Source organism: Argopecten irradians, chromosome 11, assembly GCF_041381155.1.
Source record: "Argopecten irradians isolate NY chromosome 11, Ai_NY, whole genome shotgun sequence".
NCBI lineage: Eukaryota > Metazoa > Mollusca > Bivalvia > Pectinida > Pectinidae > Argopecten > Argopecten irradians.
Genome location: NC_091144.1, coordinates 15,477,143 through 15,621,321, shown reverse-complemented (window position 1 = coordinate 15,621,321; position 144,179 = coordinate 15,477,143). Strand labels below are relative to the sequence as shown.

At 34.7% G+C, this 144,179-nt stretch overlaps 5 protein-coding genes across 7 annotated transcripts; 2 read left to right on the top strand and 3 right to left on the bottom strand.

The window, feature by feature from the left end:
• Positions 1-10,562: 10,562 nt before the first annotated feature.
• Positions 10,563-12,667, bottom strand: LOC138334426 (uncharacterized). Its single transcript, XM_069283091.1, has 3 exons — positions 12,641-12,667; positions 11,786-11,899; positions 10,563-11,400 (listed from the first exon to the last, which is right to left on the bottom strand). The coding sequence occupies exons 2-3, from the start codon at positions 11,896-11,898 to the stop codon at positions 10,563-10,565; spliced, it is 951 nt and encodes a 316-aa protein (XP_069139192.1). The 5' UTR covers position 11,899; positions 12,641-12,667.
• Positions 12,668-51,451: 38,784 nt separating this feature from the next.
• LOC138334847 (uncharacterized) lies at positions 51,452-64,808 on the bottom strand. Of its 2 annotated transcripts, XM_069283617.1 has the most exons (9): positions 64,499-64,808; positions 63,854-63,919; positions 61,949-62,119; positions 60,170-60,320; positions 58,174-58,267; positions 56,850-57,027; positions 56,281-56,361; positions 55,663-55,785; positions 51,453-55,383 (listed from the first exon to the last, which is right to left on the bottom strand). In XM_069283617.1, exons 3-9 carry the CDS (start codon positions 62,060-62,062, stop codon positions 54,814-54,816), a joined length of 1,311 nt encoding a protein of 436 aa, XP_069139718.1. In that variant the 5' UTR covers positions 62,063-62,119; positions 63,854-63,919; positions 64,499-64,808; the 3' UTR covers positions 51,453-54,813. The 2 variants fall into 2 exon arrangements, with proteins under 2 accessions (XP_069139720.1, XP_069139718.1); XM_069283619.1 differs by lacking the exons at positions 61,949-62,119; positions 63,854-63,919; positions 64,499-64,808 and adding an exon at positions 61,319-61,458 and having other exon boundaries at positions 51,452-55,383.
• Positions 64,809-74,024: 9,216 nt separating this feature from the next.
• On the top strand, positions 74,025-80,475 carry LOC138334846 (polyadenylate-binding protein-interacting protein 2-like). Its single transcript, XM_069283616.1, has 4 exons — positions 74,025-74,178; positions 75,572-75,716; positions 76,196-76,345; positions 78,105-80,475. The coding sequence occupies exons 2-4, from the start codon at positions 75,582-75,584 to the stop codon at positions 78,177-78,179; spliced, it is 360 nt and encodes a 119-aa protein (XP_069139717.1). The 5' UTR covers positions 74,025-74,178; positions 75,572-75,581; the 3' UTR covers positions 78,180-80,475.
• A 2,247-nt stretch (positions 80,476-82,722) lies between these two features.
• On the bottom strand, positions 82,723-115,042 carry LOC138334845 (phosphatidylserine synthase 2-like). 2 transcript variants are annotated; one of them, XR_011210194.1, is made up of 14 exons: positions 114,917-115,042; positions 111,198-111,263; positions 110,705-110,777; positions 100,429-100,651; positions 97,850-97,951; positions 91,380-91,447; positions 89,327-89,458; positions 88,342-88,392; positions 88,038-88,151; positions 87,173-87,291; positions 86,816-86,930; positions 86,167-86,312; positions 83,465-85,972; positions 82,723-83,381 (listed from the first exon to the last, which is right to left on the bottom strand). XR_011210194.1 is itself a non-coding variant. In XM_069283615.1 (13 exons), exons 4-13 carry the CDS (start codon positions 100,451-100,453, stop codon positions 85,621-85,623), a joined length of 1,224 nt encoding a protein of 407 aa, XP_069139716.1. In that variant the 5' UTR covers positions 100,454-100,651; positions 110,705-110,777; positions 111,198-111,263; positions 114,917-115,042; the 3' UTR covers positions 82,723-85,620. The 2 variants fall into 2 exon arrangements, 1 of the variants encoding a protein (XP_069139716.1); XM_069283615.1 differs by having other exon boundaries at positions 82,723-85,972.
• A 1,274-nt stretch (positions 115,043-116,316) lies between these two features.
• Positions 116,317-122,924, top strand: LOC138334844 (uncharacterized). The gene is made up of 4 exons (XM_069283614.1): positions 116,317-116,451; positions 118,125-118,266; positions 119,392-119,543; positions 119,805-122,924. Exons 1-4 carry the CDS (start codon positions 116,400-116,402, stop codon positions 120,080-120,082), a joined length of 624 nt encoding a protein of 207 aa, XP_069139715.1. The 5' UTR covers positions 116,317-116,399; the 3' UTR covers positions 120,083-122,924.
• The last annotated feature ends 21,255 nt before the right edge of the window (positions 122,925-144,179 follow it).

The following is a 144,179-nucleotide window of genomic DNA, read 5'->3' as shown; positions in this document are numbered from 1 at the left end:
GCCTGCAAATATACTGTTTGCACTCTGCTGATCATTATGGCGAGTGACTGACAACAGAATCATGCATGCGTTCTATTTCAATCGTGGCTTAACAGCACGTAAACTGACAATTGTACTGCCTTTGAGGTAGATGCCGTTTGAATATATGTATCTCCTCATATAGTGTTTGATTATACATGTATGATTAAATTGCTACTTGCTGCTAGTAGTTAAACCATAAAGTAATGCAGGTCGTTTAGTGCGTAGGCTTACCTGTACCATAGTTTCGTTACAATGTCATTTCGGTACATGCGGAAGTCGTTTTGGTATCATAAAGTGAACATGGCGAAATGACTTTCTGAAGTTACCGAAACGACTTCTAGTAATCTGCATATTAGACAACTAAAGAAAACAAACAAGAAAACAATGGTAAAAATGTATGATCAACAGTATTAGATACATTTGTATGCACTGCAGTTTTACATGACACATAGTTATTGCTTAGGCTTAAGTTACTGTACAGACTGGGTGGATGAGGTCAATATAAATGTTATTAAACAATGAAGATTCATTTCACAATTTTGCTGTGTTGTCAACTACTACATGTATGTGTTAATTAGGATGCCGACAGGAATCATCAGATCGACCCGCGTTATGAAAAAGAGCATATCTACATGTATAATATAACACTGACCCATTTAGCCATGTCATATACAGTCATGTCATAAATTTTGTAAGACGAACACTATTGTGGCGTCGCAGATATTAATGACTTCAGTGATGTTGTATGATTATCTTGGTTGACTCGTCAAATCCAAGCCTGATTTTGCCACTCTTACATAAAACAAAATTGAAAGTAATCCAAATTTTGACCAAGTGCTTAGGCCCTGGCTATTCTCTGAGAATTTCTCTCAAGGATTAAATAAATATTGAATTAAATAAACAATAAGAAAATTTTAAAGATTTTTCCTTGTTAAGGAAGTTGTCGATATTTTATTTATGATCAATAAACACAATTAACTACTGAAGGAAATTTTATTTTCTTTGAGAGCATTTCTTACACAATATGTTTTTTTCACCTTTTTCATTTAGGCTTTCTTCCATCATTATGTCTGACACATCCCTTAATGACACTGCATGGTACAAATATAAGTCAAAACCAAATCAAAACCTTATTTTCAAATATTGATCATGATTTGCCATTTAAAATGTCGAAAACTGACTTTGAAAGGCATGCACAAATTAACTGCTTTGTTATTCTTTATTATTTTTGATAAAATGGGATTAGGGAATGAGCAAATCCATGTGTACACATGCATCATGTACATAACTGGCACACATGTACATAGGGTGCACATATACATAAATGTGCACACTATCATGTATAGTGTGTGTTAGGTGGGGGGGGGGGGGCTGTATTTTTCAGAATTGAAATCAACATGTCTCTTCTCTTGTTATACTATGTTTGTAACGCCTCGTTAAATGGTATGAATATAAAATATCCGAGGGTGGTGGTGGTGGAGGGGGGCCTGCTTGCTTCCAATGGTCTGGACATATCCATTACCCGATGCTACATCCATCCTTTTCTGTTCATTGTGGTTTTTTTATCTTGTTTAAGGAAACAGTATGAATTTAATGCACAACAACTTACATACAAAAACACATAGCACCAGGTTTGTAAGTTTATCGGATGGCTGGTGCTCAAAATTTCCTGCAATATGGAGTTATCTCTCCCTGCTGACAAATTCCATAGAAAATACAAACAGATACATATTCCTTCACAGACTGAACATTTTTGAAGGATTCTTTGAAATGTATTGTGTTCTGCAATTTTTGGTCAAAGGTCATGATATTTGGCAGATTTTCATGATATTAAATTGCATGAATAAGCACAGGAAATGGAGAAATACTATCTGAATATCATAATGCAATTGCATATGTTATGCAAATTAATTATACATGTATATACTTTTGTACAGGTATGTTTAACAGTTGAATGAATAAATTTAGATTTCTAAGTCAGACATGTGCCATTAATATTCTATAAAATGACCAAATCTTGTCCGAACCCAAACGGAGCAACCGATGGGAGATAAATCACATGTATTATGTGTAATGCCCGATTGGTCGTTCAGGTTGTATGTGTAATGCCCGATGTTGTTCAGGTTGGTCCAAACCAAGATTTTAACCTGGGATCGGTAAGGGGAGGTAATTGGCTTATTTTCTCATTTTCATGGTATGTAATCAAGGTTAATGTTAAATGATTCCGCTGAAATTTTTGTTTTTGTTTGAAAAACTAACTCAATATATAATAACCTATTGAGTGTCATACAATCCATATCCATGGAATCTATAGTGTTATTTTGTTATTCTTGGAAAAACACTATTTAACTTTTCTTATTCCCTAAATGTATGTATTTGTAAGAGATCAAGTGTTCGACCAGGATGATAAATGTATGTCGACTGTTACCAATTTCTTTTTTAATTTTTTATGAGGAAAAACGGTCTCTATTCGATAAAATGGGGTTAGCGGAAACTTTTACATAATTATTTATAAAAATACATGTTTTCAGTAAGAATACAAAATTTGTGATGTCATATACATGAAGTATTTATGGTTTTGGTTTTATTAGTTTAACGTCATATTAACAGCCCGGGTCATGTAAGGACATGCCAGGTTTGTTGGTGGAGGAAAGCCGGAGTACTCGGAGAAAAGCTACCAAGCAGTGATCAGTACCTGGCAACTGCCCCACATGGAATTCGAACTCGCATCCCAGAGGTGGAGGGCTTGTGGTAATATGTCGGCCACCGTTGCCCTATACTTACAGTGCTTTGACATTGCGAAAACAAACATTCTTCATGGATCAGTACTGTAAAAGCAATCTAAAGTTGGCGCTAATAGGAAAAGATTGTATAAGTAGATTGATTCAATTATGAAATCATAAAAACAACGAATTTCTCCATTACTACTGAAAACTGACTTTGAAAGGGTGTGCTTTCAATTACCAAATTTTGAAATGGACAATTCAGTGAGGCTAATTCTGTTACACAACCACTTTGACATAAATGTATTGTTCTACATGTCTTATTAAACACATACTTGTTAATTATTTTGATTGAAATTCCAAATTGTTGATCAATATAATTAAGCAGGTACAACATGTACTACAGTGAGCTTTTCTGGAATATCACAGTAAAACCAAATTATCTAATATCTATTAGAACTGGTTTGTTTCCGATATACATTGTAAGTGCAAATTTTAATGTACTCTTAGGCTGAATTGTCCCTTTAATTATTATTTATAATTGAAGTATTACCTGGTAAGCTGTTCCATATTTATTGTTACAGAAACCAGTGGGACCGAATAAAGGGAGGTAATTTTCTATTTTAGTCATTTTTGAGCTATAGAGTGTCTCCAAGTATAATGCAAAATATATAAGTGTCTGTGATTAGTTGAAATATATCACATGGCTGAGAAATAAGACATTGTGTTTCCCTCGAGGGAAATAAAGCATCATATTTCCCTGAGGTGCATGTCCCTGTAGTGACTGTTCATCTTTCACACAGAGTTATCTCCCCTTCCAATTGCACAACGATGACGGATGAAGCGTATATACTTAACACGGAAATATTTACTCGATCACCACAGATTTAAGTAATATTATTAATTAAATAGATTAGCGGATTTTCGGTATAATAAGCAATGCATGTCCCCAGGAGCCATAAATGCATAGAATTAATGAAAAAATAACTTCGCAGACCAAGGCAGATTTTCACAAAGGATACATAAAATCATTAGATAGCCATTTTGATGCTACTTTTATTAGGGGAAGTTACTTTTAAGACAAAATAATGCATCTTAAAAGGTAAATACACTATTGTAAGAGTGATTTGAGTAGTTCTGAACAAAATGGTGTGTTAAATGTCTACATTCTTTACATACATTCATTTTTGTTAAGGAATTAAAACATACTTCTGAAGATCAGGATAAGTCATAAAAGAATCGACTACTAGTTTTGAATTGGGAGTGCAAGTTTTATTCCAACTGCAATGAGTTATTGTCAACAGACCTGTATCCTCGATATTCCAGGGGTTCCGATCACTTACAATAGAGATCGTAAGTGATCGGAACCCCTTGAATATCGAGGATGACAGACCTGATGTTGGGCCTGTAACATGCTGAAATGGAAGGCTACCAAATTTGTTCAAATAAATGCCCTAATTACCTTCATTCAAGGTCAGTGTCAAATCGGCTAAAATCTTTAAATGACTCCTCTATCAATATCTGACAGGCCTGTAGCCATGGTATTACGTTTGTAGTATGCTGAGATGATGGGCTACCAAGTTTGATCAAATGAATGACATTGACTTTCATTCAAGGTCACAGTCACAAGGGTCAAATAGACTGAAATCGAAAAATGACTTTAAACTGTGGGACATTATTTCATGGGCTAGTGAAATCGCTCTCTTAGCTAGAGTTAAATCCCGTTTGCAATTCTCTTCATTTCATCTGCGACATTCCTTCAGGTGTCGCCCACTAGTAACACATAATGAAAGGTGGATGTTCATAATCATATTTCATAGTGTTTTTTATTCAACTTACCAAGTCGCATTGGTGTGGAACTCGTCAACAACTATCACTGAATCATTCAGCTTCTGAATGTTAGCTCTCCACAATGAATCGCCTATAAACCCCTCTGGATATCCATATATAAAATCTATTTCAGCATTTCTAATTTTGGTGTCTTCTTCGGGACAAGAGTCTAAAAAATGAACAAGAGGCCCATGGGCCTTAACGGTCATCTGACTCATGGCACAAAACAACAAAGTCACAGTATAAAGCAAATTGGTTAACGATTATTATAAACAATACAAGGAACTCCTTAGTTGAATATGTAAGTTTCTGAAATAGGTAAATATCATTTGTTGAACAAACTTGGTAGCCCTTCATCCATGTATGGTTGTAACCAATTCAAGGATTAATATGAGGAGTCGTCAGATTTTAAAGCCAAATTTCAGCAAAGCTCCCATTTTGGACCTCCGCCGTACTATCCCCATGGGTCTTAGCTCGGTCCTTTATAAAATATGATTGTCCTCACCTAAAGTTCCCCCTTCTGAATCAATTAAAACCCCTATAGACCAATTTTCATTGAGATCGGAGACTGAAACCTGAAAACAGGAAGTTGGCCAGTGGCCATCTTGGAATACCAAAATCTTTATGAAAATGTTTTCATGTTGTTCGGCATCAATTAAAACCCCTATAGACCAATTTTCATTGAGATCGGAGGTTGAAACCTTAAAACAGGAAGTGGGCCAGCGGCCATCTTGGAATACCAAAAATCTTTACGAAAATGTTGTATGTTGTTCGGCATCAATTAAACCCCTCAATTTTTTTTTATTTTGTTAAGAAACCAACTACAATACTCTGTATTACTCAATCATAGTTTCTTATCCATAACTTAGTCCTGTATTATTTAAAAAAAAAATGGCAACAAAAATGTTTATGTTTTTTCGCGTATCATGTAAATGTAATATATCATTATGCACGTGATTACTGTGTGTGGGTGTATGCGCTTGAGGCAGAGAATATGTGTGAGAGTACAATGATACATGTACATTTGAGTATTAGAAATGTGTTTTTTCATTAGATATTTACCAAGCCATTTGAGTAAAATATATAAGATATTTCAAGATAAATCATTATAATCTTTTTATTACTGGATAACTGATTTTGTAAGTTGTGATTGAAAATACATCGCCTGTTCAAATACGTATTTTAAACTAGTATAACAATACACTTGATATTAATATTGTGCTATTTATAACAATTATAAAATTCAATTCTAAAATTTTCCCTTAAAATGAAATAGTTGTGTGTACATTCTTGCACGAATGTAGGTGTGTGTAAGGGTGAGTGTGTGGGTGGGAGTGTGTGGGTGTGAGGATGTGTGGGTGTGTGTATGTGTGTTTTTGTGTGTGCTCGCGAGTGATATGTGATTGTGAATACATATATATGTGTACCTGTATATTGTTTTATGTGACTGTGTACATTGTGTTGTAATGTAATTATGCAAAAAGAAAAAAAATAAAAAAAATTAAAAAAAAAAAATTAAACCCCTATAAAATCATTGAGATCGGAGACCGAAACCTGAAAACAGGAATTGGGCCAGCTAAAATTAAGAAAATTTGCCCTTTTGGGGCCCCACCCCTCAGCCCCTAGGGGTCAAACCAGACTCATTTATATAAAATATGATTTCATTGAGATCGGGAGACCGAAACCTGAAAACAGGAATTGGGCCAGCTAAAATTAAGAAAATTTGCCCTTTTGGGGCCCCACCCCTCAGCCCCTAGGGGTCAAACCAGACTCATTTATATAAAATATGATTGTCCTTCCCCAATGATGTTTCACACCAAATATGGATGAAATCCATCCAAGGATGAAGGAGGAGTAGGATTTTAAAGCTAAAATTAAGAAAATTTGCCCTTTTGGGGCCCCACCCCTCAGCCCCTAGGAGTCGGACCAAGCTCATTTATATAAGATATGATTGTTCTTCCCCAATATTGTTTCACACCAAATATAGATGAAATCCATCCAAGGATGAAGGAGGAGTAGGATTTTAAAGCTAAAATTAAGAAAATTTGCCCTTTTGGGGCCCAGCCCCTCTGCCCCTAGGGGTCGGACTTATCTCATTTATATAAAATATGATTGTCCTTCCCCAAGGATGTTTCACACCAAATATGGATGTAATTCACTCAAGGGTTTAGGAGGAGTAGGCTTTTGTATAAATAGTTTTACGCACGACGCACGGCGGACGGCGGATGGTGGACGGCGCACGGCGCACGACGACGGACGAAACACGATGACAATAGGTCAACCTGACCTTCGGTCAGATGACCTTAAAATATAGCTTATCTTCGTGAAGTTTAATTACGTTTCAAGCTTATCAGTCCAAATCTTGAAAAAAAATAATATGGATGTTGCTCACGTTTTGACATCCGATCGAACGGGTGCTTCCCTGAGTTCATGTAACCTAAACTGTCTCCGTAAATCACCAAAGGCATGTAGATTAAGATTATTTTCTCCGATGGAACGAGATTCCGATAGCGTTGGTGTATTTATCATATAGTGACATTTTTATTTACACATTTTCTACTGGCATGCCTACGTAAACTGCTGTAATACCATTGATAATATTGAGTTTCCAAGCTTGGTCTTGCATCAGAGATATTAACGGACACACCACAATCACTTTTGAAGTTTCGTTAAACAACATACGCTCAACGGGTATATGCATTTGAAATTGAAGCAACTTTCCAAAACCAGTTGGCAAAACTGCCATACAATTCTTTTTATCGACGAGGCATCGTAATACTTGTATCTGTTCGTCTTTAACCTTAATATTTTCTCCGAATAATGGAACAACTTTTGCAATCGCATCAGATACTGTTTTCGTCGCCATTTTGATATAGAGGCCTAAGCGTGAAAGAAAGGCTGATCTGATTGGGCGAACGAGACAGAATTTCTGAAAGCTGATCTTTTTTCTTAATTTACGAAGGAAATTTGAACAATGACGTGATGAAATTGCAATAAAATATGTTTGAAATTCGAAAGGCAAAGAAATGCTTCACTTCGTTAGAGATTCAAACGACATGCATAGTCAACACGCCAAAGACTCAAGCAAATTTCATGTTCAAGAAATAAATCACGTAAAATGTACCCAAAGAATAATTTTGTTAGTCATAATATGTAATGAGTTCAAAAGACATGGCAACGTTTGTATACATTGCTTAACATGCAAATTTATCATCATGCAAACATTTGTCAATAGGAGTGACGACTCTCTGGTTAAGGGGATCGCGTGACACTACTGTCAGTTATTGCTATTAAAATTTCATTAAAATGGCATTAAAACCCTATTACTTTCCATAAAACAATCAATTCCTACCATTAATTCATGTTTCCTTTTTTCTGAAGGAAATAATTAATGCACATTAATATATTTAATCAGCCATTATTTTTCAAAATATCCATTAATAAGAAGTTATTTTCATCAATGTTATGGGCATTATTTTTTAATGTGCATTATTTTTTGTTATAGCTGTTATTAATTCCCATTAAACAAAGAAAATAATGGCAATTATTTACGATTTCAAGTATTCATTGCCATTATTCTCATAAGTTCAGTTTTAATAGCCATTACTTATATCATTTTGTTATCAGAGGATCGTTAATGGCCATTAATTCCAAATGTTGACTTTTTGATTTGTGTTAATTTATTAATGGGCATTATATTGAGAGTAAATCCATCAGCTGAGTTACTTGATAAAGATTGATTGCCATTATTTATTAGTAATAACTTAATGACAAAGATCTTTATACAATGTAAATTTGAAATGTAAACACAGAATAAATCATATTTTTTCAATCTCCATGTCTTTATCTTATTTGTTTCATATCTGTATACATGTATTATAAAACTTAATTGCAGTTCTAAGGTAGCTGGTACATAGATATATGTTTGTACACTTACAGTGCATAGGAATGGGATTTATTATTAACTTAATTTGTTCATAATTACATGGAATTGAACCTGATGTGATAATTATAATCCTACTACATCCAGCTTCTTATATAAAACATGCAGCTACAATTCATTCTATCGAATACATGTACCAATACAAAAAGACAAAAACAAAAAAAAACATGCAATCATTTGTTTGAGAGCATTTAGCCTCAAAATCACTTTAAACATGTTAAATGTCCATCAAATTATAATTAATTGACTTTGCATAAATGTTCATATGAATGGTTTCTTGTTAGAATTCAAAAACCACAGTGCTCCATTTTCCTCTGCAGTAACCAGTGGGAGTGACAAATCCTTGAGATCAAAGATGACCTTTTTATCTTTATTACCAACTGTATTACAGAACCACAATCCACTTTCCATGTCATATTCTGGTGTGTAATTCTGAATAACTGCAAAGACAATCTCCTTTCTTGTTGACAGATTTTCTTTGTGTGAAATAAAGTACAAAATTTTACCAAAACACAGAAACTTTCCAGACTCTATCTTCTGTTCTCTCTTTCCTCTCTCAACTTCAAAACAGATATAAGCAGAATTTGTCTTTGCTCCAGTACGCTGATTTGTTGTGCTAGTATACGTAACTTTACGTCCAGTAGGGATGTGAGTGACAGTCATTTGACCTTTTTTCCTAATGTCACAGTTTTTCTCATTGTTTGAACACTTGTCACAAACTCTGCTGATAACCTTTAATTCCTTCTTATTGGGTCGATATCCATTAAGAGTGGAAGAATCATTCTCATTCACACAAATATCTTCTTCTTCATTGTCATAGTACATGTATGTCATATCACGAACTATGTTTTCAGAAAATCCTTCCGGCATTTTCCCCGAGCTGATCATAAACTGACACCAGTCGAAAATAATATAAGTTTCAACTGCTGTCGATTCAGGGTGACGCATATTTAGAGTTCTTTTGCAGAGCCACGAGTTAAATCTTTCGTAACAAAACATCCATGTGCTGTACACTGGACCAAACTTCCTGATACTTTGAACAACATGATGTAATATGTGTGTTGTTATGTTTTGAATAGAAAGGGGGAAGTCTCTCTCCAATAATGCAAGAGCGTGGTTCACTTTTTCCTCCAATGAAGACAAATGATCAATACACTGATGCTCCATGCACAACAATGATATGACATCAAGCAAGTAAAAAAGTGACTGACGACAATCAGCTGACAAAAATCCACGTAGGCAAAACTTCAATATGCCCTGGCAAGCTAACTGCTTCCAATCGTGTGACTTTAAAGAGCTATTCTTGGTAATAAATGGAGAAGGTTTTACTCCAAATCCTAATGGAGTTCTTATGCTACAAGCCCTTGCATCAGCCTCTTTCATTTCTGTTTCTGTAAGTACACATTTGAAGACCTTTTGCACATGTTTACTTTTTCCCTTTACATCGTTAAGTCTCTTTGTGGGCTGCTGATCCACTATTGGTCCTTCCAGCACTAACTTCTGCCTTTTCAATCTTCTCAATATCTAATCCTTTATTTGTTAATAATTTAACAATGTTCTGAATAATATCCTTCACTGTGTGGCAAGCATCTGGTTGTGTTTCTTCAATTCGATTATGACCGGGAAGTCTTGCCAGAGCGTATTGTTGTTTACATCCAGTAGCGCAAGCAATAAATGTTTTGTTCACTTTACTCTTGCTGTTTTCGTATGCAGTTCGTGACGATTCTTCCAAAATAACATCTTTATCTACTGGTTTGCTTCTCTTTATTTGATATCCATAATTCTCATCATCTGTCTTGATCAAAGGATCGTCTGATGAAAGGTAGAGAAAATTAGATGGATAAATTGTTTTGTTCAAATTGCCATTGTACTCACCACGAACATGGCACCAGTGACATGCAGATAACCCACCACTTCCTTGTAAGTTAAACACTTTGGATAGCCCAGGGTAGTCCATAACATAGAATAGCAGTTTAATCTTAATCTGTACAGGTGCATCTAAATATGAGTCGACCAAAGTACACTCTGTGAGTTCAAGCATTTCATCAACCATGATATTTTATGTAAGGATCCAACTTTCCTGCCTCACTGCGCCCACTTCCTGGTATGATCCCTACCAGCATTATATTTTCAAAAGAATTTCGAATTTCCCTCGGTAGGTTGAGCAGTGTTAACATCATTGGCGTCATGGAATATTGAACACCAACATTGTGAAAAGGGTTGACGCCATCTACTTCGAAGGCAAGTGATATGCCATTCATGGAGCCATTGAAATACCCATCAGCTGAATAATGTTGTTTCCATGAAGGAGAATCATGAAGATCCCACATATCTGACTCTATACTTTCTTGTCTTCTAGAGTGGTCATGAAGCAACTTTGCCAAGTTTCTTTCTCCAAAATACCTTGCAAGACGTGGACCAATAGGTAGATAAATGAATCTCTTCTTTTCTCGAGAACCACAAAATTGACACTGATCACTTTTGTTCTCATTTTTGAAAATCTTGCAATCATTGACACAAGAAAAATACACCTGCTTTTGGAGTACATAGGGCTGAATCATTTTCCTTGCTTCCTTGTATGTTGTAGGAATAGGATGAAGTTGCCTTTGATTCAAATGTGAATTTAGAAAACAATTTAATTTTAAATTATTTGTAAACATCTCTTTGCTCATCGATGGATGTGAAGAAAACAGGTGAAATTGCATTGCCAACCATTGTAGAACAGTAATAGAACTAAAGTCTCCATACATTTTTTCAACTGCAATTCCATTTGAATATAGCTCTTTGTTGTACAGCCTTGCTTGACACTGTGCATTTAATTCTTCATCTGAGGAATCTTGGCCTTCAATATCAGACGATTCTTCTTCTGACTCTATTTGCAAGCTAGAAATAAATAAATAAATAAAATATAGATGACATTTCTAAAATACTTGTTTCTCAAACACCTGTTTAATCTTTAATATTTTGTTTGTCCTGACTAATCTTTCTCAACTTTATATTCAAGTAATTCCTATAGCTCAAAGCATTATACCAAGGTTCAATTAAGTTCCTTATGTTAAATCTCTCATATTTCTATGTAGGAATGAATTCACAGGTTTAGAAGTTGTCAGGACAAGTTTCGAGGCACAAAAATGCACAGATTCCTGTAAACCTCTTACCGTATCCCATCTTATTCAGTTGTGAATCTGGCTACAATATCAATGACAGTAAATCTTCATACTAGGATAAGATATAACATAATACTGTACAATACTTAAAACTCTTTTACCTTTCATCATCTTGAACATGTACAGTACTTGTTGACTCAAAATCCACACATTCATCATGATCATTGTCTCCACTTTCATGGACAGGCAACTCCAGATTTGGCCTGGCATGCATACTGAAAAAAAAGTTTATGAATACAAAATTGTTACAATTTGATTTTGATCATGTCTTGCTAAAATTATCAATGAATTTTAAGTCTTTGCAATAGCAGGGCTCTCTCATACTTTTGTGTGAATAGGGCCCGGGCCTTCTGAATTGTGGAAATTAGCACAGTATCCACCAAATTTATGAAAAAACTACCAAAACACTTTCTTTCTGTGCCAAATAATTTATATTTGTTTTGTAAACATTGTTTTTTTTTTTTTTTAATTTCTCATGACATAGTTCAGTTTTTTATGTCTTGTTTTTGCCAATTGTGATGCATTTATTTTGATTTTTTCCACACCAGGGAATTGTGAAAATCAGCTCGAGTGATTGTGAAAAAACACACTATTTTTCATTGTGAATGGCCCCAAATACAGCCCAGCGAGAGCCCTGAATAGTGATGTAACAGCATTACTAGGTTGTCTACTTTGATAGAAAACAAAACCAGTCTGAAGTATTCCAATACATTCATCTAAAAGATGATAATCTTATGATTATGAATACATATCGCTTGTGTGAGCAATATGAATCATATCACAGGTTTGTTGACAATACACAATTCAAGTCTACTTCAAAATATTTATTATGCATTGCAGCATTGGCCATGCATTATATATCGTTAAAGTGATGAATCTATCTCAAAGCATGTAAAGATGCAGCATCAAGATTAAATCAGAAACTTATATTTTTACAAATTCTTCCTCAATTATACCTCTGTACATGTATGCTTTCTTCCACTCTCTGCTGTTATATGAGGTATACGTGTCAAGTCTGAATCTTTTTCCATAAGACTGAAAATTGATAAATAATCATTTGGTTATTAATATTGTATTAATTGATCTTATATTAAGTATGCCTATTTTTTACCTGAATAAATATTATTATTATTATTAATTTGATCGTTTCAAATTTAATAGTAAACATTCTTGAACTTTGTTATTCCTCGAATCATTTTAGTCTTGATTTGAATTGCTGAGTGTTAATCAATACTTTAATGTATTTTACCCTACATATACACTACCCGAAGTGAAATATAATATATATATATGACACCTTTTTTGTATGTCATAGATAGAAAACAATTATTCTAAAGTAGAAATTATGATTGTTTCTATAAATAAATAAATATAAACATTCAATCTGATTTCAAGCTATTATTTAATCATTGCACAGGGGTTTGTATTGAATAACAAATGAAGATAACAATCGAATCGAGACATATATCAAAATATAAACTATTTTTACTATTAGTGTTATCTTCATTTGTTATTCAATACGAACTCCTCTTCTTCTTCTTCTTCCAGTACAAGGATCAAGACTCAAAGGTTTGAGCGCGTATAATCCTGTACGTCATTGCCTATAATCTCCTTCTAATATACCGTAATATCTACTGACACGATGAAGTTGAAATGCAGTCAAAACTATTTTTGAACTTTAGCTCCGATACGACACCAAGCAAGTCGAACACAACAAAAATCGCATTATACAGAGACCTTAGGCTAGCTAGCTGAAGTATCTGGAATCCATGCATAAAATTATGCTATTTTTTAATGACGTATATTTTACCATTTAAGATCAATCTAAAATTCTTTAAATCTTACGTTTTTTTACGCTTCCTACTCTCGAGCTCATGAGAAGATTCGCGTATAGCACTGTGTTTTGTAATTCCTTCTCTACCAGTGTCAGCGGCCATAGACCTATCCACGTGCGCATAACTTTCTTCTCCATGTCTTCTGTCGTAACGTCCATACTTTTGGACATGTCCTCTTAATTTACGATTATCAGATACGATAACGTTATACTTGCAGATGTTACACGGACACAGGAGGTTTTTACGGGGCATGCTTGTTGTATTTTCTGATCTCCCAGCACAGCCAACCCTCATGCATGGAGGTCGCCATTTTTGTTTACTATACTTACGCCGCTTGGTGGCGCATTACGATTTCCGGTTTTTCAATAAAAAGCGCGGGAATCTCGTGAGCGTTTCGTCTGAGAAAAGAAGTGGAAAGTTTGAAATACAACGAATATTCGAATCTAGACATACCTGTACTCCAACAGGCATACCTGGTGAACAGAATAATGGAATTGTCAACTGAAGGGACGCAGGCCATGAAAGGTTCGTGTAAATTTGACATGATGTGATTTTACTTTCATTATTTTAGCCTAGAAATCAAAATAAGACCAGCTTGTTATACGACGTTATTATAATTTGGTAGGCCAATTTGTTTGAAAAGTAATTTGGGTAAAACTTGTCGCAATTTCAGCGAGTTTTGTGATAGATATATGTTTTTGAGTCTAAGCATTTGTACTATGATTGATAACTGCACAAATGTACCTAATCTAATATCTATTAATTTTACTAAGACAAATACGTAGCACTTTTTAATTGTAGTGTGACCTCTGCCTATGACATTTTCTCTAGAAAAGTCAAATGGTAATACACATACATATATGTATAAAGAATAAATTATTATGCTGTGATTTCTTTACAATAAAGAACATAATTCTATATCATAATTAAAATCGGGAAAAGGTCGGTTGTTGAGGGATAATATCATATTGGTTACAAATTGGGGAATTTGGAAGTAGAAATGGTTAATTTGTGATTGGGAATGGGGTAGATAGTCGACCCCAGTTATATATAGGCAGGAAAAAAACTGGCGTAGGCCTACTTAAATTATTAATAAGTGGTTTCGTTAATGATTTTATTCAGGGATATTGAAATGAAGAAAAGCACTAAATTCAGGTTTCTGTTCATTTATATATTATATTGTAGAGCTGAGTTAACTGTCATTGTCTGGTTGACTTATAGCACAAATCCTTTTGACCTTGAATGTATCCAGTAGTTTCTCCAAGATCAACATTAAGATTCCGGATTTCCCATTAGGAATTCATGACCAGCCAATTGCGAATTTTATCCCAATTTTTTGAGGGGAATGGGGCCGAATATCGGCCCCAAATTGTACTGAAAGAAAATCCCTGTTATTAGTATAATTAATACACTATAATTTTGTTTTAAACTGATCAGTCTACAGATCTAGATTCGACACAACTGAAATTGCTTCTTTTATTCTCGATTGATCAAGTATTGTAAGATTCAGTAGGCATAATTTATTACACTATATATGAAACTCGCTGTCCAGACACTGGCTGCAATTGGAAGGCAAATGGACAATATTTTAAGAGAAAATTGTAGTTCCTGTCATCCCGTTACGTGCACGTGTTTTCTAGACCTAATTTACTTAAATTCCAGTCTCTATTATATCATATGTCCTTGATATCGCTATGTACACTCGTTTTATTTTGTTAGTAAAATAAAAAACAAACAGTATATCTGTCACTGGTAAAATTTGCTTGTTTTTATCCAACAGAACATGGCATCAAAACAGAGGACCTTAAAACGTTTACAGAGGAGGACATCATGGATATCTTTAAGAATTTTAATGATCGTCGTTATGCAAGAGCATTGAAGCAATCGCAACAACCATCAAAATCTACTGATTGCACCTCATTAAGCAGTAATAATAGTACTGCTAGTTCTGATGATCTGGAGTCAGAGGACTCGATTAACGACACCTCAAGACCGACAAGTGACCATGGCAGTACAAATTTTAAATTAGAGGATATGCTTGAAAAGAAAGAATTGAGAGGAAAGTCTACGCATGCTCAACGGTATTTCAATGGATTAGTAAAGGATGCTGCAAATGCAGCTAAATTGTGGAAGTTTCCCCCGGCCAGTATGTCCGATATTCCAGAGAAAAAGAAGAGAAAATTTTTTGAGGTAATGGAAGAGTACATGGGCCATAAGCTAACATGTAATCTAAGAAAGAAACTATACAAACGTTTAGGGGAACATCTTATGAACAGGAGGAAGTATTTGAAGGATTTAAATCTGGGTAAAAGGACAAAAGTTCAGAAAAAAACGTAAACATGACGAAGTTGATCATGATGAGACAGCATTTGACGGTGAATTCGAAGCAGGAGAAGAAATTAATGTAATGTCTAAAAATGCTGCAAGTGGTCAAATTGTTGGTAAAGGAATCTATATATCAAAAAAGAACAACCTCTTCTCAAACGTAGTGTTAAAGAAAATAATGATCAACAATGCTGTAGATCTACAGCCTGCACTAGAGGATGTTGGAGTAAAACAAATGTTTACCATAAAAACATCTTACCTGAGATCAAAAGAGAAGGAAAAAAAATGTAAACAAAATAAACATGCAAAAGTTAAAGCCAAAGATGTATTATCCAGTGATAGTGATGATGATCTTGAGAGAAGTACTAGCGAAAGTAATACAGCAAATTTGGAGACAGATTCAGAACAAGCTAGTGATAATTTTGGAGATGATCAACATACTACTGATAGTACTACTAGTAATGGAGGTGGTTCAAAGAATTCGAAGTTGAAAAGGAGATCTAGGGTTCAGTCACATATTGGAGACTTTGATACCCATAACTACAGATCTTTGTGCCTGATCGAATGGGAGAACAAAAATGTATACTGGGGTGTTAAGTGCTCTTCTATCACGGATATTACAGTGCAAAGTTCTCAGAAGCCATGTGGTAGAGTTGGAGTTGATCATGATACATGTGCTGAACAAATAACGGAGAAACTAGCAACAAGTGAAATGAAATTAAATAAAAAAGATGTCGAGGTTAATCCTAACATGGGTTACTGTGTGTGGGAACTTGCCAAATCTAACAAGTACTTATATGTGTCAGTGGATGGAGTCATTAAGTTGAAAAGTGATTTCAAAAAGGAGTTTGTTGCTGCTTTGTCAAAAAAATTAAAAGAATATGCAGATAAATGAATTAACTTTCCAGTAGCATACATTCCTCTGCTGATGTCATAATATAAATTAGGGATTTCTAAATTTAGATAAAAAATATAAAAAAAGAACAACTTTTTTTAATCTTTTGAAAATTTACAGACAGAGGTGAATTAGTTCCCCTCCATGCATTTGAACTTTATCAAAAGTCAGTAGCTCCTTACATGGATTTTTTTTTTCGTGATTATCTTTTTAAGAATAAAGCTTAGGTCAAAAGCTTGTTATCTACATATAGGTTATGTAGCTTAGTGTTGATTTTGTTTAATCTACCAGTAATTAAAGTATAATCATAATCCTTTAATATTTTAATTATGAGGTCAATTTGACATGTGATGTGTTTATAATTATAATTAAGGAATAATTTCTAGCAGTGTTTAATTCCAAATCGTATATTATATTTAACGATTCAAAGAAAAACAACACACTTTTTTTTTCAAAATGTTTTTTAATTTCAATCAGTGATCCAATGAATAAAACATGCTTTTTGTTACATGTAACCTTGAATGAAAATTGTGTGTAAAAACAATAAATTGCAACTGCAATGTACATTTAAATCTTTGAAACCTGTTATTTTGGTGGTCTGTCCATGCATGTTTACATATTAGTACAAGTCAACTACACAATGTGTACAGTACTATACACACACATATGTGTATGTAAACCAAGGTCTGTCAACGATTACCGGCTGAAATGTTGATAGGGACATGTAATCATGACTAATAAATATGGCATAATAATGGCAATTAATTTCCACAATTATAATGGTAGTTAATTTCCATAACATAATAAGGTAATGGCCATTATTTTTCTAAATTAATGAGTAACTATTAATAGCCATTATTGTTGTATATGTTTAATGTCCATTAACAATTATTTTCATGTTGAAATAATGTTAATGGCCATTACAGTAATAGCCATTATTATTGTTGTTCATAAATAATGTTTTATTAATGGCTGTTAATATAATATGTCCGAATTTAATTGCCATCAAAGTTTTTTTTTAATTGTCATTAAAATGCTATATTTAATGGCATATTTTATGGCTCTTATTTCTTTTTATAAAAATTAATGTATTTAAACCATTAATTTGAACCCATTAAACGTATACAATTTTAATGGTTAAAAAATTAATATCTTTATAATGGCTAGTTAATGGGTATTGTGACAGTAGTGCCGGGATCGCGTGACAAGAACGGTACATGTCAAATTTTCCTGGGGACGCAAACGACTTGTAAAGCAATTCTGATTTACATAAATCACACAAAATGACAAAACGAAAACAAGAAACACGATTGTTTGATTAAAAAGAATAAAAACGCGCGCGGGATGCCTTAATTTTTATTATCAGAACTTGTCACATAGGATAGTCTGCCAGATAAATTAACAAGATGTTGCACACCATATGAAATTTATAAAGCTAGAAATCGCTTCGAATTTGTATCGAGTTAATTACGGGCGGATTTTTGTTCAGGATTTCCGAAACGGCAAGAGGATCTGTCCATTACAGGAAATTCCGATGCAGCATTTGACGAATGAGACTGACAATCCGGCGGGAGCGTATTGCGGATACCCCGTGTGTGTCAGGTCAATCCCAAAGCATCCTTACAAATGGAATCTTCGCCGTCGAATCTATCAAAAAATGGATTATGTGTCTATTCTGATACATCGACAAGCGAGAGTCTATCGGTATAGAATTGTGATTAGTGTTGTGAGGTGGGAGGGACAGAATTCATTTATGGCAGATATGAAAGAAAATGCTCACTTTTGTTATTTGAATCAAGTAGGATTGTTGATGATCGATTATATTCAAATGCTCAGCGTCCATCCATCAAACTTCGTATTACTACTTCAATTACAGTAATCAGCATTTTAATTAATTATCACGGTAATTATCAATATCTCAACGCCCACTGTATTTAACATTGACATTAGTTTGTTGTGTAACCGTAACGTTGCAGTTTTCATTAATCATTCTTTATTGAACGAGCGTTGCTGGTTTATTTCCACAAAATTAGGATTACTCTACAACGATATTTGTCTAAAGTAATGAATCGTTTGCTAGTGCATAGAAACAGTTCCATTCCTTACAAATACGGCGAAAGTTAAGCAGTATATTACAACATGATATTCTTTTTCGGCATAAGTTTACGTAAGGTAGACGAATGAGGAATGTCTAATTGCATGGCCATTCAATAGCGACGGTGTTCGCTGACCTGCCTGTGGGATTTTTGTCAAGGAAATGTCTACTCCAAACCGTGACAGAGAGCATTGAAAGCACAAGGGAAATCTCCATGTTATAGCTTTGTTTTTTACCTGTATATAAAAATTATCTTGGAATTAATCAACTGAATGCATTTGTTAAAAATACTATAACTAAGCTTATTTTTTCCATGGAAATACCAACATAATGTCAAGCACGTCATCATCTGATTGTAAGCGGTTAACATAAGTTCTAGCATCTCCTGTTTGTCATTTATGCACGTGACATTTCCTGTCAAACATACATGACACCTTAATTAGTTTTCTACAATACCAATCACCAAGATCGCCTTCCCATTATCTTACATTGCTATATGACTGAGTTTTGCCGTTTTCTGATTGGTCTAGACCGCTCGGTCAGGTCTTGACAAAATGCAATTTTAACCTGAGACCGATGAACACCTGTTCAGAGGTTGACATTGCAAATCCGGTAACCTGGCTTTAAATAGATACAGGGAATTCCCTGTCTCTTCCACATTTTGACCAAACAAAAAATAGAGCATTGCCGTTCATCGGGCAATAGCCAAATTCAACATGGCAGACAACCGTGAGATAGGAAAATGTTTTAACACATTTTAAATGTAGCTATATGTTCGAAAGCAGAAGAACTAAATGTACCTACTTAGGATCCGAAGATGAAGATTTTTAAAAAAAATTGTTTAATTGGTCATTGCGCTTACCTTGCTTCAAAATTGTTCCAAATGACAAATTTCATATCATTGTATCGTTTCATATAACAAAACAATTATTGACTCTTTGTAGGGTTAATACGAGGAATTGTTAAACCTTTGAAATGTGATATTTCCCTCGGCCTTCGGCCTCCGGGAATATCACCTTTCTCAGGTTTAACAATTCCTCGTATTAACCTACAAAAAGTCAATATTTGTATAGTATCGCTTATATATCTACAATGATACCGTTTTCATGTAACAATGGCCTCGGGGAATATCACCTTTCTCAGGTTTAACAATTCCTCGTATTAACCTACAAAAAGTCAATATTTGTATAGTATCGCTTATATATCTACAATAACACCGTTTTCATATAACAATGGTATTTAGCGGAGTTATACTGTTGTATTAGAAGAAGGGCTACATATGTTTTTAGTATTTAAATTGGTATTTAGCACATTCCTAATTTAATTGTACAGTTACTTCTACAATTTTGCAGTTTCAGTTGCCATGGTTACCACTCGTTATATGCATAAATTATATAAAGTTGAAATTTTGCCATTTTTTGCCATTTTTTTTTTATTTACTAAATTTGTGTTTTTATATTTCTCCTTAAGATGTGTTGGAAGTGCATATATATTCTCAGTAAATATTAAGTTTGTTCAAGGAGGCGCTCTATAGTTCGATAGACGAAACCTTAGCAAAAAAAAATGGCCAAAATTCTACATTTTAACTTTGTATGCGTATTTTGGATGGTTGTCATGGCAACTACAACTTCAAAATCAGAAAACAGTCATTAAAGTTGAATCCGAAATCAAACAATTATGTAAAATTGAACAAATTAGTCACTAAATAACAGTTTAAAAATTCATGGATTTCGGGGCCGAGAAGGGCCCAAACTATACATAGTACTTCAGGATGTTCTCTTTTCTCTTCCTCCAGACCAACTTTCTTCTTCCTAACGGAGGTGGAACATTTTTAATTAATTATCTGGTGAAAAATATAGATTATTTCGTAACCTCAATATTGTTCCTCGATGTCGTGAAAATATCTGCCGCCTACATGTATACAGTATTATAGAACAAATAATTGATGCATTACCATCAATACAAAACAAACCGATCCGATCCATAACGAATTGTATTTACCAGTCTTTAGTAAACGCGACCATTGTAACAGTGCGTACTACAAATCCAAGCTTAACATTTTCACAGGACCAGACGTTAATTGGAATTAAGGTGTGATTTTCGGATAATGGCCTGTTTAACTGTTATTCAAGAAAGAAATTGCTGCTTAATGGTCGCGGATTTCAATAGTAAAAGTTTATCAGTCAACCATCTGTCGTTTATATTGATTCATGTGTATATAGTAAGTGTAGACGTTATAAACCCAATGGTTCTTTAACGTAAACACACTTAACGCGTTTACTGTGAACATTCTCTTTTACTGGAGCATATTTATTCAAACTTGAGTAAGGTTTTGTAGTCAATTGAGGAATTTATATTAATCAATTAGTTTACACTTCCTAGGAAAGGATTACTTTAACTGTCAATTTGGAAATCAATGATAGAAGTTAACAAAGCTCAAATAAAATCAACTGGGGATATTCGATCTAGGAACGCTTTTGTGTTGACAAACTATCAACTTTTCTACAAGGGAACATTTAAAGTTGAGCTTATCCTAACGTGTCCTAATTAGCATTCGGAAGAACTGTGGTTTTGATATTTTGTTTTAACCACAAAACAAACAAACAAAATTCATGGTTAGCATGATTTAGTTACACTTCCATTTTCAACGAAATGATGTTACTTTTTGAACTTTAAAAAGATAGACAACTGTCAACTATTACCAGGAGACATTACATCAATATACCGCAGCCTCACAAATCTAAAACCTATATGGCCCTGCAGGTAGGGCGTTAGAATTGTACCTGCTGCCCCTATTGCATGATCGTAAAAGGCGACTAAATTTAGGATCTTATCTTTTCTCTTCTTCCTAACTGACTTTATCTTTCCTAATGCCTCCCTTGGCACCGCCTCACTTTTGGCCTTGAGTTGAGCGTTCGCCCCTGTGAGGAAGGCTCTGGGTTCTGTCCCCTGGCCGAGACACACCAAAGTCTATAAAAGTGGTAGTTTCTGCTCCAGCTTAGCGTTCAGCATACAGGGAGTGGGACGACTGGTTCGCCCGTTGTCAGTATAATGTGACCGGGTGGGGTGTGTTGCTTGGTGTCTTCGGCGGCATGCTTCAGTGATATAGCACTATAAAAAGGGCAACAGTTCCACTATACAAGACACAACATGAACATACCGCAGTCTCCCAGTACACTCACCTCGCACAACATACACGCAACACACCGCATACATGGGAGGCCGTCCTTACATGACCATAGCTGTTAACAGGACGTTAATAAATCAAACAAACAAACCTATAGACATTTACAACAATGTATTTAAATTAGCCTATCTGGTAAAAATGACGTTTTAATCCTGATCAACCAAGCTATCATTTTGTGACGGGTTTAACACACTTCCTTATTGATTTTGGGTCCAACGTCAAACGTTGCCACACTCTTCATAAAAGCTTTTTTGTACTTTTACGAAAACAAAACATATTTTAGTAACATTATTACATCCTCTTAATACCTAGCTAGTGATAGACAGTATATGGCTTTTGTAAAAAGTGCCAAAATAATAGAGAAAATAGGCGATGTGTTCCGCTTGGGATTGTATTTGTATATAATTATGAATTGTGTATGGACAACATAAGTGGGTTCGGTACTTACCAAACTTTTATCAGAAGGATCGTGGACGCATATAAGTGCTATTTAGACATGCTTGAAGGATAAAGTAGTTTTTATGTATTATTAAATTCTTTTCCTTTAATAATAACATTTTTACTAAAACGGATTGATTTATAAAGCGAATTATGTCTATATATGTATGCCATCTGTTGCTTTGTTCTATGTGTTTACTTGTTGATATAGGACAATTAATAGAATCAAAACAAGTTTGCGTGTGGCAGTCCGATATTCATGAAATATTCTTTTCTTGGCGGATGGAAAACTAGATTTATCAGTTCGTATACAATAAAAAAAGAGTCTGTATTTGATCTCTCTCTTATCTTTGTTTTTACAATATATGTTCCCGTCCTTGACATGCGTTTTGTAGTTGCTTTTAGTTGTCCATAAAACATTCGAGACTAGTTTTTGACCGTATCATGTACGTTTAAATCAAATAAGGTTTTCATAATCTATTATCGTTTTTTGTAAATATATCCTCGTCTATAAAGACAGTGATGGCAAACATTGAAGTATCGAGGATGTACCAAGCCAATCGTCATTAACAAAAGGCAATAATTGACAATTTCAATATCATATTTTGAAAATATCATAATACAGTACATAATTTCCACCTGAATTGGTGTATGTTCAAAATATCCCATTTAAGGACACGTAACATTTCTTTCTTTTATCAAAGATAGTCGAGGACTGTAATTGGTAGGACCTGTATGATCTGTTATTTTTATATTAGCTTATGGCACCCCAATTCGCTTATAACAAGAAGATATATCACTTATAGATTTGTTTATCCTGTATCATTTCGTCTAATCGATCACAAACCAAATCAACCTCGAGGCGACAATTACTGAGGTGTGTAATTGTTATCTTCATCGTTAACTAGGCATGATCACAAATCGATAGCAGCCAATGTCGTATCACGTGCCAATTACCAAAAACTCCCCATTTACGTTGCGAGTGAACTATGTACGCGGTCTTTGGCAAACTAGTCACAACTTCACGAATACGAATGACGAGAAGTCACAAAATAATATTCCAATTTTTGCAGCTGTTTAGTGTTGGAAGATAAAGGCGCATTAACGGTTAAGTGGTGCCAGTTCTGACTCGGACAAGGTAAACATGTTTACCTGGCCAGAATATATGACAATGTTTTATATCGTCATATGTGATAGAGTAAACTTCAGACCCATATGATTATGTTGCATCATGCGAATAACAATTGAAGGAAGAATATGAGAGTTCAAAGACTAAGTTCTGTAAGGATATGTATAAGATATTATTGCTGATATTAAACACAAAAGCGAAAACGTTGTCGTTATTCAGATGTACAATAACAGTTAGGCAATGGAAACAGTCTGAAAAACAACAGCTATGATCCTTTATTGAATACATTCTATATCTGCGAACTGCTTGTATGTTTAGGAGGAGCAGCTGGTGTATGTGAGTTTTCCATTTTGCGTGGAACTACGGCCGCCTTAAGAGTAGTTTATTACCTTACTGAAGTCTCACAAATGGATATAAATCCAGACCCAAGGATCATTAAACAGACTTAAGTCTATATTAAAGTCAGTCTTACGTTTTGAATTAGCAAATCACATGTGACACAACGGAAAGTTACGTCATTTGATGATTGGTAATGAAAAAAAATCTTGGGTCACCTAAACTTCGACTTAGCCTGGATCATGTAGATAGCGTTTCTGCGTTTGTATCGATTTGTCTTTCTGAAACTGACTCTTAATTTCTAAAGACGAATATAATAAGATTACAAGTTGACATCTTTATCCTGCAGGGAAATAAATAGCTTTTCCTTATTATTAGGTATGAGTTTTTATGTGGCGGTAGATAAAAGACTGTATTTTTAAGAAACGATAACAGAAAATCTCCGCAAAGGCATGTACATTATAATAAAGTATAACATCAAGATGTTTGCTTTTTGTCTGATATGTTTACTTATATATATATATATTAAGCAGTTAAATGACATCTTAAGTATAATGTTAATAATTATTTCATACCTTTCCTAAATAAAACAACAAATAACAAATAACGACCAAATGTATGTTATTTGAACATTAGTAAAGGTCTGTAGGCATGCAGGTTAAATACAAGAATTTGTTTTGAGAGTTTACCTTTCAACACGGTATGGATATTTCAGGAGAACACTAAAAGTAAGACGGCTTAATAAATCCTCTCCACTTCCTGGGGTCTCGTATAAATATGAATTTTCTGGTATCTGTATATCATATATAAAATATTGAAAAACAATTGTGAAATTACTGGAAAATAAAACTATAAAATAGGAAAAAATATTCCGAGCTAATATCGTATTTAAATGTTGATTGCTTAGATTATTGTCCTATTAGTCATTTAAAGGCCCAATATCCGTATCTTTCTTATTTTTTCATGATTTAGAAGAATGCTGAAAAAAATCCTGTTGTAAATCATGCAGAGACAGGACTAAATCGAAATCAAGATAATGATTACGATTATGATCCGGAATATTTTGATAGAAATCAAATAAATATTAAACTAGGTGGGTTCCACTCAAACAAGCCGAAGTTAGCCGACATTGTAACGTCGTTGCCGAGAACGTCATGTGACCATCGTAACTACGTAACGTCTGGTCGAACTCTTCCGATTTCCGACTTCCGTTCGGCAATAATCGTAACTTCTATGGCGACCAGTTTGAAATGGAGGCATGTTTACATGTATCAACTTTCAACAACTGCTGTACCAAAGTTATTAAAAAAACACACTATAAATATTCTTTAATGTATCTTAATTTCAACTACACCTACAAATGCTAACAATATCGGAGTCTAATTAAACTTAAATGTTTGTTGATAGTTACGTATAGTGTGGCTTTCAGGTCGGCACCCCGCGTACATGCAGTGTGTTGCTTGTGTGAATTGCTGTCTGCGTATGGTGAGACTGTATATGTCCTGCTGTGCTTCTTTGTAAAAGTGAGACTTTTGCCCAGTTTATAGTGCTATCCAACTGAAGGATCCTGCCAGAGAAAGTTGTATTTAATAATTAAGAATCATCCAATGAAACTGTATCCATAGGTACCAAGCTACGCTGCAAAACAATCATCACATGAAATTGTATTCATAGGTACCAAACTACGCTGCAAATCAATCATCAAATGAAATTGTATCCATAGGTACCAAACTACGCTGCAAATCAATCATCAAATGAAATTGTATCCATAGGTACCAAACTACGCTGCAAATCAATCATCAAATGAAATTGTATCCATAGGTACAAACTGCGCTGCAAATCAATCATCAAATGAAATTGTATCCATAGGTACCAAACTACGCTGCAAATCAATCATCAAATGAAATTGTATCCATAGGTACCAAACTACGCTGCAAATCAATCATCAAATGAAATTGTATCCATAGGTACAAAACTACGCTGCAAATCAATCATCAAATGAAATTGTATCCATAAGTTCCAAACTTCGCTGTAAATCAATTTTAAATGATGGAATTGTATCCACATGTACCAAAATACGCTGCAAATTAATTCAAATTTGTTTTTGAGGGCAATCGATATTTGATATGTTGATAGCTAACTGTTAACAGCTAAAGTAATGTTAGGAAGACCTTCCCTGTGCTATATTTGTAAAATGTAATAAAAGCGTGTGTGGACACTGTTTCATTAGTGTTGTCTCGTCTTGCAACAGGTAAACTAGTTTTGAAAACATAATGAAGTCCTTGTTAACTTGAGATGTTGGGCACTACGTATGTTTCTCCATCAGCTCCGTACCAGCAGAGGTATTTTGTTACTTTTATGTCAACTGATTTTCCAGCCAGTTGCGTTTTCCTGCCAGAAGGATATTGATGTTCAACAGGCTAAGCTTTTGACGTCATAATCTTGTTTACAATTCATTCAATTTTTGCAATCATGACAGGACATTGAACTCGATATAAAAACGTTTAACAAAGTGGCTATTATTTTGTATTTTATTTTTGAACGTGCTTTCTCTTATCCATTTAAGGATTGAAGTCTCTTTCTGGTGGTTCTATCGAAGGATAAAGTTGAGTAGGCTATCGATATTTGGAATGGACCGCGAAGCAGCGGTCCATGAAACAAATATCGATACCCTACTCAACTTAATCCTTCGATAGAACCACCAGAAAGAGACTTTAATCCTTATATTTACAGTCTTAACTATTATTTTCATAGCTCAAAATTTACCCTTAATAGTGTTTATGGTATTTATAAGACTAAAATTGAATTATATCGTTTGGTTCCGACAGGCATTTGGGACAGCCACTTGAACACAGGGACTTGGCACGGAAATTTTTAACCAATAGTATACATATATATATTATAGTATCAAGGGTATGAACTCGGCGGTCGAGAAAAACGGACCTATTTTTTTAAAACCGTGATTATTTTAATAAATGGGTTCTATACAACATTGACGGATATCTTCACTTAAAGAGAAATAATTTATCTTTCCATTGAGTGCTTGATGAACAAAATTGGCCAAGTATTGACGAAGCTATGGAGTGAAGAATCGGGAAATTTACGAAAAATATGCTAGGTAGACATTTCCCTGTCCCAGGTCCCTGTGCACTTGAAGTGGCGGAATTTCCCGCCAATTTATAAATGAACATACAAATAAAATGAGTTCCGTCTGATGAAGCATATATATATTTTTCCCGGTATGAAACTATAAATCGTTTTATTTATCTGTTGTTAAAAACACCATGGTGCAAAGCCGTTTGGTTTTAATCTTTTACTTCGTATGATTACACACGCTTACACAATTCATAACGTCGCAGGATATTTAACGTAGTTGTGACGCGGCGTCCAATTCAAACCGCCTGTGTCAAGGAGGTGTGAAAAACAGAGAGTTTCTTCAAATTTGTGATCACTTGAGTTTTACTTAATCAGTTCACGTTTAAAATTACTTGAATACACGGATGTTTAGATAGTTCCATGTCATTATTTCTGGATTTTGGAGATTTTCAAATGTATCGGACGTCGTTTCGAGGAACATGTACAAACACAGGTAGGCCCACTGCTGTAAACGTTTACCGCTCTCAAAATGTTAGCTTATATTTATATTGTTGTTTCAAACACTTCAATAAATATTAGAGATATCTATTACAAGTATTGTAAAGCTACAATAGTAGGATTCCGTTTCATTGATATTTCGAAACACCCAAACGTACATTGTGTATGTAAGGCCTACTCTCGCCGATTCACAGTAGGCATAGATAACGTACAGGACTTGTCTGTCCCCCGAGGCGAACAAAAATGCATTATCGCGCTAGGTCGTTTTGGTTAAACTTATGCAACTCAAAGACTGATGTTGTCCTGACATATCTTATCCATTTGCGTACAACCAAAGATGTTAAAAATACAAATAGGATGTAGATCTACATGTTGTAGCGAACAACACAGACTCACCGACACACAACATGTAAACATTGCGACGTCATCGGAATGTGCAAAACTGTACATTGTACAACATTGTTTATTTATCATACGCACGGAAGCATTGCTCAAAGAGGTACGGTAGTAACATAAACAATGTAGCTTTTCTACATTTGTATTTACACACGTACATGTATATGTGTTCAAACCTATTTTGATACATGTACATGTTCATCGAACGTACGTTCAGTACTGAAAACACCAAAAGTTTCTTATTTGGACCATCATAAATTCATCCGCGCGGCTCCAAATTGCGCGTGACATACTCAATCTATCGAGAAATAAAGTTGAGTAGTCTTTGGTTGAAATCAACGGGGTTTATACTATCAATTCACCACTGACTGTAAATATTTTAATATAATTTTATTTTAAGGTATTGCGTTTTGTCACTGTCGTTCAAGTAATCGGTATATCAATTATCAACTATATGTCTTTACTTTATGAGATTATTATGTAAGTGAGAGTCATACATTACACAGCATTTCATTTGTTAACCTTCGGAACCTTTCTATATGGTATGCTTTCTTGTGTAGAAATTAAAGCTAAGGAATTCCTTTAAGTTCAGAGATTATCATTAACCCAGGTACATATATAAGGACAGACGGAGTCTTTAGAGACTATGTTAAATAAAGAGAAGCGACGGAGAAAAAGGTGGCCTAGATATGACCAAGTGATATCGTGCAGACCGATATGATATTGGGCAGCCAGTGGCATCTATATTTAAGATTGCAGAGCCGAATGTATAGTAATCGGGATCGTAAAATGTTAAACACGACAGAATTGGTAAACATTACCAATTTCATTATATCGATCCGAGGTCAACTCATAATGTAAAACACGGTCAAATATTCTAAAGGGAATACGAAGACTGTGTATGCACTTGATGATCGCCTTACGAACAATGCTTTGATTCATGATTAGCGATTTTATCTGGAGGACGTCTATCAAACGTCGTGTTAATAAATACGCGTACAGTTATACTCTTCAAACAGTATTGGATCAAGACCCATGGTTTGGAGCATCCACTTTTATTAGACCATGTGTCCATTTCGTTGACCTAAGGAACCGAACGAACTTTTGACCTTCGCTATGACAGGATGTTGTGAAAGGCTTAACCCTTCCTCATCAGAGCTGTGTCAATATTTATTTCACACGAGAACGGATTTGTCGATAATTAAAATGAGATACATAGTTTGTGGCGGGGGTTCATCCTTCATATTTTATCAAAAACACAATTACACAACCATTAAGATACATTACCCGTGCTCATTCTAGACCGGATCTGGGTTTGTCCGGGATAAACAAGATTATATGTAACTAGACAGGATTTATCGTATACAAATGGAGAACTTCAGTGGGGAGATACTCGTGAAAGTACAAATCTAGCAAAACTCGCGGGTCTAAACCTAAACGAAAATTTTCTAACGTTATCGTAAGTGTTGAAAGGAAACTAAAAGAAGGAAGACGAAACATATTGGCGATCTGTTGTCGCTATTTATTTATATTGGAATATTTGGTCACAAATTGTATTTTTTAGTGGTTTATAAAGAAATAAATCTATAAGTTATGGTTTCTTCAGTCTATTGCGTAACTTTCAAATGGCATCCACTGTATATTATGGTCAACCAGGTTCACTAACCAAAGGATGTTTAGTTAATGTGACTCATGTCATCTGAAACTGTGTTCTAATGATAATGTAAGAAACCATTTGGTTGTTTTGAGGACTTTTACTTATATCCGCTTAGTTCACGACAGTTTTCAGTTGGTGACACTTGATGTTTCAATAAATTGTATAATTGTACAAGTGCTTCTTGTCAACATTATAATTCTATGAGAATATCAGAAATGCAATATGTTAACAATGGAAACAATCGGTATATCATAACCGTACATCTGGCTTCCGCAACTGCTGATAAAACCATTGTTTAGACCCAGGGGTAAAATTCATTCAGTGCGAATCATAACAAAGCTCTATATCTCTCGCAAGAGTTTTCAAATCCAAGATTTTATTGATTACATGCCATGGTCAAAACATTTGTCCCAATCATGCCTCTGAAGAGTATAACGGGTCTATTGGGAGATTCAAATCGCTATCAACCATGTACAATAAAACTAGACATGCAGAGAGTGATCTCGGTAAGTTATTTCTGCTTCGCCTCTAGGATTAGAATTGGAATCTGAACTATAAACTATAGATTTATCACTAATCTCCGGAGGAAGAACCCATACAATAACCTTAACAGTAGAAATATGGATCTGCTACAAACGGCATCTACGCATGTGATATGTTGTCGGTATTTCATGAGAGATGCATTTTTGAAAAAAAAACATGCACTTAAAATTGAACCTGTTTACAACACTTTAAAAAGGACAACAGTTCCACTATACAAGAAGACACAAAATGAACATACCGCAGTCCCCCAACACACGCACCTCGCACAACCTACACGCAACGCAACGCATACATAGTAGGCCGTACTTACATGACCATAGCTGTTAAAAGGACGCTAATGAATCAAACAAACAATTCTGCACAGCTTCGATAATTACTGACTTTATCTTTCCTAATGCCTCCCTTGGCACCGCCTCACTTTTGGCCTTGAGTTGAGCGTTTGCCCCTGTGAGGAAGGCTCTGGTTCTGTCCCCTGGCCGGGACACACCAAAGCCTATAAAAATGGTAGTTTCTGCTCCTGCTTAGCGCTCAGCAAACAGAGAGAGTGGGACGACTGGTTCGCCCGTTGTCAGTATAATGCGACCGGGTAGGTGTGTTGCTTGGTGTCTGGCCCTGCTGGTAGGGTGTTAAGAATTGTGACTGCTGCCCCTATTGCTTGATCGTAAAAGGCGACTAAATTTAGGATATTATCTTTTCTCTTCTTCCTAACTGACTTTATCCTTCCTAATGCCTCCCTTGGCACTGCCTCACTTTTGGCCTTGAGTTGAGCGTTCGCCCCTTTGAGGAAGACTCTGGGTACTGTCCCCTGGCCGAGACACACCAAAGTCAATAAAAGTGGTACTTTCTGTTCCTGCGTAGTGCTCAGCATACAGGGAGTGGGACGACTGGTTCGCCCGTTGTCAGTGTAATGTGACCGGGTGAGGGGTGTTGCTCGGTGTCTTCGGCGGCATGCTTCAGTGATATAGCACTATAAAAGGGCAACAGTTTCACTTTACAAGAAGACACAACATGAATATACCACAGTCTCCCAAAACACACACCTCGCACAACATACACGCAACACACTTACATGACCATAGCTGTTAATAGGACGTTAAGTATTCAAACAAACTGTGAGGAATGTTCTTGGTTCTGTCCCCTGGCCGTGACACACCAAAGCCTATAAAAATGGTATTTCTGCTCCTTCTTAGCGCTCAGCATACTGGCAGTGGAACGACTTGTTCGCCCGTTGTCAGTATAATGTGAACGTGGGGCGTGTTGCTTGGTGTCTTCTGCGGCATGTTTCAGTGATATAGCACTATAAAAAGGGCAACAGTTCCACTATATAAGAAGACACAAAATGAATATACCGTAGTCTCCCAAAAACACCCACATCGCACAATATACACGCAACACACAGCATACATTGGAGGCCGTTCTTACATGACCATAGCTGTTAATAGGTCGCTAATTAATCAAACAAGCAAACAAATGCTTGGTGTCTTCGGCGGCATGCTTTAATGATGAAGCACTTTAAAAAGGGCAACAGTTCCACCATACATAGGACGTTAATTAATCAAACAAACTAACAAAAAAACAAATCGTTAAATATTCCGTATGCACTTTTTTGTAGATATGTTTTTAGGCGTCAACACAAACAGGTGTTATCCGAAGTTGCCACAGATCTATGTCCAATATATAGAGTAACTGTTAATGAAATTTCTTAACGTAAGATTAACCATTACATAATATTTTTTGCATTTATTAGACTATACCTCCGTGGTATACAATGTTTTGTAAAGATGTCTGTATGGTTTGGGAGGCTACGGTATATTTACGTTGTGTCTCATGGTGGAATCCTTGTCATTTTTATAGTACTATATTACTGAAGCATGCCGGCGAAGACACCAAGCAACGCACCCAACCCAGTCATGTTATAATGACAGTGGACGAACCAGTCACCACACTCCCTTTATGCTGAGCGTTGAGCAGAGTCCGATAACATACACAACCCAAATATATGCATTGGAAAATACATAAATATAACCACTTGTTACATAACAACAATACTAATGTTTATCAACTACTGTCCCCAATGTTGTACCCGAATAAAGTGAAGTTTTTGGTTGTTTTCCCGAAAAGAAAGAAATAACATCCACATGGAGTCTCTTGATATCGTGGTTTAAAGAATACAAGGAATAAGGAATAGAAAAGGATAACATCCCATCCATTAGCAGTAACAAGAATGTCTTTGATTAATCGACATACTGTCAAATGACAATTTAAGGACTAAATAAATATTAGGATATTTAATGCGTCCGAATGTTATATAAACATCTAGAATTTAGTTCAAGATGATTGTAATTCAGCCGTTATCATAGTACATTCCATGTGTGGTCTAGGAAATCATTATCATCAGTATTATCTCTATAAATAACCTGTCAACAACTCGTATCAATAGTTTAACTGAGGCAATACAATACTAACTATCTTGTCACTACAAGTAATACAAACGTAAGAGAGAACTCAGCTTTGCAAGCCATGTGAAACCGATACTTAAAACTGTAATGTGATTTAAGGTTTGTTATAGAAGTTGCCGTTCCCCAGGATACTCTATAATGATACCACTTTCATAGCTATGAGCCAAAAACTTCATTTTGCGGTAAAAATCAGAAAACACCGACTGACAACGATAATAATATATTAAGTTATTTTCGTGGGAGTTGGTATAGATTATATGGGATGATTTCCCGACGGTGTGATGATGCACTCGAGTTGTGCAATTTGAAACAAGTTAATCAACACAGGACATCGATCTCATGTTTAGTACATGGACGTTGTGTGGTTTGTTTCCGGTCAAAGTGAATTCATGTCGTTAAGATGTTGGCTGAAGTTCAAACATATTTTTAAAAGGTCTTCCCATTGCTAAATACTGGGGTTTTGATTGAAGAAAACATTTTTGAAGATACCATTTGTGGTTGTTGCTGACAAATTAGATAAAGCCAATACACGCACAACTTGTTTCAGTATACGCATTTGTTAAGTGGGTAGGATGTCCGGGCATATTACAAAAGGCCTCCAACCGCTGGGTTTAAAAGGGCAGAAATTCCACTATTATAGGCAGACACAACCTGAATATACCACAGCCTCCCACAACAACCAGACACCGCAACACATTGCACATATGAGGACATCCTTAAATGATTAAATAAACCAAACCACCCTCCGGGTTTGGTATCCTGATGCAGAAACGAGTTACTGGTTTCTGATCAGTGACTTGGTCACTCCTGTCGAGTACCTAAATGATACTGGATTTGAAATTGACTATACCATTTCTGTGAATATTTGAAACAGATATAAAGCTAAAATGCGATATCATTGTGACAGTTTAGAGGACTTATTTCACATTACATTATAACGCTCCTATAGCACTCAGACTTGGTTTTATTAGTGTAACAGCCAAGGTCATGCAAGAACGTGCCAGGTTTGTTGGTATAGGAAAGCCGTTCACCTGATATATATGCTCCACATTTTCGCCTCCTACCTAAATCAAAGAAAACAGATTTTCGAACCCTGTACATCTAATGTATTTGTACATTTGAAATATCCGTTGAAACACTTGAATTACTGTATAAACTATACTTTACAGTTATACTTATTCTTTTGAATAATTTGAATGCAAATGTTTGTCAATGCATATTATGTAATAAGGCGAGACCATTATAACGAGAGCGCTAGTTCTAATATGTTACTGTATAGATCTGTGGCACAACTCTCCACACCTTGATTTGTTATTTAGATTGATCACCGTTGACGTAGATATCACTCCAATAGAAATGGTCCAACCCAATCCCGGTTAATATGCACTCGAACAGAACCAAGTGACCATTCCGCCTCATAACACCAAACTCTCGCAGGCCTTATCGATTATCACCTCGATTTACTCTGAAATGGCGGTTTGACCTATTATATCATTCTCCGTTGGATGAATAATTACATCATGGTATTGTATGTGGGAAAGTAATTAAAGCTGGTCTTTCCTCGGAATAGACTTTCAATGTTAAATATAATTACACATAGAAAGTTTGTATATATCGTAAAAACATCTGCCATCTCTGATGTTGTTACTGCATTGAATACATGCGATGACATTATTCGATGGGCGCCGAGCTTACTGTTAAGTCCTTTAACATGTCCATCTCTTGTGATGTCATTTATAACAAAACTCTTCTTTGTTTGTGTTTTCGTCATTCCTCATTTATTCAATGGTTTTTTTTTAAATCGTATATGACTTTATCCAGTTAAGTTCAGCTCCGTGTTCCTTGTTCAGTAAACCAATGTATACCCTTCTTGGACCCTACATCAAACATTAATAAATAACAAATCTGCTTTATGCAGTTACATTTCAATGTGTCACTGTCAAATAAACACATCATACAAGTGTCAAATAATTACACACATCATACAAGTGTCACATAATTACACACATTGCACAACTTATGATGAAGGTGACAGTACACACAGTTGTCATCCAAACGTCTCAAATGAAACTTCCACTATAGGCCATGGGCAAATATCATTTCATAAACCATTTTTTCCAATCCGACAAAATAATCTTATTGTCGTCTGATTGCTTTAGTCTGACGGGTACTGATGTTCAACGCCATTGTAACGGTCACAGGAGCTAAACACAAAAACAAAATTGTGTACTTTCAATATCATTTAAGTCTGCGTATATCAACAAAAATCAAATAGTTTTTGTTTTTTTATCGCAATCTGATTAAAATACCTATCCTTATAACCACTCAGTTATATAAAGGATCTGACAATATCCCATAGGGGTCACGTCCAGATGACCTTTATACCACGTGGTCTTCATATAAGATACATTTTCTACACCTTGTCACATCCATTGAAAACGATATTTCGTCCCAGTAGACATATACAATTAGCTTTATTGTGCTCTTTGGGCGAGATGACTATGTAAACCAAAATAATTCTGACAGTTTTTCCAACTATTTCGTCCCTGAAATTCACTGTCAAAATTTTGCAAGTAGCAATTTGATTGGCCATTTCCAAAGGTCACCTGGACATAACCCCTAATGGGATTTTCTCAGATCCTCTTATCAAACGCAGTGATAATAAGGATCTGTATTTTAATCAGATTGTTTTCTATCGTTATATAACCGTGACAATGGATACGTATCATTTAACCACATGGGAAACAGTAATATTTCTATCCATAAAAAAGCATTCAATTACACACAAAAATGACGGAGCTGAATATTTGTTGCGAAAGGCAAACAGAATGATTGTTTTTCATCCCAGATCTCCTTATACAGACACAAATACCGTCCTACTGATGCAATTTTGATAGCCGCTGATCACATGGTGACCCTTGAGCCTTATCGCTCCGTACAACCCTTGGGATCCAGAACGACCGCATTCCACCAAGTAAATTGTCATCGATCCCAGTAATGCATTGAAGCCGTTGTTATCATCTGATTTGGTGATAATAATCGGCTTTGCTTTCCCGATACACCACCGCTGATCACCAGCTAGTAATTCCCTGTACTCACATGGACCAGTATTCCAACGCCATCCAAGTGCTCTCGTATGACCATGTGAGTAGTCTGAAACTACACCTTACGGGAACAGTTTGTGTTTGTTTTTAAATGTTTCACTGTGTATGGATATTTAAGTTCCACCTGTTGTATGCAGTATGCAATTGTCAGGTGTATATATACATGTATGTTAGAAAACAAAAGACGCTATATTTCCGATACCAAACTGTTAGTTTTTAATAAATTCCTCATATAACAATGACAAACCCCCGAGTACCCTGAAATTTTAGCAATCAAAAATATCTTCGTATATCATTTATTGACTCATGAAAATATTGTGTCGATGAATTACTGGGTATGCCGACTTTTTTGTACGTTTACCCCCTTTATTTCTTACCCAATATCAAAGTACTGATAGTACTGATAGTTAAAAATGTTAAATGAAAGCTGTCCTTCTCTCGGCTCTATCATGTATCAAAAGCCGCTTTAGCGACGTTATACTTGAGTAAAACGTATCCCATGTAAGCTGGTGTACCAAAGTTCGATCAAACTGACATGTATACAGTATTGACATTTGACCTACATCTAAATAAAAACTTGTTTTGCATATATATCACAAAATGTTAATTTTAGGGTCATATATTGAACTAGACAATATGTTAAATAAGGTCAACATGATCTATATTTCCTACACCAATCGTCAGAAGTATTTCTGTCTTCATGGGTTTATTTTACTTATTAATAGGCAAATGTTCCGTTTAGCGAAACGTATTATGGTATATCGGTGGAACTTATATGTTGACATGTCATGGATAATTAGGATTTCATTATTCAGCCAAACAGCCCATGTCGGACTATTATTCAAACAATAAAACATGGTCAGTAATGAAAAAAAGAATCCAGTAGACTGAAGTTGCTTTGGGGGCACCAAATAAGATATTGCACTCTAGGAACTTTTCAATTGACGTTCTTGGTGTCTGGTATATTTAAGAAATGTAACCATGAAAGTAGGTAAAGTAAACAAATCATGCGGAATATTACAGGCCCACTATCTGAGTTCTTTAGGCCTTTCACATATTGAAAAGATTTTCATATATTTGACCTGTCTGAAGCCCTTTATTCCAGCATACTGCAAGGCGTCTTAGTTATTGTCAAGAAGTTGTTTATGTTTGCCAACTAGAACCCTGAGACCTTCAATTAACGTCAATATCATTAATTTGACAAACAACTTTGTAGCCCTTTATTTAAGAATATGTTAGGTCTAACATCATGTTTCGATGCCTTTCAATTATTGAGAAGAAGTCGTTTGAATGAAAAGTTTATGAACGAAGGCGCACGAAGTACGATCACTAAAGGTCACCCTGACCTATCGGGCAAGATGATTTAGGAAATTTGCCCTTCATCCAAACATGCTACATGTACAATACCAGGTCTCTTGTCCTCTTAGTTATTCACAAGAAGTCGTTTAAAGATTTTAGTCTATTTGACTCATGTGACCATGAAGGTAGGTCAAGGTCATTCATTTAAACAAACTTGGTAGTCGTTTAAGCTATCATTCTATTGTCCCAATATCAGATTCCAATGCCTCTTAGTTATTCACAATAAGTCGTTTAAAGTTTTTAGCCTATTTCACCCTTGTAATTTAAATGAACTTGGTAGTCTTTCATGCCAGCATACCACAGGCCTTATATCAGGTTTCTAGGCATCTTAGTTATTCACAAGAAATCTTTTAAAGATTTAGCCTTTTTGAATTCTGTGACCTTGAATGAAGGTCAAGGTAATTCATTTCCACAAACATGGTGGCTCATCATTCCAGCATTCTACATGCCTAATATCAGTTTCTTGTGCCTTTCGGATATTGAGAAGAAGTCGTTTAAATGAAAAGTTTATACGAACGACGAAATGCGAACAGCGCACGACAATGGACAAAGCATGGTGACTATATGTCATCCTGACCCTTCAGGTTAGATGACCTTATGACATTAAAATGAAACGCGGTCCTGCAGGTAGGGCGTTAGAATTGTACCTACTGTCCTTATTGCATGACTAAATTTAGGATCGTATCATAGCATCTCTTCTTCCTAACTTAATTTATACTTCCTAACGTCTTCCTTGACACCGCCTTACATTTGGCTTTCAGTTGAGAGCTCGCCCCTGTGAGTTAAGCTCTGGGTTCTGTCACCTGGCCGAGACACACCCTGCTTAGCGCTCAGCATTAAGAGAGTAGGACGACTGGTTCGCCTGTTGTCAATATGACTGGGTGGGAATGTGTTGCTTGGTATCTTCGGCGGCATGTTTCAGTGATATAGCACTATGAAAAGGGCAAGAGTTCCACTATAGAAGAAGACACAACATTAATATACCGTAGTCTCCCATATCCCACAATACGCACTTCATACACTCAGGACACTGCATACATATGATGCCGTCCTGACATGATCTTGGCTGTTAATAGGACGTTGATTTAATCAAACAAACAATGAAAACAATTTTATAGAGTCAAGAATGCAGGAATCGGTCTACCGCGAAATTAAACTTGTTGATTCGCTGATTTTCACTGACGTACTACTACAGCTCTAGTCATTTAAGGACGGCATCCCGTGTATGTCCTTTCATATATTCTATGGTGTTGCCCCATCAAAGGACCGAACCAAGATATTTCATCAAAGATTTTTTCCTAAAATTAATTTAGTAACAATAGTATTTTTTTTTTAAATAGTGAATCTGATATAAACATTGACCGACCAATTCTAATATAAGCTAATTGATATAGGTACCTCGGTTTCCTTTTGTTCTAAGAAGTTAGACGAAAATATCTAACAAATTGAAGCTGCTAGAAAGCATGCACTTTCATGAAGAGCGTTTGATGAGAAAAAAAAACTTGTAACTTGTAATCATTCGTGATACCTACAGGTTACTAAAGGTAAAATGAGACATCTGATTGACGCCAGCGAAAAAGGTACCAAATTTAGTCGCCTTTAACGATCATGCAATGGGTATAGCAGGTGCAATTCTAACGCCCTACCTGAGACGATGGCAACATTGATGGTTCCCTTTAAATAACAATGGGCAAAGGACACATATTGTCGTATTATAACCTTAATGCTTATACAGTTTCTGGAATGCAACATGGCATTGTGTATATGTTAAATCATAACTCAGTTTTATGTGTCCCACGGTTTCAAAACGGATAAGTAGAATTTCTGAAAAATATTATCTAAACATGAGTTTATGATGATAATTTCAGGGTTTGGTCGAAATACGCACCTCATCATCACATTCTAATCTAACATTAAAGTTGGTAATATTAGACAGTGTACTCTCAGTACTTTGATATCATGGGAAGGAAGGCTCTGGGTTCTGTCCCCTGGCCGAGACACACCAAAGTCTATAAAAGTGGTAGTTTCTGCTCCTGCTTAGCGCTCAGCAAAAAGGGAGTGGGACGACTGGTTCGCCCGTTGTCAGTATAATGTGACCGGGTGGGGTGTGTTGCTTGGTGTCTTCGGCGGCATGCTCCAGTGATATAGCACTATAAAAAGGGCAAAAGTTCCACTATACAAGAAGACACAACATGAATATACCGCAGTCTCCCAAAACACGCACCTCGCACAACATACACACAGCACACCGCATGCATGGGAGGCCGTCCTTACATGACCATAGCTGTTAATAGGACGTTAATTAATCAAACAAAACAAACAAATAGTAAAAGATTGAAACATAATCCGGTTATTTTCCAATACGCGTTTAAAGGCAAAATACATGAATTTATTCATTTGAAATATAAAAAGAAGAAAATTATCAACAAAAGTCCCGTGGGCCTTAACGGTCACCTGAGTTTGGATAAAAGATGAAATGCCCATCAGTCTCTTGAAATGATTGTATAAATTTGAACTTTTAATCGTTAAAGAGTGTTTGATTCCATTACATCTGTTACATTTCCTATGAAAACGGAGCAATTAATACTCATAAACGTGTTTTTTTATAAACTAAGCAAAGACCCCCTCCTCAGGGAAAAATCTGAGACCCCAGGGCCACAAATACTGTAGAGGGCCTTGAGATATTTTAAGATACGAAGAGTATAATACTATTTGGTTCCATCACATCTTTGAATTCAGAAGATTTTAAATTTTTTACCAATTTTAACCCCTTTTGACCCCGCCCCTCTGGCTCCTTGGAGTCGGCCAGGGAGCTGTATGGATGTGATATCAAAATTCCCATATCATATGAAAAATATGTTTTTCCTATATAAACTATCATAAATTTTACCCCTTCCAACGGGAAAAAACTGAGACCCCCGGGTCATGAAATTCAGAGCAGCCCCCTGGGGATAGGGGCCATGTAAATCACTATGTTGATTGGCTTTATGCTTTAGAAGGTTTTTGCAAAAATTCACTTGCTTTTGTTTTGAAGAAGTCGAAAATGTAAATTTTCGCATGACGACGGACAAATGGCGATAAGAAGAGGTAGCTTGAGACTTCGTCTCAGCTGACCTAAAAGAAATCTTCATAAGGAAAACAAGAGGCCTATGGGCCTTAACGGTCAACGATTTATATAAACAATACAAGGAACTCCTTAGTTGACTTCATCCAAATATGGTCGAAACCCATTCAAGGACTAATATAAGGAGGAGTCAGATTTTAAAGCCAAATTTCAGCAAAGCTCCCATTTTGGACCTCGGTCATACTATCCCCATGGGTCTTCCCTCGGTCCTTTATAAAATATGATTGTCCTTACCTAAAGTTCTCCCTTCTGAATCAATTAAAACCACTATAGACCAATTTTCATTGAGATCGGAGACTGCAACCTTAAAACAGGAAGTTGGCCAGCGGCCATCTAGGAATACCAAAATCTTTGCGAAAATGTTTGCATGTTGTTTGGCATCAATTAAAACCCCTACAGACCAATTTTCATTGAGGTCGGAGACTGAAACCTTAAAACAGGAAGTGGGCCAACGGCCATCTTGAAATACCAAAATCTTTACGAAAATGTTTGCATGTTGTTCGGCATCAATTAAAACCCCTATAGACCAATTTTCATTGAGATCGGAGACTGAAACCTTAAAACAGGAAGTGGGCCAGCGGCCATCTTGGAATACCAAAATCTTTACGAAAATGTTTGCATGTTGTTCGGCATCAATTAAAACCCCTATAGACCAATTTTCATTGAGATCGGAGACTGAAACCTTAAAACAGGAAGTGGGCCAGCGGCCATCTTGGAATACCAAAATCTTTCCGAAAATGTTTGCATGTTGTTCGGCATCAATTAAAACCCCTATAGACCAATCTTCATTGAGATCGGAAACTGAAACCTTAAAACAGGAAGTGGGCCAGCGGCCATCTTGGAATACCAAAATCTTTACGAAAATGTTTGCATGTTATTCGCCATCAATTAAAACCCCTATAGACCAATTTTCATTGAGATCAGATCGGAAACTGAAACCTTAAAACAGGAAGTGGGCCAGCGGCCATCTTGGAATACCAAAATCTTAACGAAAATATTTGCATGTTGTTCGGCATCAATTAAAACCCCTATAGACCAATTTTCATTGAGATCGGAGACTGCAACCTTCAAACGGGAAGTGGGCCAGCTAAAATTAAGAAAATTTGCCCTTTTTGGGCCCCCACCCCTCAGTTCCTAGGGTTAAAATCAGACTCATTTATATAAAATATAATTGTTTCCCCAATGATGTTTCACACCAAATATGGATAAAATCCATCCAAGGATGGAGGAGGAGTAGGATTTTAAAGCTAAAATTAAGAAAATTTCCCCATTTTGGGCCCCACCCCTCAGCCCCTAGGGGTTGGACCACGCTCATTTATAATATGATTATCCTTCCCCAATAATGTTTAACACTAAATATAGATGAAATCCATCCAAGGATGAAGGTAGAGTAGGATTTTAAAGCTAAAATTAAGAAAATTTGCCCTTTTGGGGCCCCACCCCTCAGCCCCTAGGGGTTGGACCACGCTCATTTATATAAAATATGATTGTCCGTCCCCAATGATGTTTCACACCAAATATGGATGAAATCCATCCAAGGATGAAGGAGGAGTAGGATTTTTAAGCTAAAATTAAAAAAAAATTGCCCTTTGGGGCCCCACCCCTCAGCCCCTAGGGGTTGGACCACGCTCATTTATATAAAATATGATTGTCCGTCCCCAATGATGTTTCACACCAAATATGGATGAAATCCATCCAAGGATGAAGGAGGAGTAGGATTTTAAAGCTAAAATTAAGAAAATTTGCCTTTTTGGGGCCCCACCCCTCAGCCCCTAGGGGTCGGACCAGGCTCATTTATATAAAATATGATTGTCCGTCCCAAATGATGTTTCACACCAAATATGGATGAAATCCGTCCAAGGATGAAGGAGGAGTAGCTGTTTAAAGCTAAAATTAAGAAAATTTGACCTTTTGGGGCCCCAATCCTCAGCCCCTAGGGGTCGGACCAAGCTCATTTATACAAAATATGATTGTCCTTCCCCAATAATGTTTCACACCAAATATGGATGAAATCCATCCAAGGATGAAGGAGGAGTAGGATTTTAAAGCTAAAATTAAAAAAAATTGCCCTTTGGGGCCCCACCCCTCAGCCCCTAGGGGTTGGACCACGCTCATTTATATAAAATATGATTGTCCGTCCCCAATGATGTTTCACACCAAATATGGATGAAATCCATCCAAGGATGAAGGAGGAGTAGGATTTCTAAGCTAAAATTAAGAAAATTTGCCTTTTTGGGGCCCCACCCCTCAGCCCCTAGGGGTCGGATCAGGCTCATTTATATAAAATATGATTGTCCGTCCCAAATGATGTTTCACACCAAATATGGATGAAATCCGTCCAAGGATGAAGGAGGAGTAGCTGTTTAAAGCTAAAATTAGAAAATTTGACCTTTTGGGGCCCCAATCCCTCAGCCCCTAGGGGTCGGACCAAGCTCATTTATACAAAATATGATTGTCCTTCCCAATAATGTTTCACACCAAATATGGATGAAATCCATCCAAGGATGAAGGAGGAGTAGGATTTTAAAGCTAAAATTAAAAAAAATTGCCCTTTGGGGCCCCACCCCTCAGCCCCTAGGGGTTGGACCACGCTCATTTATATAAAAATATGATTGTCCGTCCCCAATGATGTTTCACACCAAATATGGATGAAATCCATCCAAGGATGAAGGAGGAGTAGGATTTCTAAGCTAAAATTAAGAAAATTTGCCTTTTTGGGGCCCCACCCCTCAGCCCCTAGGGGTCGGATCAGGCTCATTTATATAAAATATGATTGTCCGTCCCAAATGATGTTTCACACCAAATATGGATGAAAGCCGTCCAAGGATGAAGGAGGAGTAGGTTTTTAAAGCTAAAATTAAGAAAATTTGACCTTTTGGGGCCCCAACCCTCAGCCCCTAGGGGTCGGACCAAGCTCATTTATACAAAATATGATTGTCCTTCCCCAATAATGTTTCACACCAAATATGGATGAAATCCATCCAAGGATGAAGGAGGAGTAGGATTTTAAAGCTTAAAATAAGAAAATTTGCCCTTTTGGGGCCCCACCTCTCAGCCCCTAGGGGTCGGACCAAGCTCATTGATATAAAATATGATTGTCCTTCCCCCATAATGTTTCACACCAAATATGGATGACATCCGCTTAGCGGTTAAGGAGGAGAAGGATTTTAAAGGAAAAAGTTCCTTTAAGTTCGGACGGCGGACGACGACGGACAAATCACGATGACTATAGGTCATCCTGACCCTTCCGGTCAGATGACCTAAAAGGGTGATAATCACCTGCGCGACACGTTCCTCCGTCTAAATAATTGTGTCTAATGCTTCGATAACTATTCCATATACACTGCTATCTTTTCCGTATACACTACCATATTCATTATACAAAAATACTGTATGTTTACCAGGTGAAGGTGTCATTTAGCATGTACATACCTCACTAGTCATCGCCAAATCACGCATCAACGTAAATTGATAGTTAGACACCAAAAGTAGTGTTGACCGTGTTTACTAATTGACACGTGTAATATATTAATCACGACAACTCTTTCAAAAGAGAAACTCTCAAACTGCTATTTTACATGTAGGATTCCCATCCCCACTTCGGAAACTGGTAATCACGTTCATGAGGTGTATTATTTGAATTGTATCTGCTGCCCCTACTGCATGATCGTAAAACGCGACTAAATTTAGGACCTTATCTTTTCTCATCTTCCTAGCTGATTTGATCTCCTAGACCTTACAGAACTTCAGAAAAGTTTACAATGCCGTCATTGCCAGGTAAGTAAGAACTAGGTATTGCATGGGTTTTGAAGTTGGAACCAATAAATGACCTTGACTTTCAGCCCTGAATAAAAGTGTTTTAGTGAAGATCTGCATGAAGTTTGATCAGCCGAAGAGAACTCTCATCTTAATCCATTTCATATTTCCAAATTCGTTCGGGCAAATGATAACGAGATCGAATGCGCCTTACCGTCATCTGACTTGCAGTGTTGTTAAAAATATATACCCCGGTATGTATATTTAAACTCTGGACCCCTGTGACCTTGAACGTATGAAGACTCTTGTCATTTTGGTTATTGTTGAGTCATTTAAAGTTTTGAACATATTTGACTCATGTGACCTTGAATATGGGTCAAGGTCATTCCTAGTATCTGACTTTATAGCCCATCCCCTGGACATCTTATATATGAAATATGAAGATCCTAGACCTTACAGAACTTCAGGAGAAAAGTTTTCAAGTTTATTGTTAAAAACAGGACCTTTAACATTTGACCCATACCGAAAACCGGAAGTTGCCATTTTTTGTAATATTAAACGTTAGAGGACATTAGAGGGGTCTTTTCTAATAGCAATTGCAGACTATAGTTGTCATTCAGTTCGACAATATATAATGTTAAAAATTTTGGCGCGAAATTTAGCAATGATCAAAGGATTGTTTTTCAAAATGGCATACAGCATTAACCGGAAGTGCTACCGAAAAATAAAAGACACCAAATTCATCAGAATGACATTCTGCATCGATATGTAAAAAGAAATTTCGCAAAATTCAAAAAATAAAAATTCGTGAACTTTGACCCCATCTTGGATTTTTGACTTAAAAATGTTGCGGTCACCCCATCATTTCATGCTATACAATATAACAATAAGGCCATTGACATACTCTTACCATTTTGAAGATCTTTTGGACACAAAAAAGTGTAGAATAATAATAATAAAAAACAGAACAAAAATAATAGGTCTTTTCACCACATTGGCCCTGCAGGTAGGGCGTTAGAATTGTACCTGCTGCCCCTATTGCATGATCGTAAAAGGCGACTAAATTTAGGATCTTATCTTTTCTCTTCTTCCTAACTGACTTTATCTTTCCTAATGCCTCACTTTTGGCCTTGAGTTGAGCGTTCGCCCCTGTGAGGAAGGCTCTGGGTTCTGTCCCCTGGCCGAGACACACCAAAGTCTATAAAAGTGGTAGTTTCTGCTCCTGCTTAGCGCTCAGCATACAGGGAGTGGGACGACTGGTTCGCCCGTTGTCAGTATAATGTGACCGGGTGGGGTGTGTTGCTTGGTGTCTTCGGCGGCATGCTTCAGTGATATAGCACTATAAAAAGGGCAACCAGTTCCACTATACAAGAAGACACAACATGAATATACCGCAGTCTCCCAAAACACGCACCTCGCACAACATACACGCAACACACCGCATACATGGGAGGCCGTCCTTACATGACCATAGCTGTTAATAGGACGTTAATTAATCAAACAAACAAACAATTTTCACCACATGGTGAAAAGCCCTAATAAATTAATCTTGTACATTGTTTAGTTCCTAGAATATACAATTGTGGAGACTACATCACAACGTGCATCGTCTGTTCGCGTTAAACTTTCAATAATATACCATGACTAACTGTATAAATATACATATCAATAAAATTCCATGTTATTTTTTTTACTGTGATGACTTCATGAGCTTAGCCACGTTTACAAGTGAAGTGAAGTATAAAAATATCAATCTGGGTAATATGGAATACGTCACGAACATATAATGCACATAAACTTAGGATTGGTATTTCTAATGTCATTTTCTCTTCTATGTGCTCCATATATAGGTATTTTATTGCAGAAGACTACATCACGCAATTAGCAGAGGTCGATATGTATACGACGAAACCGATAACCTGCAAATTAATCTTACGCTTTAAGAAGAAAAAACGGAATGTCACACCGAATCGAAAGTGGCTTAGCCTTTACACATTTGTTAACGTATATATAGAGCTACATCATGATCTGAAGATGTATGTAAAAGTCTCTGAGGACGGGTTTCTTATGTCACGAAGTTGTGTGAAACAGACAGAAAAGATATAAAATAACATTCCATGTTCTTCATACTCAGAAGTTTGAATTATTTGTTACCATGGTAGATTTATAATTAGCAGCTGTACCAAATATGATTATCACATACTTTTGTCCTTACATGACCTTGGCTGTTAATAGAACGTTAAAATGATTAAACAAACATTTCAGAACGGCCTCCCATATGTGTAATGCGTTGCAGTGCATGGATTGCACACTGATCTCAAATTACTAAATAGAATAGAAATTACCAAATGGAGTTACCCAAACACGAACCTCGTACTTCATACACAGTGCATATCGCATAAATGGGAGGCCGTCCTTACATGACCCTGGCTATTAATAGGACGTTAATAAAACAAACAAACTTATTACCAGAAACATATAAAATATCTAATATATGTTTTTGCCATTACCATCCAAAATAGTACGGCCAAAGCGAACTGACACGTTTATTTTTAGACGAATATGAATAATAGGAGCTTAAACCTACGAATTGCTTATTAAGGAATATAAATAGAAATGTATGTTACCATGGTATTCTTAAATTTAAAGATGCTTCATTGCTGACAAATGGTGTTTTTTCACTATCTAAAACAGGAGCAGACGATTTAGTATTTTTCCTCGGTTACAAAAATACTTACTTTACATCAGTACCACCATTGAAAAGGTCGAGCTTCTTATTTTACTTCAAGTTAAACATATGAAAAATAATTATTTGCATCCCGAAAAAAATCCGTGGCACTATATCCTATATGGAATGAAGTACTGATTGCGCATGCACCAAAGGCAAAATAAATTATTTTATATTATTATTTTCTGCGTGAATTAGAAGTATATATATGAACATCATTCATGCTCTGTCGGCGGTGGAGCATCTTTAACAAATCTTGTTTTTGTCCCTGTTCATCAATTTAGTATTTAAATGCTGATGACTTCGGTTGATGTTTATTAGATAACAAGGATACAGCGCAGACTTTATAAACAAACACTGATAACCAAATACATTATTCTCACCTATGATATCTCAATGTAAGTGATGTAAGTCATTATCAGCAAGGCTTCAGGACACACATTATTCTCACCTATGATATCTCAATGTAAGTGATGTAAGTCATTATCAACAAGGCTTCAGGACACACATTTCAGGACACACATTCTCACCTATGATATCTCAATGTAAGTGATGTAAGTCATTATCAACAAGGCTTCAGGACACACATTATTCTCACCTATGATATCTCAATGTAAGTGATGTAAGTCATTATCAACAAGGCTTCAGGACACACATTATTCTCACCTATGATATCTCAATGTAAGTGATGTAAGTCATTATCAACAAGGCTTCAGGACACACATTATTCTCACCTATGATATCTCAATGTAAGTGATGTAAGTCATTATCACAAAGGCTTCAGGACACACATTATTCTCACCTATGATATCTCAATGTAAGTGATGTAAGTCATTATCAACAAGGCTTCAGGACACACATTATTCTCACCTATGATATCTCAATGTAAGTGATGTAAGTCATTATCAGCAAGGCTTCAGGACACACATTATTCTCACCTATGATATCTCAATGTAAGTGATGTAAGTCATTATCAACAAGGCTTCAGGACACACATTATTCTCACCTATGATATCTCAATGTAAGTGATGTAAGTCATTATCAGCAAGGCTTCAGGACACACATTCTCACCTATAATATCTCAATGTAAGTGATGTAAGTCATTATCAACAAGGCTTCAGGACACACATTATTCTCACCTATGATATCTCAATGTAAGTGATGTAAGTCATTATCAACAAGGCTTCAGGACACACATTATTCTCACCTATGATATCTCAATGTAAGTGATGTAAGTCATTATCAACAAGGCTTCAGGACACACATTATTCTCACCTATGATATCTCAATGTAAGTGATGTAAGTCATTATCAGCAAGGCTTCAGGACACACATTATTCTCACCTATGATATCTCAATGTAAGTGATGTAAGTCATTATCAGCAAGGCTTCAGGACACACATTATTCTCACCTATGATATCTCAATGTAAGTGATGTAAGTCATTATCAAGTCAGGCGTCAACAAGGCTTCAGGACACACATTATTCTCACCTATGATATCTCAATGTAAGTGATGTAAGTCATTATCAGCAAGGCGTCAGGACACACATTATTCTCACCTATGATATCTCAATGTAAGTGATGCAAGTCATTATCAGCAAGGCTTCAGGACACAAATCCCGCTAAGTGCTTGTTGACATTTTCAAACTAAACTTGTAAATATACCGGCAACCGTATGCCTTTGAAATAGTAAGATTCATCAATCAGCCCCAACACTCTTAATCAGGAAACGGATGGGATGGAAGTATTACTAAAACAGATGGTGTCTTGTTTATGTTGTAATGCAAAGGAAATATTATTGTTAATTCCGATAAGAGCATGACGTGTGTTTAGGGCACTTACAGAGTTGAGAGAAGTATGATGTAATGCGAGAAATAATTGTGATAACAATAGCATTCTTCTTTTTGTCTAACAATCTATTTCATTTGGTAATGGTTTGTTTGGATTATTAGGTTAAATGTACAGTTAACAGTAAGGGTGATTGAAGGACGGTTACCTACGTGTGCTGTGTATTGCTGTGTGTATGTGTAAATGTCGGTATGCTTTGGAAAGCAGAGGTATATTCGTGTTGTGTCTTCTTGAAGTAGTTGAACTCACCCCGGCCGGTCACCATATACTGACAGCGGGCAAAACATTCACCCCACTTCCTTTAAGGACGTGTTCTTCTGAGGTTTCAATCCCGTTGAAGTCTCGTTTCGACAAAGATCAAAGAAGTTATAAGATTTTCAAATACTATTTATCAATATCTGTAGCAAGTTGCCATTTGCAAATTTTGTCAAAAAAATAATTGTAATTAAAAGGTAATTATAAACAGATTACCAATTTTATTGACATTATACAATGTCAGAAATATTCCAAACAGGACAGTTCAGTAATCAGCAGTGGTTATCAGACGTTAACGGAAGTAATTATAAATCTAAAGTGAAGTGCATTCAGGTCAAATATAAAGTCAAATATAAGTCGATAATGTCCATATTTCCATAAAATGTACATCGTACGTTTGAGAAGTTATCTTACCAATTTCAATTGCATTTACACATACATATGTATATTTTGTGTTCGTAGACAAACGGTTAGAACTTGCCGATAGATAATTCTACTTCAATTTAAAATATGTCGGTCCCTTTGCAGTCTGCATGTCATTGCAAACAGCCGACTTGAAGATGAAAGTGTTTTGCCTTGAGGCGGGAAAACTAATCACAAACAAATTCTTTGGTGTTAAAACGAATGTCTGGCTTATGCTCAAACATGTTCTGAAGACTACCTCGAACAGAAAGGGACTGTTAATGTAGATTCACAAATTGGTCTTGCTATTTCTATTGATCATGGGGTTCGAACATTTGTAAAGATTTGGAGATATTTTTATGTAAGTGCAAAGTAAATCATAGAAAATCATTACAGGACGGACACTACAAGCGGAATGGAATCTACTCAAAGTTGTTTTTGTCTAATGTTTTATTTATGTGCTTTTAAGGAGTAAGCCATCCATTAAAACCCCTTAACCCACTTTCCTGATATTATATAACCGATATGTAGAGTAATTGCGGGTGCTTACCGAACTCTTTTGCATTTTTCATTATGATGATTTTTACATTTAATATTGATTGAAGATTGTGGATTAAATATGCGAAATCCAGGTAATATTTCAATCTCTTAGGAAATTCTTTTTTGAGTTTAGTTCATGCAGTGAAAGTATTCGTTTCTTTGGAATCGAATTTGATAGTGATGCATAAGGCAAACCGCAGTGATGGTAAAAGAAATCCCAATCACATAGGTAGCTCGAATGGAACCATGTAGACAGCGTGCGACCGGGCCGATAAAATACAACATGACAATATTTCCAACATAAGAAAGCTCAAGACAAAACAAAGACGTCGAGAACACTCGGCTCTCAACACGCCTTTCCTTCATCCCAAACAGGGAAGGTTATACTTTAAATCACATTTGCAAAAGAGGACGTACAGTTTAAGTACCCAATCAACCAGGGGAAAATATTATGTTAGCATTATTTTGCCGATAAAAACATTCTAGAAAAGGCACGACGTTTGATGATTTTTAATCCACCTCGCCTGTTCTAATTAACTCTATGTGCTAGCATTATTTCAATGAACTATATCATGATAGTTAGGTAATAAAAATCTTTCAGGACGTCTTATGCTATAAGCTGATACAGACTTCATTTAATCCGCTAATTTATATTTTATAAAGACCTCCAGGTAGGGCGTTTGTATCTGCTGCCCTTATTGCATGACCGTAATGGCGACTAAATTTAGGATTTTCTCTTTTCTCTTCTTCCTAGCTGACTTTATCTTTCCAAATGCCTCCCTTGGCAACGCCTCACTTTTGACCTTGTGTTGAGCGTTCGCCCCTGTTAGGAAGGCTCTGGATTCTGTCCCCTAGATGAGACACACCAAAGTCTATACAAAGTGGTAGTTTCTGCTCCTGCTTAGCGCTCAGCACACAGGGAGTGGGACGACTGGCTCGCCCGTTGTCAGTATAATGTGACCGGGTGGGGTGTGTTGCTTGGTTGCTTCAGTGATATAGCACTATAAAAAGGCAACAGTTTCTCTATAAAAGTGGCATTTTGTGCTCCTTCTTGGCACTCGGCATACAAGGAGAAGGACGACTGGTTCCCCCGTTGTCAATATTTAAGTTGACCGGTTGGGGTGTGTTGCTTGGTATTTTCGGCGGCATACTTCAATGATATGGAACTATAAAAAGGGCAACAGATCCACTATACAAGAAAACATAACATGAATATACCACAGTCTCCCAAAACACGCACCTCGCACAACATACAGGCAACACGCTGCATACATGGGAGGCCGTCCTTACATGACCATAGCTGTTAATAAGACGTAAAAATAATCCAATAAACATACAAACACTAGCAATATTTGTAAATTGTTTTCCCAAACAGAAGCAAAACTATTGCTTTACTGAAATCATCTTTGAACATCATCTTTTGTTTTGTTTTGTGCAGCAATCACTTTACAGTCCTGCTTTTGAATTCTAATACTCTCCTATTTTCCCATCATTTTTATGTACATGTGTGTGTATATATATTGTTACTTTATTCCGTTTGAGCTTTATTGCAGGTACAAGGTTTTAAAACTTCTCATATGACCAAAATCAATAGTGCTTTAAATAACTATTAATTAAACGTTGGAACACGAATTCGTCATGAATTAGATATACAGGTCATCCACAATTCGCTTCATTTAACATGCATTATCTTGAAAGAAGTTCAGAATATTTTCGTTTACTAAACATAATGTTGAGAGCACAATTACGAATCGTTTATCTGAGAGGGTTGAAAACACGTGTAGGTAACTTCCTAGAGTTGGTATTGACCATGGACATCAGCACGTGTGTGTTTGTTATAAGGTCAGCCTGCGGTCCCAAATAAAGACCACATTACATAGTGGCAACAAACACCTGCGACCTTAGCCTATGATTATACGTATATCATGTGTTGGCTTTGGAGGTGACCGTTGATTTGATTCGTGGTAAGTTCTAATCAGTCTTCGGTGTGTTTTACAAGAAGTTACATTTATCTTCTACAATTTTGTCTGTTAGCCAAATCAATATATATTGAATCACATTGTATTGTCAATATTTTGCTTTCATTCCATAATTCTTTACTTTATAAATCTTCGGAGAAAACACGTATTAAAAGAGATCTTGACATTTAAATTTTCAAGTTTGCATCTCATGATCCTGTTGGGTCAAACACCATACATAGCAACAACATGGTCCCGTCTTGGCGATTGTTAGCATGTCAAATAACGAAATTCAGTCTAATACTAAAATTAGTTCAAGGGTTGTTGCATAACAAGACAAGTATTTCTTTGATTATTAAGGATAATATATTAACAATGGATGGCACTGTTACTCTGAGGTCAAGGACAATACTATAAAATGGTGCCGTATACATTGTATATACGGTGATTTTGTCTCAATAACAATTTTCAATATGTTTCAAGCTTTGTGATTGCTTAGGTGATATTCAGTACATAACTGGTAAATGACACTATCTTTGAAATCGATTGCACCTCAAGGGACTTCCAATCATTGGCGGACTGACAGTATCGTACAGACAGATCGGGTGCCTCATCAGATCGCTGTGACTGATCGCTTTGTTTACATCAAAGATGTCAATTTCAGTCTTCAAATTGGTGCGTGGGGATTGCGTCTCTTACTTACCTTCCAGTGTAGGTTACATACCTAACAATGCAGATTGACAGCTGAGTGGAAACTGTTATTTGTCAAAATGATGCAGTAGTGTTAGGATAGACAGCGATACACCAGCTGCAGCTGAATGCTATTAGAGTGGTCTAGAAAATCAACAAGTTGTCACTTACCTACACACCATGTACAAACAACATTCAAATGAGTGATACAAGTAGGCTGTTTACAAACAATAGTTGGCTACCGTTATCGCTTGAAAGCAAAATAATTGTTATCATCGTTAATTTAACAAACACAACATTTCGGAATACCTTGTTTCGCGTATACAATATTTTTCGTCTTCATTATTTTTAATATACATGTATTTGAATACATAAATGCGATTAATGGCTCTCACTGACAGTTGTTAATCCAATCATATTTTACAGTGATTTTCGAAACATTTTTATTCGCGCCCCAGCTCTCTTTCAATTGTTGTGAAAAGTTTGTCGCACAAGACCTCTCTTCTTACTTTCGATCAGGAGCCAAAGTAAAAGAATCACATCTGCTGGTTAATAAGCGTAAGGCTTCAAAAAGCTCCACCGGCGATACAGCAAAAACAATACTCATCATTTTAACAATAATTGGTGTTTAACTGTGTATAAATATGTCTATTTAACACAAAAATAGTTTGGAGAGGGCATATATAGGATTTACCTGCTGCCCGATCCAGAATTAAATCTTTAGATTTAATACAATATTTTGAAATAATTTATTTTGCCTTTGGTGCATGCGCAATCAGTACTCCATTCCACATTGGACATAGTGCCAGGGAATTTTTTCGGGATGCAATGGATTATTTTTGATATTCTTATCTTGAAGTAAAATTAGATGCTCAAACTTTTCAATGCTGGTAAAGGTGTAAAGAAGTAACGTTTGTACCTGAAAAATACTAAATCGTCTGCTCCTGTTTTCAATAAAGAAAAAAATACCATTCATCACAGGGGGGGGGGCATCTTTAACTTTGTTATATGCCACGTGTTTCCTGTATGAGTATCTGTGTTATCGAATGCTGTTGGATACGTAGGAGAGACTGACCATATCGATATGTCATATAATTTTGATTTCATTTTGAAGAAAAGAAGGTGCTATTTCATACACTCCTGTCGTCCTACATGTTGGTTGGTTGATTTTAACAATCGTGCTCATTTAAAGACGGGTTCCCGTGTATCCGTCGTGTTGTGTGTATTAGTGCTTAGTGTGTGTTTTGGGGGACTGTGGTATATTCGTGTTGCACAGGCTCTTGACGTCTTAATAATTATCTTATGTGTGCGTGAATTATTCAATAAACAATTGCAGAACATAATCGCTTTCTATTAAGAATCAAGCTAAAGTGTATTATAATGAATCTGTTTGTACAAAAGCAATATGTATCGTGAAATATTTAATAATTTAAGTTACATTTCCTGCTAATTTCACTGTTAACGATATATCGCTTAAACATTTGATATTTGAACATGGGGAACTTGACGACTCCCCATCAGCCTATAAGAGAGCCGAAATCTAGGGATCATATATTCCTGGTTGTGAATAAAGCGCCTTAAATCACCACCATGTTCAGTACCTTCGTGTTTTGTCGGAATTCCAAATCGTATCACGTGACTGACGTCAAAACGACCTGCACGTGGTGAGCCAGGTAACTAGTGTAAGGGCACATGTGTTTGTTTACGTTTTCCTTCTGGCTAATATGAGCAAATCATGCTGGTATATGTCCACAGTGAGTATTTGAAGCATTTAATTCACACATTGCCGTAAAATATCGTGTGCATCAAATATTGTAATGTGCAAGCATTTTTTTTTCTTTGTAGATCCAGTTCGTTTAGGTCGACCACATGGTTTGTTTAGAAAAACTGTTGTCATTTTCTCTTGATTTCACAACTTTCGTGTTCCTTCGATATTGTCGCGACGATTTTAGGAAGAGTTCGGGATGATTCGGCGTCTTTCGAACCTATTTATCATGTGTACACATTAAAATGATTTTTTACTTTTATAAAAAGAGGTAAAATTAGAAAGTTTAAATCTCAGACAGACCAAGAAAAATGTGTAGAACACGTGAACACTTTTCACTATGACAAAGAGAGCGAAAGTTATAGACCATACAACTTTAGATATTTCAGTTCTAAGCTTCATCGCAACTGGCGTTGCTCTGTCAGTAATGACAGTATCAGATAATGTGTTGTTCTGGGTTATTTATCAAAAAATATCAATGCTTATTTTATATTTACTTTTATAAAATATCCCGAAAATCAGAAAAAATAAAACCATATTCCATCGCTATGAGTGTCTGCAATATATTCATTATGATATTTAACTTTATAACCCAGTACTACATCTTTCTCACATCTACGTTATTTGTATTAATAATATTATTTACTATTGTACACATCAATCTGTTAAACGTCAACGATTATAATAATAATATACATGACACTGTAGCATTTAGGGCTTAGCTTTCGGCTTCTTCTTTCCCTTCCAAGTTGCCGTGAGAGTTTGGTCCTCGTCACGGGATACCCGTCCCGGACTGACCCGTGTAGGGCTCACGTTATCCAGGGGAAGTGGGGGAAGGTCCACGGACGGAGTACCCGAAAAATAGTTCGAACCCCACGGCGTTCCTCCAGCAAGACCGTGGTTAAGTTCTGAATCGTCCATATTTTCCTTTCCTTTGGGAGGAACACGATTTGTCTCCATCTCTATCACTCGGACATTCGGAATGCTTCGGTTTGGATCCAACGCATATGCAAATCCTTTTATAATAATTGGTCCATTGCTGTACATCAAAAGGGCAGGCCAAACAACAAAGTCAAACTGATCTCCATGAGCCGAGTAATACCGGAAGAGATTTGTGTCAAATTCTGACTTCCGGTTGACCTTGCAGACGAGCACCATCGGCGTTTCCTGTATGACCATGTACCACGTGATTTCTACGCATCGTTTTACATAGGCCAACACCTGTCTGTTATTGTGTAATGCCGGATCCATGAATTCAGGTAAAATCTGAGCAATGAAAGCCTGTAAACATCAGAAAAGTTTATATCACTTTCTTCATTTTCACGACTTTTCATATCGAATTTAGTTCTGCATTTACGTGTATTTGATAAATTAGAGATTCTTTATATCTTACTGTTTAGAATTGTGCAGAAGTATCACTCTTCATCTGTATTATTTATTGATACAGATTTTAGATTGTATCCACACAAAAAAAATCATTTGCTGATGCCACTTACATTATGTTTGCGTTAAAACATATTCATTGGTTTTTGTTTTGAAGTATTTAGACAAATGACCTACGTTTTGGATGGCTGGTATGCATTCCGTTGACGTTGACGTCCGATAATTGTGAACAATTCTAGTTGACTTCTGAGGCAATGTTGTTTTTCTTCCGATGAACTCTACTCGCGCTTCTTCAGTCCACTGTTTCAGAAAAAAAGAAAAAGAAAAAAGATTAATTAGCGATAAAGACTATGGACAAACTGCCCCGTTGTAAGTATTGGACTAGGAAGGGTTTACTCTTATGTTTTTTTTTGCAGCGTACTTTAGTACACCGTAGAGCATTTTTACGTTGTTTGTCCATAACATAAGACGATAACATACTATGGACAAGAATCTCCACCACCTCATAGAAACACTACGAATATACATTAGTCTCCCAATACGACGTTTTATACAGGCAACATAGCGCATGTATGACCGTCAACAATAGTTTATATAACGTTAGGCATGGTCAACCAAATCAACAAGAATAGTAGAAACCTTACTTGATCAAAGACATGCTCAATAACGAAAGCATTTGTTCATTTAAATGAGTTTCGTACTAGCGCACTATGACTAAACTGATACATATATGTACTTCTAGATAAATAACAATCGTAAAATAAGGGTCGGAATATTTCGTATTAAATGGCTTACCGTTGATAGTGGACAGTACATTTCTCCTTCCATATTCATCATCTGAGCTCTGGCGATATCGTCACAAAATGAGTAAGCAGCCTATATAACATACCATGGTCTAACAAAGTCAACCTAATATACAGTTACATAATGTGTCAAAACACCTGCATCAAAATGAGCACATCATTTAGTCAACAACAGAAAAGAGTATTGCTGATGATTATCTGAATTTACTGAATGCCTATCGTATTAATTGTTTCGGTTGCAAAATTATTTTCACAAAATCAAATAATTGGATAATCTGTTATTTGTTCTTGTGGCGCTTGTGCTCTCAAATGAACAGTAAACATGGACATGAAATCCATGGACCCTCGATAATCCGGTCACCGATAGACTGGAAACATCACACTCCGGGCGGAAAGCTTTGGAAACAAATTTGATTATTAAGTAAGTTTCCACACAAAATCCAGCAGACCGGGAAAATTTCTATCAGGGCGGTTTGGAATATGGACGCAAATGTCCGGATTATCGAGGGTCCACGGTATATTAGTTCTATAACTGAGTATTTTAAAAGCATTCACACTTACCCTCAATATCCGGAGCAGTGTGTCCAGCACCTTGTCCTCCCGGAGATTCATGGTATTGTCCAAGAACTTGAAGGCTCCTGTCCACTCGTTATCGTAAAGGTCCTCGTACCGTTCTCCGATCTGCTGAGCTCTGTTTGATTCCCTAGGGTCTAATACCCGTGTAGGCGTCGGATTAGCACTAGATAGAACAAAGACGTCTTCATGTAATGCGATGAATATCATTATTTGTTATTTTATTACATCAGTTGAGAAACGGGTACAAAGAATAGGCTGAAGATGTATTGTGCCTTTGGCAATGTACAAATGTATATGCATGTGTATATGTATAGTTACTTATCAAAGGCCTTTTTTATTGTTTGTTTTTGCAGTTTAGATTTGTTGATTCCAGCTGAAGTTCCTTTCTGGAAATATCTCCACAATAATTTATCACAAACGCTTTTTAAATTATTTCGATACTTTTCCAAAGTACTTTACCATAATCAAAGACAGTATTCAAACAGATAGGATTTTTTGATAATGTGAAGAAATTGTCATTTGCAAATCTATTTCGTACCCTACACAAAGAAATTTTCAGCAATTTAAAACATTTATGCAGACATAAAATAATAGGATACAAACATACCGTATCCTATAAAAGACGTCTTAACTAATTAACTGCAAAACATACAAATAAAAATCAATATAGATTTGTATAGATACTTACGGACGTACACAGAGAACTGGAAGGAAATACATAATATATACATTTATTGTAAGTACCTCTTTCATGAACAATAGAAATCTACACATGAACCAATTTTATTAACGCTCAGTTTTATATGTTACCAAATTTGTAAACTGACATGGCCGAGAACAGCATTCAAAATTTCGATATTTTATATATCGAAAATGTAGCCGAAATTTAGACGCTTTGCCAACAACTTTGTGATCATGATATGTAGTTATTTTTTCTCATGAGAAAAATAAAATTTTATCCCATACAATCTTTTTTATAAAATCAAAATTTACAATCTGTGTTTTAGTTCTTACTTGCTTTAATCTTTCCCCGATCTTTTAGATGCAGTCGTTGTTTATATTCTGTGAGGATCATTTATTCTAATGCATAACTTGTAGTTTGGCCCTAAATGACCTTAGTTGTCGATGGGCCGTAAAACTCAAACAAATTTGACCATAAGGTCCATATGACATTTTGAATTTATAAAACGTATTTCAAGGGTTGGCATTACTGTTGCTACATATACATGTAACATTTAGGTTTAATAAAATCGCTTTGTGAGCATTTCCATTGGCCGTAAAAGAGGTCCTTTGGCATGCTATGTTATACCTTCTGTGACTATTGGCGACCCTCAGCTGAGCCAGCTGATGGTCCTGTTTCGCGATATGTTCCTCCATATGTTGACATTGTCGAGCCCTGGCGTCTGAAGATAGATGCATAAAAAGCTATTATCGTTTCGTACTGAAACTCTTGATTTGGCCATACAACACGACAGTAAGTCTTGCATTTGCAGACGTCTGAATATGATACTTCGGTTCTTCATTACACCATATTTAACAACAAAACGCCCTTCATTTTTTGCGTCAAAAGAGGTGAACTTATGCTATACCCCGGCGTCCGTTCGTCCGTCCGTCAACAATCGACTTCTTCTCCATAACCTTTGGTCGGAATTCAACAAAAATTTTTAGCAGGTAGCATTCGTATTGGTTACTGACTGAAAATTGTACAAATGATGGGGCCTGAGGGGCGGCGCGAAAAGGGAATTCAAAATTTAACAAATCATGGGGTCAATTTGATTTTGATTTTTTAATTATTATAATAACTTAATTACATAATTACACAAAACGAAAAACCAGGTGAGCGATACTGGGCCTCTTGTTACAATAGATATGGATCATGATCTTTAAATTCGATTGCAAATTGATCGATGGTCCGAGAATTTTATTTAATGCGGTACTCGCGTTTTTCAAATTGTAAAAGGACAATTTAATATGTTAAAAATCAATTACCTAAACGTGATGGCATGCATTAAGCATCGAAAGTAGCAGAATAATGAAGCACAGATTTAGATATTATTCGTTAAACAAAAAATACAATCTTCCTTGGATAGGAATTGCAGTAATTAGACAAGAATACATGTATATAAACATTATTTAACGTTTTCAGGATCTGCTCTGGTGAGGTTTCAGTCTCGTTGAAGTCTCGTTTCAACATTAATCAAAGAGTTTTTGTTATTTTCAAAAACTAATTGTCTCAATTTGTAGCAAGTTACAATATATAAAAGACGTCAAAATTAGACTTCTATTGCATGTAGAATTTGTTGTACACCATTTTAAAGAAATGACTAATTCGGCGACCAATTTGAATAGGTGCATTTCTTATATTTTCTATTACACTTTGTAGAGAGGTGAAATTTCACTAGTTTTTAACTTCAATATATTTACTTTACTCGCCGGTGCGACAACATTTTAAGCTATAGCAAGTTATTTTTTGCTGTGATTCTTGTTTAAGGTTCACCGAGATGAAAATAATTTAGAGTGTGATGGGATCTTAACCTAATGATTTTACATTATAGCAAAGATAAAGATAAAGTGATTTTAATTTTAAGCAGGAAATGCTGAAAAATAACATATTTAATATCCGGACTAAAGTTCAAGCACACTGATCCCCTATTTTTATGATCGTTTTACAAGCAGCAACTTTTTTTCTTTCAAGCTGCAAATTCTTTAGAAAAAGATAGTGGACAGAACTATTTTCTATAAAGAATTGAATCTGCAAAAAATCGTAAAAACTTATTTTCATCTTCAAAATTTCAGGGTAGGGGTAACATATACAGCTATTCTGAACAAAAACAATGGGTTGATTGTCTGACATTATTAATAAATACACAGGTTTTGTCAATTTTGCGAATACTCAAACTTATCAGTCAATTTATTTGTAAATTATTGCTTTAGTTTGTCGTGTGTGTATGGCTGTATGCTCAAAACATTGAAATTCCGGATTAATAAAATTAATAAAATGATTAATAAAAGCTCAAAGCAAGCACATCACCATATTATTTTATTGGTATGAATTCCTTATTCCAAAAATCTATATCAGACAAAAAAAGTTAGTCATCACAAAAGTTTTTTTCGCTAGTTCGCGGGCCATTGGTATCGCGAAAACTTGATCCTCGAAATATTTAAGAAATGGTTAAATTATCAATGTACCCTTGTAAATTTTTAAATCACAAAAATTAAATTTTCTCGTTTTCAGTTACAATCTAAATACATTGTGAAAGACTAAGCGACATATTGAAGCAAAAGAGTCTAAGAGATCTGAATACCTAATTCCTGTGTAAGACGATCGATTGTCTCCTTGTCGTCGGTGAATGGAACGGTGGGGTAGGGGATATCCTTCTTACATTTGGGACACTTGTACAGATCCCCTGGTTTATGGCTCCTATGTTTATCATCTTGTGCCTGTTTCAATGCTACCTGAAAGTGTTAGATATAAGGACATTGCTATTTAGATATTAGTGAATACGTTTGTCTAGAGAGGAAGGGTTTCTCATAGAATACGTGACAATATTAGCTAAAGTGTTTACATTCTCTTAACTGTACTGGAATCTGCATTAGTTTCATGTTTCGCACTGGAAATTTTAATAAGATAAACATCATTGGTGTATGAAACAGATCACAAGGTATACATTTCAGAATATAATGTAGACAACACATATACATAAGTGGGGTCTTCCCCGAACACCAACTCTGGGTAGGGTAGGGTGTTTACATGGGGATTAAGGTGTGATGATAGGAAATTATAGTCTATCGCAGAATTGTTCTGATCACAGGTAAATCTCTGGTTAATCAACTCATCTGATAGGTGATCAGTAAATCATTAGCTGTGAATTATTGCCAAGCTGTTTTAGAATGGTGTATAAAACAGTGGCATATTGCAGAAAAAAATCACATTTGCTCTGATATTTGAATGGTCAACAATGTACTCGAATTATCAACTTATCTTTGTATTTGTAGGCTTTGTCTGAGTCTATACATTTTTGTGCTATTTTTCAGCTTTATAAATGTAATTATTTATTAGAAACAGGACTTTTTGGAGATGCTCTATTTCCGGCTGTTCAGCCTACCTCTCAACACAGTCACCCTCATTACGAGAAGATAACCCAGTCATCCTCATTAACAGTAGATAATTAAGTCACTGCTCTACTTCCGGCTGTTCAACCTCCCTCTCAACACACCTGCCCCACAGGGGGCCAACTCAATGAAAATGGATGTTGTCATACATTTTTTTGTATTTGGTGGATGGACTGATGAGTATATATGACAGTCATGTGATTTTTTTTCGAAAAATACGAGATTTGTAAAATTATTAAAAAATCGGGATATTTACTATGAAACAGAGAAAGGGACGACAGTCGCCATATTGGAATTTTTACCCCCACCTCGATAAAGTTAATTTTTTTACAATAGTATACCTTTTTTCCTAGAGTCATAGTCACGCATCAGTCCTCCGATAATCCATAATCACACACATACCATGCAAATGCATATAAACGATATCTATATAGTCGAACGCAATATTCTAATCCAAAATTACCGGCGCTTTCTGACTTGTGACATCAAGCAAAGTCCTAATAAAGAACGATTAGAGTGACTTCCCCTGCAGTGTAATTCAATGGGTTTAGTCAGAGATATTCCGATACGCTTGTTTTCTCGGAAAATTTGAATATAAAAACGTATCGGAATATCTCTGACTATCTCTGGTCCACGCACCATCATACAGATGTTCACAAAGACATGCAGAACATGAACGACATCAGCCGGATACAGAAAGATGCTGGAGCTCCAACCTAACCCCGCAAGAAGAAGTATGTAAACATCGACAGAGACTGGAACCATAGACTTGATCACATACGCCGACTCAGCATCACAGCTGCTGCATGTTGGTTAAATTTGCTAGAAATATTTTGCATATCATAACACCCTTTGTATTTACCAGAGTTGGTGTTCGGGGAATGAACCACATAAATAATTGGTATTACCATCGTTATTCCTATTTTTCTCATTTTGTCACTTGCGATAGTTAGTGTGATTGGGAAACTTACCTTTATGTTTTCATAATCAGCGGAAGACTTCTTGATTAGGTCTGTGGTAATTGGTTTGTTCTCCTTCAAATACTGGAATACCTCGTCCAGGTTTGAAGTATTTATAGAAGCCATGACGCTACAGGTGGGGTGCTTACATAGCTTGATTCTCTTACCACATTGCCCTCCTTTCTAAAATATGGCAATCAAACATTCGTTTATAAGAAGTCATTACCATATAACATATACGTTATCCCAAAAAGCGATATATTTTTGGCAAAATCGTACATAAGTTACCGCAAGTAATACTTATGTTGGGATAGTTTATGGGTATCCTTCTAATTTAAAGGATGGTTTAGATAATATCTTATAAAGTACGTAAGATACGTCAGCTTCAACGTATAATTAGCATCATGCATGAATTACCCTAATTACTGCCCTGCAGTTAGGGGCGTTTGACATGTACCTGCTTCCCCTATATGCATGACTATAAAAGGCGACTAAAAGAGGGTATCACTTTGAGCCATTTTACGGCCACTCAGTGATAAGCACAATATTTTGCATATTTAATGCTATTCAGAATATTCGATTTTTTTCTGCGCTCATGGTAATTTCAGAGGTCAAATGGTGAATTCACAATTTCATAGTTTAAGTCCTAATTAAAGAAATATTGGAATAGAAATAACATTTTTTGCAGTTTTTGCCTGTAAATATTGGGTTTGTGAAACGGCCCAAAGTGATACCCTTCCTTAAGAATATTATTTTGCTCTATTTCTGTCTCTCTCTACACCGTATCACTTTTGGTCTTCTGTTGTGGGTTCTTGTCTAATGGCCGAGACACACCATAGTATAAAGTTTGGTAGTTTCTGGTCTTGCTGCGCCTGGCTGTTAATAGGACGTAAACATAATAAACCATACCAAAGATTAGCGTTCAGAATAAATGTAGTGTGGCTACTGGTTTGTCCGTCATCAGTATGATGTGATCAGGTAAGGTGTGTTGTTTGTTCAGTGGCATGATTCAGTGAGATATCACTATAAATCCAGGGTCATTTAGTGACGTCCTCCCGTGTATGTGGTGTGTGAAGTGCGAAGTTTGTGTTTTGGAAGGCTGCGGTATATTCGTGTTGTGTCTTCTTGAATAGTGGAACTGTTGCTATTTTTATTGGGCTATATGACTCGGTCTTGTATAGTGGAACTTGCTATTTTTATAGTGCTATATCACTGAAGTAGGCCGCCGATGACACCAAGCAACACATCTCACCCGGTCACATTATACTGACAACGGGCAAACCAGTCGTCCCACTCCCGGTATGCTGAACGCTAAGCAGGAGTAAAAACTGCCACATTTGTACACTATGTTGTGTTTCGGCCAGGGGACAGAACCCATGCAGAGCCTTCCTCACAGGGGCGAGCGTTCCACTGAATGCCAAAAGCGAGGTGGTGCGACACATCGCAAACATGCGTGGGAGACCGTCCTTACATGACACTGGCTGTTAATAGAACGTTTATTAATCAAACAAACAATATATTACCTAAATGTTAAAGTTACTATATGTTGAGGTTAGCAAAGACACACATCAAAATGGACAATGGGAGAAAACTCTTACTACAATCCAGTAAACGCAACATTGGTTTCTATATATAGTTTACACAAAATTTTGTAATTGACAGTATATTAACCTTGAACGGTACAAGTAAGTGATAACATATGAACAATAAGGACATACAAAATTAACAGGTAACGTTATTGTAAAGTGTAAGATCACTAATTATTTTAGGCGATAAACGTACTTGAGTTTCTATCAACTATGTACGTAGCATACATGTAATTGTTCAGCTTTACATCCTTATATTATTGTTTTTAAGATTTTCTTTTTAAAGTACGTACAGTTTTGTTTTATTTTTCGGACTAGTGCGAATACTTACTTGAAGCCTCGGAAAAGACGTTCTCTAAACTGCCATTAGTAATTCCCTCCCCTTCAAGAATGTCGCCTGAACAGACATAAAAGATATAACGCCATCTTACTAGATGTATATAATATAAATCCTTGTGTCTGTTAACCTTGGTGACATGACGTCACACATTCATGTGTAAAATGTTGGGCATTTTACCCTCTACCTCACTCTGTGAATATGTTTTGGCATTCAGCGTACCAAAAGTATATGTAATACGTCAAACACTGGTGAATAGAGAAACCTCTAAAAGGACAAGTCAATGGTGAAGTATATATAAAAATCCATCGATAGAGATCCTATAGAAAGAGTTGAATACACACGAGCATTTTCATGGTGAATGGAAAACTCCATTTAATATCTAACGTTCACCATCGTGCTGTTGATTTTGTATCGTTTAGAATGACATATTAAATAGTTTCCTATAGAGTAAAATGTCATATGCATATTTGTATATATGTGTGACAGATCCAACAATTGCAACTACTTATTAAAAACAAAAGATTATAAATCAAAATGTTAGATCTGTGCAATTGCTTAATATTTTTTCACCCACATGTTATTCTGTAATGTGTGGCTGGTGATAAAATTATAGAAATATTTCGGATGTCCACTCACCTGTGCAATGGGTTACAGATTCTTTGATTTTCCTATGATCTCCATTGACTCTCCAAAACTACAGGTTTGATAGTATCACTGTGTGGGGATGTTATTTACTGTACTTACGTCTAACCCCGACACACGATCTCTATCCAGTGACACTTAACGTTGTCACAAAGCTTTTCCGGTATTACCCACCTGTCAAAGAACCGAGTCAAATTTTTATTATGCACATCGATTCCTTTGGTGTCCTAAAATAAACTGTGTTTTGCTAAGTTAGATGAATACGTGTATTTCAAATATAAGCACAGCCGAAATCTTGTCAGCTTTCATTCTTTTGTGACATTTAATAAAATGAATTTTATTCCCAATTTTTTTTTCAAGCTCAAGTAAAATAGAAAGTGATGTTATAAACGTACTAGTATTCTACCTAATTAACGGCGAAATGTCAAATAAAATTGAAAATAAATAATAACTTACCTGTCTGTCGAAAGGACAGAGAGTTGACCATGCTTACCTGTGTAGGACAATTGTCATCAAGTCGTTAAATGTCACTGAAAGCCTCTCTATTGGTAATACATGGCGTTATTGATATAAACCGTATGAAATTTAATTTCTTTGTGAATAACGACAACTACATTATCAACTACTCTCAAAAACCATGAACAGTCCTGATTGCTTTGTGATATTTTAGTTTAAATGGCTCTGATCATATTGAAGTAATCAATTACTGACAAGTACTTTGATAATCATGCTATTTTTACTCGGTTGGTTGTAATAGTAAAAAAAATTAAGAATTTCAAAACGGGTAAATTTTGGTACATTTTCAGGTGAAGTTTAGTGAACTTTTCAAAGCATTCACCGAATTAGTACTGATCACAGTGTACACGTTCATATCTAAAGACAAGCTTCAGTGACATATCGCTATAAATAGGACAATCATTTCACTACTACACAACACGAATAGACCACGGTCTCTCATACAGTAAAAACAGACATTTACACATGGGAGACCGTTATTATAAAAGTGATCTTATCTGGTACGGACCTGTTCTGGTGAGGTTTCAGTCTCGTTGAAGTCTTGTTTCAATATTAATCCAAGAGCTTTTGTGATTTTCAAAAACTAATTGTCTCAATTTGTAGCAAGTAGCAATATAGAAAATACCGTAACGTCAAAAAAATAAGACTCCTATTGTTTATAGAATTTTTATTCACAGATTTTAAGAAATGACCAATTTGTCACCTGTTTTGAAACAATACATTTCTTATACTTTGCAGAGAGGTGAAATTTCACCTTATTTTACTTCAAAATTTTCACTTAAATCGCCTGCGTGACGACATGTATTTTAGCTTGCATATCCCAGTAAACTATTAATATATGTATCAAAAATAGAACACTGAGTCGAAATATTAAATGCATGATTTTTCAACTTACTACATTTGGAAAAATAAGCTTTTCTTCCTTGATTTGCAACATGAATTTGAGTTTTCTTAAATTTACCTTTTAATTAAATAACATACCAAGAAAATTGAATTCGTCGACTACATCAACGTTAATATTATTGTAAGTCCAATATTCATTCCCTCTGTCTACCCCCGTTTCTGAAAATCATTATTTTTGTCTTATCAACATTAAGAGTCAACTTACAATCGTTATTATATTTATATAACGTATAAATCATTTCTTGCAGAGATTTGGGAGACTCATCGAGTAGAACTGTACCATCTGCATACATAATAAAAAAAACAGGTTAATCAAACCAATTTCTACTGATGGACAGTTCTCTCTAATAAAACACATTTCACAATAATTGACATATAAACTGTACAAAATCGGTGACAATATTTCGCCTTGGAATAGATCGATCATGTTTCTGTAATATTCAGACAAAAATCCATTATATTCGATACAAGATTTCACATTTTGGTAAAGTGATTGAATGGCTTTTAGCATGTTTCCATCTATTCCATGATTTATAAGTTTAGTCCATAAAATACTTCTATCAATTAGATCAAATGCTTTCTTATAAACTATAAAGCAGCAATATAGTTGTTGTTTTTTTTACTTTTTAAAGTTTTGTTTATCAATGTTTGTAAAACAAAAATTGCATCAATTGTGGAACATCCAGGCTTAAAACCAAATTGGGCATCTGTTATTACATTAAACTTCTGATCCCAATTCATCAGTCTTTTGTTAAAGATGCTCCACCGCTGACAAAAGGTATTTTTTCTCTATCAAAAACAGGAACAGACTATTAAGTATTTTTCTTCAGTTACAAAAGTTACTTACTTTACACCATTACCATCAATGAAAAGTTTGAGCTTCTAATTTTACTTTTAAGTTAAAAATATAAAAAATAATTATTTGCATCCCGAAAAAAATCCATGGCACTATATCCTATATAGAATGAATGACTGATTGCGCATGCACCAAAGGTAAAATCAATTACTTTATATTATTTTTTGTGTTAATTAGACATATATATACACGATTAAACACCCTAATTGTTCAAATGATGAATATCATTTAAGCGATGTCGGCGGTGGAGCATCTTTAAGTATCGATGTGAATAATTTACCCATACGACTAACTATTGTCAGCCCCTATATTTATTTAGCTCATTGATATCACCATTTTTGTAAATTGGTACTACACAACCTTTTGACCATGACTCTGGAAAAAAACCCAGACTTGAATATATTATTAAAAACATTAGTAATACACAGTAGTTCATTCGAACAGTCTATAAAAACCTCATTCAAAATGTTATCTTTGCTACAGCTTTTGCCCCTTTTCAGATTTTGTATGGCAGCTAACACTTCATCGGTGCTTATCTGCATGTCTAACTCTTCAAAAATAGGCTCTCCATTACTCGAAATGTAGGCATTGTCAAACTCCTTATTATTCAAGTTTTTGAAGTGTGTATAAAAATCATCACTCTTTAATTCTGACTGATACTTTAGCTTTTTGTTTCAAGAAATATTTAAAGAATTGTTTCGGATTATTTTTTTCGAATCAGACCTAACATATCCCCTTCATGTCTCTTGTATTGTCTTTTCAATTTATTTTCATATCTTTTGTATTTTTTTTTTTTTTTGATATATTTATATTTTATATTCAAGTATTTGATGATTAACTTCTGACTTAACTTAATTAAAATTTGTCAATGCCTTTCTTACATTCATTTGTAAACCATGGTTTATCATGACACCTTTGAGCTCTAATTTGCTCAGACATATTACACTTCGAATACTTTGTTTGTTTGATTAATTAACGTCCTATTAACAGCTATGGTCATGTAAGGACGGCCTCCCATGTATGCGTTGTGTTGCGTGTATGTTGTGCGAGGTGCGTGTTTTGGGAGACTGCGGTATATTCATGTTGTGTCTTCTTGTATAGTGGAACTGTTGCCCTTTTTATAGTGCTATATCACTGAAGCATGCCGCCGAAGACACCAAGCAACACACCCCACCCGGTCACATTATACTGACAACGGGCGAACCAGTCGTCCCACTCCCTGTATACTGAGCGCTAAGCAGCAGCAGAAACTACCACTTTTATAGACTTTGGTGTGTCTCGGCCAGGGGACAGAACCCTTTACGAACTTCACAATAAGGTATAACACAAGCATCAATAATTTGACAAAAATCACCATTTACATCTATTTGGGAACTAACTATTCTGTTACTTATATTCATCAAATTACTTGAATTATCACTCAGGCTTTTTCGAATGCTGTTAATATTATCATTTTTCCATTTAACAGACTCACACTCAGCTCTTTCCTTACTTCTAGATCGTGTATTTGTAGACAAAGGTTCATGTTTATAATTCATTCGTATTCTAAAAGTGTTAGGTGCATGATCTAAATCGTTAAAAAATTTCCAGACTTAAACATGCTAATATCATTAAAGTTTTCAATAGATGTCAATAAATAATCAATAGTACTTTTTCCATTTTTACTGTAGAAAGCGAAACTTCCATCTCTGTCACCTTCGTGACGGCCATTGACAATACGTAAACCACTAGCTTTACACAACGATAAGAGTCTTCTACCAAATGAGTTCACACATTCATCCATATTACTTCTAATCTCTAAGTTTACATCGCTGTTGTAGTTAAAACTTTCTAATTTATCTAGTAGATCATTATTTGGTATTTTATTCTCAATAAAATCCTGTCTAACACCTGTTCTCGAATTAAGATCTCCAAGCACGTATACCGAACCTTCATTATTATATTTGACAAGTGTTTCCTCTAAACTCTGAAACAAGTCAGTATTATTAGATGTATAGAATACACTATTTTCCAGGGGAAAGTAACAAATAAATGAAATGAATTGTACAATTTTGTTTGGTGTATTTCAGAACTATTATTATCCACCGCCCAACGAAGTTGGCGGGGGATATACAAATGGGTTCCCTCCGTCCGTCTGTCCGTACGAATGGTTTCCGGAGCATAACTCTAAAACTAGTAGAGATATTTCCACGAAACTTCATACACACATTGGTCTTATGGTCTAGTAGTGCCTTTTGCTATTTTTAGGTTTTCATTCTTTGCATTTTTTCCGTAACCATGGAAACATTGCTGAAAATATCATATTTTTGTACCAGGTTCGTTCCGGAGCATAACTCTAAAACCAGAAGAGATATTTCCACGAAACTTCATAGACACATTGGTCTTATGGTCTAGTAGTGCCTTTTGCTATTTTTAGGTTTTCATTTTTTGCACTTTTTCCGTAACCATGGAAACATTGCTGAAAATATCATATTTTTGTACCAGGTTCGTTTCCGCAGCATAACTGGAAAACCGGTTGAGATATATGCACGGAACTCCATAGGCACATTAGTCTTATGGTCTAGTAGTGCCTTTTGCTATTTTAAGGTTTTCACTTTTTGTACTTTTTTCTGTAACCATGAAAACATTGCTGAAAATGGCAGATTTTGGTGTAAGAATCGTTTCCGGAGCACAACTCTAAAACCAGCAGAGATATTTCCATGAAACGTCATAGACACATTTTATATAGGACTTTTAATTTTGTATTATGCTTTACTTTTTATTTAATATGCATGCAGTAAAACTCAGATGTATCAAACTCAATTACTAAGAACATTCACTTAATTCCTATGTAACTCGTCGCTGTCTATAACAAATCAAAAATCGCACTGTTAGCTGCTGAACTTTGTTAAAGCTAAGATCAATTCTGGTATTTTTCAAAGAAGCAAATGTTTTCAAAGTTGGTTTCAATTTGTTAAAAAAAAACATAAATATGTTTTGTATATATTCTTCAATTGCAGTTGGGTTTTAAAATGCTTTCCCTATACTCTTACTAGCATATAAAATTAATGCATTAATTGATTTAGCTCTCCATTGGCGGGGGATGTGAATGACTATGTCCTTGTTGAATCGTTAATGTTATGTACAACTCTAATGTTATTATATAAATTATGTTTGAAAAAAATAACTTTGCCCCCTCCCCTTCCGATTTTCCTAGGAAATGAAAAACTAGAGTAACCAGGACTTTCTATTACATCTTCTTCTGAAATCCAACATTTACTAATGCACACAATATCGTTATTTTTAATGGTTTCTAAAAAGTCACTGTCATTCAACTTTCTGCAAAGACCTTTCCCGATATTCCATGAAACCACGGATAAAGAATCCGTACAGTCACTCTCCGCGCCTCCCTATCTCAGGTTAAATGGCGTTCCATGACTCGTTGTCTCCTTTAGGTTAAAGTTGTATTTCTGGTTATTTTCACTGTAACGATACATTGCTTAAACATTTGATATTTGAACATGCACATGTAACTTATTGATTAAGCTCCCCAAAAGAATATGTCGGCCTATAAGAGCGCCGAAATCTAGGGATCATATATTCCTGGTTTTGAATACAGCGCCTTCAATCACCGCCATGTTCAGTACCTTCGGCTTTTGTCGGCATTCCGAATCGTACCACGTGACTTATGTCTACACGTCCTGCACGTGGTGATCCAGGTACCTAGCGTAAGCGCACATGTGTTTGTTTACGTTTTCCTTCTGGCTAATATGAGCAAATCGTGCTGGTATATGTCCACAGAGCGAGTATTTGAAACATCTAATTCACACATTGCCGTAATTCAATATTGTGTGTATCAAATATTGTAATGTGCAAGCATTATTTTCTTTGTAGATCCAGTCTGCTGAGGTCGACCGCATGTTTTGTTTATGAAAAAAATTGTTGACATTTGGTTTAACAACTCTCGTGTTACTTCGAGATTGTCGCGAAAAATTATAGTTATAACAGTAAAATTCAACAAATAAAGTTACCTAATCATTGAAATCTGTGATGATGATATCTACTGAATCAAGTTTTATCTTTGATTCTCGTTTTGATATATATCTGTTTCAATATATAACAAAAATCACATTTTTCAAACATGATATGACATACCTGTATATATACTGTGCGCGAAATACAGGACAAAGTCCAATACAATTAGGTGAAACACTCTACTATTCCGTGGGCAACTTGTAATTGTTGGATTCTATTCCGTGAGTTGAACATCGAGCAAATATTTATCACGTACGCTCCCCTAGACGTCATTTTTCTATGTAAAAGAAGCGTTTCCACTGTACGATTGGCCCCGGTGTGTATGTCGACTGCTTATTTGGGGAATAACCGGATGTGACGTCACGAAGACAACGGCAGTGAGGTGTTTGGTAGTGAGGTTACAGCACAAAGGTGGACATATATTCCTGAAATGGGGTTAGGAAAATTTTTACAAATATATATACAGTATACTACGGTGGCTAGGAGCGGACATGAAATAAATAAAATTATTGCGTTCGAACGAAATATTATTGCGTGGGAACGAAATACTATTGCGTTCGAACGAAATATTATTGCGTGGGGCCCTTTAGGGGTTTTTTGAGTCTGTTAATTTGTCATATTTCCATGTTTAAATGGTAAATACTTGAACATCAACTTCTTCTGAATAGGCGAGCTTTGCTGTTCTCCAACAGCTCTTGTTAAAATAGTTGACTAATTATTGATACATAACAACGTTCGTTGTAACACAATTACACACATTCAAATGGAAATGTATTAAAGTCATATACACAGTAATATAAAAGCACATATAATGCTTTTATTTACGGCAGCGTGTTAGGACCAATATATAGTTTTATTTATCATGTCCATACAAATTATTATCTTGTACGTTTAACTTAGTATCTTTTTAGTATCTATTGTTACAGTATCGTGTACATTTGTACGTACGTATGCACAAACACTTATCTTGTACGTCTGTACGTACATCGTTGTATCATGTACGTACAACCTAGTATCTTGTACCTACAAATTATTATCTTGTACGTACAACTTCATATCTTACAAATTATTACAGTATCTTGTACGTACAAATTATGATATTGTACATTTGCACGCACAACGTAGTATCCTGTACGTACAAGTTTATAAACTAAGTTGTTCATATGTACAAGATACTATGCTGTGCGTACAAGATAGATACAATTATAGACATGTATAGTGTCCCCTGTACGCCATCATAGGTACGTGTATTTCATTAAATATATAAAGTATAATACAATAAACAAAACTTCAAATTGTTAAAAATAAGGAAAACATCTTTTTTAGATAAGGTGCCGTTTCATAAGTTGTAGGCCATATCTTAATCATATTACTATACGGAGGCATGATTACTGTCATATCATCCATGTATGATAATGAGTTCAATAGTTATTTCGTTCGCACGCAATAATTATTTCGTTCGCACGCAATAATTATTTCGTTCGCACGCAATAATATTTCGTTCCCACGCAATAATATTTCGTTCGAACGCAATAATATTTCGTTCCCACGCAATAATATTTCGTTCGCACGCAATAGTATTTCGTTCCCAAGCAATAATATTTCGTTTGAACGCAATAATATTTCGTTTGAACGCAATAATATTTCGTTCGCACGCAATAGTATTTCGTTCACACGCAATAATATTTCGTTCCCACGCAATAATATTTCGTTCCCACGCAATAGTATTTCGTTCCCACGCAATAATATTTCGTTCCCACGCAATAATTTTATTTATTTCATGTCCGCTCCCAGCCACCGTAGTATACAGTTATGATGACGATTTAATTATATATAAAATAGGAAATATTATAACTGAAATCAGGCTAAATACATAGGTAGTTTAGCGGTAACATATATATATGTTGTATATGTTTCTGGTATTAAGCCAGGTGTAACTTGTGTAAAAACTTTTAACTAGAGATCTTATCTCCGTTTTAACAGCTTACTAATTTATCAAACCTCGGGAATATTAAATTTTCATAATGTGATCTAAAAAGAGACGAATTCGAAAAATGATGGTCATATAATTATCCATTTGAATATGTTTCTGTATAAATAAAAATTCACTAAGCCTGTGGATTTCAAGATCCAGCATAACAGATTGAAAAAGTATTATTTATTCTTTATAAATATGGATCGGTACTGAACTTTAGGCAGTACAAAAGTGCTGCCGCCAGAGATCTATTATGATCTCTGGTTTGCTGATCCATCAGGAACAACATTTTCTCTTAAAATGTTCTTTGCAATTTATTTCTTGTGTGTTTGTTTGTTTTCGTTTGTGTTGGATTATATATTCATGGAGTGTGGATTTGAGAGTAGGTAAGCTGTATGTAAATGTATTTTATTTGATAACGAAATACACTATATAACGTGTAGCATATAATGTAGCCTTCTGTATCATATATTACATACATTTATCATGTATTTCCCCCCTTCTTTCACACAAAACGATCTACACATCTTTATAAAATGACAAAATGCCATAATAAAAACCGATATATTTTTCTTTACATCTCTCTCTTGGTTAAAGATGCTCCACCGCTGACAAATGGTATTTTTTCACTATCAAAAACAGGAGCAAACAATTTAGTATTTTTCTTCAGTTACAAAAGATACTTACTTTACACCATTACCACCATTGAAAAGTTTCAGCTTCTAATTTTACTTCAAGTGAAACATGTGAAAAAATATTAATTGCATCCCGAAACAAATCTGTCAATCTAAAGTAAAAAAAAGTGTGGACCATGATCGTTAGAGTTGTCTCCCGTGTTGCAACTTAATTTATCTGGCGGCCGCTACTAATGCTTCCGTACATTTTCGTTATCCTGAAAAATGTTTTTTTTTATGTGAGCCTAATACGCTTACGTAATCTATGACAGGTTCGATAAAAAAGAAATTATCTTTTGTATTTGCAGTGTATAGTATAAGGCTGACAATACTTTCTAAGACTCTGATCTAGAACATATATCAGAGTTATTTCCCTTACACCTATGACTCCGTGAGGAGTGCTCGGTGACCGGAATCACCCGATTTTCGAGCACTGTTAATGCTGAGCATATCACTACGCCAAGGACATGAACCTTTGTTTTGGATTAGTTATTTATAAATTATTTCATGCAGATTCATTACAGAATATATCTTATATAAATCTAGCTAAACTGGCATCCTCATCATTGATATCCATTCACTACGTATTTCACAACAGCTGTAACTGTTGAAGGACTATATTTTATATCGGACGTCGATAAAGGAGTAAAAAGTTTATTTACAAACAAGTACCTGCCAAGCTGAAGACCAAAACAAAGGAGAAACGGTGACAGAGTTAAAAACGAAAGCACCTCAGGTGAGCACACTCTGTGGATCTACTGCATAAGCATTTATTTTTGCTATTTGCAAACGTCTTTCAATGTACCTGTCACTGACAAAATATGGGCTATCAAAATTATCGATCGAGGCCACAGTTTGTTTACGTGTGCGTATGCTGAATTTAGGTCAAATTTTAGACTCGATTTAAAAACTTGTGTTTAGCCTAGTATATTGTCAGATGATGAATTGACAGCAGTACACACGGCTCTCATATTTCTCAACTTCAAAAGAAATATATTGATGTATTCTAGATATGTATAAAGTAGGCCTAAACATATTTGAAATTGTCCTAAAATTAACAATTATGAAAAATCGTATGTCTAAATATAGATGTCGGGGAAAATGTCACAGCTAAAATCGATCAGGAATCACAATTTCAGATTGTTTAAAAAGAAATTGTCGAATCACCTTTAAATGTTGTGGCTTTTAAAATTTGGGCTTTTTTAATAGTTCAACTAGGCTATTTAAAGGGTTAACGCAATTTGGAATTTTTAATTCTTAATGTTTTATAACAGGATTGCAACAGCTTTTGGCCTATTATTGAAATCACAACGCAGTGACATCAGCACAGCATTTATCCTACAACATATTGAATTATCAAATGAGACTATTTGAAATAGGCCCAATTAATATCAAATCATGTTATTATAGAGTGAGATCTCGAAATTATATTCAGATGATTCAAAAAGAAATTAGGGAATCCGAATCGCTATTTAAAAAAAATGACCCAATGTAATGCTTGCCAGTTCAAGGCCTACTAACGTTTCATAATGTTCAGAATTCATCCTCAATATTCCAGGGGTTACTATCACTGTCATTATGTGACCCTTGGACTATATCATAGCAAAACTGAAAGCATTAAATGAAAAAAAAAAACCTGCATGACCTGTCAATCACAGACTTATTACTTATTATTTTCTTTGACAATTATAAAAAAGGGAAGTTCAACTTCAAATCCAACAAACCATACGCTACGTATACGTATTTGGTACTTTTGATATACATTCATTAGAATACCTTTTAAACTACTTTCTATTTTGATATGACATAAGTCAAGGAGTGGTTATTAGAAGGATAGGAATCATTGATAGCAGAATGTCGAGAATGAATAGGATTACAACAGCTTTTATGTATAAATAGACTGATATCAGCAAACTCGAAACTGCTCATTGAAATCACAATGCTGAGTGACATCAGCGTAATCATTTATCACAATATTATATATATGTATGAGATATCTATATTATATTGAACTGAAGATTTCCATGGTCATGGACAAGTTTTAAATTGGCAGCTTTATATACGTGGTATATTACTAGGTTATATGCAGTTTTCTCGGTGTAGTTCAATTGTTTGTTACTTATTTGTAGAACTGGAATCATGAATATGAAACTTCCACCCTACTTACAACAAAGTATGGACCAACTCCACGAGGAAGCGCCAGGAATCCATCAAGAGGTGGACTTCTCTGAGTATGTGTGGATGGGAGAAGAGTTAGATGAGTTTGATAAACAGGTTCGTACACCTAATAAATTCTGTATTTTATGTATATTTAGACGAGAGAAATTGTAGCGACCAGACTGGAGCATGAACCCACGACTACTTGACTACAAGACGGATACTTTACTGACAGAGCTACCTGTTCTCCGATGATGCATCCATTCAATTACACTGCTACACTGAATAAATTAATATAAGTTTATTAGCAATATAGGATCTCTATACAAATGTTGAGATCCTCTTCACCGGACTTGAAAACAATAATAACAATATACATGAAAATGAAGTTCTAAAGGAGTTCCCTTTTCTCCAAGTGTTTATCTAGGAAATTTTTGAATTGTTTATATTTGATATAACATTTTCAGGAAGCTTGATCCATATTTTTACAATTTTTGTTTTGAATCTTCTAATTTAGTAACAATTGTTGTCTTCCACATTTGATTTTTATCTGTGAACTAAATCCACATAGTCAATGATTGATGTCTACATTACAGGTAGAGGAGGAATTCTGGGAGGAGGCTTTCATGGATGCTTGTTTTGAGGAAATGCTAGCAGAGGAAGAAGCAGAATGGATATATTTTAACTCTGTAGAGGAAGCCATGACTGCGCTGAGTAACTACACCAATAATCTTCTTAACCAGAAGGTGAATATATATATATATATGTAGCCAATCTCAAATAAATTCATATGGGGGCAGCAGTGGTTGAGTAGTTAAGATCACTGGTCAGTGCACAGGGACCTGGCACGACTTTTTAAAACTTACAGTATACATTTATATATATATTATAGTATCAAGGGTATGAACTCTGCGGTCGAGAAAAACGGACCTATTTTTTTAAAACCGTGATTATTTTAATTAATGGGTTCTACACAACATTGACGGATATCTTACTTTAAAGAGAAATAATTTATCTTTCCAATGAGTGCTTGATGAACAAAATTGGAGAAGTATTGATGAAGCTATGGCTTGATGAATAGGGAAATTTACGAAAAATATGCTGGGTAGACATTTCCCTGTCCGGTCGAAATGTCATCTCGGCTCTAATGGGCACCTCAAAAACCAAGCCAAAATCACAAAATCTACGCTTGTGGTGGTAAACATTACCCATAACCTTGTTCATCCACAATCTCCTTTGGAGGTGTCATGACCCGTACTTTGTAGAAATTCAATTTAAACATCATGTAGCTCACTTTGTAGAAATTCAATTTAAACATCATGTAGCTCACTTACTTTAACCGTCACCGCCATGTTCATTTGTTCTTCGGAACGCTTCTCGAGTTTACCGACAAGCACAACATAACGTAATTTGCATAATGTAGTCACGATATGTAAAGTCGAGAAGCGTTCCTAGAGAAAAATGAACATGGCGGTGACGGTTAAAGTAAGTGAGCTACATGATGTTTAAATGGAGTTTCTACAAAGTACGGGTCATGACACCTCCAAAGGCGATTGTGGATGAACACAGTTATGGGTACTGTTTACCACCACAAGCGTAGATTTTGTGATTTTGGCTTGGTTTTTGAGGTACCCATTAGAGCTGCAGAGACAACATTTCGACCGGACAGGGAAATGTCTACCTAGCATATTTTTCGTAAATTTCCCTATTCATCAAGCCATAACTTCGTCAATACTTGGCCAATTTTGTTCATCAAGCACTCAATGGAAAGATAAATTATTTTTCCTTAAGGTAAGATATCCGTCAATGCTGTATAGAACCCATTTATTAAAATAATCATGGTTTTAAAAAAAATTGGTCCTTTTTTCTCGACCGCCAAGTTCATACCCTTGATACTATAATATATGTATACGATTAGTTAAAAATTTTCATGCCAGGTCCCTGTGGGTCAGTGGTGTTTCACTGGGTACTCTGGCTTTCTTATACCATCTAAACTTTGACACTAAATTAATCAAAGCAAACATTTCATTTTATATTTTATGAAACAAGTGTTAGTAGTTCCATCTAAGTATTTATACAAGCCTTAATGATGAGTAAAAATTAAAACTTAAAAGATTATTTTGATAAATTTTCATATGAAATGTCAGAACATGAAATTATTAAGCTCTCAGAAATAATAGTCTTCATATATAGCCACAAGGGGAGTATCATTAATGTATGTGTTGTCACAATCAAAGACATGTTTAGCAGAAGCATTATTTCAGATCATTTTATGGGCAGTAAGGGACATTTTAGTGAATTAAAATCCTGTAAGAGGACTTGTAGAAATCTTGTTCTGGAGTAAGAGATGTGATACTTCCCCATAAATAACTTAATTTAATGAACCACTTGTAGTACAGTAGTATAGCTCTAGAGAGGACAAACCATCTCATTGATTAGCTACATGTAAATTGATTTCCTCATACATTAAAATCAAATCATGGAATAATCTTTTTTTATTTCCAGGCTCCATCACCATGTAGTAAACTCAACCCGGACGCCCCGGAGTTTATCCCAAGGTCTACCTCGAAGCACACGTAGCACATTCTGCGGAAATAATTTCTACATTATGCATGTGGCCAAAAGGAACAATAAGGAATGAGTTAATGCTCAATGTCTTTCAAAAAATGCACAAAAATATATACTCCTTCCATTCCCAGGTCCACTACATTGTATTCATGTTTTTTGGTTGAGATTGTATGTATTTATATGTTTTCTGATGTGATCAGGTAACTCTCCAGACTTCCAGCTAGTTGGTTATTATTCAACTTGATTTAGAATGTTTATGAACTTTCCAGGGTGTTGATTGAAAAATTTTCTGTTTTGTAATGTCTTTTTTATTGGAGTCAATATCATAAAATCTATTTATAAAATTTAGCTAAATTTGTGAATTTTGTGACATTGAAAAGAAATTTTAATATGCATCCATATTCTATTATCAAGAGAAAAATGAAATATGTATTAATTGGTAAAGTGATTTGGTACTAAACATTTCTTTATAGAAATAAAAATAATTTGAAGAAGTTGAATCATAATTATCTAACAGTTACATTAAGCAGTCAAAATATAAAAAAATCATAAGCATTGTATGTTATTGTAGAGCATTGTATATTGTCAATATCTTTTAATCTTGAGAAGATAAAGAAGTATTTCATTTGTATAACTTGATACAAGAATACTTGATTCATGATATAATTGAAAATCCTATTTTTGGGAGAGAGCTATATAACTTATGTCTGGAACTCTGGAAGTTGTGTGTAAAATGAGTGCTTTTGGACCCTTTTGTCCAACTGTTATATAGTGCTGCAATGCTTAGGGTACATGTTTGTATATTGTGGGAGTAGTCATATTTCTCTGTTTAAGAAAAAAATGTAATTCAAAAGTCGTTTTTCAGAATTGGATGGTATTTTTCAAATCAAATTAATTCCAAGAATTGTCATTGAAGCACTGTCTATAAAATGTCAAATAAGAAAACAAGTTGAGAATTAATTATTTTCCTTTTTGAGTAAAATCAGTTCAGATTTTTTATGAAATAAGAGATGTATTGTTTAAGAAAAAAAAAGTGTATTGCAAGGATTTTAATCTGGCCAAATGAAAAGTGAAATCCTTTATAATGGATCTGTACTAAAGGAATACACAACATACATGCTTATAAAAAACGGTTTTTTTTGAGTCTTGAGATATACCTGATTAAGAATGCTGTGTGAATACTTACATATACTGCTTATTTCATCAAGTATGTACTAGTAATTATCATTATCATTTTGAATGTGTATGTGAATAATTGTTTGAACATGTTTTCCAAGATTTTGTTGATAGCTGTATGGGATATATATGTTGTGTGTTCTGTATTCAGTTTGATTATTGAAATCTACCTGTAATCAGTTGAATCAAGAGAGATCTACCTGGATTCAATTTGATATTGAAATTTGCATGTATTCAGTTGGATCAAGGGATATTTACCTGGATTCGATTTCATTATTGAAATCTACATGTATTAAGTTGGATCATTCAAGGGAGATTTACCTGGATTCAATTTGATCAAGGGAGATAACATGGAATCCTATCACTTTGTTTTTAAATGATATTACTAATTCTACAACCTCATCATCTCATAGTAGTTACTTTAAGTAAAACAGCTTGACACTTTAACTTGTATTATTGAGAAGCTAAATTAGAATCTCAAAACTTTCTCTCAAGTCTTTTTTAAGTTATGTATATGATTTGATGTTTGATGTAGACAGCATCTGTTTTAGAATTTAGTTCCGAAATTTCATAACTTCTATTTATCTAAAACATGGGAAAATTGCACAATGATATTTTTTTTTCATTACCAAATATTATTATTTGGTGTTTGAACTGTCAAAATCTAGTTTTTGTGTCATTTGTATTTTCTTTAAATCATAAAGCAATATATTTGCCATGGCAGCCATGAATTGATTACACATACATAGTATGAGATATAAAGAATCATTTAGGATATGACAATCAGTTTAAGGATGATACATTACATTAGAATTAATTGAATTTTTTGTCTGATAGTACAAAAAGAAATGTTCATCTTTTAATGGGAACTTCTGAGATATTCTATACAACTAATATAGGTTATCTCATTTAAGTATTATTTCAAAGTTTATAATGTATTCTACGGGTCAGTTCACACATATAGATTATAATGTCAACATAAATATCCCATGGTGATGATAAACAGAGAAAATGTGTTCTACGTGTCATTGTAAAAGCATTAAAGTTCTATTTGATTTATGTTGGTGCATACATTTGCCTTACAAAGGCCTTATACAGATCTTAGTTAATAAATACTTTGTTTTTATTATGACATATTCTTAGTGTTTATATTTTGAATATCAGAGCTATTGGCTTACTCACTTGCTATGCCACTTGAAACTTCTTGAACATACTTTACACATTAGCATTGTACCATCCGGTAAAATAGCCAAAGGAAAATGGTACAGTTTTGTCAATTTGGTAATTTAGATGAAGTCAGTTATGAAGTATTTCACCAATGTGATCTTGGAGGTCGACTTGTCATTACCATTCCTATGTGCGGATAACATACCAGTCTGCGACTTTACGCACTAGTTCGATGATCACAACTAGTAATTGTACAGCTGGACTAGTGCTAATTTTAATGAACTAGTCTGATTGGACTAAAGGCTCCCAACCCGATTGAAATCGGTAAAAATTATACTTACAACAGCGGTAGTCAATTGCATTTTTCAACACATTTTAAGTGTATTATATGTATGGGATTATTTAGTCTGGATTCATCAATTTATGAGAATTTGCGTTCAGAAATGCCTTCAGACTGTAATTTGAGTCAAATTGTAAACTGATCACGACTGAAGTGCTGAAGCAAAACGGCTGTATATTTAATTTGGTCTAGTAATTAAATAGCCAGACTAGTAAAACTTTGGGGTTTACAGACTGTTATACCATTTATCCCAACAGGCCATTATCCGAATATCAGAATATATCGTGGATGCTTTGGAACCACATGTAGAAACGTTGTACATCAGAAATCAGTTTTCGCCATGAAGATAGGGCGTTGAAGTTGTACCTGGTGCTGCTGCCCCATTACATTGATCATAAAAGTCGACTTAATATTCAGGATCTTATGTTTTCTCTTCCTGATTTTCTTACTATAAATGAGATACTTTCTTCTCCTGCTAAGTCTCAGCATAAAGGAAGTCAGACACTATAAAAAAGGCAAAATTCATACTGTTACAAGGGGATATCAGCGTAATCATTTATCACAATATTATTTATATATATATGAGATATCTATATCATATTGAACTAAAGGAAGTCAGACACTATAAAAATGCAAAATTCATACTTTTACAAGGAGACACAACATGACTATAACGCAACTTTGTACAGACATCGACACACCCACAACACATTACAAACCTTCCTTGGCCTTAGATATTAATAGAACGTTAGGCCAAATTATCATTAGTCACTGTTTTACAGATAAGTTTTAAATGAGTTTACAAAAAAAAGTAATTTTGAAATCTCCATACGGCGAAAAAAGGTATCCAGGAACTGCCCTTGGTATGCAGTATTCAGATGAAGTAAATTAAATTTCATTAAAATACCATTTTGTCCTCCAATAAATGTCGATATCGGTCTCGAACAAACTTGGTAACTCTTCGTCCTGCATATGTAACAAGGCCAGTTTGTGAAACTTATGGGTTAAGCTAGATTTGTATCCCCGTAAACTTTACTGTCAGTAATGAAGGTAAAAAAAATATTATCAGCTCGGAGGCCGAAAGCCCGAGTTGTTGGTCATGGCCGATAACGGACAAAGGTGCTATTGACTATGCTATGTTTAGTTCCTGCACACGTACGTGAATGCATTCAATATCTGAACATGAACAATTTTGAATGCAATATTACAGGTGGGACTTCAACCAAAAACTGGCAAATCATCAGAAATTCGTTTGTTCTGTTATAAGTCCTGAATATAAAGGAGAAATGAAATATGTCCACTTTCGGGAGGATCAGAAAAAAGAACGAATCCAAATGATATGCGTACAATATATTGCGTCGGCGACAAAAGAAGAAGACAGATTCTGGTTCAACTAATTACTGCCGAAGCATTCCATTGCTAATATTACTGTAGTTGAACTACCTACTGGAAACGGCAGATCAACAACAGTGTACGGTAATTGTAAAGAGGTAATTTGCATTCTACTATACTTTAAATATATTTTACTAATTTAAAATTTTATCACTATTTTATTATTGCATTACCACTAAAATAGCAATAATGAAAATGAAACGGAACATCCTTTCCACTTCAAGTATCAACATCTTCAAATTCACGATTACAAAAAAATGTATTAATAGTGAGTCTGTATACGTGTGCGGTATAATTGGTTGCCACACCGTCGATAACAGATTCTTTTAGTTACCGAATGATAAAGAAGATGGTTACCTATATGGTTTAACTATTGTTTTACCTCTTTTGTTCAACTGTTGTTATTTTTACTGTATTATTTTACCTCTAATGCCAATTTACCATTTGTTATCATAGTAATGAATTGAAAACAACACATGATAATGTAAATACTCTTTTATTGTTACATTAACATCGTAACAAATCCAAAGGCATCGTAAGGGATTTATCACGGTCTGTACGAACACAAGTATCACATTGTCTATAACATCTAGGTGCATAACAGTACTGGAATCGACCTATATCATTATCAATTCTAAATACACTGCATGTAATAATGTATGGCATATATTATTATAAATACAGTAAAGCACTGACTCGGTTTTTGCAATGAATGGGGTGTTTAAATTATGACTTTTTGCCCGAAATGAAAGCAGTTAGGGGTATAATTGTATTGAAAATATATCTAGATCTACGCACAAGAAAACACGATTCCTTTGATGAATCCGCGAAAACAAAAAGTTCTCAATTAATCGAGCGATTATCGAACCCCTAAAATAAATGTGTTAACAATAATATATTCAGATTCAATATGACATGTTTCATTAATATTCAGCAATAAAAATAATCGCATTTATATCTTTATGTATATATTTTAAATGCATGATAATAAAATACGGTGTCAGACAGCTTGGTCCGTGTACATTTCTAAGATGGAAACGGTAGACAATAACACGACATTAATTTCTATTTACACAGAGACCTGAAACGATTTTCGCGTTTTCATATCTAACTATTTTTTCGTGACGACTTAATTTCACCTTTTCATATCTAACTACTTTTTCGTGACGACATGATTTCACGTTTTCATTTTAACTACTTTTTCGTGACAACTTATTTTCGCGTTTTCATATCTAACTATTTTTTCGTGACGACTTAATTTCACGTTTTCATATCTAACTACTTTTTCGTGACGACATGATTTCACGTTTTCATTTTAACTACTTTTTCGTGACAACTTAATTTCGCGTTTTCATATCTAACTTCTTTTTCGTGACGACTTAATTTCGCGATTTCTGATCTACATACTTCTTTGCAACAATTTTATTTCGCGATTTTTACACCTATTTTGCTAATACATCAGTCTAGAAAATTTCCGCGACGATATATTTTCGCGCCTTTTTTATCGCCTACAAAATACGTGGAATTTTGCCATCCATGAAGATAGGTTGGTTTGAAACACTTGATAATATTTCAGCCTTTGTAAGGCGACTGCAGTCATCAATATAAACAGTTATTTCGGGATTAATATGACGCTGCTGTTTACTATGTAGTAGCTTCAGTTGTATTCCGATCATTGATACAGAGACAGCAGCCGAAAGACAAGAAAAGGTCATCAAGTGTAAATCAATGGCGGTTTAAATTACATTGCACTATATAATATATAAACATAATAACGAGGTAAACATTTCAATTATTGCAACAGTACATATGGTAACTTCCATGTAATATTTCATATCATTTAACAGGTAAATAAACAGACAAACACACACAATACAATATATCACTAGTTATGGAAAGGTTTTGTCGCGGTCTGAACAGTCGCTCAAAATATTGAACGTCGAAAATTGACGTGACTAAAAAGGATCGTCGTTTCTCCACTACATATATACGACACGAGTTACTAGGTTTATTTTTAATGATATTAACATTACTTCTTTACTCAATATTTGGAATGAATAGACACATAATGTTTTATATGAACCATGAATAAAAGACAACGATAGAAGCAATGATGTACTATGTATGGGGATTATATCACCTTTGACTACATTGTAGACTAAAACAATATGTAGAGGTACATCATTTGGGTAATCCTAAAAGATTAATGATAGTAAATGAGATTTTAGAAAAAAATATTTTCGCGCATATGGGAATTTAGCACCATACAGGCACACTGGTAGCAATGATGATAATCGAATAACATAAATCTGTGTTAATGTATATATGGATAAACTAACAGAACAATAGCCTATTGTACTGGTGAACAATATCTGTACATAAGTATATATTATAGTAGAAAGTCAGAGATAATTACGATCGACCTACATTATGTAGAATACGATTAATAATCTCTTGGGTATGTTGTCTTCTATGTTTGTTATGTAAACATCAGCCTTCCTGATGCAGTCTGAATAAATGCATTCGGCATATCGTTTGCCATATTACGTGTTCATAAGTTGCAGTCCTCTCTACAGTATCTCCGCAATCATGTAGATTTCTATATTTGGTATTGGCGATCATATCTAATTATTATGATAATGAAAACAATGTAACAGGAATTTAGGTAAAGCTACATATCAATGGTTCCCGTAGAATCAGTACGTAAAATAATCTTAAAATATAAAATATATCATCATAAATAATAATTAACGTGTAAGATTATGACGGACACATTTCGTGTCAACATTATTACTAAACAATGTATTAACTTATAAAAGAGTATCTGCATAATATACAAAGGAACACAATCGCAACATTGATTTAAAGTTTTAAGTAAACAAATTTACACATTCAGTCACGACTATTGCGATGCCAACAAGACATTACGTGACCAATTAATTTAGCTGCACGTGTACTGATATTAATAACTGGTGGGAGTCTTCTACGTATCTGTAATCTAGAACACATTGGTCCATAGCTCCACGTACCAAGTTCTTGTCTAGTTTCGTTATTTTAACTTTAACCTAACAATTTCGTCTTTACATATTACTAGAGGTATCTCCCTTGTGAGTATGTATTCATTATGACATCCCAAACTCGTGTCGTTTTTACTTAATAGTAAGGCGTTACGAGTGCGTAACGTCCAAAAATCCATATCTACTTACAAGGACATATATCTATGTAATATACAAATACAGCATACCGAATTGCTTGAAATGAAATAAAACAATAAACAAAATATGACATCTTTATCATTTGTCACATAAAAGAATGGCTGGCCATCAAAGTCTGATAAGATGTGTGTGTAACACTAACATGTCGATATTAACAGACGTTTCACTCAGTTTTACCATTCGTTGGTCTTTCTAACTGGCGTCGTCGTCTCGCTTCGAACTGGAATGATTTAGAGTCCTCGGTGGCACTAGTGGTAGTTTTCTTTTCATACAACGCTCGCCTCCGTCTGTACTCACTGTGAGTGTAAGGGACGTCGTTTTTAACGTCGCGATAGATATAGAACTTCCAAATAGTCAGTAGAATAAGACCAAGTAGTCCAAGGAACCACATGTACGTGATATGGCGCGGGATAGGCTTAGTGACAGTCTCCCACTCAAACTTTAAGGCAATTAGAACTTCAGTAATGGTTATGACAGTAATCAACCAAAACTGTCTCCCCATCTTCTTACATGTACTGAAAACAACAAGAACTCCATGTAAATATGAGATTCATCATTCAAATTTGCAATCATAATTAATAATACAGGTAACTTTTGCCACGACAGGCCTGATGATTACACTACAATGTATATTTCTTGACGCTTCGAGTTCATACAAGTTGAACATTATAATTATATTAAGAAATTGTTTTATCCAAATTTTACTCACGGGTCGTCTAAGTACTGGAAGGCCTCTCTGGCTGAGGGAGCTGCCATGAACAGTACCAGCACAATCCTACTGATATTGAGGTAGTGCTCCGGGGGGATCCACAGAACGAACTTGACGTAGAAATCGTTGATTTCCACCAAAAGGAACTGTAAGTACAAGGTATTATGGCTTCTGACAATAGTCAATTGTTGTGATAAAAGGCAATTGTTAATTATGGCGACTCTGCTAATTAAAATAACTCATTTAACATCCATTATTCGCGTTCATTCTGTATTGACATATTCCAAAATTATCTGACCTTGCGCGTCGATATTGAATATGGTGTCATGTGTTTGCGTGCGTAATCTCATAATTTTCAGCGTAAACAACATGAATTACGTTCACAAAATAATGACAGCGCATGCAATGGATACCTACCATCAAGAAAGGCAACTATACAAAGATGACCTATCGACAAAGTACTTTTTTACAAGGCACAAATGCTATTGTGGACCACGGCTATTTCCCCCTAAATCATACAACTGTCACGAAACTCATAAAACGTGTCAGAATGTAATGCTTATTTCTATTTGAATATCCATTGCCTTATATCATAATAATTTAACGTAATTTAGCCACTGTATCAGTATGAAAGAAAACATATACTGACCAATCCTATAAGACCAATAACTGCTAGCCACCGCCGCAGACTGGACAATGGCTTCCAATCGAACTCTGTCCAGCTATATGGAGTAAACTGCATGGCTAACCGCTTGATCTTCCCCCTAACGACACAAAAAATATTACATACGTAACCAATAAATATTTACCTTTCACCACAGAAAAAGTATTTCCCAGCATTGTTTTCATTGTTAAACTTTTAGCGAAAATTATCGTCAACCCGAATGTTATAAAATATACATTATGTTTGACGTTAGGGTTACCTTTTCACATAAAAAGCTGGTTAAACTATGTTTTAAAAAAACATAAATATCCCTTTGATTTATGGTACCCGGATATCATTTACCTGTAAGTAGGGATGTTCCACATTCCGCGCCAGTGATAAGGCTTCATGTTTAAATATTTAACGGTTTTCATCCCCACGTAAATCCCCAGTCCGTTGCTCAGCAACACATCCATGACCCACTGTTGAGAGAAAACATCCCCTTATAACTGATTTACTATGTTCATTTCTATTTAGGCTGGCGACCAGAATTCACTCTATTGATATTGGTTTGTTTTCAGTAGAATTATAATACTAGATTATCTCCACCTAGTTCGAAACTAGCAACACACATGTCGCAGAGATCGGATATTTTAGTGATGTTTTTAATAACAAAGTCTGTGACCTAACTGATTATTAATAAAAATATCACACTTAAATACATATACATACAATATAGGTTTAAGAGCTATGCCTGATAGTTGTCGCTAATTGCGAGATTAATTAGACGTGCCAGTGTCCTTTAGGTAATTAGGATGACTATGATATCAATCCTTGAAGGAAACTACAAGAGGGTATACACAATTATCACACACGTGTTTTTATCTCAAATGTAACAACGGACACACGTAGAGTAATCAAATTAAAATATAATCAATAATATAATAAAGCCTTAGGAATGTCAAATTATATATACAGTAAACTGATAATTGATGTTAAAGTTTAGCAACTATTAACACAAGTTCAAAGCACTTTTAAATGTATTACAAAATTCTTTGTGATACAGGATGTATATTGACGGAGTGAAACGAATGGGAAGTAACTCGGATAGATCATAATGCACATTCTATTGTTTATTGGAACGAAATTCGAGACGAGAAATGATAGAATATTTTGTTCACAATACAACAATTTAAAAAAGATTTGTAGGGATATAGAATGTACTTACATGGTCCCACCAACATTCACAGAAATTAGGGAGCTGGTGCTCAAATGTGTACTCCAATACTTCAAACATAATACTCAGGACCCAACATATCCACCAGTCTCTCAGAAACAGCGACTGAAATAGAGTTATGTACCTTAAAAACACCATGTCAGATTAACATATGTTTAGATTTTTTTTATTTTGATACGTTCTAGACATGTCTAAATAGTTTTGCTTTTACACAGAAAACCTAAATGGCAAATTAATGACATACAATTTATTACCGATATGCTAGTGTAAAAATGAAGAAAAGGCAACCACTAACCTTTGCCCACCAGCCAAGAAAATGTGATATCACAAACAAATCAGCTTTATCCTAGAAATAAAAAATGTAAATACAAAATCATAACAACATTATCTAACGAGACCGGAAAGATCCAATGGCACTTTTACCGAAGGTCACGCTATTTTAGATATTATTCGTATAAGTACTGACAGAGTGCAAGGGAAGCGACACTATATCAGAATAGTCCTAAAGGACAATTAGTGCATGATTAATTAAACAAATATACTTATGATATGTTCATTTTTTTATTTTTATTTTTTTTTTATGTTCATGTATACATTGATGAAAAGTTTTTTATGTCCCTCAACTTTATCCAGCAACCAGCAAGTGCGTTGAAAGGTTTGTTATCAGTTTGTCATAATACATTACTAACAGAATTAATACAGCCTTTTGAGTAAACTTAAGAAACAATTATAATTGCGTGCATCTTTTCATAATCGCTTTTTTGCAAGTCATCTAGTTTTCAATTTTATCCTAATGTTGTTGAAATTGTTGTCGGAAAACACCAACAACATATATTATTATATTTTGAAGTATTCACCACTGACGGTATTTTATAATTTCGGCACGTTCGCCGACTCTACTGACCTATTTCCAAGGTGAAAAAATGTTTGAAAGACGAGCAAATTTGAATAATTGTCGACATCTTTTATTGTATTTTTTATGAACGTTGAAGGAAAAGACGTATATTAGCCAGTGTCTGAAATATAAGCTGTAGTTTTTGGCTCGGACAGAAATTAAAAAAAACGTGTCTAGCCGAGAGCTCACAACTTGTTTTCTTTCTTAATCCTCGCCAAAATACAGGTTATATTTTCAGACACTCGCCATTCATCTTCACATTAAATTTCGAGATATTATTTCAATTGAAAGTTTCAAAACGCAAATATACATGGACATTAAATACTATATCAACAATGAAATCGAAAATGACAATACCATGAGTCTTGTTAACGTATCACATTACCTTAAGGTTATGAAAAGGGTCCGAATGGTCCGAGTCGTAGATATAGCAGTTCCCCCCGTAATTCTTCTCTGGCAGGGGTTTGCCCAAACTGGGATCGATATGTCGTAGGAGGTTTCTAGCGTCATGAGGTGTCTGAATATATAAAGTTAATTCTAAATTTAGTGTATGAGGTCATAGTATTATTATATGTAATGAATCCCAATTCTTTATTTTGCTTTCGTTTCATGTGAATGGATTTTTATGTTAAGAAGATATTTACAACATCAAGTACATTTGTATAAATATAACGTTACAACTTTTCTATTACGTTCAATTAACCTTTCTTTGAAAAGTGCTAAATTATAATAACTTTAATATTTCAAAAATTTAATATAGATATATTTGAAAACAGGTTTCAACCTTTGATCTAATAATGAACTTAAAGATGCTCCACCGCTGACAAATGGTATTTTTTCACAATCAAAAGCAGGGACAGACGTTTTAGTATTTTTCTTCAGTTACAAAAGTTACTTACTTTATACCATTACCACCATTGAAAAGTTTGAGCTTCTAATTTAACTTCAGGTTATAAATATAGAAAACAATTAATTGCATCCCGAAAAAATTCCGTGGCACTATATTCTATATGGAATGAAGTACTGATTGCGCATGCACCAAAGGCGAAATAAATTATGTTTTATCATTTTTTGTGTTAATTAGACTATTATATACACGATTAAACACCAATTATTGTTCAAATGATGAATATCATTTATGCTCTGTCGGCGGTTGAGCATCTTTAATATTGTTCTCTAATATCTGTAACTTTAACTTCCACAATTAAAAAGGTAATGGAACTCGTCACCGATATCCCCAACTTTGCTAGCCAAGGATATTCAGCACGACACTCTCCCTGAATCAGGAAGGTTTATATCGTAATTAATACCATCGACTAGCGAAGTTGCGATATCCCCAATGTTCCGACAATTTTGTTACACAACTTTGTTTTAATACATATAATAAGTAAGTACATGGATGTACATGGATAACGACACATTGACGGTTGACCTATATATGTAGTGTTATAAAAATGTGATATCAAGTCCTTAGAATTTCCCGGTCAGTAAACAACATACAATGATGTGTGTATTAATAGATTTCATTAGTTTAACTTATAAAGCATATGCAAATCTAAGTGTCCATAATCTAGGCAATCTTCATATAATCTTTCTTTTGGATTAGCTGATTTACACATACATCAAAATACATCTGTATCATAACAAACATTACCAATATATCTGATTTAATTGACAGACATGTCTCGTTTTACTAGTGAGTCATGACCTACATTCCAGCGAATAGAAATATTTTAGATTTATATTTAAACAACTTTTATATCTATATTATACATAGCGTGTCTTTCATAGCAATCTTATCTTTATTATATCCGGGTAGAATATTAGGTACAAAGTTATCATTCTAAATCAAAATAAAGTCGTCGGGTTTGGAACATTTCATTGGCATTTTGATGCAACAAATCGCAATATTCTTTCTCAATTAATCTGTTACACCCAACGGATTAAAGAAAAGTTGTTATCAATAGATATGCGGTATAGGATCATTCCAAAGTATATTACTGATTTGATTACATAGTGCAGTACCATGATTTATCCCATAACTATGTATGTTTCACAACCATGTGATAAATTCCATAGCAGTTGGTTATCGTTTATGGTAACACACCGGACACTGTGGAAACACCTACGGCGCCTCTGATTGGTCAACTCCAAGATATCTTGATTCCGATTGGCTCTCAACTTTTCATAGCGCATTTTCTTTTAAATAACATTGTTTTTATGTTTGACAGGTTGTTTGCTTAATCAAAGTATTAAACAATAGAATTTTGGCTCACTGTTTAGGCACTTTATTTCATGGCGGAAATATACAGATTGTACGGTGGTAAAGCTCGTGTCTTTTCAAAATTTGAAAATTAACTAAATCGAGTTTAATAAACATGATAAACAACAGTCACTTGTTGGGAACCTCTATATCTCCCACTTATAGTGTTACTTACCTGGAATAGGAGGTACACCAACGCTAACTCGTATACTATGCTCACACACAAAACCAAGCGCCACATAGCTGTAATGAACAAAAAACCAAATATCTTATTATAAATGTATATTATCCATGAATAATTATATTTAGCCTATTTTATAGTTAAATACTGAACAAACATACATTGGAGAAATTAAAACAGGGCAAATTTCAACAAGGCAAGTTACAGCATGCGGTTAACTGTATAGTAAACATTAACGTGTCACGTATTCTTGCTTACAAAGCCGGTAAACACATGTTAAAAAACCAGCTTTCTCTTCGCGGCTACCATATTCGCGATTTCCATTTCAGAATAAGTTCTCAATCAAAGTACTGAAAGTACTGAGACTTAAGCCTAAAAAAACGTTACAAATCAAGAATTCTGATTGCATTGATAACATAAATGATAAATCTCAATGTACAACAGCATGCTCGTCAATTGTTGTCAAATTGCAATGGTTTAGGGGCCGCGGTGGCCGAGTGGTTAAGATGTACCACATATTACCACATGCCCTCCACCTCTATGTTCGAATCCCATGTGGGGGCAGTTGCCAGGTACTGACCGCTAGTCGGTGGTTTTTCTCCGGGAACTCCGGCTTTCCTCAAACAACAAACCTGGCACGTCCTTAAATGACCCTGGCTGTTAATAGGACATTAAACTAATAAAAACTAAAAAACTAAAACAGCAATGGTTAAGAAAATTTTTAAATACTTTTTAGAGTTACTTTTCCATTTCCTTCTACTCAAAACAAAGAACATGCATGCAATACAATAATCCAAAATCATTGCAATTCCTTAGATAATTGAATTTTGATATTGGTGAACATCATATGATACACATCATGTATAACGTAAATTCCCCAGTTGGACAACTATAAATTCCAGGTAAAAAGTGTTGTATTATAAGTATCATAAGATGACAATTTATTTCATTATTGATAAACAAATAGCAAATCACAAAGTAGGGTCGACCCATGAGTCAATGATTAATTATACATATTTCCGTCTCTCTTTCTTTTGAGAAAATGGCAAAAAATGTCATTTGTCACTCCAAGATTTTGTTATTATGTGTACCTTGCATTTATCATATCCTTTAAATCCCTTTATGGCAATCTTCAATTTACTCTGACAACATCAATTGAATAGTATCCTATATATAACTTCTTCGTGCATATGCATATTATTTCTTTCATTCCCGCATATAATATCGATATTGATTGAAAGGCTTTTTTGTATCATTAGCAATGTCCAAGAAGCTAGAGCGCATCATGAAATTTGCATCCCTCTAGTTGGTATTCATATTGACTATGAATGCCAACTGAAAGCCAATGCTTATATTAATATTTACAACCTGAACTCACTCAGGGTTATCTGTATTTTACACAATATCGGTTATCTGTATTTTACACAATATCATAAGCCACCTATATTTCAAATTATTTTGTAAATGTTGAAAATATCAAAATACATTTTAATTGTCATGTATACTTTTAAAGCCATCATTAGGTAATAGAAGCTTTTATAGGTATTTTATTTCAACATAAGTATGTTAATTCAACACTGTTTGTGTCTGTTTTTTATCATAATGATGGAATTCAGTCTGTTTTATGGAAAATAGGTTGTGGTTTTAATCTAAGAAGCATGCATTATGGGGAATAAACACAAAGAGTAAATTCTGCAATCATGATTTGAATAATAATAAGGTATCAAACATGAAACAGTGTCTCATTAAATCCAGTGATTTCATTCTGATGTACTGAAAATACAGTTTCTATGTGTTTTTTTTTTAATTCATATATGATTTTCATATGTATTTGAGGAAAAGGCAAAAAAGATGATTTCAAGGCCATTACATTAATCATAGAAATGATCATGCCGCTCAAGTATATATGGATTTCATGATTTTAGTGACACCTCTTTGTTAAGCTAGCGAGATGCTAACAACATATTTCATTTTGAACATTAGTTAACATAAATGTTAGTAGAAATGAAATTGTAGACCATAATTTGACTTCATGGTCTGAACGTATGTACTTGTTTCACTTATAACCATAGATATAAATGTAATATTTTTTTTGCAATACTGCCACAAATGCTAATATAATTCAAAATGATTTTTAGTTTTAATTTATGTTGATTATATGACATTACAAAGGTGTAAGATACACCATTCTGTTTTTACAATTATCATTATAGTAAAAAAATAATAATTTTTCTAATGATAAATTATGACTAATTCATCATAAAAACATTCAGCTATTAGGCAGATTTCTATTCCCCAGAAAACAGATACTATGTGTTATATGAAAATTAAGCTTAATTCAAAGCTTTGTGTATCTATCAGCAGTCAAATGTCTTGTGACCGACTTTGACATCATTATTTCAACAATATTCAACTGATCACAGAAAAACCATATATATGTTTATTTGACATTTTTCTTTATCAAAATTTTTATAAATAAAAGAAAAGATTTTGAAATAAAGAAAGCAAAAGTCTTATATTCATTAAAAAAAAGTTTTTTGTACTACACTCTTGTGTTGCTCACTAATCTATGCAAGTAAAACCATGCACACATAATGGCAGCCTTATATTGTCTTGAACCTCAGGTCAGTTTTCAAAAGCATTATTTAATGTACACAGAAAGAAAGTTTGATTAATTTACTTTTTTTTTAATTATAACTTTTAGGTCTATAAGACTTAGATAGCAAGATCAATAACAGAGATTATGTGTTTAAGTTAGATGGGGGAGTCACCATTGTGAATAGAGTGTGTGGACAGCAGTCAGCTGGAAGGAGAGGTACTATATACACATGCAGGCACAGGGGGAGTAGGAAGGGGGGAGGGGAGTAGGAGGGGGGGGAGGGAGAGGATTGAGATGTAGTACACAGTATAGATCAACAGCATTTAAATAAGAGGAGAGGGGTGAGATGTAGTACACAGTATAGGTCAACGGCATTTAAATTAGCGTGTCATATGTCAACGGCATTTAAATTACTGAGTTGAAAGGTTACTGAAAGTAGTGCCTATGACTCAAGCCATACAAACTATGGCTTAAGTCAAAAATAAAAGTTTGCGGATCGTAAAAAATGAAGGGAAATGTATTTAAATATGAATAATGTAGATATGGTAATTGGCGGAGATAAACTTTCGCGAATTCACTTGGATCACGAAATTCGCGAACGTAAATCACACGCGAAAGTAAATCATACGCGAAAGTATATCACACGTGAAAGTATATCACATGTGAAAGCATATCACACGTGGAAGTATAACACACGTGGAAGAAAAATCAAAGAATCATGCGAAAGTAAATCACAAGTGAAAGTATATCATACGCGAAAGTAAATCACACGTGAAAGTATATCACACGTGAAAGTAAATCACACGTGAAAGTAAATCAAACGTGAAAGTATATCAACGTGAAAGTAAATAATCACACGTGAAGTATATCACTCACGGAAATAATCGTGAAAGTAAATCACACGTGAAAAGTATATCACAGTGAAAATCACACGTGGAAGAAAATCACACGCGAAAGTAAATCACACGTGAAAGTATATCACACGTGAAAGTATATCACACGTGAAAGTATATCACATGTGAAGTAAATCACACGTGGAAGTAAATCATACGTGAAAGTATATCACACGTGAAAGTAAATCACACGTGAAAGTAAATCACACGTGAAAGTAAATCACACGTGGAAGTATATCACACGTGAAAGTAAATCACACGTGGAAGTAAATCATACGCGAAAGTATATCACACGTGGAAAGTAAATCACACGTGAAAGTATATCACACGTGGAAGTATATCACACGTGAGCATCACAGTGGAAGTAAATCACATGCGAAAGTATATCACACGTGAAAGTAAATCACACGTGAAAGTATATCACACGTGATTTACAGTATATCATACGTGAAATAAATCACACGTGAAAGAACATCACACGTGAAAGTAAATCACACGTAAACGTGAAAGTAAATCACACATACACGTGAAAGTATATCACGCGCGAAAGAATGTTGGTTTACAGTTATGAACTATTTAAAGTATTAGTATACACCTCAAGCAATATAACACGCTCAAATGATAATTTTCGATGGTTAATCTAATGATACAATTCATTTATTAGAATGTATAAGGAAAGTTTATGAATGCATGCAGAAAACCTCTTATTTCATATTAACAATATGGTACAATTCGGAACAGGAGTGAATTTGCAAATAATTTATTACAGGCACGTTTATGCTTTACGGTTGATGTGTAATAACTTGCAGACATTATTTGCATTTCAAGGTCAAATACATATCAAACTTGAAGCCAATTCAACTCAAACAAATGATAAGAAAATACTTGGTTTATAATTAGAAACTGGAACTTGTGAGGGTAATGGTGTCAGTGCATTCCCTTGAGGGCTGGGTTGGTAATTGGTAATTATAACTTAATTTATGTTTAATTGCATGCATGTTCTATGTAGGTAGTAATGTGTTCTTTGTTTCAATGCACCAGACCTAGCTATCCCAATGGAAATGTATGTGACATCGGTGTACCAATATCAGCCGATGTTCGATAAATAAACGGAGGAAGCTATACACATTGGCAAGATCAGTTGGTGCAATGTGTGCAATTTGCGATAGCAGCGAGTTTAACATGATAGGTACTTTTATAGCTTGTGGGCAACAAATAGTAAGCAACTGAAGTCTCGCATGAATGGTGATATACTCGTAGATAATTCGCTATAACGTATACTACCAATTAAACAAGTAACATCTGCTAAACTGCACTAGTGATTTATTCCCTTCCCGAATATTGCTTGATTTGCTCATGATATGGACCTTAGTGATTCCAAACTCCAGCCTAAAATTATATAATTAGTATCTACCAACATTCAGTAAGCGTTGGATCTTTGAAGGTATAAAAGTATTCGTTTTTATGTTTGATAACTAATACGTGTGCTTCTAAAACTTTGAGGTACTATCAGTTTAATGACAAATAACACATAAAGCTATATTTTACTTGGCGAAAATGGCGCAGCCTCGTCGGACGATGGCGAAGCAGTACAATTTACGTCGTTACATAACCACTTAGCTTCAGTGGCTGATAGCCATGCTATATGTAATAGAGTCTGTTTAGTTGATTTGTCATTATACATATTATGATCCTTCGTCTGTTGTCTCTGTGTGTTGTTACGTTTTCATTTTGATACAGCCTACATGTATATATTGTATAGAATGTCATTGAGCTCTATCTTTACAATGCCGTCCACGAGTTTGTTAAATTTGTCAACGCGATCACCTTTGGTTGTCGTTAAAAACATTATACAATTATTGACGTGTTGCTAATTAATAACATAAACCTGAGAATGACGATATTCCCCAAGGCAGAAGGTCGCGGATAATATTACTTTTCAAAGGTTTAACGATTCCTCATATTAACATAAAAAATGCCAGTAACAGTTTTGTTATATCTTACGATTTCTATAAATATAATACAAGCATTGCAAGATGTTCAGACAATGTTGAAGGTCGGATAGCACAATGACTTAGTAAACAAATCGTAAAGGAAAACCTCCACTCTCCTGTTGGCATTGTATTTTGTCTAGTCCTAACCGAGCGGACTCGAAGTCATATACCAGTATACTTTTCACTATAACGCCACCACCTCTGCCGTTATCGATCAAGTCGTCGTGATATCATCGATATTATAATGTATACATTATTATATATAATTAGTGGGTGACAGGTTGAGACCGAGGCAGGCGACAGGCGATATACATATATGAGGCGCGAATAGGTTGTGATTCATGGAAACGTCATCTATAAATTAAAAATCGTGTTGATGTCACATATAGGCGACAGTAATTGATGTACATATTTGATATACACAGCATATGCTGCCTATATATGTATAGATTTTAATTTCTGTACACGGGGGCATATTCGCGAGTGTTTAATTTCGTGTTTCACACGTGCAAAAATTTTGCGAACTGTTGCGCAAAATATTACGCATGGGACAAATTTCAACTGTAAAAGGGGGGTCTTGGCGAAATAAGCGTAAAACAACCTCGTGTAGTATGTTAACACTATCTTGATAACGCAAATACTAAATGGATTTTTTCATATAGTTTTTCGTTTTGGTTCTACTGTATTTGTTATTGTTATTTTTATTAGATGTTCAAACCAGCTCGAATTTGATGGACAGTGAAACAGAAACCTAAGAAAAGTATCTGGCCTTGTAATATTTGAATGTATAGACGGGCTTCACATCAGTCTGTTGTCTAATAATGACTGCAAAGTAATGTTAGCGATTATTAATCTAGTGTTCACAAGATAAATCATAAAAAAATAGCCAGATTATAATGAGTTCATGGGTCCCTGTGATAATAAAATATCCACAAGCATCTGTCAACCTGTGGAGACCCTGTGATATCAGTAGCATACCTCCTGCTGTTGTATTCTGTGTTAAGGACGGGGTCCTCGAACAGTGCGATGTAGACGAGAAATCCGATGAAAACGATGAGGACGGTGATGGTATGAGCTCTCCTGTAAAAACACAAACATCGTAACTGTTCAATCATCCTGTCATATCATAGTTGCATTTAACTTCAATGGTAGTAATTATCTCATGTGTAGCCCTTGTCTCTAAATAAATTTGATCTATTCATGACTAAAGTCGAGTTATAGCCATCCTTATTACTAGAACATGGCCTATAGTCGTAACGAAACCAGTAAATGATGGTGTAATGTAAATGATAAACCACTAAATTTGTCACATCATTGAAGTACATTAGTATCATCGGTGTAACTCCACAGATGTTTTAATTTACCACATACAATGCAATTGTGTTTTTTTCTAATAATGTATGACGGAAGTTCGGCCCCGGTCGGCTTCATTGTATGTCAGTATCGCGAGCCGACCACGTGTAGCGGAACACACACGAGCTGTGATATCACCACCGTGCAATCACTGTATGTGTCTTATAAATCAATATCTCGATAGGAACCATGATGCTTATACTATCTGATCGTTATAAAACGTGTTTGTTGTTTATTAATCCAAGTACATGTTCCGCGTTGAGATCGCGGTTGCGTTATATTGGGAGCACTAATCAATAGGTTTGTGTTTTTGTTTACGCCGGAGTTAGGGTTTGGTAACAGATTTCCGTCTGGCTCCCGAAGAAAATCACCGATCAACGATCACATTATGGCCCCGAGTCCAGATTTCCCATCTAGCGCGAACACAGGGAGAATGCCATGTGAGCGCGAAGCTAGAAGGTGACCGCATCACTATTTACAATCAAACCCTGTAGCTACACTATTTTATTGTTACATGTACATTTTCAATTATTGTGTCGTAACTCTATCTATAACTAGATACATATACATTATATAGTTTAAATAATTAGAATGCAACCCGATTTTGTAACGAGTACGCGATTGAAAGTATTGCTTACCAACTACCTATAACCTGCGGAATTAAATCCGACACCAAATTAAGTTGATATCTAGTACAAGTACGATCTATCGCCACATTATCTGTAAGTGTATTTACTGGGATTTACCATGACATGTCAAACGGTTATTTGTCTTTTAAGTGATGTTTCATACTCCAAACTGCCAGAGGTGCGGTGTGCTTAAGTACATATAGCATGTTATGTTGTGTGGTAGTTGTTTGCCTATGTTTTGTGGCATCCATTGTGCCTGATACATGTGCCTTGTAAGAACAACTTTTTCGGCAGAACCTTTTTAAGTTTGACTTTCTTTGCAAATATTGAAAGTACATTGTTTATATGTTATTTGTAAGAACAACTTTTTCCAGTTTTCTCTGTAAGCACGCTTACATCTCAGTATATCTCTGCTTTTGACGTTTAATCAATCTGGTTTTAATTTCCGAAGCAATGCTTTTTCCGTGTCGTACTGAAACGCCTCCATTTTAATCACCATCGATCTGTGAAGTGTAATGAACTTTGGTAATCACGATACTTATAATGGATTGAAAGAGTGACGCAATAGGTCCGATAGCCCTGGGTTATAGTGTTAAATTTATAGGCCCGATAACAGCCATCAGATAGACATCAATACTACTTCTCAAAACCTACCCACGTGTACGTAAAGGAACACGTGAAATAGGTCATGTTAGGAGCGTTGGATACATTGAAAACATATTATTTGATGAAAACATGCACTTTTCAAAATTTTCGAATACATGTCATGTGGTTCATGGCACTTCTCGGGCATACTTAGTATCGTAAGTTTGGAAGTAAAAATCATAGCATCATTATAAATATCATAGTCCTTCTCTATTGTGATCCATTGCTGTTCTTTGGCTAGTCCTTCTTAGCACTCCTCAATGCCGTAATTCTGGCGTTAGTTAATTAGTGATTATTGTCTATCACATTTGTTCCTGTATGCTTTTCTTTATTATTATTTTTATTACTTGTATATTCACTTTTAGACTTCGGAAGTGTGGAGTTAGATATTTCTCCGCTCTGCATCCGACTGATTGATATTTATGTGATATAACTGTGCTACATGTATGGTGAATCCAGTTTGTAAAACTATCATTGTCTAACACCGGGTGTACACGATGTGTGGTCAGTTAATAAACCGTCAACGATAATGCAATAAAGCATGCATTGTTTACGTAAAAGGTTTTGATAACGTGTAGCAGGGAGTGGATCATTTGTAGGTACTTATAAGTTATATTTGTTGATAAGATACGTCTGTGCGATATATAGAGAAATATAGGATCTTAATACTGAACTAACAAATGTTATAGTTCTAGTAGGGAAATAAATACATCCATGTTTAGTACCGACATATGACTCATATTTTTCTATGTTTCGTTTCAGTGACTATACAGCAAGTCAATACATATATGATGCCAGTCAAGCATGTCTAAAAATAACAACATCGACGCCGTTAAATATATCATGTAAACAAACAGAAAGTCTGCACGGCCCTCTGTGATTATTCCCCCTACAAGTATGTCCCTGTCATCATATTATTTTTAAACTCACCAGAAAAATGTGTTGGTTCCATCATCAAACACGCTGGTATTCCTCCTCTTCTCAGCCTCCCAGTCAAACGCCGTCGTAGTGTGGATTTTCAACTCCTCCATTTCTTGATCACTATTTGCCGCAGCCATGTTGGAATGATGTTTTCAGTAAGATAGTAAACCTAAACTGTATTTGTTGATTAAAGCGATCTTATCGTCACACCTTCCCGCAGGACAGCCGCCACCTGTAAGTGAAAAGTCATACTGTTAGGACGCGCCGTCACTGTACATGTCACATGTACATGTAAACAAGTAACACATATTATGTACAGGTAGTATTATAATAATACGGCTCACCGCACGTCATCTGTCGTTTACCGGGTGGCTGGTTACAGTATACGTACCTGGCGATAGATTCGCTTTCTAATGGATATATATTCAGGTAGGTTTTCATGTATCGCGTTGAGGTTGACAATTTATAGCGTTCGCAACATAGTTCTTTATATTTATGATTTTACAAATGCTATCATATTACCCGGTCCTTTATAATGAACATTTCGTAAAGAAAACTGTTGACACCTGGCACTGCATACAGTACATGTAGGGAATAAATCTGAAATTAAATAGAACTAAACCTACTTGATGAAAATCCTTAATCAACTACTTACATTGCTTTGATTACTGGTTCGTATTGACAGAGCTTAACAAATAACAGAATTCAGAAAGCATGACCAACCGTAAGTGTAACCACACACACCCACCCACCCACACACACACACACACACACACACACACACACACACACACACACACACACATATATATATATATATATAAACTATTTAACATCATTTCTATAACAGAGAAAGATATTAAAATACATTGTATAGTACATTACGTGAATTTGTTACACGACAAGACGCTGTTCATGTCTTACCGTTATGGAAACTGCACGTAAATGGAAAAGTGAATTTTAACACATATGAATAGGCCGAACTATTTATATTTCATTGATGTATATTTTCAATTACGTGCTATATTAAATCAAAAGATGATACCAACATCTAAATCAGTGAGTTTATCTATGATATAGAGGATGTTCCCTTTTTCTTCATGAATACCAGTTACATTTCATCTAGTTCCATCTCAAGAGACGAAACATTACTGGTGTTCATCAAGAAACAAGGAATATTCTATTTATTACAATTGTTTTCTCACTTCCATTTACAGAAGACCATCACTACTAGTTCCAACAAAAGTTATTCCGCCATTGTATTATTCATCATTTGCCCTGGAGATTATTACCTCGTATTTTTATGAGCATAACCTCATATTTCTACACAAAACATATCACGTCAATTTCGTTCAAAAACTAATGACGTAACAATCAAAATGATATTTTCACTGTCAATGCTGCATTCCGATTGATCAAAAGAAAGTGAATTGAACATCAAAAGTGGTATTTTTTTACTCCAGTGAAAATATCACATATATTTTCAACAAAAATCACTTATATTTCACTACGATAATGTAATAAACAATGTTCTTCCTTTTTCTGGTACAAATTACTGATGCGCTTTTTCTTGCAATAAACATTTTATTTTACACACTTTTGTTAAAACATATACTTTCGACTTTTATAAAAACAGAAATACCAGAGAAGACAACCTTCAATCACTTTACAAGCTTTGCTCTTATGCGCACATGATCATATTATATTTGACGAAGTCCAGAAGCTAGTGCTTACTGCACAGTTTAATTAATACATAGGTACACAGCCACCGCACTGTCATAAACCTAGGTTGGATCTAATTAGGCTCTGACCAGGGGTTGTCATGTAAAAGTTCAGCCCATCATCAACATGAACTATATAATAGAACCATCGCCATGGTAATAGGTACGCTCAATATGTAGTGTATACGTCCATAACAAGGTAATGGTCAGTTATCGACCTCGGCGTCAGTACTGCAAGAAACATACATAGAAATATCAAATCTTGAAAAGTTGTTAATGAATGCATCGGGATTTAACGAATTTATTCTGTACAGGTAGTCATTTCAAGAATCTGTTATGTTGGTGGTAACACTTGTGGGAAAATGAAAAAATACTGAGACATGCTCAACAGAGCAATTTCCGTCGATAATATTAAAGCCACACTGGTCAACCAAGATGAATCGTATGAACGTATTGATATGAAGCCTACGTCATTGGTCGATACTGGTCGGTGCGATATCACATATGTATCGATCGCAGCCAATAAGCTACAATATTGCATCATACAACATCTTAAAACCACAAAAACGATAGTCTAATGCCTCTCCGGATACAGCAGTCCGCGCACACACTTACCAAGCTAAAACAAAATACACCAAATCTGTACAGAATACGTTACACTATCATTGAGTGGATAGTTTCAGACTCAGACCACTATTATAAGACACACAAAAGAAAAATCCTACAGAACAAAGCTGAACGACAGGACCCAGCGCCGTTTGGCAGGTTAATGAGGATTGACGTCCAATTAACAGTTAATATCACTTTAGCAGGGACGACCTCTCCCATGTACGATGTGTTGGTTATTAAGATTGTTTTTTTGGAGACAGCGGTATGTATATGCTCGCATCGTGTCCATGTAAGAGTGGAAACTGCATCCGGTCTGGTCACATTATACTGACAACTGACAAGCCAGTCGTTCCACTTCATAAAGAGGTTTGATTAACTCCTCTCTGTCGCTGCTGATGGCAACATCAGGCAGTGCATTTAGACGACACAATCCTCGCACAACAGTGGTTTGTTCAACTGAAACCTCCATGTTTTTAGGCTATATCGTGTGTCTGGGCCAGGGAACAGGACCAGATCCTTCCTCCTACACATAATACAGGGCAAACGCAGAAAGATCACATTGGAGATATAAAGCTACCTAAATCTTAGGTGAGAGCCGTACATAGTCTATGGTTAAACCATGACCAGTAACTAAGGCCCGGTCCTACTCGCGTTTAGGAAGATTTGCGAGTATATTGTGCATAAAATTAGCTGTTATTCGCTGAACATATGCAATATTCGTACTTATGCTTGATAATTTGTTATTTTGGCCAATTTTATTGCGGATGACAACGAACTGCCAAAAAATTGTAAACTAAATTAATCCGTAATTAATCCGCTCTTCAGTGTGACCGGGCATTAAGCACGAAATACTTTATGTTTACCTGTGGCCCACAGCTGAAGAAGGTGAAACCTTCTATTACAGTGATCAATCTTGACACGGTAATATTTCCAATCAATCGTTCACAGAAACATAACAAATGGAGAGTTTTATTGATTGCTTGATGGGTGCGATGCCTATTTGATCATCTATACCTTTCATTTACTTTCAAATATCTAGAAATATATCTCCATGAGTAACGCACATCGCGTTTTACACTGACTTCGTTTCCTGATATAGAATCCCTATCATTGAGTAAAACTAGTTGATCGACGGAGGTTGTGACAAACACACGCTTACTTTGTTGTCGTTTGATGGATGTGTCTTCACACTGAGCAAGCTCTTATTACAGGGCTCACAGCATCATACTGGTTCATCCCGTTCATCTGAAGAGATTATACCTGGTTTAGTAGTGTTGAGCATTATGGACTGATGGTTAACGGCAGTTCTGCGAAGGACGTAATTTACAGTCATAATTATTATCACGTACTTTAAATGAAGTTCAAACCGAACTAACCATACTTGAATATCCTTAAAAAGACAAAGCCATTTTGCACAACAAGGGTAGTAACTGAAGGAGCGACATGTAAAGGATGGACAAGTTTGGGTTTCGTTGCACATCGCGATCCAGAAAGAATAAGAAGCAACAATACACAGTCATTGCTAACAAATGTAAGATTGATATGGTAGCTAGGTAACATCAAGTCCAAAGTTCGTATTTCCCTTTGGATTACCAAATTCAAACTTTTTGCAGCTCCAAAGGACATGGTTACCCTTACTATTTGATATAAGAGTAATAAGTCAAGTATTTGTCTTAAGAAATATCCAAAATGTGTTGATTATAAATAGTTGTGAAACATGAAAAACGCCCCCTTCTCCCATACTTGACATGGTTATCCCGTGGTTGCTAGAGCTAGAGAAAACATAACTCTTACCGGAGTAGGGAAAAGACAGCTCGGCAAGCCTTGGGTTGATTTGCCAAAACATTTCACTCGATTTGAGATATCTCTGTCCACTTGACGGACCTATGTAAGATGCTGTAAGTCTTCTTTGTATAAAATGATAAGTCTCACTCCAAGCTCATTCAAACCCGTCGAGTATAATGGTGACGCTAAGACGAACCATAAGGAAGACGACTAGAGTCAAACAAGACTGTGATCGATTACAGCACACGGGACAAGTAAAAAGTGACTTTTACCAAAATCAGATATTGAAGAGAACCGTATTCAACTAGATGTATTTATACGAATGGGAAACGATCAGAGAGCAAAGATAAATTCGTTGGAGAAATGTGTTGATTTAGCACTATCCAAAAAAAAAGACACGATCAAAGCAAACATTCACAATACTGAAATGTACTGAAAAAGTACTTCTGATAGGAGTATGATTACTAGTGTGTATACCTGAAAGAGGTGACAGTAGGATTACTGGTGTATATACCTGTTAGAGGTGAAGGTGACAGTAGGATTACTGGTGTGTATACCTGATAGGGGTGACAGTAGGATTACAGGTGTGTATACCTGATAGACAGTAGGATTACTGGTGTGTATACCTGATAGGGGTGACAGTAGGATAACTGGAGTGTATACCTGATAGGGGTGACAGTGTAACTGGTGTGTATACCTGATAGAGGTGACAGTAGGATTACTGGTGTGTCTACCTGATATGAGTGACAGTAGGATTACTGGTGTGTTTAGCTGATAGAGTAGACAGTAGGAAAACTGGTGTGTATACCTGATAGAGGTGACAGTAGGATTACTGGTGTGTGTACCTGATAGAGGTGACAGTAGGATAACTGGTGTGTATACCTGATAGAGGTGACAGTAGGATTACTGGTGTGTATACCTGATAGAGGTGACAGTAGGATTACTGGTGTGTATACCTGATAGAGGTGACAGTAGGATTACTGGTGTGTATACCTGATAGAGGTGACAGTAGGATTACTGGTGTGTATACCTGATAGAGGTGACAGTAGGATTACTGGTTTGTATATACTGATAGGGGAGACAGTAGGATTACTGGTGTGTTTACACGATAGAGGTGACAGTAGGATTACTGGTGTGTATACCTGATAGAGGTGACAGTAGGATTACTGGTGTGTATACCTGATAGGGGTGACAGTAGGATTACTGGTGTGTATACCTGATAGGGGAGACAGTAGGATTACTGGTGTGTATACCTGATAGGGGTGACATTAGGATTACTGGTGTGTATACCTGATAGAGGTGACAGTAGGATTACTGGTGTGTATACCTGATAGAGGTGACAGTAGGATTACTGGTGTGTATACCTGATAGAGGTGACAGTAGGATTACTGGTGTGTATACCTGATAGGGGTGACATTAGGATTACTGGTGTATACCTGATAGAGGTGACAGTAGGATTACTGGTGTATACCTGATAGAGGTGACAGTAGGATTACTGGTGTGTATACCTGATACAGATGACAGTAGGATTACTGGTGTGTATACCTGATAGGGGTGACATTAGGATTACTGGTGTATACCTGATAGAGGTGACAGTAGGATTACTGGTGTATACCTGATAGAGGTGACAGTAGGATTACTGGTGTATACCTGATAGAGGTGACATTAGGATTACTGGTGTATACCTGATAGGGGAGACAGTAGGATTACTGGTGGGTATACCTGATAGAGGTAAAATTAGGATTACTGGTGTGTATACCTGATAGGGATGACATTAGGATTACTGGTGTGTATACCTGATAGGGCTGACAGTAGGATTACTGGTGTGTATACCTGATAGAGGTGACAGTAGGATTACTGGTGTGTATACCTGATAGGTGTGACAGTAGGATTACTGGTGTGTATACCTGATAGGGGAGACAGTAGGATTACTGGTGTGTATACCTGATAGGGATGACATTAGGATTACTGGTGTGTATACCTGATAGGGCTGACAGTAGGATTACTGGTGTGTATACCTGATAGAGGTGACAGTAGGATTACTGGTGTGTATACCTGATAGAGGTGACAGTAGGATTACTGGTGTGTATACCTGATAGGGGTGACAGTAGGATTACTGGTGTGTATACCTGATAGGGGAGACAGTAGGATTACTGGTGTGTATACCTGATAGGGGTGACAGTAGGATTACTGGTGTGTATACCTGATAGAGGTGACAGTAGGATTACTGGTGTGTATACCTGATAGAGATGACAGAAGGATTACTGGTGTGTATACCTGATAGGGGTGACATTAGGATTACTGGTGTGTATACCTGATAGAGGTGACATTAGGATTACTGGTGTGTATACCTGATAGGGCTGACAGTAGGATTACTGGTGTGTATATACCTGATAGGGGATACAGTAGGATTACTGGTGTGTATACCTGATAGGTGTGACAGTAGGATTACTGGTGTGTATATACCTGATAGGGCTGACAGTAGGATTACTGGTGTGTATACCTGATAGGGCTGACAGTAGGATTACTGGTGTGTATACCTGATAGGTGTGACAGTAGGATTACTGGTGTGTATATACCTGATAGGGGATACAGTAGGATTACTGGTGTGTATACCTGATAGGGGTGACAGTAGGATTACTGGTGTGTATACCTGATAGGGATGACATTAGGATTACTGGTGTGTATACCTGATAGGGCTGACAGTAGGATTACTGGTGTGTATACCTGATAGGGGAACAGTAGGATTACTGGTGTGTATACCTGATAGGGCAGTAGGATTACTGGTGTGTATACCTGATAGGGAGACAGTAGGATTACTGGTGTGTATACCTGATAGGGATGACAGTAGGATTACTGGTGTGTATACCTGATAGGGATGACATTAGGATTACTGGTGTGTATACCTGATAGGGCTGACAGTAGGATTACTGGTGTGTATACCTGATAGGGGTGACAGTAGGATTACTGGTGTGTATACCTGATAGGGATGACATTAGGATTACTGGTGTGTATACCTGATAGGGTGACACAGTAGGATTACTGGTGTGTATACCTGATAGGGATGACATTAGGATTACTGGTGTGTATACCTGATAGGGGAGACAGTAGGATTACTGGTGTGTATACCTGATAGGGGAGACAGTAGGATTACTGGTGTGTATACCTGATAGGGATGACAGTAGGATTACTGGTGTGTATACCTGATAGAGGTGACAGTAGGATTACTGGTGTGTATACCTGATAGGGGAGACAGTAGGATTACTGGTGTGTATACCTGATAGGGATGACATTAGGATTACTGGTGTGTATACCTGATAGGGCTGACAGTAGGATTCGTGATTTGTATACCTGATAGAGGTGACAGTAGGATTACTGGTGTGTATACCTGATAGGGGAGACAGTAGGATTACTGGTGTGTCTACCTGATACGGGAGACAGTAGGATTACTTTTTTGTATACCTGATAGGGCTGACAGTAGGTTTACTGGTGTGTATACCTGATAGAGGTGACACTAGGATTACTGGTGTGTATACCTGATAGGGGAGACAGTAGGATTACTGGTGTGTCTACCTGAAACGGGAAACAGTAGGATAACTTGTGTGTATACCTGATAGAGGTGACATTAGGATTACTGGTGTGTATACCTGATAGAGGTGACACTAGGATTACTGGTGTGTATACCTGATAGAGAGACAGTAGGATTACTGGTGTGTCTACCTGATACAGGAGACAGTAGGATTAATTGTGTGTGTACCTGATAGAGGTGACATTAGGATTACTGGTGTGTATACCTGATAGGGGTGACAGTAGGATTACTAGTGTGTATACCTGATAGAGGTGACATTAGGATTACTGGTGTGTATATCTGATAGAGGTGACAGTAGGGTTACTGGTGTATATACCTGATAGAGGTGACAGTAGGATTACTGGTGTGTTTACCTGATAGGGATGACAGAAGGATTACTGGTGTGTATACCTGATAGAGGTGACAGTAGGATTACTGGTGTGTATATCTGATAGGCATGACATGTACAGTAGGATTACTGGTGTGTATACCTGATAGGCATGACATGTACAGTAGGATTACTGGTGTGTATATGGTGTGTATGTCTGATAGGCATGACATGTACAGTAGGATTACTGGTGTGTATGTCTGATAGGCATGACATGTACAGTAGGATTACTGGTGTATATACCTGATAGGGGTGACAGAAGGATTACTGGTGTGTATATCTGATAGGCATGACATGTACAGTAGGATTACTGGTATGTATACCTGATAGAGGTGACAGTAGGATTACTGGTATGTATACCTGATAGGGGTGACAGTAGGACTACTGGTGTGTATACCTGATAGGGGAGACAGTAGAATTACTAATGTGTATACCTGATAGGGGAGATAGTAATTGACATATTACCTAAATTGTCCCTAATAACCTTTAATACGTCAATAGTAATAATTTGATATTCTAACAAGGGGTAATTTGTGTAATTTATTAATGAACAAGCGGGTATGAAACTGATAAAATGTATCCGTTTGACTGTACAAACCATATTAATACGTATGTAACATACATCGGTATACACATATGTAACTAATGCTCTGCTAGTCTACAACCCTTTCCAATGTAAATAGACGATCCCCGATAAGCACTGGAGATGCTCTAGCTTCCATCTTAGAAGCAGGTTGTTGACAACTTACCTATATTACAATCATGTTCGACTCCCTTCTGACTGCCCTATTCCATGGCCTTGTGTCTCCATTAGTAAGCTTTCATCGTGGTTTATCATCCGTATCCACGCTACATGTTATTACCTCTCAGTCTAGCGCCATGTGCTAGCTTTCCATGACTACATCAGGACGCCCTATCGCCATGAATTTCATTTAAATATCCTTTCATATTTGACATCACAATGCATCGGCTCCAATAAAGCAGGGTTATCGGTTGAAGATGAGCGCCTTTTCAGGGATAGAATTAACTGAGTACTGGCCCTGCTTCTGGTGTTTTTCATGTACACAGAACGAGGGCGAGAGAGATGTGTTGTTGGCTGTACACGTGGGAACACGCATCACATCACTTATTGTATTCGATAGACATATGTGACCACATACATCCCTGCATATCACAAAGCTGATAAAGTACCTGAGGTACACGTGTGTACATATTGCTACACGTGTGTACTTATTTACATCTTGGACACCTTACCGTGTATGATCTTAGTCGTGACAACATTTACAGAAAATCTTAACTCGCGAGCGTTCACGGGGTTTCATTCATAACTAAAAGCTTTCAAATAAAAAACACAAAATTGCTCAGTTTCATGTGTGTAAACATCTGAATCAGAAGAACTGGTCATATCAGATCATAGTATTATGTTAACTAACATATAATATACTTTAAAGTAATTAGCCTAAGAAAATGCCTAAAAATTGGAGGTCATTCTGTCATCAGCTAAGACAACAGAGGAGTTTCCGATCTCTATGTATATAATATATGGTTCTGGTGTATGTTAATGAACACTGGTGCTAACATAACGTGAATGACGTTCGTGTTTGCGCACATGTACTCCTCACGATTGATGTTTAGCACACATGTTCACATTTATCATTCTCAAGCATGAGTTGATTACATTACAAGTATGCACATATGTTCAAATATTTAACTAAACATGAATTTATAAAAAAATACTTATATTGAAACTTACTTTAGTTATTAACAACAATTGATCGACATGATATTTTACGTCTCTGCATGGTTTGCATGTGGCGTATTTAATTAACTGTGAATGAAACTACATAAACTAATTTAAACCATGTGAATTTTTTGATCACTTAATCAACAGTCAAATTGAAATCATACACCCATTAGATGAATAATATTATTGAAAATACACGCACGTGCAAATCACGTGTAATTGGATGTACACACGTGTATACTGTCATTAACAGACGATAAATCTGTAAAATCCTTGAAGCATTATCACAGGTCTTGTCATATTGTATCATAATGTGAATTACTTTGTTAAAAGACGCATATCTATTTATATACATTCATGACAGTTTTACTTACCATATTTAATGGTAATTTTAAAGACTGTGAAACTGAAAATAACATTTAACGTTCGCACCTGAGCATGACCAGATAAAAACGTTCTCAATAACATACCTGTACTAATTGATGATGTTAGGTGGGAGACGTCCGATATCTTTGTCATATGGGACACCATTCGTCTGATAATCTAGAGCATAGATAAAACAGGACGTAAACAAGCGTCGCTGACAGATAGGCATTGTCAGTAAACAATCGGCCGGTGAACACGGTCGTCGATCCACATAAACACCATAATTATCAATTTTACTATGTAAGGAGGTGGTGATGTGTAAACTAGGGCTACATATATATTACTGTGTGTAACTAAAAAATGTACATTGGCAGTGAACAGGAATGAGGAAGGTAGCGGCTGAGGTGCATTAACTTCCCGCTCGTTAAAACTTTCACTATCGTATACTAATGGTTTGGTTATACAAAATACATACGTGCTCACTGTATATATAGCTAGTACCGTAAACGGCACTGACCTGCTAGTTATTATTAATCGTAAATATTATTCATTCAATATTTGTTTATCGGAAGAAGCAGTATGGAAATAATTACCTACCTTGAACATACAGAATGTCAATCAGTAGTGAGCATAATCATTTCGTAACTGGCCAGGCGTGAAGCACTAGAATTACAAGTAGACAAAAAAGTCAGCAAATTAAAGAAGTGCGTGTTTTATGTCGCTCTCGAAATAATCCAACTTAAAATTAGACGATAAAGTGATTTCTCGTATGTCAGGAACAGCAACTGATGTATTTTGTGTCCACTTGAAAACTTTGAGGTCATAGACCAGGAAGCCATTTTAAAATACTTCTAGTATTGTCCTATTGTAACAAAACACACGAAAAGTCCATTTCTTAATAAGCGATATTCAGCCTCAGTGGCATCACTTAACATTTCGTATGTAATTACACTGAACACGTTGACCAGAAATCACTTCTGACACGTTAAGCGCCCTCTCAGTGAAATGATGAATGCTATCACAATGAACTGGACGATTGTCATATCCATGGAATATATCTAGTGTTACTCCACTGCAAATGACCAGAAACAATTGATTACTTCAAAATCATACCACTAAAATGGGTGCGTGTCTTCTCATTGTGGCCATCAGCTAACAAATGACCACAGAAACCAATGACAAAACACTTTTAGCATAATGGATGTCCAGGAGCCATAAATCCTATTTATGATGCCATACAGCAAAATACTATAAACAATACATGGTTAAGGACAAATGAAAACAAAATATGTTAAAATGTCATTCCATTGAAATTGGTGATAATGCAGGAATCTACATTGATCCAAATCGACCTTTTCACAACACAATGTATTGGGTTGTTTATGAAAAGTACACTACCTTTCCGAAACGGCTTTAATTTTCAAAATGGGAAATGTGTAACGAGATGGATTTTTTTTTCAATTACGCAAAAGTTATTAACTTACCGTTAATACAACACTTCCATCGCCTTCTGAACAATTTAATTCGAATAAATAAAATGCTAATGTTCATAACGCGGGTCGTCTTATGTTTCGCGCCATAGTCCTTAATACCGCGCGGTAGTTGACTATCACTGCGCCAAAAGGCAAAACAGCGAAATGACTCTCCACTGTTATCATATATTACGCAGGAAATCTTGCATATGTTTGGTGTTGTAACCTCATCTTAGGCCATCGATATATATTTGCTTATGCTATTAATGGTTTTTTTAGAAATCTATAAATTTTACTTCGGAAAGGTAGTGGGCCTTTTTGTTCATCAACTACTAACGCTGAACTTGATTGACAGAAATTCGAAGACACAATCGTTATATTTGCATAGATGCTTTTTAGTAAGTAAGTAATACGCGTATAAATTGCTGTGTTTTGTGTGTAGCAGAGAAATTTAAAGTCCTCGTTTGTATGCATTATCTATTCATTTCTGGAACACAGGAATCTTGTATTGGAAATACAAAACTTGTAACTCTATTATATATATAATATCGTTTTATTCTTCATCATAATACACAAGCAAAGAAGTTTAAACATAAAATCAATTAATGGGGCTTAAATTTGTCAAAGATGTATTTTGCAGCAATAGCTAACGACATATATATATATACTTCTTACCAACAGGAAGCTAGACCTCGCAGAACTGTAGATAAAGCTTGAGCGCCAATCTTAAGTGATTAAAATAGATACAATAGCTATTTGTTTTTTAAATGCTTCGCTTACCATCAGCTTTAGATGTGATACTAAATGGTGACCCTGTTGAGTCTGCTGACTTACGCTGTATTAAAACGTGTATAACAAATAAACTCAGCGGAAATAGTGTAAGTGAGTGTGCACTTCTTGTAGGATGCATTATACATCCGGAGTAAATGTTTAATGATTACAAACAGTTTGTAGAATGGATTGTTATGTTACTGCTGACAATACGGACGAGATATTGTATATTTATTTTGGAAAACCTCCACATGGGGAGAGGGAAATATCAATACGCTGAAAATCAGCAGTTCCCCCACATAATGGTAGTCAGAATAACATGGCCTAATTAGTAACAGGCTTTCATCAGAATTTAGTTAGTTATGTGTTTAAATATGTTCTCTAACCAGGTTAATATATGGTAGTTTGTCATGATTGACAATGAAGCAGTTTGTCATGTGACAATATGACAATTTTGTCATGTGTGACAATGTAGCAATCTGTTTGTTGACAAAAATATGTAATATGACTTAATATAGCAGTTATATACTAGTATATTTACTGCATCTGTGTCAATACAGCAGTATATTGTGAACCCACATTAATGTATCTTAATCTATATATGACTTCAAAAGAAACCGTGTCAACAAGAATGTATTGCTGACTAAACATCACGAGTGTAATAATATTTATGTCGGCAGAGCAATCATTTTGAGATAAAGTTTTCTTTTGACTAAGATATTATATCTAGAACTTATTATCTTAATAATTTACAATCTAGCGGACAAATCAAATGCCATTTTAGACACCGAAAGAAATGTCTTATTGAGGCAGATGCTTCACAGGGAAACATTATAGTATCTACCGATATGATAAATGAAGCCGAGTATGTAATGGAAATGACAGACGAATGTTTACAGGCTAGTGGCTGGGTTGACACCGGACACGCCCTGGTATATATACATAATGCACCGAGAACTATAAGATAATGAAAACTAAGTCGTATTGTTGTTAGTTACAAATCGTCAGTAGGATACATTTCTGATAAGTCAGGCAGATCAACGGGTAAATATTTTATATCCAGTCACTATACTCAGCTGTGGGAGTAAACGGCAGACCTGTAATGAATTATAGATGTCAGCTAGAAAGGCTGATCCGCTAACAACAATTATACAGCAGAGAAATACACCAGTGACAACACCTCACGTGAAATAACATCTTCTGTAATTATACCGGTATAAACCTAACATTCCACGTGTTTTACACGTGTAATAATCTAGCACTAAACACTACAGTTTAGTTAGGATACTAACACCTCTATTGTTACTATCAGTTGAAACTCACCTGTAATAATTTTACAATTCGATCAAAAATAACATCCCGATTACGATATAGAAATTCAAATGTTTCTATAGAATACCATAGTAACATATTGGTAAGGTTTCACATATTTGTACATACGACACCGACCTTAGTAAAGTAAAGTAACATGAAACCATTAACAGTTCTCCATTACAATATATATATATATAGCATCTCAAATCTTTTCATATAATTCTATAGTAACAGTTTTATAATGTTTCATATGTTTAAAATAAAAGACGACCCAAGTTGTCAATTCTACATTTCACGCGTTTTATCTGAAAGAATACACGACTTTGGTGTTCACATTTTATATTTGATATAAAAACAACCCAGCAGTTAAAGTTCTAAACCTCTTGTGGGTTATCTAAACGAATGTTATAGAAGTATTCTAAACACATCAAATCAAACACTCTCTATAAGTCATCGTTAACTATAACATCCCATGTTTCTATTAACATGAATGTCTTAAAAAAATTCGTGTCATCAGAAAGAAATCCCTAAATTGCACTACTTAAATAGCTGTTAGAAATCATACAGTAATATCCTGATTACCACTCTGTTTGTTTTCCTGATACAGATCTGGATCTCGCTAGCTTTTCTTCTCAACATGCTTACACAATGAGTGTGACAATAAATAAAGATTTGCTTCCATAATCAAACGCGAGCTCAACAGTTTGTACCTGTCCCCCAAACACACGTAATAATGAATATATAACCCTGTATACCTACCTGCCTTGCCAGGATTATTACCAGATCTCTGATGCTTCGTTTTCCATATATAGCATCACTTGGTTACGTCAATAGTCCAGGCCGTAATCAGCCAGGTTCAGATAGTCCCTCGCGAGCTTAAGTATATACAAATATATAAATATGTGTATAAGGAGCTTTTATAGATTCGTGCTGTTTTGTCAACAACCAAGGTTTCATTTAGCTGCAACTAAATACACAATCCAAATTGCCTTCCATCAATTACTTTCATAATTGATTTTATTTATAGCAGATGTTATTTACCTATATCCGGACACCAGGACAATGTATAGCGAAGATCAATATCTAACTTTACTGTATGATTTAACCTTATGTAACACTTTTCGATCTTCGATCTACTTTAATGGTATCAAAATCTATGAAAACATGCACGCATGCTATATTATGTTGTACAACGTATTACGATGTACGACTCTTTGTGTTTTAATCTTTGATAAAGGCAAACAATCCAACATTGTACCATTAAAATCGTCGAAGTGATTTGGTATCGGAATGATGATTGTCTGCAATATCGATTCAAGAAGAGTTTCTTTGATTGCTTAAACGAAAGATAGTCTGAGATTGGGGGAAATTTAATCAATTATAATTAAAATGGTGGAACAGTGACTGATTACCATTGTTTTTCGTCCGTATAACGACGGATAAATGCGTCAAATGGGCATGTTTTAGGCCAGTAGTTAGTCACATACAAGATTATCTATGAACTGTGTCGATCGTAAAATTCATCGACGCATGCTAGTATATATATGATGTGTGTAACAGAGCCTTCTTTTCAGCAATAGTCCTATTTAAGGAGTTCCTCCTTTTGGAAAGCATCAAAGACGTTAGCGTAAGATATTCCTTAACTTGTACATGGTTTACGTAAATGAAGTTTGTTAAGAGAAAAAAAGATCTCAGCGTTATCGACGCCACTCGCCATGCTACTCTGGGTCAAATCTGGATCAGTCTCCGTTAGATATATTCTTATCCTTATTGAAGGAAAGTCAAAGTCACGCAATCGTTATGTGAAATCGTCACACATACTTTAATAGTATTGTAAATAGTATTTCTTGATATGAAGTGTCATTATGATTTCTTTTGTTTGGTTATGGAACCACAACCAAGTAACATAAATAGTCTACGTTTGTTGTGGTTTACATCAGTCGTAATATCAGAACAAAAAGTGGAGGCTTATAGACTTTGCTATGTATTTCATGAAAAATCTTCCCGATTAAAGTCCATTCGTGCGACTTGCTCAAAAACAGTAAGTCGGATTATGTTAAGACTTATGAGTATTGGAATGTGAGTGTGGATTCTGTATTTAAATATTACAGAGTTAACATATTGACTGGTACGTTATGTGTTTTCGAATAGCTAACAATGATCGGTCACTGAAGTGTGCGATCTATTGTATTACGTGTTTTGTTTTAAATACATAGTTGGTGGAGACTAATTACGTTACAAAATGGCTACCAGTCATGTAATCTGGTTCCTTCTTTCGGTGGCACAAATCCCAGGTAAGAAAATACAAACGACAAATAAATTTATAACAAATATATAGCGACTGTTACGTTCCTAACCCAGATAATCGTATAAATGTTGTGCTTCCATTAAATATATCAGATAACTATGTTTCTATCTAAATCCTGTAAAGTATACAGACGTACGTACAAGGCTTTGACAGACCTCCAAAGTTGAATGTGTTTTATCATGGAACCTGCCAGTGTACCAATCTTTCATTTATATATCATATCTCTTTAAATCGTCTGTAGTTATTGATAATTATATATATATTTAACGAGGAATCCAGACATAGAGATCTTACCCCTACAGACATCTCCTAGACTCTCTAACAGAGCTCGAGACCGTAGTTGTGGTACTCTTATGAAAAGCCTGACACATCAAATAGGACATTCCTTCATGTTTAATACAGAATCAAAAAATTAACCTCATCAATTCATTTTGGATGTGAGATTATTTAAAGGGCCATGACCAACATGTGTGTACTCATGTACTCTGAACTGGTATGAAGTAATTCTGGATGTGTTCCAATCTACCTGCATTGAGGAAGGAAAATCTATGCCTATAATTATCTCAATTATACTTATCGTTATCATAAAAGCGTTTATTTGTGCATTCTTTTCTACATTGGTTAGTGCAAGTAATATCTTTGCCAATAGAATTTATATTTCTAATCAATATTTGTTAGCTTAAACAGATATGTGTTTCGAAAACATGTGGTTTTACTAATATATACTACTGTCAGCCTAATTGATTTTGAGGAGTAGAAGCAGCCTTTTGATTCTTTAGTTATACAGACACTTCTATATATGTATAATACTGGGTCAGAATCCACTTATAGGTGTCAAAAGATGTCTTTAGAACTATAGAATCAAAAGCCTGTAATTGAACTGACATCCATACAATATTTCTTCATGATACATATATGACTAGGAATAGTTGATACATAAATATAGGATCTTACATGAGTGTTTATTTCATATGAGGTTTTATGAGACGAGTCTGAGAAGTTTTTAAAACTTCAAGACGAGTTTCGTAAAAGCTCATATGAAATGAACACAAATGTAAGATACTTTTTATCACATAACTACACAGACCTACAAAACAAAGAATTTCACGTCAAAATATATTCCGAAAATCCAGCAGAGGCCGCCATTTTGTCCCGTCGTCATCGTAATCCACGTTATTTTTTCTGAGGTTCTTTTTATTGTTTCTTTCTGACGTCACAATGAATTTCCAGCCAATAAAAATATTATACGGCGAAATCACTGGATATCAGGCGGATTATGTGATAAAAATGAATCGACCCATGTCTCATAAAATATCCTCATGATATATTATATATGACTAGGAATACTTGATATCTAACCAAAAGAATTGATTTTAATTATTGACTGTACGAAAGATAGGACATGTGTCATTATAAACTTAAAGATAAAATAATTATGTTGTTTTTCTATTAATATATATTTCTCTTAATGAAGGCATTAGAGATTAATTAGATGAAGGAATGTAAAACGTCTAGAAATATTTGGTGCGTTTACAAAGATAAGACATTGACCATTATAACATTCAAAATGAAATCATTAACTGGATGATATAAGGTGCATCAATACAATTGTATGTGACCTAGACGTTATGAAATGATACTGATTTGGTTTTGTTCCAGGTATAATTGGTACTTACTGTTACCACTATGATACCTACTACTTCACTTGGATCTATGTGGGCTTCTGTACCGATGGATGTTGTGACTACACGTGCTGTGCCGCAACTACTACACAATCCTCTGTGAAAGACGATGACCATCTGTAAGAATAGAGCGATTGCCTTACAGGATATATATACTGTTGTACTATCTTAGCTTCAGCTTTATATGAAAAATATTTATAAAACAAATATGTATTAAAGATGCCCTACAGCTGACAAATGGTATTTATCTCTATCAAAAACATGAGCAGACGATTAAGTATTTTTCGGTTACAAAAAGTACTAACATTACACCATTAAAAGTTCGAGCTTATCATTTTAGTTCAACATGAAAATATTAAAAATAGTGAATTACGTTCCGAAAAAAATCATGGCATTATGCTTATATCGAATGAAGTACTGACTGCGCATGTACCAAAACAAAATAAATTATTTCCTATGTATTTTGTGCTATTTGGACACTATATACACAATTAAGCATCAGTTATTATTCAAGTGATAGGTATTGTTTATGCTGTGTCGGCGGTGGAACATCTTTAACTGTGATATTTATTTTTGTTTTCAAAATGAGAGCTACCTACAAGTAGACATTTTTATATTGGTTGTGGGTAACTCATTCACCACGAAGACACATTTAAACTCTTCTGATTCAAATTTTGGAACGCTTCATTATGAATTCTCAGTGGTGAATGAGTTAATACTGAAACTGGAACGAAGTCGAAAATTTGTTTCTAACATAACATGAAACTGGATTTTAAAAGATAACACTATAACATATCAAAGACCTTAGTATCTGTCAGTATAATAGTATTTCTATGTGAAGTAAAATGCTATACGATCTACGTTGCATCCGCGATATTCCAGGGGTTCCTATCACTTACGATCTCTACACCCCTGGACTATCTCAAAGTAAAACTGGAGGCAACAGAACAGAACATGTAATTTAGTCTTTTGATGTACATCAAAAGAACCGTATAACAGTACACTGTAGTTGTCACTGTGTGGCTTTGAAGTTGGGCGTCACTCTCTCTGTAGTCTTCAAAGGAAATTGTTGCTGGCCTGTGATTGGTTCAGATTTTTTCCTCTGAACTGTCTTCAGTTTTATTATGAGACAGGAGTGTAGAGATTGTAAGTGATCGGAACTCCTGAAATATCGAGGATGCCTAGGTTGAAGTAGGGACTTTTATATAAAATCGTCAAATGAACTTTATTGTGTTGATTTATAGAATAGCTATCGTGCTTGGCAGTGTACTAGGAGGTATATTCTTTATCGCCATGGTCATCATCCTCTTCGTGTTGTGCTGCCATTGCTACAAGGCACAAAACAGGATACATGATGGAATTGTTGTGAATAGACCACCGTATCCGACAGCACCAGGTTAGCTCAACATACGACTCATTCATATCGCTGCTGGTTCTTATGAGAACATATCATATTAAATACATGTAGCACGTACAGAAATTAGGTCTAACTAGAACTATTCTTGAGGAAGTTTATTCCGCAGTCTGATCAAAATTACTTTCATAATATAGAAAAAATATATCCACGTAAATCCTTCAATAAATGTTTATGACATCTAACAATAACATTATGTTTAAACTAGTCGGTGTTCACTAACTGAAACTCTTGTCGTTTCAGCTTGGGGTCCCCACCATGCACCTCCTCATCACCTGCCTCCCATTCACCACGGACACGAAGTTTTTCACCGACCGCCAAATGCAGCAAATCCGTCGCGGATTCAGATGAACCCTTTACCTGCCTACCAACCCGAAGCCTTGCCACCTCCTCCCGCCTACAATTACATTCCTCCACCCAATGGACCTCTTCCTCCAGTCCCACCCGGTTCTAATGCCGTTACTCCGGCTACGGCCCCTGTTTTTCCTCCTCCTCCCGAAAACCAAAATCAGATGACATAGCAGATAATGATAAAAACGGATTACTTAGAATGATTAGTTGAAAGATGTTATTTGTCTACGCAATGGAATCAGATCAAGAACATATTACTTCATTGAAGTATGGACTTAAGGTCATTTGGTATATTTTTAAGTTTAAGTTTGTATTTAAGTGTTGTTGCACATTACGAATATAGTAGCTTCGTGAATATGTAGGTGAAATACGTATATTGCTTCATATAAGGAATCATGTTACTGGGGTAACTAAAGAAATATAAATAAGGTTGTAGGTCATATTTCTTTGCACTGTGTATATGTATATAAAATATCCATTTCAGCCTATTTACCGTCATTTTCCATTCTACGCAAACATTTTTTTTTGCATCTCGTTTCTGTATAAATAGTATAAAGTATAAAAAAAATATATAGTATAAAAAGTATAAATCACCAGTTGAAAATGTTCCTTTCTTAAAAATGTTTCATATCCGTAATAACACAAAAATCATTAACTAATAGCTGTATTTGGTATTAAGGGAACGCAAATTGGACGCAAATACGCTTGAACCTGTCATTACCTAAAGAAAATTTCCAAAACCCCGTGTCTACTGGATATGAGATTTGTTTTCTTTTATTATTGATAATTTGTAAATGACTGACTTTATGATGGATATCCTCTTGAGTATTAATGATGGTGTAATGCTATAATCAGCCAGTATCCTCCCAGTAGAATGGTACCATCACCAAGGTGTAACTGGCTGACCGTATTCGGTGTTATCTCTCCAATTGTGTTAATACTCTATAATTGAGGTAATTGGTTTTTACACAATTGCGTCCCTGATGGTCGATATTTGGAGCCTATTAATAGTACCTTGACCTGTAAACTAACCATTTGAAAGTTCTGATAGAGATAGATTATAACCAATTCACTGGCCACTACAGTAAAAAATGTATTAACATGTTGATATAAGATTACATTTTGTATTTATTTTGTTTATAATCAATGCAGAGCCGCTATCGTCATATGAAATGTCACCATCCGGTAGCCATTTTACACCAATCCATTTTTTGCTGACAAGATGGAGGATGCATAAAAGCACTTCACTTAAACATTTTGCTTAATTAATGTGTAACGATAGTTGCGCATAAATTGTGTAGGAGATCTCTCCCTTTGATCTAGAAGCCGAAAAAATCAAAGGCACTATTTTGATGAGAAAGTGCCAGATCTGATTTTAAAATTTGGCTATTACCTATTGCCAACATGAATGCTAACTTAAAGGCGTTCAATGCTGAAATAAGCACGTTAATGTAACATTACATTTTGTTTTTATTTTATTCTTTAAACATATCTTGTTTTTGGTGTTGTTGTGGTTCTTGAGAACATTACTTAATTACATTTTGTTAGTTACGGATTCTTCACTGATTAAGTTTCTACATATTATCATTTGTTGTTGTTGTTGTTGATGATGATGATGATGAAAAACAATATTTTATTGATATTGTATACGATTTTTTGTCAAATTAACATTTGACTATAAAAACGTTACGTTTCTGGACACATCTTGTGCAGTAAAGTAGTAGCTGTGGATTTCAATAAACTAAACTTAGAGGTGACAGATACACAATAATTTATGATCTGCCTGTTACCAAGTGACTTCGTCAATCTTACTATGTAATATAAAGTGGGATGTGACCTAGAGCACACGCGGGCAAATGTTAAAACTTTGAAAGTTTAAAAAAATAAGAGTCTGAATTGAACATAATAAGGATCCTATGAATCGACAGATGATTGTTTATATACATATATATGTTCATAAATATACACACATGTGTCGTGATTATGTAAAAAGTTATTATATACGACTTGTTTTGTGTAATTCTCATCGAAATTATTGTGATAAGTAATTGAAATAAATTGCATATACGACATTTGTAATAAGATATGCTCTATTATATAGGAGATATACTATAACAAAACATGTTTAATCGATGCCAAGTGATTATCATACGGGTGTCTTTGTTGTGAGTATCTTGTTTTGTCTATGATAGATATGTTACTAGGCACATATATCTATTGATGCAGAGTTTAGATTCGCTGGAAGAGGATATATATTCTCAATATGTGTTATGGAAATAAATAGATATGAATCTTAAGTCGAGACAGTCACAGTCATGAACGATGACATAAATTTGTTAATACTATTTAAAATACATTGCTAGCAGGCAAACACTTTCCCGCACAGTAAATATTTTTTATATAAATAGCAATGTAAAGATGATTGCCTAACTCCAGTAGTACTATATGATGATGTAGTAGAATACCAAAAAAAATGTATCGCTTGCTATGCTTTGTCAATGGATTCGATATTTGACACTATGCAAAAGTTATCACAGTACACATTCCTTATCTGTACTTTTTCAAAAATTGACCTAGACCAGAAACTGACCGAGACGCAAAGGTTCTTTTAGGAACACTAAGACACTGAATAAATGTGAAACACATTCATTCTTGACAATTATCATAATTAGTCGTTGTAACATTTAGTGGTTGTAGTCTTTGACCTTCTTATAACACTTACTCAAACTCAAAACCGTTTGGTTTATTTTTCTTATTCCAGAAAATTGATTTACCATAAGAGCTTAGCTACTCCTACACCTGTCTAACTCTTATAGTTCAGGAAAACGTGATCAGATCTAGTTATGCTTTTTATATAAAAAACCTTCCAGTCAGAAAAGCCAAAATATACGCGCAAGATAGTCAACTCAATTTTCTTATATAGCTATAGATATTTGTGCGTTCTTGTCATTACAGATTGTGTACGCTCATCTAAAAATAAATAATTTCGTTACAATTGATCAAAGAAGAGATTTTTGTTTGTTTATTAAAAATCGGCCGATACATGTACATTGTATATATACCAGATATTTTACATTTTTTTGAAACGGGAAGAAGAATTACAGTTTTCCTGTCGTACGCGTATCTTATATTGATCACCTTGTAAAACCTACTAAAATGCTAACGGAAAAAGCTGACATGAAACCTTACGAACGTAAGAGCTTAAACGCTATAACGACGACAACTTGTCTATAACCCCAACATGCAGCGGAAAATATAGAAAATCACTGAAACAAAGTAAAATCAGAATATTTTAGGAATGCCATGTTTGCTGGTTATCGCTTTTAATTCAGTAAAAGATGTTCGTCCTCTATAAGCATAAACTGTCGGGAAAACTGATAATGCAATCATTGGATCATGTACAGACGTCAACTTTTGATATCGCTAATACGACAACTAATGCGGTTTGATAATGAACCAGGGAGACACAATGACCTCTATCATTTGCTTTGTTATATTTTTTGTATTATTATTATTAAAGACACAACGTTGTAATTTGACATGTACATGGTTTTTACAAATATACATTATTTCACCTCGACAAAAATAGAATCATTAAAAAAAAACATTATTAATAACAATAAGTCGTGTTAATTTACTATCTAGTCTATATAGGGACCCCGACATATTACCAATAGGAGAAAGAAATATCGTAATACGTTGTAAATCAACAGTTCCCTCAAATAAAGGTAGTCAAAGTATGACTTAATCAGCAACACGTTTGAACATAATTTTCGTTGGCTATGTGTTTGTCATACGTATTACTTTAAAGATTTTTGTTTTTATAACGAAAATTAATCAAATATATGGTAGTTTGCCGTGTGTGACAATGTAACAGTTTGCCACGTACAGTTCAATATGACAGTTTGTTGAAAAGTTTATGATAACAGCAGTATTTATACTAGTACACGTACTTTATCTGACAATACAGCAGTGTGTCGTGTAAACATGTAATATACAGGTTTAATCGACCAGTTTGTAATAATGTTTGCAGATAAAACACACATTTGTCCGAATTGTTTTAATCATAACAGATTTCAAACTTCTTTTGTGCTAAATGTAATGTATCTTAATTTATATGTGACTTCAAAAGAATTCTTCAAAAGAAACCACATCAATAAGAACTTTCCGTAAGTAAGCATAATAAAATTTTTGTCAGCTGTGCAATCATTTTGAGATAAAGTTTTCGTTTGACAAAGATATTATATTTAGAACTTTTATCTCAATAATTTACCACTGTGTGGACAAAGAAAATTTTGTGTTGCAACTGGCCATTTTAGACGCCGCAATGTTGGCGTCAAATTGATGGCATCAAAATGGATACCTACCCGCAAGGGAGATAACTCTTTAGTGTACAAAAACAAAATATATGTGCACGAGTATTTTATACGACCGAGAGAACTTTACGCACCTAATCTATCACAATTTAGATGTAGTGAAAATCACTGTATGGGGGTTTAGCGGGATGCCATATCAATGGTACAACTGCCGGGGCATTTGGGGGACTTTTGTAATGATCGTTCCGATTATCACTGTTTAAATATGATGAAAATCAACCGACATTAAAGGATTTTATCGTAATTCCTTAAGTCCTTATGATTGATCTAACATTTGGGGAATAGTAGTGTATAATCAACTAGCTATTAATGTTATTTATAATATCCTCATCAAGTCAACATTTAATTTAAAACTCCTTTTAACTCTTCAAACTGCCTCATTACCATGTTATCAAGGAGGTATGATCTTTAGTGGTGTGGATTATCTAAACAATAAGCGGTCACTGAAGCGTGCCATATATTGTATTACGTATTCTGAGTTAACAATGACAATGACAATTTTTTCTCATAAACTGAAGTTTACAGTGCAGAGAATTATGCATATCAATTTTACGATTAAGACAATAAAGAGTAATTTCTTTTGCGCATGCATCTATATAACAGTTTTCAGCATATATGTATGTTTACAGATAAGATACAAAATAATAGATAAGATGGACGTCAAATAGTGTAACCAATAGTCTAAGTTATTATAAATAAGCAGTTTCATAACTGAATAGTGTATGAAAAAATTATTTGGTTTCTCGAAGTAATATCTAGACAGTAGTTTTCTTCTATTTGTACGAATGACTTCATTTTCACATTGAAACAGATAATCGAATTCAACGCCAAACTGATTTGTAGTACATAAATTACATATTCTTTCAATTCTTGGTATATTTTGCAATCTGCCATATTCAATACAAAGATTGAGATTGAATGTTTTAAACTTACAATAAGCTACAGCCAGTTTAGGAGGGAGTTCAATAAGATATCTTTCTTACATAAGGTCTTGTTTATATATTTAACCTGTTACTAAGTTTATTTTTGAACTGTCCACTACATTTGCCAAGTAACTGTTCATTCTAACTTTTACATAAATACTCAGTGGGTGTCTCCCAAGCTCACAATATTTCATATAATTTTGTTGTTGAAGTTTTAACTTTCAAAATATGTTTACAATTTGAGAGGTAATCTCTCTAATATTTTGAAGTTACAATATCCCCAAATTTCACACCATACATTAAAACAGGTTCTATAAGTTTATCAAAGATATCAAGTTTACATTTGCTAAGGCACACTACATTGCTTTTATGCCTCTTTTATTATATAGTTTTTATAATTTACATTTTATTCAATTTTTTCATCAATACATGTAATGTACACAAGATAGCTGTGATCAATGATCATCATACATACTTCATATATATTTACTCTTTCTCACGTGTGTAATCATACATCTACCCTTACACTCGTGCATAGCTTTTTCTCATGCTGTATAGATTATCGATATACAAATGTACATACACAAAACACTCTTCTTACTTGCTTAGATTCTTTCCTGGTCAATTAAACTTGCATTCACATACCCAGTTTGATCATCACTTATTAATTTATTGAGAACAGTTTTTATCCTATTAGCTATATATCCAGATGCAATTTTGTATACAATATTCAAAAGTAAAATTGGTCTCCAGTTTTTAATAAAATGTCTTGGTTTATCTGCTTTAGGAATACATGTTATTATTCCTTGTCTCTGTGTAATAGATAATTGTTCTGTTTGATAACCAAAATTGATTGATCTTATTACAAATTCCCCTAACTTTCCCCAAAAACATTTAAAAAAGTTGTTGTGAACCCATCTGATCCAGGACTTTTATTATTCTTCATCGATTTCAAAGTATTTCCTGCCTCTTTAAGTGAAATTTTCCTTTCTAAATTATCAGACTCATTTTCAGATAGTCTTGGTATATTATAATTATTGAGATAATGTTTTAAGTTGACATTCTGAGTATCGGTTGTGTTTGAAACATCATATAATTTCTTATAGAAAGAATGCACTTCTTGTAAAATTACTTCCTGTTTAGATATAATGTCGTCATTATCAATTTGTAATTTCGGAATAATTTTCAAGGTGTAATTTCGGTTTTCTTAATTAAAAAAATAACTTGTAGGTTTTTCTCCTTCCTCTGCCCATTTTGCCCTTGATCTTATAATACTTCCCTTGATTTTATGCGATCTTATTTTCTCTAACTCATTTTTTATGTAGTTCATCCAAGCCTCTTTTATTATATAATTCTTTAATGCTTTTTGTGTAAATCGGTTTCTGTTAAAATAAACTCCTAGATACTTGAAATCATTTACTTTTTCTAAGTAATTTCCATTGTGCACAAGTTGCATGTTATCTGATAGATGGCATCTACCAAAAATCATTATTTTTGTTTTATTAATATTTACTTTAAGGCGTCATTTGTTGATTCATAGAAATTAGTCAATTGTTTTTGAAGTTCATCAGCTGTATCAGACAATAGTATGGTGTCTGCATATAATAGCACATATAGTTTTAAAAATACATGTACGTGTAGATCATATAGAAAATATAGAGAACAAGAAAGGGGATAAATTTTCCTTTGTCTTACACCAGCATTGCATGTGAAGATATCTGAAAAGTCTCCATCTTAAATGATTTTGACTTTAACGCCATCATAAATATTTATAATTACTCGGAAACTTTTTCCATCAATATCACCTTTAACAAGTTTGTTCCTTTAACCAAGCCTCCAAACACCATCGAAGATTTTTTCGAAGTCAATGAATGCAGAATATATTTTATTTTGAATTATTTTGCTAGTTCAATTAATGAGTATAAAGAAAATATGTGATCAATAGTTGAGTAATTCCGTCGAAATCCAACCTGGTTCTCCAGAATCTGTTCATAATGCTCTGCATATTTAGTAAGTCTATCATTAATGATGATGGAGGTGAAAACATAACTTCGACAGCTATCAAACATAATCGGTCTATATTTTTAGCATCTTGCATATCACTTTTGTTTTTGAAAATTGGGATTATATTTCCCAAGAGCCTTTGCCAGTATCAAAAATGTGATTGAATATCTTCACATACAATGGTAACATAATATCAATTGTATATTTAATATACTCATTACATACAAAGTCGTCTCCACATGATTTATCATTTTTAACCTTTTAATACATTTCATAATTTCTTGTGAGGAATTATGTTCATTAATAAGCGAGTTATTATCCAAGAGAGATAACTCTTGTAGTTCATCCATGGATATGACTTGTATTGTCAAATAAGTCTATTATGACTCCTTCATTTTTCATAGTTTATACCTTAACAAATCTGAAATAGTTTTTGAAACACTTAAACCAGGAAATGACAAGCAGTATTAATTTCATATAGCAAAAACCATTGTTATTATATGGAGTGAAGCTATTTCCGATTTGCCGATGATAGACAGTGTTGCCGTTCCGCACGAGCGCTCATACATGTTCATCTACTTCACTATATAAAGAGAAGGATATGTTTGCATGTATACAGGTTCTTTTTTAAACAAACGTTCGCCTAAACATTTTAGGCTCATTCCCCGGACACCAACTCTGGTAAAGACAAAGGGAGGTGTTTTTGTAGGGAACCCTTTGAAGTTTAGTTATAGTCTGTTTCAAAATCTAACACCAACTTAGGTAACTTTTGAACCAGGTAATTTTTTAACTAATATGATAAGATGCATTATAAGATACAATAAATGTACAATTTTGTTAATTGCAAGTATTAGTTTAAGTATTTGTATCAATTATAACTATTTTTTACCAAAATAATCATATGATAATACACACTGTACAATATCTATATTTTACAATAGCAATTAATTTAAGCACTATTTTACACAAAGCCTATTTTTAAAAAATCATAAATCAATAAAATTTAAAGTTTTATTAAAACATCATATATTTTATAATATCATTCAAGCACTAAGGTAATTCAATGGTTTCCAAAATAATCTATAATGATAAAATATGTTATCAAAGTGTCTCATATACATTTGGACATAAATATGGTATGCAAAATATTTCATTTCTAGCCAATTTAACCAAGATGCAGCAGCTGTGATGCTGAGTCGGCGTATGTCATCAAGTCGATGGTTCCAGTCAGGTAGCGGTCTTTCAGGGTTGCCAGGCGTCTGTCGATGTGTACATACTTTTTTGCAGGGTTGGGTTGGAGCTCCAGAATTTCTCTGTATCCGGCTGATGTCGTTTGAGTGCATAACTCGTCTCTTCAGTTTCCCATGCCATGCTTCCAGGTGGTCTGTAGTCCTAATTGACTTGTATGTCGTTCAGTGTTGAGAGGGAGGCTGAATAGCCGGAAGTAGAACATCTCCAGAAAGTCCTGTAGGTACTTTTACGAGTCTGTCTGTAGAAGAAGCCGTCATGGGATAGGTTACGTCCGCCTCTTCTGTTGATGATGAACTTAACGTTGATCTGTGCGTTTGCCATTCCGTGTGTGATAAAAAGAAATTACAGTAAATTGGAAAATGCTAGTACAGATGTTTTACAAAATCTATATTACCTAAATCTGAAAACTAAAACAAGTCAGAAATTCTAAGAAAATAATGAGAAATTAAAAAATCTAGTAAAGTAGTTCTATCAAATATTTACACTAAAACTGAAAAGAAACACAAGTATAAATCAATAAGAAACAGTAAATTGGAAAATTCTAGTACAGATGTTTTACCAAATCTATATTACCTAAAACTGAAAACTATAACAAGTCAGAAGTTCTAAGAAAATGATGAGAAATTAAAAAATCTAGTTCAGTAGTTCTATCAAATATTTACACTAAAACTGAAAAGTAACACAAGTATAAATCAATAAGAAACAGTAAATTGGAAAATTCTAGTACAGATGTTTTACAAAATCTATATTACCTAAATCTGAAAACTATAACAAGTCAGAAGTTCTAAGAAAATAACGAGAAATTAAAAAATCTAGTACAGTATTTCTATTAAATATTTACACTTATAAAGCTAAAAAATAGCAGAAAAATGTATAGACTCAAAGTCTACTAATACAAAGACAAGTTGATAATTCAATGTACAATGTTGACAATTCAAATATCAGAGCAAGTATGATTTTTTTCTGAAATATGTCAGTTTTATACACTATTCTACAGCAGCTTGGCAATAATTAACTGTTACTGATTTACTGATCACCTATCAAATGAGTTGATTTACCTGTGATCTTGCAATGAGAACAATTCTGAGATAGACTATAATTCCTTATCAACACACCTTAATCCCTATGTAAACACCCCACCCTACCCAGAGTTGGTGTTCGGGGTAGACCCCACATTTTACACAGCACATATATAATGTCTACATACCAAGTCTATCTAACAATAATTGGTCACTGAAGTGTGCGATCTATTGTATTACGTGTTTTGAGTTAACGGCACACATGTAGTTAGTGGAGACTAATTATCTTACAAAATGGCTTCCAGTCATATAATCTGGTTCCTTCTTTCGTTGGCACAAATCCCAGGTAAGAAAATACAAACGACAAATAAATTTATAACAAATATATAGCGACTGTTACGTTCCTAACCCAGATAATCGTATAAATGTTGTGCTTCCATTAAATATATCAGATAACTATGTTTCTATCTAAATCCTGTAAAGTATACAGACGTACGTACAAGGCTTTGACAGACCTCCAAAGTTGAATGTGTTTTATCATGGAACCTGCCAGTTGACGAATCTTTCATTTATATATCATATCTCTTTTAAATGTCCGTAGTTATTAATAATAATATCAATTTGGAGAGGAATTCAGACGGCTGTATCTCCATTTGCCCACTTTTTATAATCTAATGATTATCAGAATGTTGTGACAAGGGTTATAGTCTACTTCTGAAAAGTTAACCTGGTTTTTTTTTTGTTTTTTTTTTTCACAGTACAAATATTTTACCCCCCCCCCCCCCAGCTGTGTATGATGTGTATATACATTTGTGGCATTGCAACAAATGTATATACACATCGGTAATTCGGTGAGAGCTGCCAGGGGTGGGGTGCCCTGGGGTCAACTCCTCGAACAATAATGCCTCGCGAGGAAAGGTTATGTCCTCTCTGTACAAATTGTGTTGGAGAGGAGTACCACTATCTATATGTATGTAATCATGAATCTGTTGTAGCATTACGAGAAATTTATGTGCCAAGATACTACTTTACTAATCATAATTATCACAAAATGAAAGGAATGTTTACTATATGCAATACAGCTCTATTAAGTAAAGTAAGTAGTTTTATTCAGAGAGTAATTAAGCTTCTTTAAACTATAAAAATAGAATTGTTAGTTTTCAATGTATTTAAATTTGCCTATTGATGACTGTGTCCATCTATCATTTCCTTCTTTATTTTCATTTTTATAATTATTATTTTTTGTTCCTTTTGACCTCTTGTTGTATATGTACATATGTCATGAGTGAATAAAAAATCTTGAATCACAGGAGGGTTCTCGCACAGCATGCATCAATTTAAACAATAAATATAATTTTTTTAGAGCCATTATAGTTAAAGGGAAAAAAAGGAAAAACTTTTTAAGAAAATTACTTGTGTATTGAGTATTCTGTTCACATTAAGATTTGGAATTTAATTGTCTTGGTTTAATGTTTGTAGTGGAGTGAATAAAATATTTGTATATACAAACAAAAACTAGAGATTAAAAAAAAGAATTATAGACAATACACAAACATAGAAAGTTATACAATATGTTTAACTTTTTTTTTTATTTCGGAACATTGAAGTTTGGTATATATGGTATATAACTGTATATGATATAATTAATTAGATACTACATCTATATTGTAACATGTATCACCCTATCTTAATTGTGATATGATCTATATAGCTACATCAGTGCACTTGCCAACATTACAAGCATTATTGTCTTGTTTGGGTTCTCCTAACAATGGAAATGTAGATTTTTTTATGATAATAATTGTGGAATGTATGTATTACTCTTGGAAATATTTTGCAGCTTGCAGGTAACCTACAGTACACGCCAAAAGTACGAAATTGGATGCAATTTTGTTCTTTATTCTTATCCTAATGGTGATGAAATATATAAAAAATATATAGTACTACTGTATATATATTGATATATCTCTATTTCCTCAGTGGTGTCTAACTATAGGTAGTTCAGGTAAACGAAAATAGGTAAGCACGTTAAAAAATAATATGGAACATCGAGACCCAGAACCAACGAGTTAACACTGAATTACACGTGTATACTGCGAGTTAGAAAGTCGTGTCAGGTCCCTGTGCAAGTTTATCGTGATATTGGCACTTTATACACATGGCTACAAAAATGCTTCGCCTATCCCTCTGATATAATATCCTCAAACTCTAATGTACCCGCTCGTCCTAAATCTAGTTAAACTGTTACTCTGTGACCAACTACCAATCGCGAGTGCATGCGTTCACCGATTCGTGTAAAACATCAACAGCTTCACGTGTATAGATATAGTTACCTGTACAGATAATATTTTAATAATGATGTGTTATAACATTGTGTATGATATAAAATGAGGAACACAAACGTTTATTGCAATTTAGTTTTTAAGAATTTAAAATTCGAAAATGAACAGAAAAGATAATTAATACATGTAGTAAAAAATCAAGTAAAACGTTTCTCCCTGCCCGATACGGATACGGATACGTTTACCGATTCGGATTCGTGCTTAGTGCGAAAACTCTAATAAGGGGGCAAATGGAGAAACTTGCATTCACACACATCACTTTCTTAATTGATAAGGTTGCATAAAGCTTAAATGTTTTTGTAATTATTTTTACCAAATTCATGTCTGTTACAGATATATACAGTGTATATACAGTATACAAGTGATATCATTTTGTAAGGGTACAATAAACATGTATATATTAAAACAGCAAATATTGAAAAAAAAGAAAAGAAAAAAATCTTTGTTTTCATTTGCTTTAATTACAGTTTATAATTTGGTCAATATGATGTGTAACAGTACTATGTATTGATTATAGGAAAGAGAGAAATTATGAAAGATAGAAAGATAAGAAAAGAAAGGGGAAAAAGGAGAAGAAGAAGAGAGAGACAAAAAAAGGAGAATGCTATTTTAGAACAAATTGGGTAGGATTGGTACAAAAGGATAAGAAATCTTATAAATAGAGACATCATATACTGAACATATTCTGAACCACAGTTTGCAAGACGGTCTAAATCAACAAAAGTTTTTAATATATTCTGCCATGTCTCATTACTCTTATAGAGTCTTCTAATCCAAGTGAGTTTTAGAGAGTTAATAAAAGCACTAATATTGGTCATTTTCAAGCCACCATTACAATAATTCTGAACAATTACTTCCTTTTTAATCTTATCTGGTTTTCCATTCCACAGAAATTCATATAAAAGAGTGTGAGGTTTCTTAAATAAATTTATCATCAGGGTTAGGAAGTGATATAAATAGGTGGTTAAATTGAGATATGAGTAGAGATTTTATAATATTTTTTTCCGATAGGTGTTAATGACCTCCTATTCCAAATCTTAATCAGTGATTTGAGTTTAGTTAGCTTTTTGTCAAAATTAAGTTTAGAGATCTCATGAAGATTTACACTAAATTCTATTCCTAACAATGTGAATTTTTCTTTTCCCCACTGAAGATTTTGCTCAGGTAAATAATAATCCTGACTATACTTTCTACTCCCAATCCATATAACTTGAGTTTTTTCTACATTCATTTTTAAACCTGAAATTTTAGCATATTCTTTAAGTTCACATACTGCTTCCTTTAATGACCTCTCTGTTCCATCCAGTATGAGTGAATTGTCATCAGCATACTGTGATCATAAAATTGGACAGTTATCAATATTTACACCATTTATATTTTCATTATTTTTTAATTTTGTAGCTAACACTTCTGCACAGAGAATATATAGATATTGTGCTAATGGGTTCCCCGTCTACAGCCACTCTTGATATCAAAAATGAAGATAAGTTTTCCCCCTGATTTATAGCAGAATGAACATTGTTATGCAACGTTTTAAACCAGTTTATTATACTTTTACCAAAGCCGAAGAGAAGAAGAACTTTTTCAATAAATATCCACGAAACAGAATCAAACGCTTTTTCGAAATCGATCATTAATAACATGCCAGGTATCTCATTTTCTTCAGTAAATTGCATAATATCATATATTAATCGTGTGTTCACACCAATATAACGACCTGAAATAAAACCAGTTTGATCATCACTTATTAATTTATTGAGAACAGTTTTTATCCTATTAGCTATATATCCAGATGCAATTTTGTATACAATATTCAAAAGTAAAATTGGTCTCCCAGTTTTTAATAAAATGTCTTGGTTTATCTGCTTTAGGAATACATGTTATTATTCCTTGTCTCTGTGTAATAGATAATTGTTCTGTTTGATAACCAAAATTGATTGATCTTATTACAAATTCCCCTAACTTTCCCCAAAAACATTTTAAAAAAATTGAACCCATCTGATCCAGGACTTTTATTATTCTTCATCGATTTCAAAGTATTTCCTGCCTCTTTAAGTGAAATTTTCCTTTCTAAATTATCAGACTCATTTTCAGATAGTCTTGGTATATTATAATTATTGAGATAATGTTTTAAGTTGACATTCTGAGTATCGGTTGTGTTTGAAACATCATATAATTTCTTATAGAAAGAATGCACTTCTTGTAAAATTACTTCCTATTTAGATATAATGTCGTCATTATCAATTTGTAATTTCGGAATAATTTTCAAGGTGTAATTTCGGTTTTCTTAATTAAAAAAATAACTTGTAGGTTTTTCTCCTTCCTCTGCCCATTTTGCCCTTGATCTTATAATACTTCCCTTGATTTTATGCGATCTTATTTTCTCTAACTCATTTTTTTATGTAGTTCATCCAAGCCTCTTTTATTATATAATTCTTTAATGCTTTTTGTGTAAATCGGTTTCTGTTAAAATAAACTCCTAGATACTTGAAATCATTTACTTTTTCTAAGTAATTTCCATTGTGCACAAGTTGCATGTTATCTGATAGATGGCATCTACCAAAAATCATTATTTTTGTTTTATTAATATTTACTTTAAGGCGTCATTTGTTGATTCATAGAAATTAGTCAATTGTTTTTGAAGTTCATCAGCTGTATCAGACAATAGTATGGTGTCTGCATATAATAGCACATATAGTTTTAAAAATACATGTACGTGTAGATCATATAGAAAATATAGAGAACAAGAAAGGGGATAAATTTTCCTTTGTCTTACACCAGCATTGCATGTGAAGATATCTGAAAAGTCTCCATCTTAAATGATTTTGACTTTAACGCCATCATAAATATTTATAATTACTCGGAAACTTTTTCCATCAATATCACCTTTAACAAGTTTGTTCCTTTAAACAAGCCTCCAAACACCATCGAAGATTTTTTCGAAGTCAATGAATGCAGAATATATTTTATTTTGAATTATTTTGCTAGTTCAATTAATGAGTATAAAGAAAATATGTGATCAATAGTTGAGTAATTCCGTCGAAATCCAACCTGGTTCTCCAGAATCTGTTCATAATGCTCTGCATATTTAGTAAGTCTATCATTAATGATGATGGAGGTGAAAACATAACTTCGACAGCTATCAAACATAATCGGTCTATATTTTTAGCATCTTGCATATCACTTTTGTTTTTGAAAATTGGGATTATATTTCCCAAGAGCCTTTGCCAGTATCAAAAATGTGATTGAATATCTTCACATACAATGGTAACATAATATCAATTGTATATTTAATATACTCATTACATACAAAGTCGTCTCCACATGATTTATCATTTTTAACCTTTTAATACATTTCATAATTTCTTGTGAGGAATTATGTTCATTAATAAGCGAGTTATTATCCAAGAGAGATAACTCTTGTAGTTCATCCATGGATATGACTTGTATTGTCAAATAAGTCTATTATGACTCCTTCATTTTTCATAGTTTATACCTTAACAAATCTGAAATAGTTTTTGAAACACTTAAACCAGGAAATGACAAGCAGTATTAATTTCATATAGCAAAAACCATTGTTATTATATGGAGTGAAGCTATTTCCGATTTGCCGATGATAGACAGTGTTGCCGTTCCGCACGAGCGCTCATACATGTTCATCTACTTCACTATATAAAGAGAAGGATATGTTTGCATGTATACAGGTTCTTTTTTAAACAAACGTTCGCCTAAACATTTTAGGCTCATTCCCCGAACACCAACTCTGGTAAAGACAAAGGGAGGTGTTTTTGTAGGGAACCCTTTGAAGTTTAGTTATAGTCTGTTTCAAAATCTAACACCAACTTAGGTAACTTTTGAACCAGGTAATTTTTTAACTAATATGATAAGATGCATTATAAGATACAATAAATGTACAATTTTTGTTAATTGCAAGTATTAGTTTAAGTATTTGTATCAATTATAACTATTTTTTACCAAAATAATCATATGATAATACACACTGTACAATATCTATATTTTACAATAGCAATTAATTTAAGCACTATTTTACACAAAGCCTATTTTTAAAAAATCATAAATCAATAAAATTTAAAGTTTTATTAAAACATCATATATTTTATAATATCATTCAAGCACTAAGGTAATTCAATGGTTTCCAAAATAATCTATAATGATAAAAATATGTTATCAAAGTGTCTCATATACATTTGGACATAAATATGGTATGCAAAATTATTTCATTTCTAGCCAATTTAACCAAGATGCAGCAGCTGTGATGCTGAGTCGGCGTATGTCATCAAGTCGATGGTTCCAGTCAGGTAGCGGTCTTTCAGGGTTGCCAGGCGTCTGTCGATGTGTACATACTTTTTTGCGGGGTTGGGTTGGAGCTCCAGAATTTCTCTGTATCCGGCTGATGTCGTTTGAGTGCATAACTCGTCTCTTCAGTTTCCCATGCCATGCTTCCAGGTGGTCTGTAGTCCTAATTGACTTGTATGTCGTTCAGTGTTGAGAGGGAGGCTGAATAGCCGGAAGTAGAACATCTCCAGAAAGTCCTGTAGGTACTTTTACGAGTCTGTCTGTAGAAGAAGCCGTCATGGGATAGGTTACGTCCGCCTCTTCTGTTGATGATGAACTTAACGTTGATCTGTGCGTTTGCCATTCCGTGTGTGATAAAAAGAAATTACAGTAAATTGGAAAATGCTAGTACAGATGTTTTACAAAATCTATATTACCTAAATCTGAAAACTAAAACAAGTCAGAAATTCTAAGAAAATAATGAGAAATTAAAAAATCTAGTAAAGTAGTTCTATCAAATATTTACACTAAAACTGAAAAGAAACACAAGTATAAATCAATAAGAAACAGTAAATTGGAAAATTCTAGTACAGATGTTTTACCAAATCTATATTACCTAAAACTGAAAACTATAACAAGTCAGAAGTTCTAAGAAAATGATGAGAAATTAAAAAATCTAGTTCAGTAGTTCTATCAAATATTTACACTAAAACTGAAAAGTAACACAAGTATAAATCAATAAGAAACAGTAAATTGGAAAATTCTAGTACAGATGTTTTACAAAATCTATATTACCTAAATCTGAAAACTATAACAAGTCAGAAGTTCTAAGAAAATAACGAGAAATAAAAAAATCTAGTACAGTATTTCTATTAAATATTTACACTTATAAAGCTAAAAAATAGCAGAAAAATGTATAGACTCAAAGTCTACTAATACAAAGACAAGTTGATAATTCAATGTACAATGTTGACAATTCAAATATCAGAGCAAGTATGATTTTTTTCTGAAATATGTCAGTTTTATACACTATTCTACAGCAGCTTGGCAATAATTAACTGTTACTGATTTACTGATCACCTATCAAATGAGTTGATTTACCTGTGATCTTGCAATGAGAACAATTCTGAGATAGACTATAATTCCTTATCAACACACCTTAATCCCTATGTAAACACCCCACCCTACCCAGAGTTGGTGTTCGGGGTAGACCCCACATTTTACACAGCACATATATAATGTCTACATACCAAGTCTATCTAACAATAATTGGTCACTGAAGTGTGCGATCTATTGTATTACGTGTTTTGAGTTAACGGCACACATGTAGTTAGTGGAGACTAATTATCTTACAAAATGGCTTCCAGTCATATAATCTGGTTCCTTCTTTCGTTGGCACAAATCCCAGGTAAGAAAATACAAACGACAAATAAATTTATAACAAATATATAGCGACTGTTACGTTCCTAACCCAGATAATCGTATAAATGTTGTGCTTCCATTAAATATATCAGATAACTATGTTTCTATCTAAATCCTGTAAAGTATACAGACGTACGTACAAGGCTTTGACAGACCTCCAAAGTTGAATGTGTTTTATCATGGAACCTGCCAGTTGACGAATCTTTCATTTATATATCATATCTCTTTTAAATGTCCGTAGTTATTAATAATAATATCAATTTGGAGAGGAATTCAGACGGCTGTATCTCCATTTGCCCACTTTTTATAATCTAATGATTATCAGAATGTTGTGACAAGGGTTATAGTCTACTTCTGAAAAGTTAACCTGGTTTTTTTTTTTGTTTTTTTTTTTCACAGTACAAATATTTTACCCCCCCCCCCCCCCCCAGCTGTGTATGATGTGTATATACATTTGTGGCATTGCAACAAATGTATATACACATCGGTAATTCGGTGAGAGCTGCCAGGGGTGGGGTGCCCTGGGGTCAACTCCTCGAACAATAATGTCCTCGCGAGGAAAGGTTATGTCCTCTCTGTACAAATTGTGTTGGAGAGGAGTACCACTATCTATATGTATGTAATCATGAATCTGTTGTAGCATTACGAGAAATTTATGTGCCAAGATACTACTTTACTAATCATAATTATCACAAAATGAAAGGAATGTTTACTATATGCAATACAGCTCTATTAAGTAAAGTAAGTAGTTTTATTCAGAGAGTAATTAAGCTTCTTTAAACTATAAAAATAGAATTGTTAGTTTCAATGTATTTAAATTTGCCTATTGATGACTGTGTCCATCTATCATTTCCTTCTTTATTTTCATTTTTATAATTATTATTTTTTGTTCCTTTTGACCTCTTGTTGTATATGTACATATGTCATGAGTGAATAAAAAATCTTGAATCACAGGAGGGTTCTCGCACAGCATGCATCAATTTAAACAATAAATATAATTTTTTAGAGCCATTATAGTTAAAGGGAAAAAAGGAAAAACTTTTTAAGAAAATTACTTGTGTATTGAGTATTCTGTTCACATTAAGATTTGGAATTTAATTGTTTTGGTTTAATGTTTGTAGTGGAGTGAATAAAATATTTGTATATACAAACAAAAACTAGAGATTAAAAAAAAGAATTATAGACAATACACAAACATAGAAAGTTATACAATATGTTTAACTTTTTTTTTATTTCGGAACATTGAAGTTTGGTATATATGGTATATAACTGTATATGATATAATTAATTAGATACTACATCTATATTGTAACATGTATCACCCTATCTTAATTGTGATATGATCTATATAGCTACATCAGTGCACTTGCCAACATTACAAGCATTATTGTCTTGTTTGGGTTCTCCTAACAATGGAAATGTAGATTTTTTTATGATAATAATTGTGGAATGTATGTATTACTCTTGGAAATATTTTGCAGCTTGCAGGTAACCTACAGTACACGCCAAAAGTACGAAATTGGATGCAATTTTGTTCTTTATTCTTATCCTAATGGTGATGAAATATATAAAAAAATATATAGTACTACTGTATATATATTGATATATCTCTATTTCCTCAGTGGTGTCTAACTATAGGTAGTTCAGGTAAACGAAAATAGGTAAGCACGTTAAAAAATAATATGGAACATCGAGACCCAGAACCAACGAGTTAACACTGAATTACACGTGTATACTGCGAGTTAGAAAGTCGTGTCAGGTCCCTGTGCAAGTTTATCGTGATATTGGCACTTTATACACATGGCTACAAAAATGCTTCGCCTGTCCCTCTGATATAATATCCTCAAACTCTAATGTACCCGCTCGTCCTAAATCTAGTTAAACTGTTACTCTGTGACCAACTACCAATCGCGAGTGCATGCGTTCACCGATTCGTGTAAAACATCAACAGCTTCACGTGTATAGATATAGTTACCTGTACAGATAATATTTTAATAATGATGTGTTATAACATTGTGTATGATATAAAATGAGGAACACAAACGTTTATTGCAATTTAGTTTTTAAGAATTTAAAATTCGAAAATGAACAGAAAAGATAATTAATACATGTAGTAAAAAATCAAGTAAAACGTTTCTTCCTGCCCGATACGGATACGGATACGTTTACCGATTCGGATTCGTGCTTAGTGCGAAAACTCTAATAAGGGGGCAAATGGAGAAACTTGCATTCACACACATCACTTTCTTAATTGATAAGGTTGCATAAAGCTTAAATGTTTTTGTAATTATTTTTACCAAATTCATGTCTGTTACAGATATATACAGTGTATATACAGTATACAAGTGATATCATTTTGTAAGGGTACAATAAACATGTATATATTAAAACAGCAAATATTGAAGAAAAGAAAAGAAAAAAATCTTTGTTTTCATTTGCTTTAATTACAGTTTATAATTTGGTCAATATGATGTGTAACAGTACTATGTATTGATTATAGGAAAGAGAGAAATTATGAAAGATAGAAAGATAAGAAAAGAAAGGGGAAAAAGGAGAAGAAGAGAGAGACAAAAAAAGGAGAATGCTATTTTAGAACAAATTGGGTAGGATTGGTACAAAAGGATAAGAAATCTTATAAATAGAGACATCATATGCTGAATATATTCTGAACCACAGTTTGCAAGACGGTCTAAATCAACAAAAGTTTTTAATATATTCTGCCATTTCTCATTACTCTTATAGAGTCTTCTAATCCAAGTGAGTTTTAGAGAGTTAATAAAAGCACTAATATTGGTCATTTTCAAGCCACCATTACAATAATTCTGAACAATTACTTCCTTTTTAATCTTATCTGGTTTTCCATTCCACAGAAATTCATATAAAAGAGTGTGAGGTTTCTTAATAAATTTATCATCAGGGTTAGGAAGTGATATAAATAGGTGGTTAAATTGAGATATGAGTAGAGATTTTATAATATTTTTTTCCGATAGGTGTTAATGACCTCCTATTCCAAATCTTAATCAGTGATTTGAGTTTAGTTAGCTTTTTGTCAAAATTAAGTTTAGAGATCTCATGAAGATTTACACTAAATTCTATTCCTAACAATGTGAATTTTTCTTTTCCCCACTGAAGATTTTGCTCAGGTAAATAATAATCCTGACTATACTTTCTACTCCCAATCCATATAACTTGAGTTTTTTCTACATTCATTTTTAAACCTGAAATTTTAGCATATTCTTTAAGTTCACATACTGCTTCCTTTAATGACCTCTCTGTTCCATCCAGTATGAGTGAATTGTCATCAGCATACTGTGATCATAAAATTGGACATTTATCAATATTTACACCATTTATATTTTCATTATTTTTTAATTTTGTAGCTAACACTTCTGCACAGAGAATATATAGATATGGTGCTAATGGGTTCCCCGTCTACAGCCACTCTTGATATCAAAAATGAAGATAAGTTTTCCCCCTGATTTATAGCAGAATGAACATTGTTATGCAACGTTTTAAACCAGTTTATTATACTTTTACCAAAGCCGAAGAGAAGAAGAACTTTTTCAATAAATATCCACGAAACAGAATCAAACGCTTTTTCGAAATCGATCATTAATAACATGCCAGGTATCTCATTTTCTTCAGTAAATTGCATAATATCATATATTAATCGTGTGTTCACACCAATATAACGACCTGAAATAAAACCAGTTTGATATCACTTATTAATTTATTGAGAACAGTTTTTATCCTATTAGCTATAGATCCAGATGCAATTTTGTATACAATATTCAAAAGTAAAATTGGTCTCCAGTTTTTAATAAAATGTCTTGGTTTATCTGCTTTAGGAATACATGTTATTATTCCTTGTCTCTGTGTAATAGATAATTGTTCTGTTTGATAACCAAAATTGATTGATCTTATTACAAATTCCCCTAACTTTCCCCAAAAACATTTTAAAAAAATTGAACCCATCTGATCCAGGACTTTTATTATTCTTCATCGATTTCAAAGTATTTCCTGCCTCTTTAAGTGAAATTTTCCTTTCTAAATTATCAGACTCATTTTCAGATAGTCTTGGTATATTATAATTATTGAGATAATGTTTTAAGTTGACATTCTGAGTATCGGTTGTGTTTGAAACATCATATAATTTCTTATAGAAAGAATGCACTTCTTGTAAAATTACTTCCTGTTTAGATATAATGTCGTCATTATCAATTTGTAATTTCGGAATAATTTTCAAGGTGTAATTTCGGTTTTCTTAATTAAAAAAATAACTTGTAGGTTTTTCTCCTTCCTCTGCCCATTTTGCCCTTGATCTTATAATACTTCCCTTGATTTTATGCGATCTTATTTTCTCTAACTCATTTTTTATGTAGTTCATCCAAGCTTCTTTTATTATATAATTCTTTAATGCTTTTTGTGTAAATCGGTTTCTGTTAAAATAAACTCCTAGATACTTGAAATCATTTACTTTTTCTAAGTAATTTCCATTGTGCACAAGTTGCATGTTATCTGATAGATGGCATCTACCAAAAATCATTATTTTTGTTTTATTAATATTTACTTTAAGGCGTCATTTGTTGATTCATAGAAATTAGTCAATTGTTTTTGAAGTTCATCAGCTGTATCAGACAATAGTATGGTGTCTGCATATAATAGCACATATAGTTTTAAAAATACATGTACGTGTAGATCATATAGAAAATATAGAGAACAAGAAAGGGGATAAATTTTCCTTTGTCTTACACCAGCATTGCATGTGAAGATATCTGAAAAGTCTCCATCTTAAATGATTTTGACTTTAACGCCATCATAAATATTTATAATTACTCGGAAACTTTTTCCATCAATATCACCTTTAACAAGTTTGTTCCTTTAAACAAGCCTCCAAACACCATCGAAGATTTTTTCGAAGTCAATGAATGCAGAATATATTTTATTTTGAATTATTTTGCTAGTTCAATTAATGAGTATAAAGAAAATATGTGATCAATAGTTGAGTAATTCCGTCGAAATCCAACCTGGTTCTCCAGAATCTGTTCATAATGCTCTGCATATTTAGTAAGTCTATCATTAATGATGATGGAGGTGAAAACATAACTTCGACAGCTATCAAACATAATCGGTCTATATTTTTAGCATCTTGCATATCACTTTTGTTTTTGAAAATTGGGATTATATTTCCCAAGAGCCTTTGCCAGTATCAAAAATGTGATTGAATATCTTCACATACAATGGTAACATAATATCAATTGTATATTTAATATACTCATTACATACAAAGTCGTCTCCACATGATTTATCATTTTTAACCTTTTAATACATTTCATAATTTCTTGTGAGGAATTATGTTCATTAATAAGCGAGTTATTAACCAAGAGAGATAACTCTTGTAGTTCATCCATGGATATGACTTGTATTGTCAAATAAGTCTATTATGACTCCTTCATTTTTCATAGTTTATACCTTAACAAATCTGAAATAGTTTTTGAAACACTTAAACCAGGAAATGACAAGCAGTATTAATTTCATATAGCAAAAACCATTGTTATTATATGGAGTGAAGCTATTTCCGATTTGCCGATGATAGACAGTGTTGCCGTTCCCGCATGAGCGCTCATACATGTTCATCTACTTCACTATATAAAGAGAAGGATATGTTTGCATGTATACAGGTTCTTTTTTAAACAAACGTTCGCCTAAACATTTTAGGCTCATTCCCCGAACACCAACTCTGGTAAAGACAAAGGGAGGTGTTTTTGTAGGGAACCCTTTGAAGTTTAGTTATAGTCTGTTTCAAAATCTAACACCAACTCAGGTAACTTTTGAACCAGGTAATTTTTTAACTAATATGATGAGATGCATTATAAGATACAATAAATGTACAATTTTGTTAATTGCAAGTATTAGTTTAAGTATTTGTATCAATTATAACTATTTTTTACCAAAATAATCATATGATAATACACACTGTACAATATCTATATTTTACAATAGCAATTAATTTAAGCACTATTTTACACAAAGCCTATTTTTAAAAAAATCATAAATCAATAAAATTTAAAGTTTTATTAAAACATCATATATTTTATAATATCATTCAAGCACTAAGGTAATTCAATGGTTTCCAAAATAATCTATAATGATAAAATATGTTATCAAAGTGTCTCATATACATTTGGACATAAATATGGTATGCAAAATATTTCATTTCTAGCCAATTTAACCAAGATGCAGCAGCTGTGATGCTGAGTCGGCGTATGTCATCAAGTCGATGGTTCCAGTCAGGTAGCGGTCTTTCAGGGTTGCCAGGCGTCTGTCGATGTGTACATACTTTTTTGCGGGGTTGGGTTGGAGCTCCAGAATTTCTCTGTATCCGGCTGATGTCGTTTGAGTGCATAACTCGTCTCTTCAGTTTCCCATGCCATGCTTCCAGGTGGTCTGTAGTCCGAAATTGACTTGTATGTCGTTCAGTGTTGAGAGGGAGGCTGAATAGCCGGAAGTAGAACATCTCCAGAAAGTCCTGTAGGTACTTTTACGAGTCTGTCTGTAGAAGAAGCCGTCATGGGATAGGTTACGTCCGCCTCTTCTGTTGATGATGAACTTAACGTTGATCTGTGCGTTTGCC

Excerpts from the sequence above, each read along its gene's own strand:
- LOC138334846 (XM_069283616.1), top strand. The coding sequence starts at position 75,582 with ATGAATATGAAACTTCCACCCTACTTACAACAAAGTATGGACCAACTC. Across the intron at positions 75,717-76,195 it reads TAGATGAGTTTGATAAACAG|GTAGAGGAGGAATTCTGGGA; the intron begins GTTCGTACACCT and ends TCTACATTACAG. Across the intron at positions 76,346-78,104 it reads ATAATCTTCTTAACCAGAAG|GCTCCATCACCATGTAGTAA; the intron begins GTGAATATATAT and ends TTTTATTTCCAG.
- LOC138334845 (XM_069283615.1), bottom strand. The coding sequence starts at position 100,453 with ATGATGGAACCAACACATTTTTCTG. Across the intron at positions 89,459-91,379 it reads TGGTGTACCTCCTATTCCAG|ACACCTCATGACGCTAGAAA; the intron begins GTAAGTAACACT and ends TTATATATTCAG. Across the intron at positions 86,313-86,815 it reads TTATTGGTCTTATAGGATTG|TTCCTTTTGGTGGAAATCAA; the intron begins GTCAGTATATGT and ends TTGTACTTACAG.
- LOC138334844 (XM_069283614.1), top strand. The coding sequence starts at position 116,400 with ATGGCTACCAGTCATGTAATCTGGTTCCTTCTTTCGGTGGCACAAATC. Across the intron at positions 118,267-119,391 it reads GTGAAAGACGATGACCATCT|AATAGCTATCGTGCTTGGCA; the intron begins GTAAGAATAGAG and ends GTTGATTTATAG. Across the intron at positions 119,544-119,804 it reads ACCGTATCCGACAGCACCAG|CTTGGGGTCCCCACCATGCA; the intron begins GTTAGCTCAACA and ends TTGTCGTTTCAG.
- LOC138334847 (XM_069283617.1), bottom strand. The coding sequence starts at position 62,062 with ATGGCTTCTATAAATACTTCAAACCTGGACGAGGTATTCCAGTATTTG. Across the intron at positions 58,268-60,169 it reads TCGTCTTACACAGGAATTAG|ACGCCAGGGCTCGACAATGT; the intron begins GTATTCAGATCT and ends ATCTATCTTCAG. Across the intron at positions 57,028-58,173 it reads GTCGCCAATAGTCACAGAAG|TGCTAATCCGACGCCTACAC; the intron begins GTATAACATAGC and ends TGTTCTATCTAG.
- LOC138334426 (XM_069283091.1), bottom strand. The coding sequence starts at position 11,898 with ATGCATGCCAGGCCAAATCTGGAGTTGCCTGTCCATGAAAGTGGAGAC. Across the intron at positions 11,401-11,785 it reads CATGTTCAAGATGATGAAAG|CTTGCAAATAGAGTCAGAAG; the intron begins GTAAAAGAGTTT and ends ATTTATTTCTAG.